Below are 144,179 nucleotides of genomic sequence, written 5' to 3'. Positions count from 1 at the left end.
TCTCCCTTTGCGGAGCACAGCCTCCGCACGCGCAGGCTCAGCGGCCATGGCTCATGGGACTCGCCGCTCTGCGGCATGTGGGATCTTCCTGGACCGGGACACGAACTCGTGTCCCCTGCATCGGCAGGCGGACTCTCAACCAGTGCGCCACCAGGGAAGCCCATGTTTTATTTTTTAAGCTGCATTGTAGCTCCGTGTAGTTACATCATTCCATATGCTTTTTGTTCGTCTGAAATATGTTATTATAAAAATCATTGCCTAAACTATATAAAGTAAACCAAAATATCTGTAAAGAAAATTCACCTAATATTTGTAAAGAAATATTCATCTAATATTTTAATTAAAAAACCTTTATAAGTACAAAAGACAAATTAAAAAGTCTGATAGAATTGACTTAAAATGTAAATTTTTGAGATACTGTAATGGTGGATACATATCATTATACATTTGTCCAAATGCTTAGAATGTATAACATCTAGGGTGAACCCTAATATAAACTATGATCTTAGGATGATAATGCCGTGTCACTGTGGGCTCATCAGTTGTAACAAATGTACCACTATGGTGGGGGACGCTGATAATGGGAGAGGCTATTCATTTGTGGGGACAGAGGTAAATCAGAATCTGTACCTTCTCAATTTTGCCGTGAAGCTAAAACTGCCCTGAAAATAAAGCCTATTAAATTGTACAACATAAAAAGCAAACTTTTGTATGTCAAAACATTGAAACAAAATTGTCCAAACTAGGAAACTACCACAAATATGGAAAAGATGATAATATGATATTCTTAGTCACACAAATCAATAAGAAAAACACAAAGGCCCTAATAGAAAAATGGCAAAAGATTATGAACTCACAATTCTCTAACAGGAGGTAAAAATGGCTACAAGACATAAAAAAACTAGTTAACCAGTTTTTACTTCATTAGTATTCAAATAAAAGCATAATAAATAAGAGTTAAAATTTTCATCTGTAAAAACAGCAAAGATTGAAATGCTCACAGAATTTTAAAAAGTTGGTTCTTTGCCTCAATAATTTGCCTTCTTGAACTTAATTTTGTAAACCAATCAGAGCTGTGGTTTTCCTGGTCAGAGAAAAGCTAGGGCATCAGACAAATTTTGGTTCAAATACCTTCTCTACTTTTTACTGGTTATGTGACTTAGGGTATGTTACTTTTTTCTTCTCACTGAATCTATTTCCTTGACTGTAAAATGTGGATAATTGGGCTTCCCTGGTGGCGCAGTGGTTGAGAGTCCGCCTGCCGAAGCAGGGGACGCGGGTTCGTGCCCCCGTCCGGGAAGATCCCACATGCCGCGGAGCAGCTGGGCCTGTGAGCCACGGCCGCTGGGCCTGCGTGTCCGGAGCCTGTGCTCCGCAACAGGAGAGGCCACAACAGTGAGAGGCCCGCGTACTGCAAAATAAATAAATAAATAAAATAAAATGTGGATAATTATATATATCTTATAGAAAATTATGAAGATCAAATTAAATAATGTAATTAACAAGTTGGTATAGGGTTGAATATTCACAGCTTTTTACCTGCTGGCCATTTTATTACAGCAATGTTCTTGTAGCAGTACATATAATCTTAAAAATTTAGACATTATCCAAATGTCTAATACATAGAGGGACAGGCAAAAATATTATGGTATTATTTTCAAAGGGAAGAGTACATGGCCATTAAAGATAATTTTCAAAAATGTTTACTCACAGGGAATATACTAAAAATACAACGCTAAATGAAAAAACAGGCCAGGATACAAAGCTGTAACAAATTATGATTCCATGTATTAAAACTTACGCAGAAAATGCAACCCAAATTAATATTGGTATTTCTAAGCTGTAGAATTATGATTGACTTTTTTCCTTCTTTACGTTTTTTGCTATTTTCCATATATTCTTCTACCACAACAGCACTTCCCGGTCCGGGAAGATCCCACATGCCGCGGAGCGGCTGGGCCTGTGAGCCATGGCTGCTGAGCCTGCGCGTCCAGAGCCTGTGCTCCGCAACGCGAGAGGCCACAACAGTGAGAGGCCCACGTAACCGCGAAGAAAGAATTAAGATGAGGTGGTGCCTCTTCAGAGATCTCGCAATTTGATGGGAAGACGATGACTACACTATAACATCATCTATGGGGTTATGTAATACGTGCTGTGAGGGCACGGAGGCAGGAGCCACTACTGCCTTGATTAAAGCATTCAGCCGAACAGTATCAGGAGTATACTGCACATTAGGACTCCTAGAAAAATGGATTAAAACCTGACTTATGTTATTTTTAGTATAGAAGTATATGGTGGAATAACTTTTTCCTGGAACGAGGGAAGCAGGGTTGGAGAAAGGTCAAAGAAAAAGCAATAAGTTGACAGATCCTAACTATGGACCTCGAATTTGGACTTATTTTGTGTACATTTTGTTCTAGGAGTTTATAGTTCTATTGTTTTTCAAATAGATTTGCAGAACAAAGGTGATCAAGAGTTTCAGTTTGTGAGTTTGAAGGATAAGTTGGAAAATTGGGATTGGCATATACACACTGCTATATATAAAATGAATAACTAATAAGGACCTACTGTACAGCACAGGGAACTCTACTCAGTACTCTGTAATGGCCTCTATGGGAAAAGAGTCTAAAAAAGAGTGGATGTATGTATATGTATAAATGATTCGCTTTACTGTACACCTGAAACTAACACAACATTGTAAATCAACTATACTCCAATAAAAATTAAAAAAAAATCTTTCCAGAAAAACAGCTTCCATTTGCTGTCAGATATAAGTGGAAAAAAAAAATTACAGAAACCAGTACTGAGGAAAAATGGAATGGTTTCTTCTCATTTTAATGGGTAAGACAAACACTCAAAATGCATTAACTGGAAAGAAACAGAAAAGAGCGTAGTTAGGGGAAAAATAATTTCTCTGTAAAATTTAGGATAAAGGGGTAAAACTTAGTGGGCAAGTGCACCATTTTAGGATGGTGTTAAAAGAGAGGAGAAATGTGATTGATGACAAACTGAGTTAGAAGGAAACATGGAGAGAAACAGTAAGAGCCAGGAAGGTTGATTTCTACTTCAAATGTGAGTGAAATGAGACTGGGGAGCTATGGAAAAAAAATAAAATCAAGGTTTATAACCAAGACATTTTCAAAGGGTTTGGCAAAAGAGTTAGCATCACGTACGATGCTTCAAGCTGTTAGGTTGCTACTTACACCAAAGGGAGGAAAGAAAAGTGATAGTTTTTGACTTCATCCCCTTGATATCTTTCTAGAATCTTCAATTCTACTTGTTCAAAACGGAACTCATCAATTTCCCACCAAAAAAAACCCATTTTCCTCTGGACTTAACTATTACTATTAATTATAACACTATTTTTCTAGTTACCTAGGTGCCAAACTGTTACTTTGTCTTTTCCATTTCCTACCTTCAATTATTTGCCTAGTTTCCCAGCTTCCCTTTGTCTAATCTATTTTTACTTCTTTCCCATTTCCAAGGTCACTACCCTAATCTTGGTCTCTGTTACTTCTTGTCTGGGCTCTCAGAGCCTGCCAGCTTTTCCCACAATGTACATGGTTGATGATGTAATCTTCTGACGGCCAGATCTGATCACATCACTCTACGTGCTCAAATCCTTTCCGTGTCTCCTCATTACTTCAGAATAAAGTCAGGAGTTCAAGGCTGCCATAATTTACCTACAGCCTACTTTCTCAGGTTTATTTCCAATTCCTTCCTTACGGTCTTCTTATATTCTAATCAAATAGGGTTTTCCACTGATGTACTGATACAACCCATGTTTTTCCATTCCCACATCTTTGCATTTGTGCTCTCTCTGCATAGAATATCCTTCCTTTCCTTCTCTAGGCTACATGCCCTAACCTATTCTTCAAGACCCATCTTCAAATCCCTCTCTGAAGATCTTCCTGGCACATCAAATTCCTTGGAGTTGTTTTCTTATTTGAATTCTCTTTATTATTTTTATGGCACTTTCTTTACTATCTTTTCTTAGAATAATATATGAATTATTTTTATTTCCCATACTAGATTATAGCCTTTTCCAGAGTAGGGATTTGTGTATAACTCATCTTTTTGACTCTTCATATCAGATTAGATGCTCAATAAATATTTATTCAATTGAATGAGCATTAATCAATAATTAGTAACAAAGCAAAGTACTATTTACAAAAATAAATGCATTTGATCATTTATTCATTCAAATTTTAAAATTTAAGATGTTCTATTTCCTAATGAAAAGTACTATACAACAAAATAAAGGTAATCTTCTGGTATTTTCTCTGGGCCCCATGTAACAAGATCAGATTGGAAATGATAAATATTATTCCTGAAAATAAAGTGGCAGTCTCTCCATAGTTCAGCTTGAGGAAATATGAATTGTTCTCACAGAAGCAGCCACATCCAATAAATGATATGAATTAAACACTACCAGATGTTTCTCATTTAGAGTTCAGGTGCAAAGAAAAGACATTGTATGTAGACAGATGATGCAGTTAGCCTTGTTCTGAAATTATTAAAAATTGGTGTTAAAGTGTTTCTATTCAGTGAAATCTACACATTTCTTAAATATTTCCAGTGAATTTATACTGCAGTTATTTAACAACTATTTTATATTTGACCAGTTTTACTAGTCCAATATATTAAAGGTTTTAAATTTGTTCTTCCCTCTTTGAAAATAGAGGGTTCTATGTGAATGCAGTTAAATTCAACCACTAAAATAATTTGCTTGAAGATTCTTCTATAGGTGCTGAAATGGTTCAAGTGGAGTCTAAACATGGAAATGCATGCTCCTTCTATATTAAACTGTGAATTACAGAAAACAAATCTTTACAAGCTGGACCTTGGTTGATTTTGATGGGAAATTGGGAGTTCTGGAAAATGATTTTGGCATGAAATTATGTTATTTGTTTTCATCTCTTCTATTAAATGGAGGTAATTAGTATGTTACTCAGTAAGTGAATTAGAAATATATTTCTCCCACACAACACTTTTCCTCATTCTCTTCTTCTTGAAAAATTAATTATCTTATTATTAATTAGCCTGTTAATGAAGTGAATTGTTTGCCTGTGCAGGGTTTGCCCAGCTTCACACTGTTAGTTAAGCATCCCTGAGCACTCGGCTTTTCACGTTGCTGCAACATTTGGGACTGGAATTTTCCTGTATCATGTCTGCGTGCATCATACACTGTAAGCAGCAGAGACTACTATTTGGTCTGGTATCTTCTCGGTTCTTGGCACACCAACATTTTCTCTCTTTTTTTAGATTGAATCTGTTTTAGTGAGCCCCCAGAATGAAAAATTAATGGATAAGTAGAATAGTAAGGTTTATTTAGTTTTACTGAATTGTGCTCAATATCTTGTCTGACACCACCTGTGGTAAGTCTGCTTTTTTACTCCCTCTAGAAAACACGTGAATAAAAGCTGATGGAGAAATAAACATTACCATAAATTCTTGTTGTCTCAGCTACCATAGGTGGATGGCACTGATTCTATATTACAGCCTGCCATATGCCCAGGATCCTCCATCAATCAGAGGCTTAAGGTGTACCGTGGGTCACACTAATGCCCAAGACATTTGGAGATCACCAGGATATCAAGTCAATCCTCAAATAGTCTTAGCAATTCTGTGGAAATAAAAATTTAACTTCTATATCACCCTGTGATTTGGAAGAATTGAACCATTATAATCTTATCACAATTTTTCTATATAAAGAATAGAATAGAGTTTTCAGGACTGAAGCAGTTTCTTGGTATTGAAATTTAATATCTCCCGGGAAATGCAGATCTCTGTTTAGAGAATTTCCTCTCCCTCTGTCATCTCAGAGTTGTTTTTATAATAACATTTCTTTTACAGTGTAAGATTTTCCTTTCCCCTTATGATTGCTAGTTATTATCAAAACTAGGCAAAGTTGGATGGATCTAGAGACTGTCATACAGAGTGAAGTAAGTCAGAAGAGAAAAACAAATACCGTTTATTAACACATATATGTGGAACCTAGAAAAATGGTACAGATGAACCGGTTTGCAGGGCAGAAATAGAGACACAGATGTAGAGAACAAACGTATGGACACCAAGGGGGGAAAGTGGTGGGGGGTGGGGGGGGGTGGGATGAATTGGGAGATTGGGATTGACATGTATACACTAATATGCATAAAATAGATAACTAATAAGAACCTGCTGTATAAAAAAATAAATAAAACAAAATTCAAAACAAAAAAACTAAGCAATGTTGAGCATGAAAAACTGAACAGAAAAGAAGTAATGCAAATTATTTGGTCAGAGAGCCTCTCAAAGGACTTAAATAGATTTGGAATGGAGGATGCAACACTAGGTTAAATTTCAATAACCTGCCATATAAATGTTGAAAAACAATGACCAAATCTTTAAAATTTCAAGAACCAAGATTAAAGATTTAAAAGAAATTCATTTTCTCTCTTACACAAACTTAATCCTCCTTTTAATATGTTTGTTCTTATAATTCTGTGATTTTATCATTTGCATTTATGGTATTTTTTCTGTTTTTCTTCCTTACTATATCTTAATCTCTTTTGTAGGCAGGGACCATTGCAAATCTTTCATTGTGCCAGATGTCTCTGACTACTGAGTAAATATTAGTTGATTGATCCATGAGGCTATGTTTTAATGATTGCCATCTTTCTATACATAGCAATTATTAAGTTTTTATTCTAGATTTCTATCTCGATAGATAAGAGTGGTCTGAATGTGGAGTGGGGAGTGGGTATAGGTGTGGAATATGACATCATTCTGTATTTTTAAAATGTTAATGCCCTTCTTTTACATCTATATGAACCATACATATACATAAACACGTGTATATATATACATGCATACATATATGTCTAAATATATATGTATTGAACCATGAACCATACATTGCTCATAGTTGTTATATATATATATATATATATATATATATATATATATATGTATGTATGTATATATATCTCCTGCCCCCTTGAGTGGAGAGACTGTCTTTTACCATTATGAATCATACAATGTATGGTTCACAGTATATAGTAGCTGCTCAAAAACTGTTTGTGCCTCTTGATGACAGATGAGAGGACTCTGTGGTTGTTTATTTTTGTTATCTCCATGGAACTGATACAATGACAGTTAACACCCTAATAAAAATGATGAAGTCCTAGATTCATCCAGGGCATCCTTGAGCCTTAACGTGTCTCCCCAGAATCCAGTAAGTGTTCTTCACCAAGCAGGACTTATCAGTCACACCACTGGGCTTCTCTTTACTTTCTCCTATTTGCCATGAAAAAATAGAGGAATGTGAAAAGTGAGAATGTAAGAGAGAAATAAGGAGATGTGGTTACTGTTTAACAACCCACACAGTTGTTGGCTTGTGGCTTTCATCCAGATGAGAATGACTGGGAATGATTTCAAAGACCAAAAGACAGTTTTACATGATAATATGTTATTTCAAGCAAATTATGAATAAAAACTTTGGTTCTTTTTCTCAAAAGCTCATAAATATGTCTTTCAAAGAGGCTGAAGCTAGGAATGATGTTACCTGCTGGAGAAGCGACACAGATAGAAACAGACTAGCTGGCTTTTCTAACCTATGCTCCTGGGATGATAGCTGCTTTCTTTGTGGCAATGGATGGTGTTTGCAGAAGGCACAATTCTTTTGTACTGCTTGTGATAAAGGACCTGATGACCATATTAATATATTATTATATACAAACATTTTTAAGTAGAGATTGGCATATAGGCTCCACAAGATCAATGATTGTTTGGTCTGTTTTGTTCTCTTACGTGTCCTAAGACTCAAAACAGTAATTAACACACAGTAGTAATGAAGGAAATTGTTATTAAATGAAAGATTAGAAATTATTGCATTTTCTGTCTTTGGCTATGCAAGTTGTGTTTTGTTTTCCTGATCTCATAATCATCTCCTGAGTATTGATTAATACTATGTAATATGAAGAGATATAAGATATGGAATAGTCTTAGCAATCAAAATAGAAAAGCACTTCCATCATGACTGTTTTATTTCTTTTCTTTTTTGCTATTTCTCTCAAATAAGATGGTTACGTGGGTTGCTGTCTGATTTCATTGCAAAATACACTGTAGTAATCAAACAAACTAAGCTTTGGTGAAGATTACTTTGAACAAATTAGTATAGTAATAATTTTATTTAAAAATATATTTCAGAAACGTATTTATTAGTGGCCTTAAAACAGAAATATTAATCATATCTTCTACATTATTCAGACAGCAAATGGTGAAACAGGCATGCCAAAGCACTTCTGTGGAAAGACTTACTCTCTCTCAATAGAAGTATTCAATTATTCCTAGAATTGAGAATTTTTATTCTAATAATGACATGGGTAATAAGCCAATATGACACATATTCAAGATAAGACACATAATTCATCTTGCAGAATACAATTTTTCTCAAGTGATTCTCTGAAATGCTTTTTCAACATTTTTCTTTGCTTACCAGGTTATTCCATTTAATTTTTGCTGCTTTTCCTTTGGGTGCTACCTTAGCACCACTCCCTTTCCTGCCATTTACTTAAAGAAAATATACACACACTCACACACGTACATGTATTATGCAGTTATAATCCTAGGGTGTTTTTTCAGTTTTCTTCTAGGAACAAATACCAACTCTAATGGGCACCATTAATCATAATGATGATAATATTAAATAACAATTATAATAACCCATCTGAATTAGTTTATTTTCATAGACTTAAATTTATTTTTTATTATTTTGGGGGGAGGGATGAGAGAAATATGTGAGGGACATTAAGAGGTAAAGACTTCCAGTTATAAAATAAATAAGTCATAGGTATGAAGTGTACAGTGTGGGGAATACAGTCAATAATAATGCACTATCTTTGTATGGTGACAGATGGTAACTAGACTTACCGTGATGATCACTTTGAAATGTATAGCAATATCGAATCACTATGTTGTACACCAGGAACTAACAGTGTTGTAGGTCATTTATCCTTCAAAAACAAGCAAACCAACCAACAAACAAACTCATAGAAAAGGAGATCAGATTTGTGGTTACCAGAGGAGGTGGGTGGGGAGAGGGGGAAATGAATGAAGCTAACCAAAAGACACAAACATCCAGTTATAAGATAAATAAGCACTAGGGATGTAAAGTACAACATGATAAATATAATTAACGCTGCTGTATGTTACACATGAAAGTTGTTCAGAGGACTTCCCGGGTGACACAGTGGTTAAGAATCTGCCTGTCAATGCAGGGAAAATGGGTTTGAGCCCTGGTCCGGGAAGATCCCACATGCCGCGGAGCAACTAAGCCCGTGCGCCACAACTACTGAAGCCTGCATGCCACAACTACAGAAGCCCGCGTGCCTAGAGCCGGTGCTCCACAAGAGAAGCCACAGCAATGAGAAGCGGGCGCACCGCAATGAAGAGTAATCCCCGCTCGCTGCAACTAGAGAAAGCCCGCGTGCGGCAACAAAGACCCAATGCAGCCAAAAATAAATAAATTATTTTAAAAAAGAAAAATTAATAAAAAGAAAGCTGGTAAGAGAGTAATTCCTGAGAGTTCTCATCAGAAGAGAAAATACTTTTTTCTTTTTCTTTTATTTGTATCTGCCATGTGATGATGGAGCTTCACTAAACCTATTGTGGTCATCATTTCATGATGTATTTAAGTCAAATCATCATGCTGTACATCTTAAAATTACAGTGCTGTATGTCAATATATCATGATAAAACTGGAAGGAAAATATCATAACTTTAAATTTAAATTATTTTTCTCGACTTCAGAGGTAAACAGTTCCTTATGCTCCTCTGAGACCAAAGAGAACAGAGCAGATAAGGCCAACGGAAGGCTTATCAGACTTTCACTTGGACAAGAGACTTTAATGTTTCACTTGGATGAAGAGCTGGAGGGTTAGTATTTAGTATCTTTATAGTATGGGAGAGTCTAACTTGGGAAGTCATAAAGGAATGAGGGAAGCTCTTATCTATTATTTTTCTGGTGGTTTATTACCCTGCCTGCCTCTTTTGAAATGTACGAGTGTATTGGGTCTGACACTAGGGGGATTGCCGGATAAGTTAAAACCTTTCTTAGCTTTTCCATATCCAATGAAATGTCTTTTGTTAGAAGATCCTTCCAAAGATTGAGAAATGATAGACCAGATGGCAGTCCTGCTGGAAGCGATCTAGGAAGCTCTGCTATCACTACTTCTGCCCCTGTGAGATGTTAGATTAAATTTATGCTTTGAACTATCTGTGCTACTTGTACATGTCTACCAGAGGTGAGCTTTTAGATGATGAGTGTACAATGCCAGGCCCAGCATTAGACTTGGAAGAGATGGAGATAAATGATGTGAGTGAAATCCTCTGTAAGTCTGGTGTATGAGGAACCACTTAACATACAAAGTGTGTACAGAACTAAGGCTGAATGGACCTAATCTTACCTCTAAGAGATTATACATCATTAATGATTGTGAGTGAGGCAAATGGCTATTTAAAGTATAGGTTGACAATAAATATAAAAGAAGTTCTAATTAAAATGTTTAGAAGCCAATCAGAAAGAAAATATATTAAGAATGGAAAGAATGTAAGAATGGTTACACGTACAAGATTTTAAGGTAGTATCTCCACCTTATTGCTACATATTTCTTTAAATAAGTATCATTTTTTCTCATCTCATGGGAGATCAAATGCATAAGTTAAATTAAAATTTACATCTACATACCAGAGGTTAAATATGTCAGTACAAAATTTATATCATTTGGAAATTATAACTAATCTTAGATTAACTGAACCATGAATAGAATTCTAACCAGGTGTTTTATTTTTGCATAAATGAATTCAATAAATAAATAGCCCAGTAGCAAGCTATAGGTCTGTGATACACTGATTAAAGATCTAGTGGATTTTTTTTTTTGCTACATTCCACATTTAGAAGAAAGATGCAAAAATACTAAGTAAAATTATCTCCTGTCTTAGATATTATTAACTTTCACACCACTGAGATTTATGTAAAATTTAAAAAATAAACAGAACCAAAAAAATATTAAATTACATTTACCATATTATTTATTCATGGTCAGAAAAGTGGCCTCAGTTTATTAAGGAAGGATTTAAAAATGGAAGGTTGAGATTAAGTATGAGTTATCTGATGAATCTGCCATTGTTCTAAAATATTAAATCCATTAAATACCTTACTTGAAAAGTATTATGATCAGTGGGAGAGTATTTATCCAACACAGTGAGGTAAGATATACAAAGAGCAGCATATGGTCTACTGAATAATTGAACACCTTTTAACTTGACATGGTTTTCACTGAACTGACCTATCTGGGCTGCCTTTATCTGCTACTTTTCTACACAAACAACTGGAAGCCTAATAGCTGACTCAGTTGTTGGGTTAAAGCTGAAAGGGGCCATAGATTATTTAATTCTCTTCCTCTCTCACAGCTAAAGAATATTAAGTCTATAGAAGTAAAATTAAATTATGGAAGTACAGTTGCCTTCCTTATCCGCAGGTTCCGCATCTGCAGATTAACTCAACGTGGTTGGTTGGAACTGTGGAAGCCGAAACTTGGGTACAGCAGAAATGCTGTTTTATAAAAGGGACTAGAGCATCCCCGGATTTTGGTATCTGCTCAGGTTGTTGTTGGTGGTGTGTTCTGTAACCAATCATGCTAAGTCCTTGCAAAATACATATGTAAACGGTTTCTGTCTCCCTCTTTGTTTTTCTTTTCTTTGATTAAAGATGACACACTCAAATTAATTTGGTTTTGAGATTTGAGAACTTTGAAATATTTCCAATGGAAGGTAAACTCTTTTTGGTAGGGGTCATGTTTTGTCATGTTTATGTCCCTAGCAATTACTAGAATGCTTAGGGCATGATAAATGTCCTCTGAAATGAATTAAACTTAACCAAATCGATGAAATTGACAAAGGCTTAATGAAATCATGCTTTGAAATCGCCTATTCAGAGAGGGTTTCAATTTTCCACTTTTTGGGTGGGTAAGTTTCAGCTGTCTAAATTGAAAGTAAATTGATCTACTGAGCTAAGGATGGCATTGACAGACAGGAACTTAATTTATGATTCTGTCTTGGTTAGGTTTCTCATTTGTTTGGTAATTATTAAATGCTGTTTTGATACCATCATATGTTTTCCTCATTTTAATATAACTATATTTTATACAATTTATTTCTGGCTGTCCTCTCAGTGGACTGATAATTCAATGTCATAAATTATGTTGTCTGTGTTTTGATTCATCTCTTTTGTGTCCTCACATAGTCCTTTTGCCTTTGAAGCTACTACAACTTCAAAGAAAGCTTAAATAAATGAAGAGATGTACAGGTTCAGTGCTAAATGAGAAGAATCTTTAAGAACTGGATAAAAATGGTTATAGTTTTCTTTTTTGTCTTTAACAAGTATTAAATTCATAAGTCTCTTCTTCAGGAAGGCCTTCCCCCATACTTTCTCCTTCTTGACCCCTTCTTTATTCAGTGTGTGTACGGACTACATACAGTTGAAGTTGTAGCAGATGAGAGGACTTGTATTTAGGGAAACATCTGGATAAATAAAGCAAACTAAATAAATGATAAGTGTTTATCTTTTGTACCCCTTCTCTCTCTTTTTTCTTTTGAAAGCACACATTTTGTGGCCTAGATACATTTAATTAAATGATACCTATCTGTTTATACATTGCTTTGTTTCCTGGTATTATTTCTTGTTAAGTCCTTATGGAAACATTGTGGATTCTTATATATGCCTTGTTTATGTTTACTGAATGAATGAATAAATGAAGAACAGAAATATGCCATGTAGATCTGAACATTTCTGAGAAATAAGTCCTCTAGTCCTATCCCATCCTAATACTATAGTTGGGAAATGCAGGTCTGGAGAGGTTGCATAACTTCTAGTTAGCGCAGAGGGGAGTTAGTATCCATTTCCTTTGATTTTCATACAATATGTTTCCCATTGTAAAAATATTCAATACAACTGCTGCTAAATTGATAGACTTTTTACGACTCTTGACTCCAGGACTGAGGAAGTTCTTACTTTTGTGCCTGAACCTATTGACCCCAATATAACTCCTACTATGGAAATATCTCTTAGAGTAAGACATATACCATAACCCAGAAATTCTACTTCTCAGTATCTACCCTAAAATAACACATGTATATAAGATACATAAAAATAAATGTTTATTTCAGCTGCCTTTATAATAATAAAATCCTGAAAAGAACTCAAATGTTTTTCTGTATGGTGAGTGGTTAAATGAGTCTTGATATTTTTATTTTATGAAATACTATGCAACAATTAAAAAGAATGAGCCATACCTATGTTTGGTAACAGCAACAGAATTCTAAGACATTGTGCAACAAAAAATGAAAGTTGCAGACTATCTACGGTATGTAAAACACAGGGATGTGAAAAACCATATATATAGTAATTCTGGATCCACTTGACATCTCTGTAAAAGCATTAACAAAGGGTGGGGGACTTCCCTGGTGGTCCAGTGGGTAAGACTCCACGCTCCCAATGCAGGGGGCCTGGGTTCGACCCCTGGTGGGGGAACTAGATCCCACATGCATGCCGCAACTAAGAGTTTGCATGCCTCAACTAAAAAGATCCTGTGTGCCACAACTAAGACCCGGTGCAGACTAAATAAATAAATAAATATTAAAAACTATCCACAAAGGGTGGGAAATAAATATGCTAAATTTTTGATAGACACAGTTATCTATGGAGAAGGTGGGACTAAAAGTTGAAGGTGGCTTTCATAGGTGGCTTGATTTCATCTCCATGTTTAAAATTTGTAAAAAATAGGATATATTCATGAGTTATTTGTGTAATGTAAAAAAGAGTTTTTAAAAAGTATGTTATCCAATAAAAACTTAATATGTCTCTATCCTGACATTCTTTTACACTAGGGGCTAGGAAAGAATATGCAGATATGCAAGAGGTGGTTGTCATTCCAAGCTGGCTCAAGTTCTATAAGAGAGATAACACAAATAAGATACTGATATTTAATTATTACAGGAAACAAAATTATAAAGAGTAAGGGGGCAGTAATGAAAGAAGACGGCTAAATTGAGTATGCTTTTGTCAACAAAGAATTATTTATTAATAATAAGAAACCAATTTTTTTCAACTCTGGATAAGTAATCCTCAAACATTCACTATATCACATTCTCCAAAAAAGATCAGAATTTTCAAGCTTTGGCTATTCTGAAATATTTTATCATTTGTTGTTTCTGCCCTTAATCATTATGTATGTTTTGACATCAATGAAAATCAGAAGAAATGAGTAAAAATCAGGACCAGGAAAAAAGGGGGGATATTTAGACATATAGTTAGGAAGAAACGGTGAAGTATACAAAAATCCTAAATTATTGGTAAAGATGAGTGGTGTCCAATTAAAATATTTATCTTTCTGAGCTCTGAGCCTACTGCTAGCAAATATGATGTCTTAAAATGAAGCCTTATTTAGGAAGAGCTTCATGAATAGCTATTTTACACCAGATACGATTCACAGCAATACTTTGTGAGTTTCATTTGTGGGAAGTTATGTAGCGTGGAGGTTAAGATCACAGGCTTAGTGCTTAGTCATACCTAAGGTTTGAAACGTGATTCCACTGCTTAAAGGTTGTAAGATCTTGGGTAAATTTTATTTAACTTATCTGTGCCTCAGTTTACTCTTTTGTTAAAGGCAATAACACTGTATAACTCACAGGGCGGGGTGGCAGAAGGTAATGAAAGAAAAGCACTTCGCTTAGCAGGGCTCAGTAAGCTAGGGAAGAGTTACTTTTTCCCCTCCAGTGGAAGTACATAAACGTAGACAGACAGTAAAATGATAGCCTTCTAACAGTGTTCTACAAAACAAAGTGTAGATCATTTTGCTCTTTAGTTAATTTGATTAATACAGACACAAAAGATACAATGGTTTAATCCCCAAGGTGAGCTTTTCAGGTTTTGGGTAAGAGCAGAACAATCAGACATTTTTCTTAGTTTAGCTGGGCCAAGGAGAAAGGAAGAGTCAGAACGTGGCCAGAGAGAGACTGGAGATAATGGTGATAGTGGGAAGATGATGAATGCTCACTGTTCTGTAATCAGGGCTGTCCTCTGCTCACAGATGATAACTGACGTCTATGGACAAGTATTGGGGGAGAAAATAGATTGAAGTAGGTAAAATCGTGAAGAGGATCTGCCAGTGGTAAACTACTTCACAGCTGTGTGGTTCCTTTAGAACTGCCCCTTCCCCTCATAGGTGTACCTATCATGAGCTTTACTTAAAAAAAACATGGATCTCATCCATATGGGCAGGTTACAGTTTGTCCACCTCTTAAAGTTATCTTCAAGTGGGAAACATCACACACTGCAGTTTCTCCTTGTTAAATAATTCTACAGTTAGGAAGGCCTTTCATCTAATTCCTATTTCTCAACACACACACATATCCTCTCCCCCCACCTCCAATGCCTATACACAATTGTTGCCTAATTAGGAAAACTTTTTATGACTATATGCTTTTCCTCTGAATAACTAAAGGGCTACTGGAAATTATTGCTTTTTTGCATTAATAGACTTATTTCTACTGCTTCCTTTACTAGGAACAAAAAATGTCTATTCACCCTTCTTTGTAAAATAACTGTCTGTAGATTAGAATGCATTGAAAATGAATTGTCAAGATAGTAGTTGGAATCCAAGTCAGGAACTCAGTATTCTGTTTCTGGTCTTAATACCAACATTGACATAAGATAAGCCAATACAAGTAAGTGTACATGAAAACTATTGGTTCTCAAAGTGTCTTCATCTGGGGAAGGACAGAATACTTGTACTGAGCAAAAAGCACTGTATTTTCATAATACCAGTTGTTTCATGGATACCTAACCAGAAGGTTTTGGCCAGGTAGACATAACTTTATCAAACATTAGGAAGTCAAAGTTTAAAATTTTTATTTTGTAAAAAATTAAACCTTTGTTCCTACCAGTTTCATTTATTCAGGATTTAGCCAATGAGATTTGGATTCTTCTTGTGTATTAGACTTTACCCAACAGTTAGAATGACACTGAACTAAATTTAAGCATCTTCCATTTAACTGAAGAAATATAACCCTTCAGAGAAAAGTTTGGTTCAAAGGAGTGATTATCTATATAGAAGGTTTTAAAAAGTGAAATGAACTATGTTGTTATTAATATCCCCAACTGGGATTCTATACATGGGGTTGCAAAAGCTAACTTGCTGTACACTCTGTTCTGTGTACCTTTTTTGCTTTAATTTCCAAGAGATGAAGAACCAAATTTAATGTTTACTCTCAGTAAACATAGGCAAAGTGGGTGATATATTTATTTCATTGCCTTTATACATTGTTATACAAATCTAGCTTAATTTTATTTTATAGAGGGTCTTCTATAATAATAAATTCTTTTTGGAAGCTGATAGGATATCAGTTAAATAGAGGATAAATAACACATTTTTTATTGCAAATTATCAATACTACCCTTTAAATGCAAGAGGTTGTGGTCTAAAACAGGAGAACTAACTAACCTCTAGCATCCTTTCCTGATCGAAATTTCTAGTATTAAGAAAGGTTTTGAGGTTTTGAACAACTATATACAACCTTTCCATCAGAACAATTAAAATTGGTTTTATTTTAAGTTAGAGGCTTGAGTAAATTCTGGAAAATTCTAATCATTGAAAGAATCATGAAGGAGTTGCAATTTTAATATTGTGTAGTCATATACAGTGTCTGATATTTCAGAATCAAGAGATCTGGGACACATTCTCAGGAAAGAAAGAACCTTGCTTTCTTGAATGGTTTTCCACAGCACCTCTTCCACCCACCGGAAACTTTGCCTGTAAGTTGCATTTGTCATCACAAAAATCAGATTCAATTCATTCAGCACTAGGATTGTTGTACAATGACAAGAGGTGCAACATCTCTTAGAGTAAGAGAAATACAGTTTATCTAGAATAAAGCCTCAACTTTAATGACTGAGTTTAAAGATGCAAGGTGATGTATAGCAGTGCTTCTTAAACTTTAACATGTATAGGAATCATTTGAGGCTCTTGTTAGATGCACATTGTGACTTAGTAAGTCAGGGTGGGGTCTGAGATCTTACCTTTCTAACAAGTTCCCTGTTGGTACAAATTCTACCGGTCGGGACTCTAGTATAACAATGATGAACATAACTCTGCTATTTAGGATCAGGTAAAGTTAATACTTTTTATCTGAAACCTAAGAATGTTTGGATTTGAAATCTAAGAATGTTTGGAGGCCACTTTCTCTCATGAACTTTCACAGACTAAAAGTATTGATGGCAAAGGTGTGCAGTGCCAGGCTAATGTTTTCAGCCATAAATCATCCCTTTACTGAGAGGATTTGTTTACCGGAATGAAACTAAATCTTCTAACAACTCAAGCCAACTGTGCTTACAGATCTGTGCACATGGATTTGGGGATATACAGAATTCTTTTCATGTATCTGTGTTATTTCATTTTCCTTATTTTGGATGCCCCAGATGGCATGATATGAACCAGGGGAAGGGTGGGAAAACAGTTGGATGCAGCAAGTTTATATGCTTTTAATTTTCTTTTGAAGTACAGCAGAGATCTGTATAAGCTGTTTATAAATATCATAGAAATGTTTGTGGAAAAATGGGAACATTTATTAATAAGGACCCATTCAGTCATTAAGTTAACATAAAAGCTGAGAATAATATCACTGTTGAACTGAGAAATAATTTTTATTGGTTCCCCTCCTTGAGATGTAGCCTCATGTTGCTATTAACAGTGATTTTATCAGGTGATTCCTGGAGCATGACTTGGAATCAGCTCCTTTTCTGGTAATGAATAATTTATAAACACATAACATTCACAATTGTAAAAGTACTTCAAAAGCAATATAGATAGAATTTCAATATAATCCTAGTTAAGACTATCCTTGTTTGACCTGACATAAAAAACCTTTCTTAATTTTAGAGAGGAAGGCCAACACCCACTGTTTTATATGAAAATTTAGGCATAAAACTCTGTTCCTAACAACTTCTGTTCCACAGAAGTTGTTAGGAACAGAGTTGAGAATAGAACTGGTTATCTCAGAATTGTGTCCTCCACTAAATTCTCCAGATAAGTTTTCCTCTGAGCAAAATGTTGGTGAATAGAATTTGCCCTTTTTCTTGAAGATTCATTTCATTCAATCCAAAACATTTATAAAAGTGCATTGTGTGCAGTGAATTATTACTAAGTGTTTAGGGGAAAAGGATTTATATGAAAAAACAACTAAAACTAAACAGCAAAAACAAATTACTAAATGGACTTCTGCATCTAGTCAAGATGGAGTGATAAGGAACAGATTTACTCTCCTTCCTGAAACAACTATAAAAGCAGACAAGATACATGGAACGAGGTTTTTCGGATATTGAACATCAGGAACCACAGGATAGCGATCCCTGAGAAAGAGGAAACAAATAAGGTAGGCACTATGATTCCCTTAGCTCAGTGTCCGAAGAGAGATTCCAGGTGATAATGCAGGGAGGGGGAACTCATGCTGAATCTCGTTTTCTCTTAGAGTTGAAGAAACAGAACTGACCATCTGGGGAGCTGGAGCACCTAGAAGTTGCAGGGCAGAGTCCCTGTGCATAGACATCTTCACAGGGAAAACTCCTGAAATCTCCAGGAGATCCCCTCATGTCTTCAGCTGGGTACAAATCAGTTTACTCATGTAAGGAAACAAGAACCACCTGCAGGAGTAGAATGACCAATCACCAAAGGTCACACCGAGCTGAGAGTATTTCATGTTCCTAAGCATGGGATTTTAGTCAAAATTCAAGAGACATTCAGTAGACCCCAAAAGTTATTATTTCAGCAGTAGAGCACAGTAAGCCGTAGACTAATGGCTTCTCTTTAATCCTAACTCATAAAACTTAATGGAAAGCCTCAAAAGGATAAACTCTTTCCAAGTAACTTAACTATGGCCAAGAAAAAAGTTCAAGAATACTAATAGGAATACAAAATATCCCATCACCCATCCAACAAGGCAAAACCATAATGTCTGACATCCAATTAAAAATTACCAGGCACGTACAGAAGCAGGGAAATATAGTGAAGAGAAAACGCAATCAATAGAAACAATCCAAAATTAACACAGGCAATGGAATTAGTATGTGATGACATTATAAAACTCATTGTAGTTATATCCCATATGCTTATGAAAGTAGAGGAAGGATTGAACATATTAATGTGGAAGACATGAAAAAGACTGAGATCATACTTATTGAGATGAAAAATCTAATGTCTTGAGATGAAACAAACACTGTATAAAATTAACAAATTAAACACTACAGAGCAAAACAAATCAGTGAGCTTGAAGGCATAGCAACAGAACTATTAAAACAAACGGAGACATAAAGACCAAAAACAAATGAACATCAATGATATGTGGGACAACTTCAAGCAGCTTAAGCATATGAGTTAATTGGAATCCTCAAGAAGGGGTGAGCAGAAAAATTATTTGAAGTAATAAATGAAATGTTTCTAACCCAAGAAGTGCAATGGACCTGAAGTGCACAAAACATGAGAGAAACTATACCAAAAACATCATAATAAAATTACTTAAAATCACTGGTAAAGGGCTTCCCTGGTGGCGCAGTGGTTAAGAATTCGCCTGCCAATGCAGGGCACACAGGTTCAAGCCCTGGTCCGGGAAGATCCCACATGCTGTGGAGCAACTAGGCCCGTGTGTCACAACTACTGAAGCCCACGCGCCTAGAGCCCGTGCTCCGCAACAAGAGAAGCCACTGCAATTACAAGCGGGCGCACCGCAACGAAGAGTAGCCCACATTCGCCGCAACTAGAGAAAGCCCGCACGCAGCTATGAAGACCCAATGCATCCAATAATAAAATAAAATTTTAAAAATCACTGGTAAAGAGAAACTCTTAAAAACAGAATAAAAGACATTTTATACATAGGATGAAACAAAGCAACTCCTTTAAACTATGGGGGAAAAAAATCCTGTCAACCCAGGATTCTATATCAAAGTCTTCCTTTTTACTTAAGGAAAGGAATCTTCATTAAATAGATTGAAATGAGGAAAGCATGGGTCTTGTCTGGTAAATCTTTAACATGACTGATTGCAGTCACTCCTTCTTTCCAGAAGTTAAGGAGAGGGTCAGTGTGTTTAGAAAATCTACTCACTCCTCACAGGAGAACCTCAAATGGTTGGAAAAGAAGAAAAAGATGCAGAAAGGGGATAGGCTTTATTTATTTTAAAATTTTATCTGGCACTGCATCTAATAAGGAGAATCATGGCTAAGATGCATCTAATCCAAGATACCCAGTGAAATGTTAATGATAAAGATTATATTTCAACCCTTAAAATACTTTAAATTAAGGAATACATTTTTTTATTGTGATCTGCCTTAGATTTATGGGCTAACGTTAATTTTTATAGCTTTTCTAACTCCTGTACAGTGTAAGGAAAATTACCAAAAAAAGTGTCCCAATTGGGTTAAGTTTAAGTTCTCAGTTCTCAAGGAAATTTTTAAGAGGCTAGCATTCAAATCCAAATACCCCAGGAACATCTCAGAAGCTTCCTTTTTTAGAAGATTCCACCCACCCTAAATTCTTTCAGTGATGTTAAATTAGAGTTTTCCCCAAATCAAAAAAGACCCAACGTATAAGACAGCTTAGCATTCATTATATTTATCCATAGTTATTGCATAATTCAGGACCATAATAAATATCTACTATGAATAATATAATAGATATTATGAAAATTTTACTGGAGTTCTGATAAAATGTATATTTTCTAATATACTAAGAGACAATTTTAGAGACACCAAGATCCCCTATGTTAGAAGTTATGAGTTAATTTTTTAATTTTTATGATCATCTAATCTTAAATCATGCATCTCTGATTTTATGAATCTGTGCATGGAAGCAATTCATATAAAATATATTAAAATGTTTTCAACTATTTCTTATATATGTTGTTAAAAATAAAGCTTATTTGGGCAAATAAATTACCACACACTGGTGAATCACAAAGGTATCTTCGTTAACTTTTAGACTTCTGTAACATTTTATTCTTTTGCCAAGTGTTAAATTCATTATATTGAACAAAGGAGGGAGAACGGTTGATGTTTTTGTGTGTAATTATATAACTATGAGCAGAAAGGTGAGAATTTACTTATATATTCATGCAAAAATAGTTACTGAATGCTTACCCTGGACCAACCACCTGTCGATGCTGTGCCACTGCTCAATAGCTAGCAATTTTTAAAACTAATCATATATCATTCAGAATTGTCTCATTTATTGGAAGAAATCAGAAAGTACTATTATGGAATATAAGAGCTTCATGCTAAGAAACATACAGTATAATTAGGAGGAATTAAAACACATGAAAAGGCTTTAAGGATGTGGCAAAAACTAAAGAGAATAATATTTTAATTTAAAATTGCTGTACTCCTCAAACACATGGAAGAAAGGCTATAAAATTTAGATAGTAACTTGGCACATGTTTGAATGAATTGATCAGGGGTGGAAAAAAATTCATCAGTAGATCTCCATCAGTAGATTATTTGTGAACAGGAGTTTGAAGAAATTAAGTGACACTGCTTAAGAGTGGAAGATAGTAAAAAACACATCCTCCTGCACCAGTTATGAATGTTGGAATGAGAAAGTCACAAGGAGTGGCAAGTGGATTAGCGTATCTGGAAAACAGGATTTGTACTGGAAAATGATAAGAACAGAAATGAGATAGAGATGGGCGGGTAAAGTGTTCTAAACGTTCGGCTGAGGAGTTTGAATTTAATAAGGAAGCAAATTCAGAAACTTAAGAGAATTTTAGAGCAGGGCGATCCTTTAGTCCTAACCTTCCCTTCAGAGAAAACTGCCTTTACCGAAATTTTACACCATCAGTGGCATTGCCACTTGGGATTAGAACCCAAGATTCTCAGTGTTCTTTTCATATACCCTGATACTCTGCAAAGGGATGCCCCATTGACCAGGAACAGGAGAGATGTGTGAGTACAATGATAATTTGGAATACTTTCTTAGGATAGTTCTACTTTAAATACTAAAAGGAAAGCAGTCTCTTCCTTTTCCTCTGCCTCTCACGCTACAGCCTCTGATCTCCTGAAAGCCAATTGTGCCCCATTCTTTTCAATGCCCAACCTCTCCCTTGGTGGATGTGGGTCTGTGGCATCATTTCTGTCACACGACAGGAGCAGGGTCAACAGCGGGCAGCTCAGGCTCCACTCCCTTCTGTCATCTGCCAGTATATTACCCAAGCTTGACCTCAGGGCAACTTCCTTAGAGGCCACCCAGAGAGGGATGTTGCTCTTATGGGCTCCAAACTTCAGTGTAGCTGTGCTGCTGCCCCACTGCCACCATCTAGGATCTTCTCACTGGCAACACTTAGAAAATAATGGATGGAATTTATGGTTCCTGTTCTGTCATGAGCAGAAGGGAGCAAGGCCCAATGAGTGTGATGCCTTTTAAGGAGAGCTCCATTTGGCTCCAGCTACTCAGCTAACTCTCAGAGCGCCTGCCAGATGGAGGAGGAGAATAAAGTTAACAGCACAGTTAGCACAGTAACACAGTTTCAACATTTCTTCCTCTCCCCACCCCCACCCCGAGGGTTAAGATTGTCCTCTACAAGGCATGGCTTGGGAAGCTAGCTGGGTCTCTGCCACAGAGGCACAAGGTCACTCCTCCGGTCCTTCTAAAGCTCATATTTATGGAGAGGGATGAAATGCGGTCATCCCATAAGCTATCCTTTTGTATCAGGGAAGCACATGTGTCCTCTGGAATGGAGAGTGGCTGAAAAGAAGGAGTGGAGAATCTCATTTCCTCAATTCCCTATAACCAGACTTGGCACGATCCAAGGTACACGACTTCTCTCCCCAGTCTCATTTTGTCCCCAAGGACAGATAGCTACCTCTAGGGATATAAAGTCTCTCTGGGCAGTGTTAATCTTCTAGATTTTGTATGTATTAAATTTCACAGCTGGAAAGCTTTAGAAACACTGGTACACTTCATATTATTATAAATACCTTGGTTTGCCAAACAGACCTGAAAAGTTATCAGATGCCAGTGTCATCCAGCCTGGCTCTTCCTGTGGCCTCAGCCAACCTCACTCTAGTGGACTGAATGCTGGTCTCAGACCAGCATTCAAAAGGTATGTCCAAGTCCTAACCCCAGTACCTGTGAATGTAACCTTACTTGGAAAAGGGTCTCTGAGGATGTTATTAAGGTAAGGAGCTCCCGATGAGATCATCCTGGATTAACCTGGGTGGACCCTGATCCAAAAAGTGTCCTTGTTAGGAGAGGAGAATACAGACAGTAGGGAAGAAACACAGAGGATCTGTGAAGATGAAGGCAAAGATTGGAGTTATGCAGTCACAAACCAAGAAATACCAAAGATTACCTATAGCCACCAAAAGCTAAAGAGGCAAAATAGGATCCTCCCCTAAGGCCTTCAGAGGGGGCACTGCTCTGCCAACACCTTGATTCCGAACTTCTGGTTTCCAGAACGGTGAGAGAATAAAATGATGCTGGCTCAAATCACAAAATCTGTGGTAATTTGTTACAGCAAACCGTAGCAAACTAATACACTACACAGACCTGGAAGAGGCTGATGCGGACTGCTGACTGCCTCTCCCACCCAGGTCTCAGCTAGCCTGCCCTAAAGAGAGGGAACCTAGATGTTATTGGAACCTTGCAGCCACACCCCTTCTCCCACCATTCTTGGTCTTTCCTCAAAACACAACCTCCTGCATTTAATCTCTCCCATAATTTATTCCTCAGAAGGTTGGTGCTACTTCTTGCTTCACCTACACTCCCATTTCTCCACTTCTTCTAAACAGGACTGGCTACATAATTTGTGGGGACCAATGCAAAATGCACATGTGTGGTCACTTGTTTAAAAATTTTTAAGAATTTCAAGGCAGGGACAGCAGAACATTAAGACAAGCACAGGGCTTTCTTAGAAGTAGAGCCCTGTCCTACTGCACAGATTGTAGTGCCATGAAGCTGGCCCTACCTCCTAAAATCCATCCTTTCTGACCTTGTGGAATCCTTGTTCAATATTGAAAAAATCCCTCCACCTTCATAACCTATTCACACAATGCTTCCTACATTGTCTTGCTTTAGGTAAAAATCAGCTTTCTTCTGAGAATAGTTTCCTCTGGATCTCCCTCCAATGTAGACTGCTCATTATCTCACACCCTAGGACCATGAGAGCCAGCGCTGGCATCCTTGTAGCTCCCCAGTATTGCTTTTGAACCGTGCACCCCCTCTTACACCAGCCCTTGATCCATTTAGGCTCTTGTTCCCTGGATATGTACCTTCTGTCCCAATTCTGTACAGTCATCCACTCAGTTCCTGATCATTCCACCACAGTCATGAAAGCCTTTGGTGTCTGACTCATTCCTTCTCCACCCCATGGCATCACCATTGGTGGCTTCAGTGTCCATGTGGATAGCCTCTCCAATACCTTAGTCTCCAACTGCTTGATCTTCATTCTAAGGAGAACAGCTAACCTCAGCCACAGCTCTTCCATAACCCTGCCATTATTCTGCTACTAAATCCTTCAAGAAAACTATCCCCCCCTCCTGACTACAACTTATTTTTCCATCTCTCTTATTTGATTGAGATTTGTACTTCTTTGCCTGCTTTTTCTCTCCCCTTTTATGTCTTCACTTATTTTCCCATGTAGTATTAAGTGAACCTCACAGCTCTGTCCTTCAACCATTCTCTTAAAAATAGCATCCAAGCTTTCTCCTTGCCTTTCCATCAAATCACTTGGCAAAATCCCCAAGTGGGATTAGTGAAACTTTCTGCATTTACAGTCATATATTTTACACAAATTCACAGCTGTGTGGAACTACTGCTATCACCAATTCCTGACTCAAAAGATTTTTTTTTTTTGTACTTATAGTCAGGTTTTTCGCTACCATTCCCAACAGCAGCTACCACAAACCTTCAGGCTCTACCTGATTCCTTCATCTTCCTTACTTTCACAGTAGAAATGAGAAGCTATCAAAAATCTTCAATCTACTATAAATAGACAAAAGCAAACTAAAAGTAGTGTTTTCTTAAGTCATTATTTTGTCTTAACTGAAGAAAATGAGGTTCTATTTATTCATTTAAAAACTGCTTACTAAGCAGCTATTTTGTACAGGTACTATTCTAGCTACCGAAGATACAGCTTTCATGGAGCCAACATTCAAGTGGTTCAGATGATTTCAAATACGTAACTTTAAAGTGCATCAGCGAGGGCTAACAGCTTTATCAAACCTGTCCCAAAATACAGGTTTTACAAGACAAATTTTGTGAGTATAAGGAGTACAGTTTCAGAATTATAAAAATCCAATCATTGCACTGTAACTCATAAATCCAAACATTTTAGCATCTCTAACACAGGCTCTCTAAAATAAATAGGCTTTAGAATAATTTGCCTTAAATAATAATAATATATTTTATTATACACTTGAAATTACACTCAAGATATAAATAACTCTCAATCTCTTTAATTACTATTTGTATGACCATACAAATAACCATGTTTTTATAAAACTAAGTGTACCAGTGTCGGCATTTAGAAAAATCATGTTTTACTAACAAGGTATAATTTAAAGACTATCAACCTTAAAGGCAGGAAGACTTGAGCTCAGAAACTGACTTGAAGTCTTCCTAGCGATTTCACTTTACTCAAATGATTTAACCTTGCTGAGCCTCACTTTATTTATCTGAAAACAGAGGTGTTATTACCACATTGTGGGGGTAGGAATATTAAATAATTTAAAGAGCCTAAGGGTAGCACCACTGGCAGACACATTAAATAAAACATTTTTCTATATCACATAGCCTATGAAAACATTGGAAGTAGTCAGTAGGGAAATGGCAGGTGTCATAGACTTGGGTAGGAAGTCAGAGCACAGTATCTGTGAACATACTGGTGTTAAGCAGATTTTGGACATTAATAATATCTTTCAGGAAACCAGAGGGGATCTCAGGACTTCAGTGAGGAGAAACCACCTTCTCAGGAAGCAGAGAAGAGCACCTTAATTTTAAGAACAGTATCGTCATCTCTCTATTATGCTTTCTAAAAGACACAAAGAGACCTTAATAGTAAGGACTTCATTTTTCTTAGTGAGAACCTTGAAGTGAAACTCGATAGACGTTGATTTCTGCTTTTCTTTGTCCAAAAGTTGTCTACATTGCACATGGCTTCTCAATCTGTTAAAATGATGCGTTAAAAAAACCACGAATACCCACATTCCGGGTGCAGATAGGAAAACCATGCACATTCTTACCTTCTCCAACGAGCCACGAGTAAAGTGCAACCTTAGGACACTTGGAGCACAAACGCTCGGGGGCGCGCACAAATGGGTCAGAGGGTCTGCAGAGGAAGCCTCCGGGAGCAGGGAGGGACGCGAAATTCCCTCAGTCACATCAGGTAAATTCTTAGTAGAAACTTAATCCTCCCCCAGGGGAACTGAGAGTGGTAGGCGAGGAGGGCATGGGTTCTGTGATGATTTCTGATGATTAATTGTTAACGCGCACGCAGGAAAAAGAACGCTGCCCAGGGAGCCAAAAGACAAGAACCACCGTCGCGCCGGCCCCGAGAGCCCCTTGGCGGGAGTGGCTGCACAGAGAGCAAGACCCGGGTGGGGGAAGGGGGGAGGGGCCCCGCACGCTCGGGGGCGGGTCCCGGCAGCCGCTCTCTCCGCCTCCGGAGTAGCTGCCACTTCCTGGCTGCGCCCCAGCCCAGCAGCTCAGACGCGGTCGCACCCTCGTGGACGGTAGAGGCGGCAGCGAACTAGAGCCCGCGTCGCAGTTCGTGGCCACGTAGAGGCCGGGCGAGCCCGGGCACCGGGACCCAGCCCAGGCTCGGCGAGCAGCTCTGCGCGCGGCTGGTACGTACGTGGTGAAGGGGAGTCCGAAGTGGTGGGGGTCTCTGGAGCGAAGATGGAGGGAAAGGACTTGGGCAGTCAGGGGAGACTGAGAGAGCGAAGATGTGGTTATAGCAACTTTCCTATTTTCCGGCCAGTCCGCACGAGCATGGGGGGAATTCAAAGTGGACGCCTCTTTGGCCAGAGCGACCACATCATTTAACATGCAGAGGTACTTGCGGAGTGGAAGGGGACGCTCAGGCCAACAGGCGTAACCAGGGAGGTCTGGTCACCTCTTTTTGCCCACTGTGCCCTGAAGCTGGACATTGGTGATATCCTCTCATAAGTTGCTGAGCCTTCGCCTCTCGCACGGGCAATGCCACGTCGCTTCCCATGGACTGCGCGTTCCCAGCCCCAGGCAGCCGCTCGCGGCCGCCGGGTCAGCAGAGACCAGTGTTCTCGCCGGCTCTGCCCGCGTCGAGCTGTGTGGCTTTAGCCCAGTCACCTCATCTCACCAGTCTCCATCCATTATTTGATAAAACATGGGAATGATTAGATCGGGTCAAATCAAGAGTTCTCTGCAACTACTGGGTTTTCACGGAGCCTAGGACACCGGCCGGCAGCCAGGGAGGGACGGGAGTGCAGTGTGGTCGCAGGGGCTCAGGAGATGGAGGGCGTGGGTCCTGACTGCTGATGCCATAGCAACTCGTTGCCTTCAGGGGGAGATGACCCCAATTTACCAGCTGTCCTGACTGGCAGCCCCTGACGAGTGAGGCTGAGCTGAACGGGCCAGTTTCATCTTCGTAGAGCTCATCCCAGGGAACACATCCGAACACGGTTTCTTTGGAAGAGCGCTTGGTACAAGTGGGGCACACAGGAAACACTAAGAAAACAGAAACCAAAAAAAAAACGGCAGGTGAAATTATTAGAGTCTGTGCAGGACTGTAAAATGGAGATTCGATGCTGATGACCACTTAAACATTCAACTAGGAAAACTAAATACTAAAACACTCATATTAATGGTTTGGATACTGAAAAAGTATGGATTAGAACTACTGTTGAGTATTGCATTTCTCTTGGTGTACATGTAGATTCAAAATCCATCTGTCCACTTTATCTCTTCACAAGATGCCTTTCTTCTTATTGACATTGCTACACATAAAAAAATTCCTTCTGGGATTTAATATTCAGAAAGCTCAGAATTTGGATTGTTAAAATGAGATCTGATGGCCATAAATCTCACAGGAAGTGCTGTAATGGCGTAGGTTCTGGATCAAGGTTAGTTAGACCAGCAATTTGAAAACCTTGTTTTCCTGTAGTATGTCAGGTGCTGGTCAGTAACCCTCTGCTGACACTATGTTAAGGGAGTTCATTTTCTAAAACAGTGTTTTGGAAGATCAAATGATTTAATTTTGAAGCAAAGTATATATTAGAAAAAAGTTTGCAAAAAGTTTTTAGTAATTGACTTTTTAGTTTTATCTTTACCACAACTTTCTTCAACAAAATATCAAAGACTAATGGAATACCTTATGCAGGATATTTGAAATTGTGTCAAATTTCATTCTTTGTTAAAGAATTTTCTCTCCTCTTTAGTCAATTTTAAACTAGAAGTTTAAATTTTTAGAAATTTACCCCTTTCAATGATTTTTAAAGAAATTTTGCCAAGTTGTAAAACCATCACCATAATTCAGTTTTAGAACATTTTCATCACCCCAATAAGATCCCTCATGCCCATTTATAATTACTCTCTGCTCAGCTTCAGGCAACCACTAATCTTCTTTCAGTATCTATAGATTTGCCTTCTCTGGACATTTTATATAAATGAAATCATAAAATGTGGGATCTTTTGTTTATAGCTTTTTTCACTTAACATACTGTTTTTGAGATTCATCTATATTGTAGCGTGTATCAGTATTTCATTCCTCTTTATTGTTGAAGTTTTCCATTGTATGGATATACCACATTTTGTCTATCCATTCGCCAGTGGATGGACATTTGGGTTGTTTTCAGCTTGAGGCTATTGTGAATCATGATGCTAAGAACATTCACATGCAAGTCTTTGTGAGTACATGTTTTCATTTCTCTTGGATAGATATTTAGCAGTGCAATTGCTGGGTTGTATGATAAACGTATGTCTAGCTTTTTAAGAGCAGTATAGAGTGAATTTTATGTAGAAGTTACGTATTTACAAAATGTAGAAAATTCTGGAGAAATAAATGTTTCTTACTAGATCATATATGATTTGATATATACATAGAGAGATGGTTGGACAGGAAACACTTTGCTTCCTTTCAAATTTAGAGCTCAGATATAGCAAACAAATTTGCAAAAAAGTGTAACATTTCTCAGAAATAAAATATTTCTAAAGACAGGTTTTTTTGGAGCAGTTTTAGATTCACAGCAGAATTGAAAGGAAGGTACAGATTTCTCAAATACCCCCTACCCCTACACACGCATAGCCTCCCTCACTCACCAGACTGGTATGTTTGCTACAATAGATGAACCTACGTTGACAAATCATAATCACCCAAAGTCCGTAGTTTATCTTAGGGTTCACTCTTGTTGTTGTACATTATATGGCTTTGGACAAACACATAATGACATGTAGTCATCTATCATAGGGAGTATTCTCACTGCCCTAAAAATCCTCTGTTCTCTGCCTATTCATCCCTTCCCCCAGTATCTTTTTTTAATGCTAAATGAGAGTAAATCAGGCTTAATTAAGACTAAATTTCCTGCAGTCTCCATTGAGAATGGGAAATAAAGCAATTTGAAAATCGTATTGAGTTTTGAGTGGGATATATTTTTCATTCATGCTCTCAAAGACAAATAGCAGTTTTATGCATCTGTCCAGGTATAAAGCATGCTACGGACTTTATAAATCAGAGTAGACATGTGTTCTCCAATAACGCCTATCCTTAAAAAGTGATGGTGTCCAAGAGTTGGGTGCTTGGTTGGAAAAGAAGTTCAGAGCTGTCTATATAAGAATAAAGCAATTCACATTTGTACATGTTCCTGAATAGGAGGAAGGAATCTCACCTAGGATCCTGGATCAGTTAAAATAGGATTTCTCATCTGAGTTGATGAGACTCAGACCTGAATGGCTTGATAGTAAATTCAGTGGTTTTCCATTCCTTCAACACAAGATTTTAATTGAGTTAGAAAAAAAAATTCCTTTCTGAATATCAGAAAAACCCTATAAATCCTATGATAAAATAAGCATCCGTAATTATGATGCCACATAATTCTTCTAGGTACTAATTAAACATATTTTATTAGATATAGAGATCTAAGGCCCAAGTTTAAGTGATTGACATGTGCAAAAATCATGTATTATCTATCCTATCTTACTGTTTTAAGGCTCCTATCTTACTGTTTTAAAACTTCTGTGGTTAGTACATGCTCTCTGAATCCTGTTGGTCTTAGTAATTTTTATATTAGTAGGATCAATGTACTTTTTATAAGTCATTATCAGTTAGTGACATTACATAAAGAGAATACTTGAACATACCCAGAAAACCAAAGTGGTTATTATTATTTTTCTTTTTATTGGAAGTACAATTGACTTTGAGAAATTAAATAGGTAGTCTACTTTATACTCAAGTGGGATATATTTTTCATTCATGCTCTCAAAGACAAATAGCAGTTTTATGCATCTGTCCAGGTATAAAGCATGCTACGGACTTTATAAATCAGAGTAGACATGTGTTCTCCAATAACGCCTATCCTTAAAAAGTGATGGTGTCCAAGAGTTGGGTGCTTGGTTGGAAAAGAAGTTCAGAGCTGTCTATATAAGAATAAAGCAATTCACATTTGTACATGTTCCTGAATAGGAGGAAGGAATCTCACCTAGGATCCTGGATCAGTTAAAATAGGATTTCTCAGACTGGAAAGTGGGCCAAGGGAATAGAAATACTTTAAGACTGTGTAGTCTGGAGCCAACACAGCCTGAACACTTGTTTGGGGGAGCAACAGCAGAAGCGTTTATAGACAATATAAATGGAGCTAAATGCCTTCCTCTATCTCCTGGATTCCGCCTCCTCATAGCCCCTATTTCCTGCTAAGCCCTAAAATCTACTGTGCTGATGAAAAAGAATCCCCTTTGGGAGTGTGGAAATAAGCATGGTTAACTGTAAGTTTTCACTTTTTGGGTGAAGGAAAGGAAGAAACTGAGGTTCAGTGTGATAGTTTCAGGAATAAATTCGTAGAAGACAGGAAGAAGTTAAGCTGTCTTCCCAAACATGCTTATATCAAATGACTATGAAGTGATTTATTTCTACACTAATCTTTATGGGCTGGGTTAATATGTCTCAGAAGAAAACACTGTTCTTAAAATCAGTGTGTGTGTGTGTGTGTGTGTGTGTGTGTGTGTGTGTGTAAACAAGGATGGCTTATAACTCATGCAATTACATTCGTTTATTATTTTTGTATATTTTAAACTTGAGAATAAGTACTTCTATCATGGGGCTTCTGGAGCCAGGTATAATATTAAATCTCAAAACACTGAAATAAGCACCTCTTGTCTGTCTTTCCCAAATCTAATAAAATCTATAAAAAGCTAGATTATAGATATAATGGATTTTGTTGCATTCTGAAGGTTTGTAAAGAATCTATCAAGTCAGGAGATGTTACAAAGGACAGGGCTTGCACACAAACCGCTCTGCCTCTCAGTTTCTGTATCCCTGAAGAAGGATGTCTATCATAATTATGCTCATTGCAGTAAAGCAGCAGAACTTTTCACGGTAGTGAAAAATTAGAAAAACAAACCAAAAAAAGCAACTGTACATCTTTCTAACATGCCACGAAGCTGTATGTATATATCTATATATACTCTTGCAGCTTGGAGAAGATTGGATTTGAGGAGTACTGGACAGACTGTTGTAGTCCAAGCAAGAGGTGCTAGAGAGTGATTCACTGATTAGGGATAAACAGGAGTAGCAGAGTCTAGAAATATTAGGAGTGGAAAATGATCAGGCTTGATGATAACTGGGATATGAATTTAAAGGGAGGTGGGAATGAAGGGTGGTTCTCAGCTTCTTGGCTTGAGGTTGAGGACCAGCACTATATACAAAGGTGGCAATAGAAGAATGAAGGCAGATTTGGTGGGTTTACTGGGTCGGATAATGTCTCCCTAAAATTCATGTACTTCCTGGAACCTCAGAATGAGACCTTATTTAGAAATAGGGTCATTGCAGTTGTAATTGGTTAATATGAGGTCATACTGGAGTAGGGTGGGCCCTTAACCCAGTATGACTGGTGTCCTTATAAGAAGAAGAGAAGAGACACAGAAACGGAGACTCATAGAGGGAAGGCAAGCCTGTGACAGTGGAAGTAGAGATTGGAGTTATGCAGATGTAAGGGATTCCAAGACTTGCCAGCCACCACCAGAAGCTAGGAGAGAAGCATGGAACAGATTCTCCTGAGTTCCCAAGAAGAAACCTGATACCTGGATTTTGGATTGCTATCCACTTGAAATGTGCCCATCTTCAGTATCAGTTGTAAAGATGGTTACAAAATAAGCAGTGTGATAACTTGGGCAGTGCATCCACGGTCCCTCTGCCACCAACCCAGCCATAGATATAAATGAGGTCATTTCAGGTTTTCCATTCATTTTGCACCATATGGGTTTGACAGTATGGGTATGGGACCAGTCTGCAACATGGGGGGCATAGTTTGTATTTGTTTGCCTCAGGGAGGAGTGGGAGAATGTTTTCAGGGGAAGTGGGGAATACTTTCTTCACAGGGTAGATCTGGGTCAGCTCTGTTTGTGGATTTTTGCCAAAGGATATTAAGCTTCAAGTAAAACCCGGCATAGGTTGTTCCAACTCTGAGAAGTCCATGTTTGCGTTCTAGGTTTGAATGCTTTGAAAGGAAATATAAACTTTTCAGGTGTAACTGCAAAATGGGAGGAAACAAAGCATTTTTTTTTACTCATAGATGCTTATTTTTACCAACTCTTTCAAAAAGTATCTTAATTTACCTAATTTGTTGAAAAATTTCATATTACCTGTCAATAATTATTATGGGTCCTAATAGCAAATTGGTTCAGTTCTTCACTTTGTGGGTTTTGTCTCAATGTAATCCACTTAAAATATGGATTAATGAAATATGATTCTGACTAAGGACAGCAGTTTCAGTTATATCTAAGGACATCTCAGATTATCTTATAAAAGGATTGTTAAAAGTTTACTTTATTAGTTAGCTTCTTTCCTGCAGATATTTTTTATCATAAAACCATCACACTATTAAGAACACTGAAAGATTTTAAAATTCCAATTCTAATATTCAAACATAATTGCTTCAGTATTGAGTATCTTCCAGTCTTTGTCCATTTGTAAGAATGTTTTTATATTAATGTAATAATGGTATGCAGTTTGTAAATTATTTTTTTCTTCTTAAAATTATTATTACCAGAATACAAATGAATAGGAAGAGCAAATTTAAAAAAATAACGTTTTTCTTATTATTCAGAGTGACCCATGAAATAGTTTTTGGCTAGATAAAATTTCAGCTCTTAAGGATATGAAACAGAATTTTCCAGTTAGGCCACATTTTAATTTTGCTGGACCCTGTGGCAATCATCAGTTTAACACAGAAATAAGAAAAGGAAAACATCATTAAAATGCATTGCTTTAAATATTGGCAATGTTCAAATGTAGAATTCAGTTTTTCCAAGGACAATATATGCTTGCTATTATAAATTATTCACCAAGAATCACAGATGTGAAAATATAATCAGGTGATTTTTTTCTTTCAGTCTCATCCTTTTGTCAGCTCCCTATTATTACATTATAATGGGTTATTCCACATGTAATTTTTCTGGGTAGGTAATGTTTGCCACTTAAAATACCACTAAGTTTTAAACTTTAAAGTTTTGAAATAGTGTTTCTGAGACCATACACATTGCAGTGAAAATCAGAAATATTCAGAATTGCATTAAGAGGAAAATAATGTCCACCTAAATTCCACCATTAGTTATAAAATTCTTTGCATATATGTAGATTTTTAAAAGAAAAGTGATATATCATATTCCCTTAGTATTTCATCTTACTATATCTTGTCAAGGTGCTAAATCATATTTTTAATGGCTACATAGTGTTCTATTAAAATTTTAACTAACCCCTATTGGCAAATATGCAGAATGTTCCCAAATTTGGTTGTATAAACAGTACCATAGTAGACAACTCTGTTTGTGATCTTTATACACTGTACATGGCTGTTTTATTAATCTCTTTGAATAGACTTCTAGACATGGACTTGCTAGGTCAGTGGATATGCACTTGTTAACCATTTTTGACACATTTTGCAAAATTTCTTTCCAGGAAGCCTGCAGCAATTTATACTCAAAATTTTTACCAACATACTAATACTGTTTAAAAATTTTAAATTTAGAAATCAGTAGGAAAAGATACCTCATATTTGTATTTCTTTGATTGCTAATGAGGCCGAATATTTTTAGTTAGTCAGTATGTTTATTGGATATTTTGGATTTAGTTTTAGGAATTGCTTTTTAGTATTCTTTGCCTGTTTTTAATCCTTTTTTGTTTGTTTCAAGAGCTTTTTATTCATTAGGATGTTAACTCTTTGTATGTCTGTTATGTTGCAATGTTTTAATCAGTTTCGTTTGTTTGCCATTAACTGTTTTAGGGAGCATTGCTTTGTAAAATCCTTAAATTTTGTGGATGTGAAAGCTGTCAATTTCTCCTCGCATAGTTTCTGAGAAGGACTTTCCCCTTTAAACATATTTGTCTATGTTTTTAATAGTACTGTTGATGTCTTTTTTAATTTAAAGTTTTAATCCTTTAGAAGTTATTTTAGTAGGGGATGAAGTAGGTAATCTAATTTTATTATTAACATTTTTTCATCACTAGTCTTGTCTCAAATTCATTTGTTCTGTCATTGGTTCCTTCCCCACTGATTTGAAATAGCATCCCATGCCCCTGCACCTCCTTGGAGCCCACCTCGTTATAACTCGCCCTATCATCCTGAAGTCCCACAGAATTCCCTCTCACATGCCTTCCTGGCCACCATTCCTGCACATGACTGCAGGCTCTTCAATTGCCTCCCTAAACTTCCTTGACCCACGTTTGTCACTCACCACCTCATACCAGGAGGAAAAGGAATTCCACATCCCACATCATAGCTGCTAGCTCTTTCTAAATTCCCATGTTACCAGTTTTGGAACATGTAATTGTATTAGCCTTGCAAAACAGTTAATTTTCTAATGCTTCAAATCTCTGTTTTTATCGTTTGTCTGCTCATTTCTCCTCTCTGCCTTGAAACTTTGTTATGCTTTGTGCTGCGTCTCCCTGACCTAATCTCTGCTTTTTATTCTTCCTTCAAAACCATTCTGTCATGCCCTCTGGAACACCTGCTGAGTCCCAGTAAACTCCTCTTAACCTCCACTTTTTTCTCTAGCCCTGAATCTTGACTCTCCCAGGGGTATCCCACTTCTCCGTGAGTCCTTCCTGTTGGAGACTGCTGATTACTCCATAGGTCATGAATCTCGGGGTAGGGAAGTGGGACACATGCCCTCCATACACCCTCCCACCTGTAGACCATTGTTTCTCTACACTCTTATACTCATTCCTGTTCCTTTGAGCCATCTGGCTATGCTATCAACTACCATTGCTCATTCCTGTGATCTACTCACCACCTGAACAAACCCCTCCTTCAGTGAACACTCCAGCAACAGGTGTACAGTCATCTTCTCCCACCTGTCTCCTGTCCTCAATCTGGGTGACTTCATGTCTACACCCAACACCACAGCCTCTCAGTTTGTGACCTCCACAGTTTCAAGCGGTAGTCTTCTCTTTTACTTCCTTTCACCCAGCCCCTTCTGTAGTCACAACCTGGATTTATCATATGAAATTGTTCCTTCCTAAAATCTCAAATTCTGAAACTCTCTGGGCATAGCATCCTATATTTGTTTTTTTTTTTTTACACCAATCCAAAGATTCACACCTACACTTGTCCTTTGGCTTCATTGGGATGGCCGATTCTTTGATCCATCTATTTTTTACTCTCCATGCTCTGATTGCTTGGAGTAAGATGTTTCTCAGTGGATTGCACATTTCCAATTAGTACAAGTCAGTGGAGAACCTAAGAATTCTGTGTGCTTACCACACTCTCCCCTACAAGTACAGCAACCTCAGAGCCTCACCACCACCTGCCTTGAGTGCTCTGTGACCTAATGACCCCTTATCTTCTTGTTTATGCAAATCACTGCAAGAATCTCTGTGCTCCCAAATAGCACGGCAACTATCCTGGTTTTCCTGGGACTGAGAGGTTTCCCGGGATGATATGTGGAGTAAGTCCTTGACTAAAAGACTCCACATTTTTGAAATTCCTTATTTTCTTTTTTTACATATTACCTGTCTTCATCATCACTTTCAAACCGCAAGCTGCCACTTCATCTGATGTATGTAATAGCTCTTACTGTTCACTCTCTTTATGACCTTTTGAATCTGTTGTGGGTTGAGAAAGTCAGATACCTGAGTGCATTAGTTAGGAATGTTACAGTTGCTCATGACAGCAAATCCACTTCAAATTGGCTTAAGGAGAATGGGAGAATTTATCAGATTTATGTAACCCAGCTTTCAGTCACAGCTTGATCTAGAGCTCACATTATTTTGTAAGGACCCTATTCCCTTCTACTTCTTGGCTCTACTCTCTTTCAACTTGGCTTCATTCTCAAGCTCTGCTTGGTGACAAAATTGCTATCAACAGCTCCAGGCCTAACTCCTCAAGTTTAAATTCAAAGAGAAAAAAGTGTCTTCACTTAGTAGCTTTGGCACCAGCCCTAAGGTGGACTAACTTGCACCACAAACCCAGTCTTTAAGCATTTGCTGGGTTGGAAAAATGTAATAATAAGCCTGTTGAGGCAGGTTTGTGTCATGTATCACTTCTGAGCCAGTCACTGTGGCTCAGGGCACTTAGAGCTTGGATATGTCAGGTCTGAGTCTCAACTTCATTCTCGGAAACAACGAATCACATGCAGTGACTATAGGAGGAAAGGCTTCTCAAGGGGAAATGGATGTTGGGCAGGCAGAATTTTTACTGTCCTCTAAATTGGTGACAAGAGGTTAAAAACAAACCAGAGGCATAAACAGGCTCTGATTAAATCTGTAGGACTGGCTTATAAGTAAAGACTGTGAATATTATTAGTGTATAGGTTTTACGACATAGGTTTTATGACATTTATTTTGACTGAACAACATTTGTTAATATCCTGACTCTTGACTGTTGTCTTTGTAGTTAAGTTGCAAAATAAGTAAGATTTGTATAAATAAATTTTGTGTATTATAATCCTCTTTAATCATCATTAATGAATTTTATTTTAAATTCTACCTGTACAAATAATAATTTGAAGATTATTAATATATAAGAAAGAAGAGAATATTTCTCTCTTACATAACTATTTTTGCAGCTAATATTTATGAAAACATATCGACACATGATTTGGATGATAATAGTAGAGAAAAATAGCTAAGCTAGAAATTAGAAAGCTTTGTTGTAAGGCCAACTCAGCTTTTAATTAGTCATGTGACCCTGAAGAAGTCTCTTAATCTCTTGAGATTTCAGTTTTTGTCAACATGATTGCACCAATATGAATGGTGCGATTTCAGTTCATCATGAGATCAACACAGTGAAAAAAAATACCTGCATTATTCTAAACAGAGCCTATAATTCCATATTTTAGTGCTATATGTACCCATTGATATTCAGGTTCTTTTCTGTGGTTGGTTATAGATATTCCTTATTTAAGTTTTTAATGAATTTTGGAACACAGTACATGCGTCTTTGAGATGAATAGTTAACAAAATTCAAATAAACATCTATTAAAAAGCACCCTCCTGGATTCAGCTACTGTGTTTAGTGATATATTGCAAAGTGGAATGAGACTCCATCTTTTTTTAAGAAGTTTAGGATTCTATCTGTTTGGGGGAGGTAAGAGAAAATAATATACATACCTTTCCTGCCAGGCAGACTGTAATAGGTACTAGGACAGAACTAAAAAAAAGCTGTGGGGTTTCAAAGAAGAAGATAAACTTTGAAATTAATCAGAAAGACTTTAAAGGCAATGTAGTAATTGGGATGGTCCTTGAAGGACTGATAAAATTTCAATGAGTCGGCGAAGCATTCCTGATTGAGAGGACAGCATGAATAAAGGTACAAATACAGAAAAGAGTGAGACAGAGCTGTGTAGAATTTTAGGGGCTGGGTGGAAATTTTAGGGGCTGGGTGGAAAGATACATTGAGGCTGTAGTGAAGAATCTTAAGTGCTGGGATGAAAACTTTGGACTTAAATTTGTAGCTAATTTTTTTTTTTTTTTTTGCGGTACTCGGGCCTCTCACTGCTGTGGCCTCTCCCGTTGCAGAGCACAGGCTCCGGACGCGCAGGCTCAGCAGCCATGGCTCACGGGCCCAGCCGCTCCGCGGCATGTGGGATCTTCCCGGACCAGGGCACGAACCCGTGTCCCCTGCATCGGCAGGTGGACTCTCAACCACTGCGCCACCAAGGGAAGCCCCGGTAGCTAATTTTTATCCTTGAAAGTAGTAAAGAGTCATATAATCTATGACTCTATGAATAAAAATTTATTTTGACAGGTGGTTTATATGTAGGTAAATACAAGAGTTGTATACATTTTAAAAAAGAAACCAGTTAGAGAAGAAATGGTTATTAGCAGAATCTGTTAAAACAATACTAAAGAATTTTGGTTTATGGCCAATGCAATATAATGGCAAGTGGTTGTCCAACATAGGTAGCATATTTTTAAGTTGTATCAATAGCAGTATCTTATCCAGAGCAAAGGAAGTGACGGCCCAACTCTGTTCTTCCGTGGCCAAATTGTTCGGGATATTTTACTCTTACAAATAAATACACACACAGGAACATTGATCAGGATGGTCTGTTATTGCAGAAGTGATGGAAGGAATAGTTGTAAAATGGAGATATTTCACTAGGAGAAATGAACACCTGGGAAAGTGGGCATGGAAATGTAGTATAACATGATGTATAAAGAAAGAGAAAAACAAGCACAAGCTTTGGAGTTAGAGCTCAGCTCTGCTCCTAATGAGCTGTGCTATTTTGGGAAAGTCACTTATCCTTTTGTAAACTGTTTCCTTTCCCACTCTCCTTCCCCTTAACCCCTCCCCCTTTCTCCTCCTCTTCATCTACTTCTTCTTCTTTTTTGTAGAATAAAGATGATACTATTTACCTGCAGTTTTATTTTTTGATTAATGATTGTCAAGTACCCAGCACGTTTCCTGGCATCCAGTACGCCTCCATTACTTGTCACTATTATGTTTATTTGAAGGACGGTCTTACATATATAGGAGTTTAGACTGGTACTGTGGGGTACCTGCAGAAAGATTTAGGACTGTTGGAGAGAAAAATGTTTTTGCTTCAAAATAAAAAAGATGTTATAAAGGTTAAGTTCCAATAAAAAAAGTAATGGTATGTCTAAGTATGGTAGCACCTTTTGAGTTCAGTGGTCTTGGTATGCTAGAGCCAAGGTGATGTATATTTTTTACATGAAAGTAATCTTTTCCTCAACATCTAGGAGGGAATCCCCTAGAGTAGGGCTTCTCATGCTTTTCCACCAAAGAACTCCCAGAAATCTAGAGGCATAACTCACAGTGCTCCATAGAAAAGTACAAAGTTTCTTTGACATTTCATATTCAACTTACATAATTGTATACATTATGCACTCTATAATGTGTTCATTTTGTTTTAGTATAAAAACATGCTTTAAATATATACTGTCAATAAGACTCCTTTGATAAACAAAATTTATCATGTGGTTGTGAGTACATTCTGGTATTTCCAAGGGTGCAGGTTTCCTAGTTTTGATGAAGCACAGACTTAGGGGTATTTAGAACCACAAACTTGTAATAGACTAAGAATTCCCTCTCCGCTTAACACAGATAAGCTAAAAATTTAGATGTCCGTTGATTAGAGTTTGGATTGCATGGATTATTTTAGACAATCACATTACTGCTAATATCAAAAATTTGACAGTATCTTAGATAAACACATATGTGAACCTAAGAAGTTGTAGAAAAAGCATAAAAGCATTGTTATATTTGAAAATGGAGGCCTATATCTTTAGCTACTGAAGTGGTGAAGTAAGAGGTTGAGTGGCTTCATGCTGTTACTCTTGGCTGCTGCATTTGTGGGCTTTTGTGTGTTGTTTGCTCATGTTCCTTTTTTTTTTTTTAAATTAGTGCTTTGCAGGAGACAGATGTTGAGTAAGTGCTGTTTTGTGAAGTATTTCTTAGGAGGTTTTTAAAATTAGAATAGCTTTTTCTTGCTTTCTATTTAGCTCTAAAATTTTTGGTTTCTTTTCTACTCTCTTCCCTACTTTACTTGCACCAAGATTCCTGCAAAAACTGCTTTAAGAGTTGCTAATCTGAATGGGAAATTATCTTCCCTGAGACCAGCTCCAGACCACCTTTTAGTGATTTGGTTACCTGACCATGTAGCTCCCTTGAATTTCATGTTATTATGATTATAATAAAGGGGACACAGGGGCTTCCCTGGTGGCGCAGTGGTTGAGGGTCCGCCTGCCGATGCAGGGGACACGGGTTCGTGCCCCTGTCCGGGAAGATCCCACATGCCGCGGAGCGGCTGGGCCCGTGAGCCAGTGAGCCATGCCCGGTCAGCCTGCGCGTCTGGAGCCTGTGCTCCGCAACGGGAGGGGCCCCAAAAGTGAGAGGCCCGCGTACCGCAAAAAGAAAAGGGACACAGGAAATCTGATTATTTTAGCCATATTACTGGATGGATTGGATCACTGCAGAGTTATCTACTTATTTGCTCTCAATGATTCATCATAATTTAGGAAGAGGACCAGCCCAGAAGTCAGGAGATTAAGTTTTTGTTTTGATTTGAATTGCTTTATTACCCATCCCTGGTTAATTAAGAGGTTAATAATGCCCACTCCTCATCTATTTTACAATTTTGCCTAGGAGTTTTGTTCTCTAATCATTAATAAAGCCATAGTGTAAACAGCTTCTTAATGCAAAGGAATATGCCAGGCACCAAGGAGACCAAGTTGAACAGAACAAGGTCCTAGCCCTTGAAGGACATGGGATTAATGTTGAGTAAGTAAATTACTGTGAAACAGTGTGACTAATGCTGCTATAGCAGTGTGAATCAGGTAGAAGATGCTCAGAAATGGTTATAAGAAATTCTAAAACCAGGGACAGTGTCTCAGAAGAGGTGATGTTATTGCTAGATCTTGAAAGATAACCACTAGTTTGCCAGGCAAAGAGGAATATGTCCTAGGAAGAGGAAAGAGGCTTAGAATGTGTGATGTATTTAGGGAACTATAATTAGATCAGTATATTGGACAGCTGCAGATATGGGTGGAAATTCAAAGGGAAGTAGATTCAGAAGTGCCTTGCATTTCACGGTGAATTGCTTGGACTTTACTGAAGATTTTGAATAAGTGGAGCAGTAGAATTGTATTTGTACCATGGTGGACTGGCTGTGAGTCCACGTCTCTTGGAGCACACATCTCTTTTTCCACAACAAAGAGGAAAGTGACAGTAGAGGTGACGGGAACAAGGCTGGACTCATGTTTCCATGTGTGGGTAAGTTTTTAGGTTGGTTGACTGGGTTGTTGCCCTTGTCCTAAAAGGTAGGTCAGCTAACGGATGGAAAAATATGCCAAATTTCTTTTTGTTAAAAGTCTAGAACTAATAAGACATAAATGTGGGTTAAACTATAGATAAGAATTGAAGATCTTTCCTAGAAATTGCTATACCTAGAATTATGTGTTAAGCTATTTAAGGAACAGTCTTACCATAAAAGTAAGTGGTTTAATATGTTTTCCCCATTTTGGGGGTTCTGTTAACAGAAAGTATGTAAATAGTAAAATTCTTTGAAATTAAGAAAGGTTTGAAAGTCATATTTTAAACATGATTAAAAAAAGAATGGCCTCCTTTATGTATGTGTGTGGGATTTTTTTAATAGACTTTTTTTGGCCACAGATTTTGACTCTGATGCATTAGTTTTCTGTCAGCTTCTCTAAAGATTCAAGGGTAGAGTTTAAATTAAGGATACGGTCAAGGGTACCCTTCAGGGTAGGAACTAACTCTGCTCTGATTTTTTAGTTGGAGAGCATCCTGAGAAATGTGTTAGATTATGTAACTAGTCACTTAGGGCCCTTGGCCGCCTGTTAACCTGGCCCTCTTGAGAGGCAGTGCCTGGGAGCAGCTGGGTCAGGCTCAGTGCTGTTGCCTAGTAGTCCAAGAGGAGCAGTCATAATGGGTTGTTGCTGAGCAACCAGGGGGCTGGTGGTGTCCCATTGTCCTTCATGGAGTTGTATAGTCGTGGTGGGCCCATCTCCACGGGAGAAGCAGAACAGCCTGGCAGAGGGCCAAGCCTCCCTCAGAGGCACAAGCGTTGTTAGCAGTAAGTGTCTGACCTTAGAATCAAAGATGATAACTTAAGTTCTATGAACATGAAAGCAATTTATGGAATTACTGATGTAAATTTAATTAAACATGAACTTAGAGCAAGGTAGGTAGCTGTGGCAGCCAGAGTTCTTTTTTCAAATACTCTCATTCCAGTTCCTTTCTCCTTCAGGCATAGTTGCAAGGTAAGTTTTCTGGGTCAATGGAAAGTAATTTTTCTTTATGCCTCATGGAATATGTAACTTTCCCTATTAACAAGGAAATATTTATATTTGAGAAAAACCAACAAGCTAAACTCCGATCTGGTCAAGTGGGCCTACATGGCAGAGTATTTGACTCAATATCAATGCAAGAACTTGCTACTAATATTTGAGATACTGCTTTGAGTTTTCTCTCTGTTGTAGAAGATTCACCAGGACCACATCTTACTTTATTTTTTAATATTTAACATAGCCCATAAATGACTCTTCAGGAGAGTGGATAAAATGTCAAAACTAATCAGCTCTTGTAAGAAGGGTAAGTTCTTCTTTTAGGATTTAAAGTTGCCCATATTAAGTAAACCTTTTCCTGGAGATCCAGAAACATATTTTAACGGCCAAAATAGAGCTCTTTCAATATTTTGGAATAACACACAGCTGCATGAAAGGCTAAAGTGTGAAGCAGAGGAATGAACATCCATCACAGATAAATAACACTGGCCAGCTAGATAGAAGTGACGTAATCTTTTCTTATCTCCCTCTCTCCCTCTTTTTTCATTCAGTATTTCTGGCCTTGTGCTGTAACTGTTTGCCTGTAAAGGTTTCAGGAAGCAGGGCTTTGGGTACAAAGTGGGAGGTTTCTTTGTTGGCATTGGGGTCTGCACTCTTTGAGGGACCTATATTCTTTTTGAAAAAAATACTTGAAAACTTAAAAATTCCTTATAAGAATTGCACACAGATTTTTGTTTTACACATGTACATGCACACACACTAATGTGTCTAAGCCATTCAATTAGAGTACAACTGAGATAGTATACCAACAGTACGAAAATTTAAATGTTTTTTAAGATGCCTTATTTTTAAAGCTGCTTAATATTTAAATGTGAACTTTTTATTGTTTTTATCATATGTATCATTCATATCATAAGCGTTCTATTTATCTTTGTTATATAAGAGTATTAATAAATCTAAAGCATATTAAGCACAGTATGTGCCAGGTACTGTTCTATACAAATTAAATTTAGTATGTCATTTAACTCCTCAACAACTGTATACGAGAGGTACTATTATTATGGATATTTTACATGTGGAGAAGTCTAGGCCTGCCCAGAAAGGTCAAGTAACCAGGCCAGATGTATACACTAAAGATTTACAATCAGAAAGTCTGTCTTCAGAAACTCTGCTTCTCAATCATTATGCTATACTTTGAGCGCCATATTATTTCATGAGGGCAACATGAAACGGTATTCACAACAAACTTGTTTTTAGGTTATAATGATATAATGAGAGAATGAAAAAGAGTGAAAACTATGAAATCTTTTACTAAACAAAGTCTGTTTAATTTATTCTTTGGGTCTATAGTCCACAGCCAGAAACCTTTTAAATCAAAGTTTTTTATATCCATTCAAATTCTGTGAATTTGCGAAAAAAATTCAGTAGGCATTTAGCACTGAAGTTGTTTCTCTTCAGGATGAGATGTGAGGTATATTTTCTTTGGTATATGAGATGTGAAGGAAGAGGAAATGGTTAAAAGAAAAAATAGAGGAAATGAATAAGTGAATTGTTTTTGATCAATTCTCCAAAAAAGTCATGTTTCTTAGAGCTCTGAGATACAAGGCATCAAGGAATTGCCGTTTAGTCATGAGAAAAATAATACAGGTGAAAAGTTGTATGTAAAACTAGGTCAAGAGTCCAGGAATATTGTGAAGCAATGATGCATAGTGGATCACGCAGGCTTTCCAGTCAGACAGAGCTGAACTTGAACCCTGCTTCTGTGACTTACTAGCTGTGTGACCTTAGGGAGGTATCTCACCATCTTTAAGCTTTGAAAAAGGTCCATTTTTCTTTTTTTTTTTTTTTAAACAAAGATTAACTGTGATTAAGTGGAATGAAATGCAAAGTGTCTAGCAAGGCTCATGACACAGAACAGGTGTTTATTGAATGCTAAAATCTTTTTTTCTCCTCTCCCAGCAGCAGCAAAAACAAAGTAAAAAGAGGGTTATCCTAGGGACCTAAAGGGTCAAGGGAGTTTCATAGTGGGATTGTGGGGTCAAAGCTGGTCAACATTTTAAAGACTCTTGGTCAACTTTGCCAAGTTGTTATGTAAAAGCAATATTACAATTCAAGCATTACATTTTTAATTATTAGAAAACCTAATTTTTTTAACATGTTTATTAGAGTGTAATTGCTTTACAATGGTGTATTAGTTTATGCTGTATAACAAAGTGTATCAGCTATACATAAACATATATCCCCATATCTCCTCCCTCTTGCATCTCCCTCTCTCCCTATCCCACCACTCTAGGTGGTCACAAAGCAGGGAGCTGATCTCCCTGTGCTATGCTGCTGCTTCCCACTAGCTATCTATTTTACGTTTGGTAGTGTATATATGTCCATGCAACTCTCTCTCTTTGCCCCAGCTTACCCTTTCACCTCCCTGTATCCTCAAGTCCATTCTGTAGTAGGTCTGTGTCTTTATTCCTGTCTTGCCCCTAGGTTCTTCATGACCATTTTCTTTTTTCTTTTTTTAGAGTCCATATACATGTGTTAGCATACGGTATTTGTTTTTCTCTTTTTGACTTACTTCACTCTGTATGAGAGACTCTAGGTCCATCCACCTCACTACAAATAATTTCGTTTCTTTTTATGGCTGAGTAATATTCCATTGTATATATGTGCCACATCTTCTTTATCCATTCATCTGTTGATGGACACTTAGGTTGCTTCCATGTCCTGGCTATTGTAAATAGAGCTGCAGTGAACATTTTGGTACATGACTCTTTTTGAATTATGGTTTTCTCAATGTATATGCCCAATAGTGGGATTGCTGGGTCGTATGGTAGTTCTATTTTTTAGTTTTTTAAGGAACCTCCATACTATTCTCCATAGTGGCTGTATCAATTTACATTCCCACCAACAGTGCAAGAGGGTTCCCTTTTCTCCACACACTCTCCAGCATTTATTGTTTGTAGATTTTTTGATGATGGCCATTCTGACTGGTGTGAGATGATATCTCATTGTAGTTTTGATTTACATTTCTCTAATGATTAATGATGTTGAGCATTCTTCCATGTGTTTGTTGGCAATCTGTATATCTTCTTTGGAGGAATGTCTATTTAGGTCTTCTGCCCATTTTTGGAAGAGGGTACTTTCCTCAACATAATAAAGGCCATATATGACAAACGCACAGCCAACATTATCCTCAATGGTGAAAAACTGAAACCATTTCCCTAAGATCAGGAACAAGACAAGGTTGCCCACTCTTGCCGCTGTTATTCAACATAATTTTGGAAGTTTTAACCACAGCAATCAGAGAAGAAAAAGAAATAAAAGGAATCCAAATTGGAAAAGAAGAAGTAAAGCCGTCACTGTTTGCAGATGACATGATACTATACATAAAGAATCCTAAAGATGCTACCAGAAAACTACTAGAGCTAATCAGTGAAGTAGCAGGATACAAAATTAATGCACAGAAATCTCTTGCATTCCTGTACACTACTGATGAAAAATCTGAAAGTGAAATTAAGAAAACACTCCCATTTACCACTGCAACAAAAAGAATAAAATATCTAGGAATAAACCTACCTAAGGAGACAAAAGACCTGTATGCAGAAAATTATAAGACACTGATGAAAGAAATTAAAGATGATACAAATAGATGGAGAGATATACCATGTTCTTGGATTGGAAGAATCACCATTGTGAAAATGACTCTACTACCCAAAGCAATCTACAGATTCAATGCAATCCCTATCAAACTACACTGGCATTTTTCACAGAACTAGAACAAAAAATTTCACAATTTGTAAGAAAACACAAAAGACCCTGAATAGCCAAAGCAATCTTGAGAAAGAAAAACGGAGCTGGAGGAATCAGGCTCCCAGACTTCAGACTATACTACAAAGCTACAGTAATCAAGACAGTATGGTACTGGCACAAAAACAGAAATATATATCAATAGAACAGGATAGAAAGCCCAGAGATAAACCCATGCACATATGGTCACCTTATCTTTGATAAAGGAGGCAAGAATATACAGTGGGGAAAAGACAGCCTCTTCAATAAGTGGTGCTGGGAAAACTTTACAGCTACATGTAAAAGAATGAAATTAGAACACTCCGTAACACCATACACAAAAATAAACTCAAAATGGATTAAAGACCTAAATGTAAGGCCAGACACTATAAAACTGTTAGAGGAAAACATAGGCAGAACACTCTATGACAGCAAGATCCTTTTTGACCCACCTCCTAGAGAAATGGAAATAAAAACAAAAATAAACAAATGGGACCTAATGAAACTTAAAAGCTTTTGCACAGCAAAGGAAACCATAAGCAAGATGAAAAGACAACCATCAGAATGGGAGAAAATATTTGCCAATGAAGCAACTGACAAAGGATTAATCTTCAAAATTTGCAAGCAGCTCATGCAGCTCAATATCAAAAAACAAGAAAACCTGATTTTACTTTGCCTATGATTATGGCATTGACTTGAATCTTAGGAGACAGACAGGATGTTTAACTATTAGTATTAAATGAATCTGAAACATGATTGTATTTCTGATTCTTAGTCATCTTCAACAGTTCCTCTTAATTCATTCTTCAGCTACTGAGGCTTCATTCAAAAAAATTTTTTAATTAATAATTTTAGATAAATTAGAGATATGGCGCTTAGATAGATTTCTGATTTTGGTCATTTTTGTAAATTTCTTATCACCTGCTCTAGCTGTAACCCTCTGTCCCCTGAAACAGGGTCTTTGTTTTCTCTGTGGCATCTACCACATGGTAGGTAATAATATTTGCTGAATGATGGAAGGGGTAAAACAGGTTATTTGCAATTTTATGTATATACAATAGCTATTAAAGCTTTTGAAAATGTAGCAGTTGCCAAGGATCTGGTTAGTAGGTTAGTTTAAAAGCTATCACAATTATAGAAACCAAGCATATACAAATCAATCAAGTAGGAAAAAATAGAGGATACTAGTCTAAGGGTCAGAAGAGGGAAACTTAAGAATAAGTAAATAAAGGAATTTGAAGAGAATAATGCTAATTTGGTTGTGACCGCTTTTATAAATACATGAATTTTCCATGTTTTCACAAAGGTGTAAGTTCATGGTATAAATTCATCTTTTTAGAACTACATGTAGCAAGAATAAGTGTAAAATATTTGCAACTCTTCATTTTAAAGTTATTCTATACCTTTTGCTCATGCAAGTAAAGATGTATGAATTTTCCATTCAATAATCACTAATTGAGTACCTACAATATATTGTGCCAAGTGCTGTAGATGGATGAATAAAAAATTGCCATTCAAGATGTTCACAGCCCGCTAGGGGAGACTGACACACACAGAGCTGTCATGTGAAGTCAACCGTGATAAGTGCATCAGAGAGTTATGAACAAAGTGATTTAGGGGCAGGGGTTACGACTCATACCAAACTTGTGCAGTTCCAAAGAGCTTTACAAAAGCAGCAACCTTTGAGTTGGGCTTTTAAGGATGGCCCAGAGCCTACTAGTGAGAGCACAGGGGGATGATATGCATTCTGGTTGGAAGAAACAGGAAGTTTTTAATATGGCCTATTTGTGCAATTCTTTTGGTATTTGTTGCTAGCCCCATGTGGCCAAGGGGTTCAAACCAGCACATTTTATCACATCTTGTACAAAGTCTAATCAGTAAGTATTGGTTTTTGAGTATCTGGATGAATGAATGAACAAACTTACCTTCTTAATATGGGACAATAATTTCAAATAAAAAAATTATACTTCAGTGAGGGTTGTGTTTCTTTACTTGATTATACCTATGCAGTTCAAAGGAGAATTTAAACTTTGTGAACTTTGATTAACATTCCTCTCACCGGATTTTAAGAAAACACAGCTGTGGACTTTATTCCTACCATTCTCTGCTTCCCCTTCTGCACTTAATTTCTACACTTTCATTGGTCTGTTTAGATGCATGAGTTCAAATATATGCCTTTGGTGGGTTTTTTTTAATCTAAAATAAAACCTACTTAAACGGAGGCTACATTCCTGCTTATATGTGAAGTGATATTCAGGTTGATATTTTTTATTTCCTCTTTAGAAGCAAAATGAACTCATCCTGTTGTACACATTATACATTCTCCAATTAAAAACCTACAATACAGTGATAGGGCATGGGCTTGTATTTCCTATTGCAAAGTGTCCAGTGATATCTGGAGGATTCAGCTGGGTTTTAAAGAGATTGTATTAACATTTGTGCCATAAGTGACAGTTGAGTTACTTTAATTAAATGGCAGTTTCAGCCAATTAAGATTTGTCATTGTTTTGAGTCCCTTTTCCTTTTCTTCCTCTTTTCGATTTCAATATGTCTTGGGAATCCAAATATGCTAGAGTATGATTCCTTTGGTATTTTATTATTCCTTTGCAAGCCAAAACAAAACTCTTTAGACCATCACAATCACAAAAGGAAGCTGTAAGTCTTGGGAGTGTGATCACAGCTACCTTTCTAGGACCCCCAAACTGAATCTAGTGTTAAACACAAGAAACACATTTTTTGCTTTTGTAGTACTTCAGGAAGAGTAATAAAATAACATTGCATATGTGTATTTTATTGTATGTGATCTTTCTTGATTCCCAAAACAACGTGGAGAGATAGGGTAAATATTTCCAACCCATTTGATAAGCAAGGCTCTGTCATTTACCTACAAAAAAGATGATTCCTCAAAGTCAACAGCTGATACAGGGATGAGCTGGAACTAGAACTGAGTTCAGTGCTTCTCCCTCTGTGTTACAAGCCCTGAGGACTTTCTTTTACTGGCTTACTTGTAAGCTATAAGGAAATGTGGGAAGCAGAGGAAAGAACAGTAATGAAATTATTTACAGATGAACTTGAAAGATGGCTAACATGCTATTGGCATTTGGAGAAAAAGACTTTTTTTTGAGAATCATGGTGAAATAATACTTCTACCACGTATAATTCCTGGGTTTTATACCAATCACAAGTTCAGTTATTATCCCAACGTGAGTGGTGGGCTGTAGAATATGGACTGGAAGGGGTGTTTCTCAAACCAGGGAGACTAGTGAGAGATATCATAATCTCTGTAAGAATTGATGGGATGGAGGCAGGTGTGGGTGAGGAGGGTGGAATTTGATGGTGCCTGTGGGAATGAAATTGGAAGGAAGAGTGAGTTCAAGGACAATGTTGAGCCTGGAATAGACAGAATTTGGTGGTTTATTAGATAGAAAGGAGAGAAGAAAACAGCAAACAGCACTAGACTCTCTCCTGCTCTTTACCCTAGTAAAGTTAGCACATACAAGCATAGGAATATTGACATTCCTGGCTTCACGCTTTATAGAAAAAGGAACAGATGATTTCCATAACAGGAAAGAAACATGGCTCTCTCATCTAGGACGACTAAGCATTTGTTATGTGTCTGCTCAAATATATAGAGTGCCTGAGTTAAAGGGAGCCTGGTTTACCCAGCGATCGGTTGTAGCCACCTCTTCAGGAGTATATATGGAAATGAAAATAACTCAGTTGGTTTCTGTATTATTAGTTTTAAAATGGGGGCTTTTGATATAGAAATATCTAAAAGGATAGGAACAGGAAAACCATGCAAGTGCATCAGATGCCTATTCATAGCAAAATTTCAAGTTACCTTTTGATGCTGAGGCATTATGTGTGGGCCAGGTTTTATTGGGTGGATTTTCTCTTGCAGAGTTCCAATCTCCATATTATATAATGGAGGAAAACAATGTCCTTGCTCCTTGGCATTGAAATTCAAAAGCAGGGATTTATGGCTTTTAAAGTCACACATCTGAGAAAGGCTGTCACTCAGCTAGTGAAACTATTTTCAATGGAAAGTTGAAAAGCTGAAGAAAAAAATATATTTTGCTATACTGTTGATTTTACTATTTAGTAGGTATGTCTCTGACTGCCTGTGTTACACAGTCTTGGGGCAAAACACAAGAAAGATTGATCAGAATACAATTGGTGGGTTTGAAAAGGGAACAAAATAATAAGAGGAAACACACTCCTCATTTATGAGACTGCTGAGTAAATTTCCTTACTCAAGGAAATTTATCCTGCTCCTGTTATAAGTCTGAAACGTATAAAAGAAATCAGGATGAGGAATGAAAAAATAACAATGAACCGTTGTTTTGAAATTGTGTCTCATTTTGTCATTAAATTGGATGTTGTTGCTCAAGGAACCATTTGTTCTTTCCTGAAAGAGACAAGGAAGGAGGATGTTTATCTTAATACATCTTTTTTTCCTTTTGTTTCCTTCAGGGGTCATGGTATACTGAAAAAGCACTCGAGAAATCTGGGGGGAGCTGGAAGCTATCAAGTTATTGAGGCCACACAGGGGGCAGAAAAGACAGAGGTGGGTACACTTTTGATCCATCAATCCTGCTATTGAGGGTGTCCCTGAAAATATCTTTGTTGTTATAAAGCCAGAGGACAGCAAGGAAAAGGTATAAAGTGGGAGGTTTTTATTTTAGAAAACAGATCAATATGGTTAAATGGAAGCTCCATAGAGTCTATTGTTAATGTCAAATTAATAGCATGCATGCCAAGAACTTGAGCTAGGCATTTCCATACTGTGTCTGCCAGGGGCCAGTGATTAGTACAGAGACTGAGCTTGGTTTGGTATTTACATTCTTAGCTGAGCTTATTTTAAATTGTTCTCAACGGAGGCAGCTAGCCCACCAAAATAATGTTTTAAATTTATATCCTTTAACACAGAAGAAAAGCTTATAGTATTACCAATCAGATCCTATAAACTTACTACGCACCTAATACGGATCTCCTTAGAGACCATAGTGACAGCTTTGTTATCAATACATACAAGTAAATAGTCTTGATGACACTGACTGGTGGACATAAATCTCTAATGCTTTTTTGAGAAACAGTTTTCTGTGTGCTGCTGATGTATTTGAGGCCCCTCCAGTCCCTCAGGGCTGTGTTTTCCCACTTGGAGTGAGAGATTTGCTCCCCTGTTGCAGTGAAGATGGCAGATCAGAGACCATGGAGTAAACCTCAGCCTGTGGGAAGCCTCCTCCCACTCTTGGATTCCCATGAGAACAAAGCTCCAAGGGAACAGGAAAGAGTGGAAGACGTTACATTTGGTTTAGGCTCATTGCCTGGTTTTCTGAAAACCAGTACAGTTTTCCTATTAACCCATTGCGATTTCATTTAGACAATGGCAGTGGGTTCATTTTCTTGTTATCTGAGCATTTTACTACTTTCTTGTCAACTTTTTAAGTTTGTGTCAGTGGAGAATAACATGTTTTAATTGAAATCTACCTTTTATTATGAACTAATGTCATGAAAAAATTGTATCAAAAAGCATTTATATTTCTATATAAACAATTGAAATCTCCATACTAAGAAAAAACAGCAAGTACATTTGTAAACATTAATTTTGTATTTAAAGAAAATTAAGACTAACATAAAATAATCGAGTCTTTATCGTGAGTGGAGTGGATAGTGCTTTATAAACATAATCTCGTATAATCCTCACGATAACTGTGTGGGAAAACTAAAGAAGGCATAGTTATTCCCTGATACAAAAGTGTACCTTGCCAAGTGCACACATTTTGCTAGTGGGTGGTGAAATTAGGATTTGAGCCAGATTTTGTCTGATGCTTAAGCCTATGTCCTTGACCAGCTTGGATAGGGAGATTTGGCAGGAGCTAAAATACTCTGTTTAGATGAGCAAAGTATCTTGTTTGCATCAGGTATTTATAATTGATGGTTGAAAATATACATTTTTAAGGAACATATTATCCCATACTCTATGAACTTTACAAAAGAGATGAAACATTTTTCTGATTCATTTAATGAAAAGCACTTAACTAAAAAAACAGTTAACTAAAAAACAAAAAAATTAAAAACACTAAAAAGAGTAGCACAAAAAAGAAAATCACAAAAATTCACTGAAATACTAAATACAGGAATGTAGAAATCAACAAAATAAAATAATACAAGAAAATCGTGTCTATTCTAGAAATGTACACGTGGTTCAATATTGAGAAATTTATTATAATTTCATAGTCATAGACTAAAGAATAAAACTGCTATTTTTTACCTCCTAATAGATTTCAAATGACGTTTGATAAAATGTAGCTATATTTCTTTTAAGAACATGCATATATACAACATAGTAATTTAGGTATAGAGAGATATTTTTAAATTGTGAAAAAGCAGAAAAAACAGAAAAACTGTAGACACTTACTACATGCCCTATTTCATCACTTATAGTTAACATCATTCTATAAATTCTAGCCAATGCAATAAAAATTTTTAAATGACTAACATTTTAAAATTTCTTAATATATATACTAGAAACTGTTCTAAATACTTTACAAATATTAATTAATTTAATCTTCATAACAATCCTAGGGAATATTGACTACTATAATTCTCATTTTACAAATGAGGAAGTTGAGGCCCAGAGAAGCTAAGTAACTTGGCCAAGGTCACATAGCTAATAAGTGGTAGAGATGAATAAGCACTCAAGTGGCTTAACTCATGAATCTTTCATTTTAAATCCTATCATATGCTGTGTCTCAAAGGTCACAATTATTAGAAAAGAGATGACATCTTTTTTCCTTAAAAAAGTATATATATATATATATACACACACGCATATATGTGTGTGTGTGTATGAATTTACTACAAATCCCAAGAAAATCAACTGGAGAACTTTTAGAATAAGAGACTTCAGTTAAGTGGTCATACAAAAGATAAATGTGTATAAATCAATCGACTTTTCTATGAGAGCTACAAATAGAAAACATGATGAAAAAAATCCCATATCTATGAGTAAGCTATAATAGAAATGTACAAGACTTAAATGAAGAAAATAACATTTTGTTGAGAAACACAAAATAAGATTAGCAGTAATGGAGATTGGTATTGTATTCCTGGATGAGAATAATAAATATTGTAATGATGTTAGCTTCCCCAAATTAATTTATAAAGTTAATGCAATTCCATATAGAACCACAAAGAGATTTTTTAGGGAGAGGTTGGCAAAATGATTATTAAAATTCATCTGGAGGAATGAACAGACTGGGAAAAGCAAATTTTTGAAAAGGAAGAATAATGAAGAAAGAACTTGTAATTCCAAGTATTAAAACATATTATAAAATTACTATTACTAAGGCAGTATGTTACTTTTTACTAAAATAGAGACTTAGGAGAGGCTAAATCATCTTGAAAATTCCCCAAATAGACTTAAGCATATAAGGGTAACATATAATAAACACAGAATTTCATGTTGGTGGAGAAGGTATTATTATAAGAATACAATTCAAATAATTAGTTATTGTTAGGAAAAATTGTAAAGTTGAATCTTTTATTTATACAAAATACAGATAAATATCAGATTAATTGAAGAATAAGAATGAGATATAACTGAAAAATAGTTGAATAATTTATAATCTTGTCTAATATGACATCAAAGGCAAAAACCATAATTAAAGATTGATAGACTTGACTATGAGACATATTAAAACTTTTTTACATACAAATAGAAAGGAGACTCAAGTGGCATGCCTAGCACTGTGTTTGAAAATTCTTTTCTTGATTTTTTGGGGGTTAGAATTAATAAATCAGCAAGTTTTGACTAGTATTCTAAATACACTACTGTTTAAAGGCTTAAAAAAGGGAAGCCCATTCTGGGATACTGTGCTATAGACACAGAGCAAATTTCAAAGATGGAATTCTAGAGAAGACCAAATAATGACATGGAAGTCAGGATTGTTCCATCTAAAAAGGTCAGCTGAATTTGAATTACAGTATCCAAGAGAGTAAAGGATTTCAACCAGATAGTTTTATAATTCATACAAGTATATATAAAGAAATATAAACATATATATAAAGAAAGGAGGTGGTCATTGACAGTTTAGCACTAATTGTTAGTGATGAAAATAGCTGCCATTTAATGTTCATAGTGTTTGCAAAACTCATTTTCTCATTCCTTCATTCAGTATTTATTGAGCACTTGCCCCATTTACTCTGTGCCAGTTGTGAGCACTGAGGGTGCAATGCTGAGGACTTTGCGATTCCCTGGGGTTTGTAAACTGCAGGATCTAGAGATACAGAGAAAAACTGACTACAGGACCATGAGGAGACCCAAGGAGGGTCACATCAAGAGTGGCTGACGTTTAATGCTTTGGGAAGGTCCTCAGGGATGACATGCTAATAACTTTCTTCAATTATATGAGGAATATCATCTGTATGATTGAAAAGGCAAAACTAGGTTGAGTGGATGGGAATCAGAGAAAGACATATTTTTATTTAATTAAAGGAATGGCTGTCTGAAATTATAACAGGCTACCTCTGGTACCTGAGATGGTTCCAGAAGCTTGGTACCACTAGGAAGAAAAATAGCACAAGGAATTCATACATAAAATGGTGAGGGGCTGCGGATGGAGAGTTGGTGATTAACTCATCTCTGAAGATAAAATGTTCTTGGATCTGTTATTGAGATCGTTGATGTGGGAAGGGCTCCCTTGAAGACAACACAATGAGGGGCTCTAGGGAGTCAGGCCCACCAGCTTTACACTTAACTCTTAGACTCAAAGTTTTAGTAATCCATGTTCTGTGTTTTATTAGTATAATTTATATATTGAGACATTTAAACAATGCTAAGAAGAACAAAGAATAGAATCAGCTCCCACCTCTCAGAATTAACACATTTCATTTTATAATATTTGCTCAGTCTTCCGTTTTAAAGAAATAAAATGGCACAATTAGTTAAGTCTCCTTTCAGAAGCATCTATAAATTAGTGTGTATTGTTCCCGTCCATTTTATACTTTCACCCACATATTTATGCAACCATTCCAATATTTAGTCCTGGTTTGTGTTTTTAAAATTTACAAAAATAATATCATTGCTTTTCACGACACTGTGTTTTTGAGATCTATATAGTTATATATATATATATATATATACATATATATAGTTCTAGCTCTGTTCTCCTAGGTGAAATTTGTGGGTTTTTTTTTTTTTTTTTTTTCGGTACACGGACCTCTCACTGTTGTGGCCTCTCCCATTGTGGAGCACAGGCTCCGGACGCGCAGGCTCAGCGGCCATGGCTCATGGGCCCAGCCGCTCCGCGGCATGTGGGATCTTCCCGGACCGGGGCACGAGCGCATGTCCCCTGCATCGGCAGGCGGACTCTCAACCACTGCGCCACTAGGGAAGCCCTGTGTGGGCTTTTTGATAAGACGTTTACTATTCACGTTTAGTGGCCTTCCTTACTCCGAAATTGGGCCTGTGGATGACAGGATGTTATTGCTGGAAGACTGAGGAGAAAACGTTCTCATTTATGTCTTTATATATTGTCAACACCGGGACTTTTTGAAAATGACAAAAGCTAAGCCAGAGGGGAAGTCAGGACAATGTAAATAAACTAGGCAAACCAGAATGGAGGATTAGCCTGCATGTGAAGAAAACAAGGCTACTGGAGGAGAAATGACTTTCTGGGCTACACAGCTTGTTAGTGACAGTCCTCGAAATACCAGCCCAAATCTTAGAATCAAACAATTGCATGGGATAAGATATATGTAGAATGCTTTCCAGTTCATTGTTCTTTTCATCATGGTGTTTCTTATGTTTAATAAAGATGTAGAGAAGTAAGATAATGGATTCCTAGGGCCAAATTGCCTGATATCCTGCCTTCAGAATGGCTGAAGCTTTAATGCATCAATTTTTTTTTTTATGATTGCTCTCTCTTTGCCCAGGTAAATATAATTATCACCTCTTTCCACTGGATAAAGTATCCTGTCCCATTTGTCCCACTAGGTAGCAGAATGTGGCCAGGTAAATCAGTTTTCACTGGTGATTAGAAGTCATTCCTTCCATTTGCTTGTCAGCTAACCTTTGCCCTATACTTGTCCTGTTAACAGCTGGCTAGTTAATGAATGTGACATGGCTGTTTCTGCAAGGTTTGGGCATGCTAAGATTGTACAGAAGACAGAGAACTGACTCACTAATTAAGCAGGGGTTTTTAGTGCCAGCTTAGGTCTGCAATTTCTTTAACCAGACCCAGTCTCAGGTGTTCTTCATAGTGAGGTGGTCTTGCAATTATATCGTTTATCCTACATGGAGTTAGGACAAATAATTCTTCATTTCATTACTTACTTTAAACTTTTAAACTAATACAACTCCTAGGATTAAAAGGCTTGCAAATATTTTTAAAGTTTTACTCGTATCAAATTTGTTTTAGTTTTTCCAATATATTTTATACATTTATAAGATACATAAAACCAGTCTTCTTGACTATCTGCTGGCAATAATATTTGATTGCTAAAGTAGTCTATAGAAGTTAAGTGATATAGGGTTGGCCAAAAAGTTCATTCGTGTTTTTTCCATAAGATCTTACAGAAAAACCCAAACAAACTTTTTGGCCAACCCAGTACATTGAAAGTAAAGATTTATCATGTGAAACGTATCAAATTTCATCTGATTATGTTCTTAAAAAATTATGGTAATTTGATTATCTTACAAATGAGTTCAGTCTGTAAAATCCTAATTTACAAATGCTTGAGAAAACAAAATACTTTTGATTAATTTAATGTCAGCCTATTATCCTACCATGTAAATATCATAGACGTTGTAACTATAGTCACAAAAAGTAAGAATCCATTGGAAAGGAAGTGTAGTGCTTTTGGCTGTTTCTAAACACAACTGTAAAAGGTCAAGGATATCATTACTGAGAAAATGAAGTCATTGTCCAAAAGTTGCACATGAGCTGATTTTTGATATTTGTCTCAAGTGGTGTATCTTCAGATTGCTGGAAGACATCATGAATATTTTAGCTGCAATTATTATTAAAGTGTTCAGTGTGTAACCGTTCCATGTGTGGGCATGGTTGCTGCAAGGTGGCTAAAAGGACAATGTCCCTCAAGGTCATATCCACATCGCCTATCTGTGATGGCTCCTCTTTGGTTTAGTTTGGTTGGTGGTTATATGCTATTTGTATGTCATGTGGAACATGGCTCAACTTTGTGAGCTGACTGCTAGAGGGCCCACTTAATCCACTTTTCTTAAAATTATGCCATATGTTAGTCTCTAAAGTTTGCTTTTGGTATTTAAATGCATATCATAGCTTAATCACATCACATCAAGTTGTAATTTCAACAGTACTTTATCATTTTTCTTTGGCTGTTTTGCTTGTGGCTATTTATTAGTCTATCACATGACGTTTCGTAGTTTTTCTGACACTAGCTGAATATTTAAATGACATGGAAGAATTGGTGGAAAGAGCACTGAATGTTGGAAGTCAAATCTCTATTCTGGACCTTATTTTGCCCCCATCCAGCTGCATGAGTCTTAGCAAGTCATTCTGAGATGGCACAGTGCAGTGGGTCAAATCATTGACTACCAAATTTGAGTCCAACTTGTGCCATTTATTAGTTGGTAAATTTCTTTCTGTGCCAAGGTTAGGTTCTCATCTGTAAAATGGAACTGACAATAGTTCTTCTCATAAAATTATTAAGGAGATTAAATCAATGGATATTTATAAAGCACATAGAATAGTGCCTATATGACTGATTGTTTAATAAAACTTTACTGTGATTGGACTTCATTGGGTTTGATTTCTATATGAGTATTTCCAGTTTGACGATTACATTAAGTTTCTGTTTCTTGCCTTTGTTTTCAGTGTACCTTTAACTTTACTAAGCTGATGCTGGTGAAAATATTGTTTCTATGCAAAGTATTAGTGGCTATATGGTCTAACAGCAATGATTTTTTGTTGTTGTTTGTTTTAAATTAAGGCACATGTGCAAAACTAAAGAATTTTTAAAAATATAGCCAAAATAGCTATATATCTCATAGTTGTATTGACTGAGACAATCTCTATAACTGGGCTTGGAACTTGTGTTTGTATTGTGTAGACATTTTGTTTACCTTCTGAAGGGTTGATTTATTTCATTTTTCAATTTCTGTCTTTATAAATGCGCTATTGGATGAAAGTCTATTTGGAAAACTGAATTTGATTATTACTTTTCACCTCGGGAGTGTCACTGAAAAAATTCCACTGTTTATCAGGTTTCCTTTGTACAGGCTGGTACATGACTTCTATCTTTTTAAGCTTATCACACACCCATAACTCTGTTAAACAGTTCTCAGTTTCTTTTAATTAAGCTTGAAACTTGTTAAAATTGAAATATTTTGTAGTGCATAGAGCAGTCTAATGTCAGAATAAGAGCTTGGTGGTAGAAAGACAGATTAGTTTGTTTCTTAAAAACAGGACATACCCACCGGGGTGAAAGAGGCCACTGAAATTGGAACTCGTTTTAGCCCATTGGAGAAAGTCCAGCTAAGCTAGTGGCCTTATCATCTAGAGAGAATGATGACAGCAAAAGGAGGCTGTCCTGATAGGCAGGGGGTCGGAGTCCGAGTTGACCAGCAAGGTGCAGCAGATGGTGTCCCAGCAGGTGGGTGGGCGATGGTGACGCAGAGTCTGGGAACGTGTGCTATCCAGGCAGATAAACAGAGAGGTCTGTTCACAGATAGTATGGCCCCAGGGTTGGGGCTGGGGTTTCGGAATGAAATTCAGGCCCTGGTAAAACTGGATAGACTAGTGCAGAGGCCTGTTTTGGAGGCACAAGGTACTATCCAGGGCATTGGAGCACAGAGTTTGTTACGTGGGACCACAGGTTAAAGGGGACTTGCGGCACCCTCATTTTTGGGGGTTGTGTGGCCTGGAAGGATGCTGGAGTAGGGAACCAGGCCAGTCTTTGTAGATGCTGACTTTGATAGTGCTTGGTATAGATTCATGTGTCTGTCTTTTGAAAATTGAAACACTCAAATGTGTTGATTACACTAAACTGTGCTTTACTTTATGGCTAACAAATTAGATTAGAAGGCAACTCTGAGGTAATCAGCCTTGCCTCTTTTTTTTCTTTCTTTCCTTTATAAAGCTTGCAGAACCTTTCAGATCAGAATGAATTCCATACAGTTGAAACCGCGCACATGGGGCTTAGGTTAAGTGAAGCATACAATATAGAGGTGGTGTTATTTCCTACTCTTCTTGGATTTATCCTGAGGAAGAAGTCATGTATCAGAGCAGAGAGTATAAAATGAGAGGATTAGCAAGTAAGTGGTTGTTTCTGGCTGAGCTTTGCTTGGAATGGAGGAGAAAATGGCATGGAAGTTGCTGAAATTAATTTCCTTATAATGACATGGAGTGTTAAATGGCCCTTTCCCTAGAAGTCGTTTCAGGCCTAGTTGTTACTTGGGAGTGCTGTTTCTCAAATCAGGACCTCCACCTCCAAGGAATAAGAGAGAAAATGGAATTTTGACTCTTTTGCCCGTGTCTTAGCTTTTAACAGCTTTCTGCTTTTGATCTAGATTTTATGCTTACTGACATCTTTGTGATTGAAGGAAAAAACCCTCAAATAAAATAAAATCGAAGCATTCCTGTTCCTTATATTTTGAAATAAATCTTAGGCTGATGTCCCCTGTAAAAAAATTTTTACTTGGTTATTACGAGATTCCAAAGCTTCATCATTGTTTCTCCAAATACTCTTTTCAACAGAAGAAAGTCCATGGTTCTTTCTAATAGACTTTCTTTATAATGGTGAATATTGTGTAGAGAAACTAAGCACTCATTTATCAAATGAAAGTTAATTTATGTAATTAAGGTCAAGATAAACTCGGCTGTCATGAAATCTAGCTTAAAATTCTGATTTTCTGTGTGACTTTGGGGCAAATTATTTACTATACTGGATTTTAGTTTCATATCTCAGTTTCTACCATGTTCATAGAAACACTGTATTTCTGGTACACCCTTGGGAATCACAATGGTTAACCAAGTTTTCCTTTTTTTAATGGAAATTTTTTTAGTGAAAATGACTTTAATATGTCCCACTCTTATATGCCCTCATAATTTGAACATAATTGTATTAGAGTTCCACCAGATAAACGGAACCAGCAGGAAAAATATATCAAAAGGCTTATTGAAAGGGATTGGCTTAAGTATTTGTGGAGGCTGCCTAGCAGAGTCTGAAATCTTAAGGCAGGAAGGGCAGACTGGAAACTCTGGGGCAGGAGCTGATGCCACAGGTGGTATTTCTTCTTCCTCAAGGATACCAGTTCTGCTCTTAAGACCTTTCAGATGATTGGACCAGGCCCACCCAGATTATTGAGAATAATCTCCTTTACTTAAATCAGTTTATTGTAGATAATAACCACATCTACAAAATTCCTTCACAGCAATACCTAATTCACTGTTTGATTGAATAACTGGGGATCACAGCTTAAACTGACCCTCACAGGCCACTCCTTGTCAACTTGGCATCCATACACATTTCCTTAAATCATACCTAATCTCAAAATAATGATAACAACAAAATCATACTTCCACCTGACATGATTAAAGCTATCCTGTTTGTAACTGAAATCATGCTAACCCTTTCCCCAGAAGAGGTACAGGGTCATTGGGGGTTTACTCTTCTGATATCCCGTAACTTAAAATACTGTGATATAAAGTTCACTGTTATTAATATATCTTATGTTAGAAGACAAGCACTTGAGAGGGAAGAAAGAGACACATATTTGAGACACACACACAAACATTTATCACAGAAAAGGGAAGGGTACAAATAACTTAATAGTCCTCATTTCTGGAACTGGTGACATGGTCATAGCTGGTATTTATAACTTCTTTCTTCTACTACCCAAGCCATACATCCCATATTCCCTTTGCTCTCAAGCAGATACCTCAGCTTATTATGGTTCTTTGCCTGGCAGGGTGACCCAAACCTTCCTTCCTAAAGGGTCTGGGCCATTAGCCGTTGTTTTATGGTTTTCACTGACTTGTGAATTGAATTGTGGTTTTCATTGACCTTAGTCACAGAACCTGGTAGTAACAAGAGATGCCCTAGGGATCTCCTGTATTACAGACATACTCTTCCTTACTCAACACATCGTGTAGTACAGCCCAGTTGTCCCTTGATAATCTGGATCAATCACCCCAGCCAATATAAAAACTCCATTTTTGCCTATTTATTCAGAGGCCTGAGAAGCCCACAGTGACTGGTGGCAGTCTTTACTCTCAGTTCAATGGAATTGTTGTGTCTCCTGGTAGAAGCATTCTTCTCTTTGAAGCTAAGACCTCTCGACCAGCAAAACAAAAGATCACAGGAACGGGAAGCAAAATTTTGCTAGCGGATTGCTAGGGATAATACTGAGGGGTGTCACTCCCATTTGCACCCCTTGATTCCTGGACCCATGAATCCTGGCTATGGGAGACAGAGTATCACATATTGGATGCTGATTTATAGTATTTATAAGCCTCTTTCCAGAGCCTGGGCACATAACTGCCACCTCGCTAGCACTGTAACTGAGTCTTCAAAGGAGGCTGTCCTGATAGGCAGGGGGTCGGAGTCCGAGTTGAACAGCAAGGTCACTGTTCTATCATGCTTTCTGCTTCAGGATGATGGAGAAAATTGTAATACCAGTGAATGAGCATTGTCGGACTTCATTTGCTGTGAAGTGAACTCCTTGATCAGAAACAATGTTGTGTGGAATACCATGACGGTGGATGAGGCATTCTGTAAATCCACAGATGGTAGTTTTGGCAGAAATACTGCTTGCAGGGAAAGCAGCTCCATATCCAGGGTGTCTATTGTAGTAGGAACAAAGCACCACCCTATCCATGATGGAAGCAGTCCAGTAAAATAAACCTGCCACCAGATAGCTGGCTGATCATCCCATGGAATGATGCCATATTAGGAACTCAGTGTTGTATTTGCTACTGAAAGGTTGGGCACTTAGCAGTGGCTGTAGCCAGGCTAGCCTTGGTGAGTGCAATTCCATGTTGCTGAGCCCATGTATAATTTTTACCTCTGCCATAATGGTCACTGTTCATGAACCCATTGGGCAATGACAGTAGTGGCTGGGAAAAGAGGCACAGATCCACAAAATAGGTCATCCTGTCCATTTGATTATTAAAATCCTCATCTGCTGAGGTCACCCTTTGGTGGGCATTCATATGGGACATAAATATCTTCAGATTCTTTGCCCATTCATAGGGCATATACTTCTTCCCCAAATTTCTTTGTATCAATTCTGATCATTTTCTTTCCAAATTGCTGACCATCCAGTCAAACCATTGGCCACAGCCTATGAGTTAGTACAGTTTTATACCTCTGGCCATTTCTCCTTCCAAGCAATAGGAACATCTAGCAGTTCTGTTCCCTGGGAGGATTTCCCTTCACCATCGTCCTTCAGAGATGTATTAGAAACGGGCTGTTGTGTAATAGCTGTTCACTTTCAGTTGGTGCCCGCATATCATACACACCATTTGTAAACCAGGCCCACATTTTCTATTCCTCAGTCAACAGGTTTTAGGGAACTCCCCATGAGGCAAAAGTATGGACTGGTAGAGGATAGGTAGTGTAGCAGGAGTAGGGCCCATGGGCATTTGGACAACTTCCTCATGTGATTTACTTATGCCTTCAGGGCCTGCTTGAGCTCAATCTCATATGTACCTCTTCCAGTTGATATTGGCGTGCTGCTGTGCACTCCCAGCTTTATAGCTTGGTGGATCAGACAGCAGCCAGTTCGTGATGGGCAGCTCAGGTGTCATGGTAATTTGGTGGCCCATGATTAGACATTCATTTTCTACTCAGGCCCAGGAGCAAGCCAAAATCTCAGAAAGAGAGTAGATATCTGCAGAGGAAGATAAGGCTTTGTTACAAAAGCCTCGGAGTTTGCATTATGATTCACCAATAGGGGCCTGCCAGATCTCCAAAGAGCATCTCTATCTGCCACTGGCACTCATAGGGCAAAGGCTAGGAGGAAGATCAACAATATGATTGTTTGGCAGTACAGCAGGTTCTCAAGGGGAGTTAGCCTCCCCTTCATTCAAGGGGTTCTTGGTCTGTAAACCAGGTCAAGACTAGGAATTGATGGAGACGTTTCCACTGTTCTGATGATTCAAGATAGACCTCTGTTCGGTAGTCCTAGAAATCTTACGCTTATACAGATCAAGTAGCATTGATCAGCTTGCCCATCTGTTTATTTTGTAGGGACACCGTGATCAAACCATAGGTCTCTCTCTGCAAGACAGACTATTCTAGTTACTGCTTTGGCTCTGCTGTCCATTATAGTAACCACGTCTGTCTTTGGTGATTAAGTGCTACCACTTGACCCTGGCACCCAACATTCCGCACTGTATTTAGGGATCCCAGCTCAGTGGCAGCGATTCCCACTGTAATTTCTGACCTATAGGAAAGAGTGACCCCAGAGTTTTTCAGGGATGCTGGGGCTCTTCTCACAAATGTATTTCTTACAGTCATAGTTAAAAGTGTGTCCTTCGGATGCCCCTGGGGTAGGTCAGCGGGTTTTACATGATAAAGCTATTTTAACATTTATTCTACAGTATACCAAGGCAGTCAGTTCTGGCATTTTGATTTCATTTAATGTTGGCCCATGTCTCAACCAACCAAACAAAATGCTAGACCCCTTTCTAGCCCCTGGAGCTAAAACATTGAATCCGGAATCTGTTTAGTGAGCCCATATCAATAAATTCATTCTGATTTAACTTTATGTTCTTCCACAATTATCCAGCACACTTCATATCCATTCATTCATGCACATATGCCCCAGATTTCTATCTGGGGAGTAAATTGGAAAGATCATGCATTTCTTTTGGTGCGTAGCACACTTCCACATGGGTCACACTGTGTAACTCACCCTTTGAAGCCTGCTGGAACATGAGTCTACTTATAAATCTAGAAGCAAAGAGGGGTGGCAAGGATAAATCCTGAGGAGAATCAGCGGTGTCTTGCAAGGCAGATACCTCAGGAGAGACTATTACAGGTTCATCAAGACAAAGCAGGGGTTAACTGCTTCAGGCAGAGGTGGAGGGTGGCTTTTGTTGGCAAATGACTCAGCAGAATTTAGGGTTTTGAAATCCTCAGTTTCCCTGGGATTTCTCAGATGTATCTATTTCAATTTTCAGGATTCTTTTCCTTCTCAATTAGTGCCCTCACTTTAATAATGATGTTCTGCAAGGTTGGGAATTCAATTTGTATTGTAATTCAGCAATTTACAGCTTGAAATTCTGGGTTTGAAATCTCAACCCTACAGCTACAGGAGATAAGGGTTTTTCCTTCTGGGCAGACATAGATACTTTCCGGTCATTTATACAGAGCTTCAACTAGGAATTTCAAGCCTTGAGTGTGTCATTTGCTTTCCCTTTTCTACAGCATGGTTTGGAGCAACCAACCAAGAAAGAGATTATATGATTGTGGTTTATGTGATTATGGAGGCTGGTTAGGCAAGTCCAAAAGTCAGGTTGGCAGGCTGGGAACCCTCTGGCAGGAGCTGAAGCCGTAGCCTACAGGTAGAATTTCTTCTTCCCCTGTTTTGACCTTTCCATTGATTGGATCAGGCCCAACCAGATTAATTGAGGATAATCTCCTTAATTTAAATCAGTTGATTATAGATGTTCCTCCTAGATTAGTGTTTGCTTGAATAACTGGGGACTATAGCCAAGTTGGCCCATAAAACTGACCGTTCCAGTAGTCCAGTTTTATTCTTGATTACTCATAGTCATCACACTCATAGGCAGATGTAAGGGATGTATACGCAAAGATTATGGCTAATTACCCAAGCACAGGCTCTAAAACTTGGTGTCTTGAAAAACTTCTAGATGATAGTTTGTTCTTTAGTCACTTATTTCTCCTTAAAAATAGAATGAAGTGTTGCAGCTACAATATGCTCTTTGGTGGCACGATGTGATTCATTTATTTTGCAAAAAGAGCTGTAGTGGCTTTTTCTCAACAGATTTTCTCACCCTCCCAAAAATCATCTTATTTGTGGTCTGTGGCTGTTATTATCTTTGAATTAACACACTGTTAAAACATCCATAATAGAGAGGGTCAGCCTTGATCTTTGAGACTGGACCGGTAAGTTTTTCTATTGTGTTCATTCATTGTTGCCTACTGAGGGACTGACTCTGCTAACAGGTTCGGAATTTAGTTTTGTTCAACTAAGAATTCTAGAATTTGAAAATTCAGAAAGCTGTTCCCTGGATAGCTGAGCATTCTCAGTATGTTGTTTTAAAATGTACTTTTAGTAAAAAGTTAAGTCGGCATGTAACTAAAATATCTCTGCTGAGGGAAAGGGGCACATTCCTGAGTGAATATTTGGTTGCTAATCACATAACAAGGTGACAGGTCTTCCTGGATTGATTGCTCCAGGTCGCTACAACCTTCAGCCAAGCTCATGTGACTTGCTTATTTGGAATAATGGTGTGTGTTGGGCCATCTTCTTATGTATGCTCTAGTGGCCAAGAGGCAAGATATTAATTGCTTTTAACAAGATTTCAGGTGCAATCTATGGCTGTGACAGAGATTTTTGTGAGAAACCTCTGGGGCAGTTTACCTGGTGCTTTATAATTCAGACCAGTGGTTGTGGGGAGAGTGGAGGAGGAGGAATCTGATTCCAGAACATGTACTTCTCTCCTCTATATTAACGCCCCACATTCTATTTAGTACAATTAAATGAAACTCAATGAAAGGATTAAAAGAATTGGGGGGGCTGTCTTCCTGGAAGTGATCAGCCACCCCCTCCCTCTTCCCTGTCTCCATCGGTCATAAGCAGAACATCACCTCTGATTTGATTTGATTTATTTTATTTTATTTAACATCTTTATTGGAGTATAATTGCTCTACAATGTTATGTTAGTTTCTGCTGTATAACAAAGTGAATCAGCTATACATATACATATATCCCCATATCCCCTCCCTCTTGTGTCTCCTTCCCACCCTCCCTATCCCACCCCTCTACGTGGTCACAGAGCACCGAGCTGATCTCCCTGTGCTATGCTGCTGCTTCCCACTAGCTATCTATTTTACATTTGGTAGTGTATATATGTCCATGCCACTGTCTCACTTCGTCCCAGCTTACCCTTCCCGTGTCCTCAAGTCCATTCTCTACATCTGCGTCTTTATTCCTGTCCTGCCCCTAGGCTTGTCAGAACCATTTTTTTTTTTAGATTCCATATTTATGTGTTAGCATACGTTATTTTTCTTTTTCTGACTTACTTCACTCTGTATGACAGACTCTAGGTCCATCCACCTCATTACAGATAACTCAATTTCGTTTCTTTTTATGGCTGAGTTATATTCCATTGTATATATGTACCACATCTTCTTTATCCATTCATCTGTCGATGGACGCTTAGGTTGCTTCCATGTCCTGGTTATTGTAAATAGAGATGCAGTGAACATTGTGGTACATGACTCTTTTTGAATTATGGTTTTCTCATCACCTCTGATTTTAGACCAGATAATCTTAGGGCTTGAGGCCAAGTTAATTCCATCTGTCTCCTCTCCAGTCTTTCTCAAGCTCTCGTCGGATATTCTGCTCCAGCAGTGTGATGTAGTATAAAGAAGTTGAGCTTTGGAGTCAGTTAGACCAGGGTTTGGGTTCTTACTACCTTAAGAGGTTAGTAGCATTTTCTAAACCTTGGTTTCCTCATAAAGAAAGTACAGATAATTCAGAGCATTATGTTGGAATAAGATCATGTGTAGGAAAACTGCGTAGTACAGGGTAGGCACTTAAAATGTATTTTCCTTGCTTTTCCCCACCCCCGACTTCCTGAACATAGAATTATGTACAAAAATAGCACTTAGGGTGGAGATGAGAGTTCTCATTCCTGCCATTTCCTCCAGTACTTCATCTGTGGCTCCATAATTTACATTCTAAGGGCAAACCCATGCTAGTTACCATTTACCTCTAGTATATTGTTTGTATTAATAGGCTTTTCTTGAAAGTCTGCTATGTTCAGGGTTTTGAACCAAGGCTAAGGAGAAGCATAAATACCAATTGGCATTATTGTGTGATTGTAGATTTCAAGAATGTAACCGACATTTTGGTAGTCTAGCCTCAAACTCCAAAGTCAGATGTAATCCTTGTTCCCAGTCCTTGTTACATTTTTCTGTATTGATTTACTTATAACCTGTTGGAATATATTATACTATCTTTTTATTTCTTTTTAATTCCATACCCTTTCACAATGCTAGTTTTGGGAAGGGAAATTTTGGTATCTTCTAAACACTTTGGATTTATTGGTATCATGTACAAGAAAAATATGGCTTGGCTCAGTTCACCTTTTTGATTATACTGCTAATATAGTTAAAAATTTAAATTATTTTTGGCCTTCATGTTTTCCTTCCTACATTTCAGCTTCTATCCAGGGATTTTTAATTCTTATACTTAAGTACCATATATATAGTCTGTTTATCATCATGAGTATTCATTCACTCAGTAAAAATATATTGAGGGCCTAGTAGGGCCTGAGGATATGAAACAAAAATAGAAATGGTATCTGCCTTCATGGAGGTAACAGTCTAGTAGAGAAGAGGGACATAAATAAACATACAAATATATAGCTACTAATTGTGATGAATATTATGGAAAGAAATGTAGATGGCTAGAGAGAATACACTTAATAGTACTAACAAAAGTAACTTAATTTTAAAAAAGCAACTTAGATAGCCTATATAAAGAAGTTCAGGGCTTCCCTGGTGGCGCAGTGGTTGAGAGTCTGCCTGCCAATGCAGGGGACACGGGTTCATGCCCTGGTCCGAGAAGATCCCACATGCCGCGGAGCGGCTGGGCCCGTGGGCCATGGCCGCTGGACCTGCGCGTCCGGAGCCTGTGCTCCGCAACAGGAGAGGCCACAACAGTGAGAGGCCCGCGTACCGCAAAAAAAAAGAAGTTCATAGGAAAACAGTCATTTTACATTTTATTCTATCTTTAAAACACTGAAAAAGAATTATTTATGTTCTGTCCAGCTGTAGGGCTTTGAAATTTACTTAAGAAGGTGCTTGAAATTGCAAAATTTGAGCCCAATGACAATAGTATTATTATAATATAGCATTTTTTTCTACCGTGTTAGTAATTCATTTTCCTGTTATTATGAGTTTTGTTTGCCTGGATGTACAATATTCTTAGGAGAGTTTTTTTTTCTTTCTAACTAGGAATATTCTGGTTTAGCCTATGCAAATGCTTGTAACGAAAAACAGTTGGTCATTGAGCTATTACGTATGCCAGCAGAGTCTGACTAGGGTAATGTTTATCTCCATTAAATAACAGATCTGTTAAATCTTTTACATAAAAGAATATTGTGTTGTAGACATGATATCGTCAAACTTTAAATACTCTTTTAAAGAATAGTAACAATAGCATAAATCTCATTTTTGTTTTAGGTAAGCTGAACACTAAGACTTTAAGCATAAATAATTGGAAAGAATCAGTTCATAGGGAATTAAAAATTTTGTTTACTTAAATAGATTTTAAATATAGTACTTGAATTTGAGAAAAATAAATTTTGCCTAACAGTTGTGGTAAGGACTAGCTCCTATAACATCAGGAAAAGCTTTTTAGTCAAACTGATTTATCTGTGCTGAGATTTGTCTCTGTGTGTGTCACCTGGCTGGTTCTCACGTCTCTGACTCTGACATCATAGTGCAGCAGCAGGACCATGGAGTTACAGCTTTACACATGCAGTCAGCCAGCGTGAAGCCCAGCTGGGGGAGCTGAAGGGGCAAAGAGGTTGAAGGAGGAGTTGGGACTCCTGGGAGTAGAAGAGATGGGAGACAAGGCCATTCCTGAATTGTAGGTTTGGTACTGAGGGTGTAGAGGCAGAACTGGCAGGTAGGTGAAAGTAAATCACTGTATCCATGAAGACAAGGTCACCAGTAATCCTTATATTTGCTCACGGCTCACTTGGTATATTTGCCACATACAGCTCCATCTGGTTCATCTCCTCAGAGAGGCTATCTCTCCGTCTAATTAAGATTGTCCTGAATTCTAATTATTCTCTAACAACCTATTTTCCCCCTTCATAACCCTCATCAAAACTGTAAATTATGGGTTTGATTATTTACGTGTTGTGTAATCTTTGTTTTTAGCATCTTGTCTTTCTTGTGTAGGTTACCCTCTACTAGCTTCTAGCTGCTCAATACATAACTGTTAAATGAATTACGATCAAAACTTTCAATTGGTTGCTTTTGGCTTTAACCTTTATTCAGTAGAACTTGAGTCAGAAAGAGAAAGACAAATACCATATGATATCACTTATATGTGGAATCTAAACTATGACACAAATGAACTTATCTATAAAACAGAAACAGACTCACAGATGTAGAGAACAGACTGTGGTTGCCAAGGTGGGGGGTGGAGGGATGGATCGGGAGTTTGAGTTTAGCAGATGCAAACTATTCAAAATAAAATAAAATAAATTGCTGCTCTTGGCTATTTATTTGGATCTCTCATGAACATAACCAAAATGCTCAGAAATGTCCATGTTTTTTTCAGAGTGATTATTCAGTCGGCTTGCAATAGATATTGGTGATTGCTTACACCAAAAATGCAGCTATTCATCCTAATTTAGTATCATGATTTATGTTAGTTTTATTAATTGCTTTTTATTGATACCTACTACTGATTTAAAATGATATTTTGGGGTTAATTTAGCTTTAGTCTTGAGAGTAATATGTAGACTTGGTAATGAGGAGAATTTATGAGTGAATGATTATAGAGCAGTTTGGCTTGTCTCTGGTTTTGGAGATATCTGCATGCTGCTTCCTTTTTCATCATTGTTAATGAAGAGTTGCTTGGGATCTTCCTTACATTGATGTTTCCAGTGAACTGTATTGATATTTACTGAGCTCTTTTTCAGCTGTGTGTTTCTTAGCTTTGAAAGATTAGGGAGTAATTCAACTTAAACACTGGCTTTCAGCCACATCTCAGTGTACTCATACAGTCAGTAAAAGTTCTCTCAGCCCCGCTTCACTATGAACAATGCAGCTCTTGCTAGAGCAATTAAGGAGCATAACTAAAGATAAGGGCTTTGTCAAATATCAAATTGTGGTGGTGTGTATGCTAACCTTAAAGAAATACTCGCGAATTCTAAATGTCTGCTATTGTCCTGAATCTCTGAATTAAGTTCTTTACATCATGTTGACTAAGATATACATTAGAATTATATTTACTAATCTTTCATGCAAATTTCAAAGAAAAATCTGCCTGGAACCTTGGTTTGTTAATTAGGAATAATTAGGAATATTATGTACTTTTAATCTTTTGCAGGTCTAAATGTTTTTGGAATAGGTTGGTTTTGTCCTAGTTCTGGAATAATTAGTAGGAAATACTAAATATAACTTATATTTGCAGAAGTGGTTTGGGTGAAGTCATTTATATTATGCCTTGACAACACCTGCACATATGGGCACTGGATTAGTTACTATATAATTATGATAATTGAATGGTCCTTATTAAATTATGTCAGATTCGAATTAACATTCAGAAAAGTAATGATATATAGAAGTTTTAGTTATATATTACTCTGAAATAAAGTAGGAAATGTATTGGCTTAGGTTGCCTAGTAATTTGATTATGACTTAAATCCCTTCAAGTGCAATAAAACCGGTTGTCTGACTTTGAACTTCTCACTAATTGCCTTCATTCATTTATACACTCATTTTTCCTTTTTTTCAAGCTAGCAGTTATTGCTCTCATTATGATGTAATTTGCACATCACTGTAGAAGTTTAACAAGGTTGGAATTCAAGCTTGACTTTTCCTACTAAGGACCCTTTCTGTGCAGAACTCTTCCTAAATTAAGGCCATGGGAGAGCTTCGTGTTCTTGTCAAGAGCATATCTGACTCTGGACCACCACTGGCTGCTACATCTTCTTACCTTAAATCTGAACCAGGGTTCGCTGAAGGCAAAACGTGGAGGAAATATGGTCTTTTCAATAGGGAAGTTCTCAGCATTTGTTTTAATTGTGCCTTTGCCTCTGTACTGCATCACAAAGCAGACAAAGATGTATTGTGATCTCAGAGAAGTAGTGAGAAATAGTGAGATATTCCTAGGAATGGATTTGGTCGACTTTGGATGTGATAAAACATGAAAAATGTAAAACTATAAGGCATTAACATTACTAAAGGCAAATGGAAGAGTTTATATTCCATGAGAGGGAGTGAAAACAACGTAGGTAACCATTAATGGTTTTGTTATCCAGGAAGTATTCTGGGTTCTCTATTGAAAAGAATCCCAGTGATATGTGCCCCTTCTGTCTTTATCGCTTTGATGTGTCATTGAAGTCACAGTGGTAAGGCTTGTAGAGAAGAGGCTGCTTTTTGGGAGAGTTCAAGAATGGGTTAGTTCTCATTGTCAAAGCTCTAGGAAAATCTTTATCCCCAGAAAATGAGAAGTACCAGTAATAATTGGATAGTGTGTTTGGATTGGACTCAAACCTGAGTTTGAATCTTGACCCTGGCACTAACCAAGCCCGTGGCTTGGGTAGTCTCTCCCAGCCTGTTTTCTCAATGAGGATAATCATACCTATCTTGAGAATCTCAGGAGGACTCTGATAATAATACATGTTATTTGCCTAGAGTATTTCAGTTTCTCAGTAGAAGATATTTTTATTATATGTTTATGCCTTGTCCAGGGTCCCACCAAAAGCAGGACTTAAGACAAAGTTTTTGGGGAAGACCATAACTATCTTCTTTGGCTTATTACTCAAAAAGGGCCATAATAAAAACAAGCCTAATAATTGGAAATAATTGAGGGGAAACCAGAAAAACATATTCTGTGTGCTCATCTGTAAATTGGGGATAGTTGTATCTGATTTATAAGATTGTTGTGAGGATTAGATGAGTTAACATATGTGAAGCCTTAAAATCATGGTACACAGGAATGGCTCAACAGTGGTATTATTATTATTATCTCATTGCTAGTATTGTTGTTGTTACTATAGAATAGAGATTAAGCTCAGGCTCTGTAGTTAGGGAGAACTGTGTTTAAATCCCTAAACTTTCTAAATGGGCAACCTTAACCTTGGGTATTAACTTAGCCTCTCTGAACTTAGTCTCATCTATAAAATGGAGATGATAGTGGTTCTTCTCCGGTAGGGCTGTTTGAGAATGAAAAGCAAGAAAATAGAGAGTTTAGCATAGTTCCTGGCACATTTGAAGCACTTGGTAATGTTAGATTTTATATTAACAGTGACAGCTACTCATTTATTTAGCATTCATTTGACAAATCCTTATTAAGCACCTACTTACTATTTGCCAGGCATTCTTCTAGACACTGGGGATATAGTGTTATATACAACAGAATCATAGCCTAATGGAACTAACATTTTACAATATTAAACAGTAGGCTTGAATTATTTAATATTTTTAATCAAAGCAATTTTTTTCATAAGGAACAAAAACTAGACTTTACCAAATAGAAATCATATGGACTTTTTAAGTGAATAAAGATGTTTTTATTTTCATATCATTTACACAAAAATGGATGCTTCTAAATACTTTAAAATAATTTGTTTTCTTGAAAAGTTTGAAGATCTCTACTTCTCATTAGAATTTTATTTACTCTATTAATTTACATAAGTCTTTATATACATACATAAAATATACTTGAATGTATTTTAAAATTTCTAGATATAGAGTTAGTACATAGTTTCAAAATTGTTGGCCTCGGGGATATTCAGCCCTTACCATGCTTTTTCCCTCAGAGATGATGCAAAATTTAATTATGCTTTTAAAAAACATTGTGAATGATGAATCTATTGATAAGTCAAACTAAGTGTGAAATCATTATGCAAGACCATTTTGCTGTTATGTGATTTATTTATAGATACTTGATTTATTTTTTCCACACAATCACCGAGTAAGTTTTAACTTAGTAAAGGAGAATACTATTCTGTCACCCTTAAGGCTCATGGCAAGAATTTCACTATTTGAAAGGAGATATATTCTTAACTAGCATTTAAAATTGTAATTTGGTAAACTTTCAGTCTCAAACTTTTTTGGGGTTATGTTGTCTCTGTGAATAGCATTGACTTAATGAAGTAGCAAGAGGGGAATTTGTAAATGCAGAAATGAAGTAATTTGAAAATCTATTAGCTGAGAGAATTGTACTTATGCTATCTTTAGAGGACACAAAGGAAAACAGTAAAAAAACAAGAACCAAGAACCTTGTATAAAAAGAGACATAGAGAACGACAGTCAACAATAGAAAGACCTGCACAAAAGAAAATAAAAAGTGAAAACATTTATCCTGAGCTGCATGATATTAAAATGTCCTGAAAGAGCATGAAAATTAATTATCTACTTTAGTTTGCCTTTACAAATGTCAAACACGTTTCTGGATGAATGAGAAGGCTAAGCACTGAATCATTAGCGGTTGTTTTCTGAACACAGCAGAACCTAGAGGATTCTGGCATGCATAAGAAAGCCCCTTAAAACATGGTGGGTTTATCATACTTGTGTGCATTTTTCATTGTTGTTGACAACATAGTCAAGAGCAAAGAAACCCATGTTGCGTTATGCATTGAAAGACAAGATGATGTAAAATTAAAACACTGGGGAGGATTCAGAAGACCTGGGTTCTAATTCTTTCTCTATTCTTCATCTTGGCAACTTATTCAGGACCTCAGTATATAGGGCCTCAGTTCTGAAATTAGAGGACTGAGATTAAAGAATTAAATATATTCTTCTCTAAGGCTCCTGCCGACTCTAGCATTCTGTAGCTCTGTATTCTGCTGTTCTCTTACAAACTAAACTGTAGACACAGTAGCATCCTCCTTGCTTAGACTTCACGGCCAAAAGAGCTTACTTTATGATTAGAATGCTAATCACTGGAAAGCAAAAAAGGCATGAATATCTTGGAATTAAATAAGCACATGGTTACTTACACTAGAAAGTTCCTGTTCCACTAAGCAGATATTCTTGATCAGAATAAGACGAGGCAACACCCTCCCCATGCCGTTTTATAGTCTAAAGGATGATTGTGTATGTTAGTTATTATGTGATCAAAGAGAGCATGCTTTCATATGGAAACTTGTGACTTCTTCAGGAAAGCAGATTTGGAACTGAATTATAAATAAAAGAGAAAATCTCAGTGATTGACATATTCCCGTATTCAATATTATTACCATTCATCTAAAAAAACCATTTACTAAACCTTTCTATATACAAAACATTTATATTTGCAGATTGAATATTCATACTTAGACATTTCTCACTATTTTAGAAGAATAATCAAAAGATAGAACATATACAAGATAAGTAAAATGTAACAAACTGGCATCCTAATCCTACATTCTGTGTTTAGAAAAAAGAAAACAAGCTCAAGTTGGGATGTATAATCAATGTGTTTTACAAAATGCTTTTAGGAATAAATGGCTCTGGATAAACATGATTGGCATACTGTACATTAATCCCCTTTCAGATATTGACACTGAACATTAACATCCTCTGAGAATGTTTTGCGGTAAATTTACTTTAAACAAATCTTTATTGACGTATAATTCACATACCGTAAAAGTCTTCCATTTAAAGTATACAATTCAATGATTTCTAGTATGTTCATTCACCGTCACCACAGTCACCTTTAGATCATTTTCATAACTACAAGAGAAACCTGAAAACCATTAGCTGTGACTCCTCAATTCACTGAAAACCACTCCCCCTCCAGCTCTAGGAAACCACAAATCTACTTAGTCTCTATAAATTTGTATGTATTGGACATTCTATGTAAATAGAACCATACATGTGTTTTCTTTCATATAGTGTAATGTTACCAAGCATCATCAGTGATTTAGTACTTCATTCCTTCATTGCCAAATAATACTATGTTGTAAGGATAAACTACACTTTGTTTATACACTCATCAATTGATGATCGTTTGGGTTGTTTCCTCTTTTTGGCTATTATGAAGGACATTGCTATGAAGCAATATTAAAATGTTATTCCCATGAAAGTTTTTATGTGGATATATGCTTTCATTTGTCCTTGATATAAACCTAGGAGTAAAATAGCTGGGTCATATAGTAACTCTGTTGAACAATTTGAAGAATTGGCAAGCTATTTTCCAATGAAGCTGCACCATTTTATATTCTAACCAGCACTGAAGGAGGCTTTCAGTTTCTCCACATCCTTGTCAACACTTGTCATTGACCATCTTTTTTATTATAGCCATCCTGGTGGGTGTGAAGTGGTATTTCATTGTGGGTTTTTTTTTTTTAATATTTATTTATTTATTTTTGGCTACGTTGGGTCTTCATTGCTGCACACGGGCTCTCTCTAGTTGCGGAGGCGGGGGGCTACTCTTTGTTGTGGTGCACAGGCCCCCCACCGCGGTGGCCTCTCCCGCTGCAGAGCATGGGCCCTAGGAGCACAGTAGCCGTGGCACGCGGGCTCAGTAGTTGTGGCTCACGGGCCCAGCTGCTCCGCGGCACGTGAGATCCCCCCAGAGCAGGGCTCGAACCCGTGTCCCCTGCATTGGCAGGCGGACTCTCAACTACTGCGCCACCAGGGAAGCCCTCATTTTGGTTTTAATTTGCATCTTCTAATGGCTAATGATGTTGCACATCTTTTCATGTCCTTATTGGCCATTTGAATAGCTTCTTTGGAGAAATGTCTCTTAATATCCGTTGCCCATTTTCTAAATTGGGTTATCTTTTATTAATTTAGTTGTAATAATTCTTATTTATATACTCTAGATACAAGTCACTTATCAGATAAGTGATTGGCAAATAGTTTCTCCACTTCTTTGGGTAACTTTTCACTTTTTGATGGTGTCTTTTAATGCACAAAAGTTTTTAATTTTGGTGAAGTTTAATTTATATACTTTTTTTGTCATTTGTGCGTTTGGTGTCATATCTAAGAAACTGTTGCCTAAACCAAGGTTATGAAGCTTTACTCTTATTTTTCTTTTAAAAGTTTTATAGTTTTAGCTCTTACATTTAGATTTGTGGTCCGTTTTCAGTTAATTCTTGTGTGTGATATGAGGTATGGGTCCAACTTCATTCTTTTGCATCTGATATCCAGTTGTCCTGGCACCATTTGTTGAAAAGACTATTCTTTCCCCCATTGAATTATCTTGGCACTTTTGCTGAAAATCAGTTGACCATAATCTATGCTCTTTTCCCTAGAGTCTCAATTCTATTGCCTTAATCTACTTGCCTATCTTTATGTCAGTATCATATTATCTTGATTACAATAGCTTTGTAGTAAGTTTTAAAACAAGATGTGTGACTCCTCCAACTTCGTTCTTTTTCAAGATGGTTTGGCCATTTTATGTTTTTTACATTCCAGTTGGATTTTAGAATCAATTTTCAAATTCTGAAAAAAAGCAAGCTGGGATTTTGATGGGGCTTGAATCTGTAGATCCATTTGGAGAGTATTGCCATCTTAACCATATTAAATCTTCAGATCCAAAATCTATCTATAAACTCTATCTTCCTTTCTTGAATGGACCCATTTCAAGGTGAAGGAACATCTCTAGTGACATTCTCCATAGCTCTGTTCTTGGCAGAACTCTGCTTAATATTAGAAGGCATTTTTTCACCTTTGTTGATTACACAAGACTGGGGAGGGCAGCATTTAGTAGAATTGATATTTATCTCAGACCAGATTGATGAACTATAATCAACAATGTGAAATTTGTAAGCCTTGGAAGTAAATATATTTAGGTTCAAAAATTTAACTTCTCAACAACAGTTTGGAAGAGGTTTTGAAAATAGCAAATTATGTATTGCATATATTTATTTTAGTTTGAGAAGAAAAGACTTAGGGCATGATGGCTGGCCTTTTAGGTATCTGAAATCCCACATATGGAAGGTGAAACAAAATGAAGCAAAAGAATAGGATGATGTCATAAGGGGATTGATTCAGTACTATGAGCATGCTCTGTACATTGTAAGAGGCTATTTTGATACACTTATTAAAGGATTATTTTAAAAATATCCTAATAATATTTGCTACTCCGAATAATGACCATCAAAAACTGCAAGAGGCTGAAAGATTAAAAAAGATACTGTCATGTCCAGTATCTTCTATTTACCAAACAGGAGAAATGGATTAGAACATTTTAGAACGATTCTTACCACAAAATTTGTAAAGGATTTAATCTTTCTGTCCAATTGCATATATAGTCCAAGAGAGACTATGGCACTATGGGTACTTTTTGGAGTCGACCCATTTGGTAGCTGGCTGTATTTCTTTCTGGTTTAGAAACAGAAAGCAGAGGCCGGGAGGAATATCTCTTCCATGAGTAAAATAGCAATTTTAGCTAACATTGAGATTACTAATAAGAAGAGTTGCTGATAATTACCAAATGATTTCTTTATAAAGTTGGTAGCATTATTAGTCTCATTTGTTAATGATTGAATTGAAGTTTAGAGATGGTATATAACTTGCTTACAGATATAAAGCTAGTTAATAGTGGAGCTAGCATGACTCAAGGGTGTCTGAGTCTAGCTGCTATGTTTTACCACCTTCCAAGATAAAAGCTTAAGCAAGATTATGAAGGTTTAGTTTAATGGCTTAATCTCTTAAGCATATTTCTTATTTCCCTTATTCTGATTGTACCATTTCTGTTGCACTTCCTTGGCTTTGAAAAACTTTATGGAAATAGGTAATGTAGTGATTCTAATACACCTGTTTGTTCCTTTGAGTGTGTTGGAACTTCTAGGCATGAGTAAATATGGTGACAGCTTGATATCTGTTAATACCAGCAGGTCATGAGATATCAGGAAGCACTAGACATGCAAGTTGTTAAGGGATATTTGGTTCATCTCAAGCCAATTTTATGTATTTGTTAATCTAAGACCTGTTAGTCTGATCCTGATTTTGTTTATCCTCAGTTATCTATGCCCTTAGGGGTGCTTTGATTTGAGTAAAGTCTGAGTAAATGTGGCTTGAAAGGAGAGTTTATTAAGTCACTATGGTTCCCTAAGTCAACACACTTTATACCCGTGCCCTCTAGGAGCTGCTGATATTCTTTCACCATCCCCAGATGGATGCCCCAAAAGGGATGCTGTAACAAGGTACCGCAAACTGGTACTTAAAACAACAGAAATGTATTATTTCACGGTGTTGACAGGACTACGCACTCTCCAAAGCCTCTAGGGGAGGCTCCTTCATGGTCCCTTCTGGCAGCCACAGGTATACCTTGGCTTGTAGATATATCACTCCAGTCTCTGCCTCCATCTTCACATGATGTTCTTCCTGTGTCTCTGTGTCTTCACATTTCCCCCCCTCTTTTAAAAAAAATTTTATTGAAGTATCATTGATTTATTTACAATATTGCGTAAGTTTCAGGTGTATAGCACAGCGATTCAGATATATATATATATTCTTTTTCAGATTTTTTTCCAATATAGATTATTACAGAGTAATGAGTAGAGTTCTCTGCACTATACAGTAGGCCCTTGTTGCTTATCTATTTTATATGTAGTAGTGTGTACATGTTAATCCCAGCCTCCCAATTTATCCCTCCGCCCACCTCCCTTTCCCTTTTTCCCCTCTTTTTATAAGGACACCAGTTACATTGGATTAAAGGCCTACCCTGCAGTAGTATGACCTCATTTTAAGTGGTTACATCTACAAGTAAGATCACAGTCATAGGTACTGGGGTTTGGACTTCAACATTTCTTTTTGAGGGTCAAAATTCAACCCACAACACCAAATCTGGTACTTATAATACTGCTGGAGTGTGACTGACTGAGGTCAGTCCCTCAGAGCAATGAGAGGTGGATAGAATCACACTACTGAAAATAAGCTAGTCTCTTAGCATTTAGAATGATTGCTCTTTCCATCAGCTCCTTCACAAAATGGTTGTATTTTCATGATTATGGTGGATTTTCTCATTTTTGAAGGTCCACAGATGATGTTATTTCAACTAGTTGCAGCATGATATGACAACAGTAATACTGCAAATGCGATGCAAAATATCAACAACCACACAAGCAGTAGACTAAGCAGATGATGTGCCTGAACTAGCTGTGACAATCAGCGAATGATTGATGTGTGAAGCACAGCTTTTAGCAGCAGCTGCTTCACTGAGAATTAGTTTTGGTGAATCACCACTGCAGCTGCCATTTTTCCTCTGAGCCAGATAAATCCTGACATGAACGGAGGTGCTGGTATAGGAGGTGTAAATTCAGCTAGTAATAAATGTCACTGACCTCAGTATGAGACATGTAGTCATTCTCAAATTCAAGGAACAGAAGGAAGGAGGTAATTTTGACATTAGATATATCTTTGTTGAGTTTTGTCTCTTTTTTTGTCCTGTCCATAATCTTCTTGCCTTGAATTTAATGTCTTAAAGTGAAGCATATTTAAATAAGTTTATTCATCTTCTAAAAAACAAGTTTAATGTAAAGAATTTAGTGTGTCAGCAACACTCTAGGGAAAAATACATCTTTGTAGAAAAGCATATTCAGACTTTCCTTTATTCTAATTTTGTACTTTAATGATGTCAGCAGTTTTTAAATTCAGCTGAGTGTTGGGCTCCAGTCATGAAGTGCATTCTATACAGCCTAATGTATTAGTCTGCTATAAATGTATCTCCAGTTCTAGACAGATCATGAATTAGGAAAGTGAAGGTTTTTTTTTAGTTGACCCATATACCTGGATTTTTAAAAAAATCCTCAAATTGGTGATGTCGCCAACAATGACAAAGAGAAACAAGGCTGGGCTGCATCCCTTAGTAAAGGTAAATAGGAAAACCAGAAATGAGCATTTCAGCCTAAGCCTACTTATTGATGAGCTAAGTTTTAAATCTTGGTCGGTTTGCTCTTCAGAGATAGTTCTTATAGATAGTGCCCAAGAGTCACTCTTCAAAAGACCCTTTAAGAATGAATTTATCTCAAAATGCTATTTCAGATTTTTTTAATGCTATTCTAAAATATGGAACTAACAATCTATTTTTTAGTTAGGTAGAAGCATCTAAATCTGCAGGATGTTAAATAGTTAGCAAAGATATATGCCTCAGAATAAGACTTCTCTAATACATTTTTTTCTACGTGTGTTTTTCCTAGACTGTAGGAGAAAGAAATAGCCATGACTGAGAATATTAGGACAAAATAGATTAAAAAGGGAGCCCTTCAGCCCAGGAAATAACAGGGTCAAGACCACATAGGAATTCATACAGAGTTAGTTTTGAAAGGAAATGGAGGTCAGGAAGAGGAAAAAAAGTTGACTATAAACCAATTTTATTAATGAAAAAAATATCTAAACTTGAAATCTTCACAGGCCTTTTCTGGTCCTTTGTTGGTCATTGGTTATTTAGAGGCAATTTGGTTTTAGATGAAGCTGAGTTTATACTCCTTTGGCCCCAGTAAAGTAATGGCCTGTGATCTTGTGCTACTCATTAACCTTCTACAGTGCAGTTTCTCCTTTGGTACAAAGAACATCCTAATAATAATGACTATCGTTTATTAGGGCATTTATTCCAAGTACTTTTCAGACATTGTCTCATTTAATCTTTGTAACACTCTGTGAGGCAGAAGTTTTATTTTCACATTATAAATAAGAAAAGTTGTACTGAAGTAGCCCAAGATATAGCTGTTATGTTCTAGAGCCAATCTGGCTCCAAAGTACATGTGCTTAGCATTATACTGTTTTTAGTGTTAGAATCTCTCCCAGCTTTAGCCTTCTCTGACCAAACTTTTACGATCGTCTGAATTTCTTTGCCTAGTGTTCTCAGCACTGACACTGCCTCTCAACCAGACTCAAAGGATAACATTGCAAAAGCCCATAAAGCTCCCACAGGTTATCTGTGCAGATATGGAAACTGAAGTCCAAAGGGTTTACTATTTTGTAAGCGATCATTATGTCCATTTCCTAAGAGCATCTTGCCTTACCCCAGAGGGCACCAAATCTATTTCAAAAACAATTTTTTAAAATTGGGGATCTATTATGGTTTTTTTTGTACTCCTCCCCCATCTCCCACCTGTGTTACTCTAGGAGTCTGTCAAATCACTTTCCGGTAGTTTTGCCACCTGACAGCACATTTAATGCTAGTCCTGACTGCCTTCAAGGACATTGCTGTGCTTTTTAAAAAAAACAGATTGGGTTCCTTTGAACAGGTTACTGATCTTATCAAGGTGAAGATGGAGCATCTGGTGTTAAAATATAATGCTAATAGGATGACTCATCAAACCACTTTGAAAAAAAAATACGTGGCATATCCAAAGTGACCTCTAAAGTAGAGTTCATACAGCTCTGCTCTCCCATGTGTTTACTCTGTGCTGCTCCTGTGGGTTGACTTAGTCAAGCCCACTATCATTACTGAGTTCGTCTGACTTTGTGGGTTCAATCCTGACCCTGCTTGGCACTGGCTTTGTTATAGTCTTGGAATTCCTTGGGTATCCAATGGTTATTAATGTTTACCTCTGAGGGATTTTTTAAGGATTCAGTGAGAGAAGTGTTTAAGGATGTAATTGGAAAGATCACGGGGCACTCAGCAGTTGTTTGCTCCCTTCCCTCCCAATGAGTTGGTATAGTCACTTTCATATATGAGTTTTCATCGGCTTTCTTTTGTGAGCATAAATATGTTGAATACCCAGATCTAGAATCTGCTGGTGTGAATATCACAACATTGGATCTAGTACTTAAAATTTAACTTTTATTATTAACATAAAAATTACGTATTAACTGTGATGCTTAACAGTTTTCCTCTTTAGACCCAGGCATACCTATTAAAATACCGTAAGTCATATGGAACACATGTGAGGCTTATGAGTTGATTTCCTGCTGTTTAAAAGATTATAATACAGGCAGAAAGTAATATAGGCTAAGAAGTTTATGTTGTTGGAGAAATTTAAAAGGTACTTCCTTTTTTTTTTTTTAAAGGTACTTATTAAAGCTTTATAAAGAAACATTATGGAACAGTGGGTAGTTTAGAATAAATATGTGTCTGGTGCTTTTATGGTGTGGTTTTTATATGACACATGGTAAGACGGTGGAGAAAAGGGGCTTACTGACTGCTCAGAGTGGCTTTCAGACTTTGTGTTAAATGCCAGGAATTTTAGAACCACATAAGCCACGCCTGAGGGGTTGGGCAGAACAGATGGGAGTAGAGGCTAGGCATTGTCCACATTGAATTCTAAGCCCTATGAAGGGCAATCCTCCCTCCTGCCCCACCCGTGGAACACACACATACACTCTTCCCTGATACCAACTTCAAGGTAAGAAAAAAACTATTTTTTCCACAAGCTAATTTGGTGATGTACAGCAACCTTTGTTTAGGTATTTTGCAACCATTTATAAGGGAGAGGTCATTTGGGGGCAGGGCCCTCCCACTCTGATTTACTTGGAGGAATGAATAGTAATGTCTGGTCATTATGTAAAAAAAAAAAAAAGAAACAAAAAGAGGGGCTGTGGAATCCCAAAATTCAAGCCAGTATTAAGAACTTGAGAAGACTGATTATGAAACTCAAGTATAAATGCTAGAAACAAGGACAAAACTATCCCCAAAACATTTTAAAGACCATGGATAATACAATCACTATGTGCAGAGGAAAAAGATTACTAACAGACATCTCATCAAAGGAGAGGAGGGGAATATCAGTTTCACATACAAAGTGAATTAGTGTGAATTGGTTGCAATGAAAATGTAGTGGTAAAGAATCCTGGAGTTTTCACCGGATGTCTTTTGGGTAGCTGAAATGTACAATTCTTCAGGCTAAAGTGGAGAGAAAAATAATCCTAAGAAAAAGCTACGATGGTGAGCTTCATCAACGTGAAGTGGACAGTGGAATGAAAAAAAAAGAGAAATCTTTGGTTTGACTCCTTCCTAAAAAAATACTCTCTGGTTGGATGGCCGGGGCCAAGTGGGGAAGAAGGACTGTTAGAGGGCCTGGTACCACAACAGTGCCTGAATATTTCGGAATACTGGTGACCTTTCAGTAATTGGAATGCATCTGGTAAGTGATACAGATTGCATTCCCAAGCTCTTGCTTCACATAAAGTAGCAGTTGACTTTCATGTTGCCCAAACTTAGATGAACTTTAAGGTTTAAATGTGCAATTTAATCCACTACACCTTTGAAGGTAAATTAATAAAAGTTGGGGAGGAGGCTTCTGTTCTGTTTTGTCATTTCTACACTTGTAAACATCAGCCTCCTAGAAAGGATAAGGGCAGTTGCAAAACACTTCTGCTTCCATTTTCCTTTTTTCCTTTCTCCTCATTGCTTCCTCTCTTGTGAGAATGATAAAAGGAGAGAATAAGTATCTGTCGTTTGTTTCTTTGCACTCTTGAAACTCTGGAGGTTTAAGTTGAAACTAAAGCATGATTGAGACCTGACCTGTTCAGAAACTCTGATTAATGCTTTTCTATTTCAAGAAATGATTAATTTTTCATGATACCTTTAAAACAGATTTAAGAACTTTGACCACATCAGATTCCTTTTAAATTTGCTTGCCATCTAGGATCAAGGTTAATTCTATTATTCCATGTTTTCAATCATTACCCTTCTCTTTATTAAGATAATAATGTTATTTTTTTCCTTTTCTGATTACTGCTTCTTCTGTTGTCTCCTGTGAGAAACACGCTATTATTCATTGACACACTCTGATCTCTTTTAGTCTGAGATTCTATCAATTCTCATCTTGTCAACTCTATATACTATACAAAATTGCTGAAATTTCCATTTTTAATTTTCTCCTCTTGTCTGAGTTCCAGGCCCATAGTTCCAGTTACTTACTCTGCTGTCCCCTTGGCAAGATTGCCAGCATCTAAACTTACTAGCTCTTCTTCTCATCTGTTATTTTGTTAGTGGAGTCTGTGATCCAGTTCCCTAAACATAAAACCTTGCAGTTGTTTCAGCTCATTGCCCTCCTTCATTCACCTTAGCCTATTACCACATTCCATGGATTTTTCCATTTTGAAATGTTTTTCTTATTCATCTGAATTAGTTAAGATATCGGTTTGGCAGTTATAATAAAGTCCCAAAATAATAGTGGATTAAACACAATGAAGGTTTAGTTCTGTCTTATTACAGCCCAGGTAGATGGTACAGAGGTGGTGTAATGGCTTAAACCATGTTAGGGATACAGGCTCCTTCCATCTTGTTGCTATCGTCATCCCCAAAGTGGTTTCCTTGTTCACGTGGTGAATATCGCCACACAGATACAGTCCAGTTTTCAGAAAGGGGAAGAGAAGAGGGAGGGGCCACACTCCCCTCTCTTTAGAGTATAACCTAGAACTGCATACATCACTTCTGCTCATAGCTCATGTTTAAATGAGAAAATCCATTTGCATGGCCATATCTAGCAGCATGAGAGGCTTGACAATGTGGTCCTTAGCTATGTACCCATCTAAACTTTCTATTTCTTAGAGAGGAAGGCGAGAAGAGCTATTGGGAGCCCAACTAGAAGTCTCTGCCACACCTTCCTTAATCCAATTTTACTGTCTTCCCCTTTGGTGGGCCTTTATTGCCAATGCCAAGATTACTTCTAGAGACTTGCAGCTGGATTTACTGTTTGCTTATTATCAACTCACCCATATCTTTATTTTACTTAATTTATTTTTTTAATTTATTTTATTTTTTTTGTAGTACGCGGAGCCTCTCACTGCTGTGGCCTCTCCCTTGCGGAGCACAGGCTCCGGACGCACAGGCTCAGCAGCCATGGCTCACGGGCCTAGCCGCTCCGTGGCATGTGGGATCTTCCCGGACTGGGGCATGAAACCCGTGTCCCCTGCATCGGCAGGTTGGACTCTCAACCACTGTGCCACCAGGGAAGCCCCCAGTCTTTATTTTAAAGAGCCACTTTTTTTTTTTTTGTCTTGTTAAACCTCAGCTTAGAAGCCTACAGCATAAAGTCTCTGTTTCAGAGTTCTTTATAATCTGGTCCTATTTTACCTGCTTCTAATCTTTTTTCAACTTTCATTCATTCCTTCATTCTTCATTTATCCAGTAAATATGTGTTGAGTGCCTACTCTGTGTCAGGCATAGAGTCATATTGTTTTCACTAAGCTAGTTCATTTGAGTTCTATGGATAGAAAACATCCTCACGAATGTCTGTACTCTCTCATGTCACAGTGATTCATCTTTTGATGGTTGTTTTTATCTTTATAATGCTTGAGAGATTAAATGCATCTTAAGGAGACAGCCTTTTAAAACTGGGTCTTGCAGTTGAAGTGGTCGATTTGCTTTTAGGAATCAGATGAAGTTCAACTGACATTTTGAATGTTCAGGTCTTTACACATTTTAGAACTATGATTTGCCTTTAAAAACAAAAGTGGAAAATAATGCCCCTTGAAGCAGCTATAACTATGTTTAGTAACTCATTGAAATTGTAAAATAGCTCAGTGCAACCATGGACTGAGTATTACCCTCATGTGTTGTAGTTCTCTAGATACTTATTTGTTCTCAAACACTTAACTTTATCTTCAGTCCTACAGACTGAGGTGTAAGGTCCATATTGCAGAGCACACCTTGGACTGGGCTTTCCTCCAAACAACATTTCCTTCTCCTACAATCCTAGGTATTATAGAGGCAGACATTTACTTATACAACTAACCAGACATCATTTTTATGTTTGTACTTCATTTTTTCAAAGAAGTTCCCAGACCAGGTCCAGGGCTAGGGTGAGGTATGTGAGGCCAAGTTGTATAAGTGCAGAATAAGATCTTTATTTTAAAATTTGATGTTTTCCATCATAGATCTTTTGCACTAATTTTGATTTAAAAAAAACTATTGCTTTAACTATTATTTATCTTGATTTTTGAGGTTGCAGGACCCCCTGAAATCTTGTGTATGAAAGTGCACTGGATCCTTCTTCTTCATGCAGATTTTTGCATATTGACATGGCTGACTGCTTGAGTCATGAAAACTTTCAAGTCAGAAAATATATATTTCAAAGAAAAAAATAAGTATTCATCATTTTACCAAACTCTAGAAGCAAAAATACCTTAAATCTTACCAGATCATACTTAAAAAATTTATATTTGCAAATGAGATCAGATAGGGAATGTGCAGGGAAGCCAGTTCATGAAGACAGGGCAGGGCATCTAAAGGGAATATAGCCAAGTGTCCAGGATTAATAATTTCAGCTACTTTATCTATTACATTATCTTAAAATGGCCTGTCTTGTTCCATCTTCAGCTTGGTAGGCCTTATCTCTAAAATGACAATGTTGTCAGGTAATTTTCAAACTGGACTCCTGGAGGGAGAGGAGAGGAGGAAGGAGAGAGAGTGGGTAGAGACTGAAGCTAGCTTTAGCCAGAGCCCTTCAGCTTATATCTGCCTTATATTGGCCACCTGCTAAAGAGTTCATTTGGGAAAAAAAAAATTTTTTTTAGTAGTTTGAAAATCACTGAATTAGCCGATTTTCAAAATCTCTGCTAATTCACAACCCTGTGTGTGCATGTGTTTCTAATATGATGAATTTCTGCTGAACCACTCATATCTAGACCTGCTCCCCTTGCAAAGCCTATAATAACCTTTGCTGAGACCATTGGCCTTCTCCCTTTGGGAATCTCTTAGCCAGTATATGTTATATGTATATTGCTATTTAACTGTAGTTCCAAGAGATAATGGAGAGAGAATTAAATCTTGTGTAGTAGCAATGTCTTATAAATCCTGCATGCAATCTGGAAGTTCAGGAAGAACATAGTAGAACACCTAGTTATATTTACAGTATTCTTATCTTATTTTACATTTCTGTTAATGTATTTAACATACATGATAATGATAATATAACATATAAATTATACTAGTCATTAGAAGAGTGATACTTATAATTTATAAAAATAAATATTCATAAATAAGAGATGTGTGCTCAAAACAACTTGTTGTTCTTGTTGTTAAGGGCATGCCACTGTTCTTAAAACCTTTTCAGGAATTACTTCTCTTTTGTTAGTAAAGTTTTTGATAATTGATAATTTAAAGGATAAGTAGAGACTCAGTCTCTTAATATTTAGCATATTTGTGTTTAGCATATCCTCCATAAATCTGAATTTTGATGTATATGAGGAATCAAAAATTCAAGTGGATATTATTTTTAAAGTCCATTGCATGAGTATATTTGAATGTAACATAAGCTGCAGCTGCAAAGAAGTGGAGAGGGAAAAATAACTATGTCACTCTTCTATTTCTTTCTTTCTTTGGTTCTAGTACAATGGGCAGAGATAGGTGGAAATTTGTAAAATAAAACCAAATTTAATCCTGGAAAAAGTATAAAATTATAGAGATTTTTTAAAATATGCATTTAAAAGACAAATAACAGTGTTTAGTTTTATCTAACTGACTTTAAACTGGATTCCTGTTTACAGTTTCTACTAGATCATTGCCAAGAGCCGTATGCAAATGTTTGAAAATTTAGGACTATGAAAGTATTTTTCTTAATCTTGCTCTTTTAGGGGTGCATATTTGCATTATGTTACATAAATTTTGAAGCTTATAAATTTTAACTTTGTTACTACTTCCCATAAGATCATTTGTTCATTTATTTTTCAATTCCTCTTCTCAGTTCCTTTATTCAGTCTAAACAAATAGGACTCATTTGAAGGGAAATGGTCTCAGATACACAGTGAGAGGAACAGTGAAAACCATATAGGAAGCTGGGTAGAGGAACGCGGTTAAAAGATGTCTGCTTTGGTTTTAAAATTCTTCCACAGTGATAAGTATGCATTCAAGCAACTCTGAGTCTGAAAAGCACCTCACAAACCTTGACATTCAACAGATATTTATTGCATCCCTCCTACCATGTTCAAGATGAATGAGTCACAGTCTATACCCTCAAAAGGCTTTAAAAAACTTGTGTGAGGTGGGAGGTGAGAGGCAGGCACTAATCAGAAATTAATAATATAGGTGATAAGTTCAACAATAGAGATAGGCCAGAGTGTTTTCGAGCACAGAGGAGGGAACCTGCCTCGTCCAAGGGGGGCATAGAAGGCTTCTGAGAAAGGGGCATACAAATGAACCCTGAGTGGATGAATATGTGTTAACCAGAGGATGGGGAGGGGATTGAGGGCAAAGAACCTCAGCCAGCAGGGCACTATAAACAAGGCACAGGGGGCTTAGGCAAGGTGTGACTGCACAGCTTTAGGACTAGCCCAGATCTGGTATGGGTGAAAATGAAGGAGAGGTAGATTGGGGCCAACTTCTGGAGGGCATCATGTACTCTGTGAAGGGGCTTGGACTTGATCCTGTAGGTGATGGGAAGCCTGTGAAGGATTAGTTAATCATAGAATGCTCATGGGCAGATTTACTTTGAAATAATTCCACCTGACATCTTTGTAAAGAATGGATTTGCAGGAAGCAAGAATGCATAGAAGAAAGTCATTTGGGATGTTGTTGCAAAGCTCCGGTAAGAGTGAACGGCAGGCGGAGCTAGGGCAGTGAGAGTGTGGTGGAGGGTATTTGCAAAGTGCCCTGTTGCTATCAGTGGCTGATGTAAATACCTGTGGTTTATACTCCTGTTATTTTTCACCTTTCTTGGGTCAGATGCTCAGCCCTGAGATACAGGGCCCAATCTGTAAAGAAGAATTATATGTACATAGTTTATCTTCATTTCTGGGAGCAAGATGCTTGGATTTCTTCCACGTGGTCTCCACGTGGGTATTAGGAATACTGGTACAGCGCTTCAAGGCACCTGGGAAAGATGTAAAAGATTCTCTACAGTCATATCCCCAAAGTGCAGTATGTTTTGCCAAATAAAGGTGTAGTTATGCCAAATATTTTTTACAGTCATTTTCTGTGACTACAAATGTTTGCTGTAATGGACGGTTATTTTTATGTGATGACTTTCTTAACTTGACATTAATCCCTAATAGCACTGATGCAGTAATTATTCATTGCATTTTGTAGCTGGCAGTCCTAGGTACTAACACTTGTTATTTGAAATGAAGCCGCTTAACTTTTAATAGAAAAATTTTATTGTAGAATTGGAGGCTCTGCTTTTCTGAAGGAAGTCAAGCAAGTCATGGTGTTTACCAGTCTTAAGTTTAAAAAAGACAAAATGATTAAAATTTGATAATCTAAATTAATTTTCACCTTTTCTGGTTCTTCATAGTTTTTTTTTTTAATTCACAGGAAAAAAAGATTTATCAAAATTTCTTGCTAAACCTGACTTAGAAATAGCATATTTTAATCAGAGATTTGTAAGTATTTTTTTCTTTATTTAGGAAATTAGATATTGATTTTGTGGAAGAAATGGCTTCCACAATAAAACAGTTGACAGGATATAGCAACACAATCTGAGTTGGCATGCAAAATTTGAATGAGAGCAAAACAGACACAAAACTCACCCTTCAAAAAACAAAACAAACCAAATCCTCAGTCAGATAGCCTTCACCAAATCTATCTACAGCTAGTGAATGTTTAAGTTATTTTCTTGCAATTTCTCTTTCTTGATGTCATTTTCCTTACTTTTTTCCCTTTGTGAAAATATCTGTGTGTTCACATATTTTAGAGAGTCTATAACATCAATGGGAAGGAAGAGAAAAAGAGTAGGGTATGAAAACAGGAAAAGGGAAGAATTTGAATTCTGTTAAAAGTTATATGGCTTTGGACAACTTGGTCTTTTCCGTTAATGCTTTTAGTGAATTTTTTTAAAAAAATCAAAGCTAGCTCATAATAGCTATGGTCCATTTGGTTTCATCATATTTATGAAATGCCTATTATTGTGCTATACCCAAAACTGGTCAACTCAAGAATGGGGACTCTAGGAGACATTTCCTATTTCAGTTTAGCAAGAGATCAAGACAAGCACATCTTTTCACAAACATATTTTATTAGACGAATTAAGAAGAACCAATGAGGGTGAAAAAAAGTTTTGTCCTAAAAAATCTATCTGTAGTAATAGCATTTTATATTGTATTCTCTGAAAGATATTTCAGGTCTAATGTAGTCCTATTCTAGCACTGAAGCAAACAGTCGGCATACTGAGTTGAAGGGCACACAGTCTAGGGCCCGTGGTATAAAGATAGATTAATGAAGCAGAGTCAGGTAACTAAGGTCTGGAGCTGGGTGGGCTCCTCACCAGCTGGGTGAGACCTTGGACAGCATACTTCTGGGCTTCTCAACAGTAAATATTTGTTTTGAAGGTTGTTGACTAGAAATGATGACTACCTTTGATCATTTTATGATTCTAGGATGTCCCTTAAATATTGTTGCTTAGTAGGTGCTAATCATTATAACTTGCCTAATCTATGATTATTATAATGACATTAACATTTGTGATTTAGCTAAAAAACCAACCAACAGGAACTGAGACATATTTCTAACTTGCTTCCTCAGATAAGATCTCAGCAAATTGTTTAATTAAAAGGTTGTACTGAACTCTTTTTTTTTTTTTTTTTTGCGTTACGCGGACCTCTCACTGCTGTGGCCTCTCCCGTTGCAGAGCACAGGCTCCGGAGGCGCAGGCTCAGTGGCCATGGCTCATGGGCCCAGCCGCTCCGTGGCATGTGGGATCTTCCCGGACTGGGGCGCGAACCCGTGTCCCCTGCATCAGCAGGCGGACTCTCAACCACTGCGCCACCAGGGAAGCCCCCCCAGATATTTTAAATAAGCATCTTAGATACCCTTTGAGAAACACTAATTTTCCTTTATAAATGGGCCCCAAACTAGTTGATTATCAAAATCACATGAGAGCTTTGTAAAAAACATTCCTAGGGTTCCATCTTGAAGGTTCTGATTTGACATATCTGGTACAAGGCGTTGGAACTTGCTTTCCAAAAGTTACCACACTGATTTTGATATTTGCAAACCACTGCTTTACAGCCTTACCGTATCTCTAATTTTTTATTCATAAAGCTTTTGGCTGTGCTTACTGTGTATGAACGAGGAAATACCGTTGTGGATACGCGCTTCAGCTAGTCCACATCAAGTTACAGGAGTGAAAAGGATGAGGTTGCATGTCTGCATTTGCATGCATTACCCAGGTCAACAGTCTTCTTACCCTTGGTTGTATAGCTGCATTAAGTAAATCCAAGTGCTGAGCCCATACATCAAAGAATCCCTGCATGAGAAAGGACTATAGGAGACCATCTAGTTCAAACCTCTTATATTTCACAGAGGAGGAAAATGAGGCTAAGAGCTTTGCCCAAGGCTATGGGCAAGACTAGGACCAACACTTGGATTTCTGCCCCCATCTCAGTTCTGTTTCCATCACAATCGGCTGACTATGATTCTGCCATTTCAGGAACCTGCAACACCTATGAAACCAGTTTCTCTAGTGTTGGCTGTAGGCTTCCCAGCAGGCATAGAAAGTGCTCTGTGACTCAACTTTCTTACTTACCTTTCCAGCTGTCTGAAAGTGAGAGCTTCTTCTTTTCTGACTCCAGTTCTCTGTCCTGAATAAAAAGAAGCAGTAAGGTCTCTGAGGGACTGAAGGTTCTCACTAGGAGAGGCAGGCTGTTCCAGCAGTGGCATCATCTTCTCAATCACCTTCTCAATTCTTCGTTATTAGCCAGAGCCATCTGTGCCGTTTGTCAAACTCCCTATCTCTGTATAGCAGAGCCATCATCATCTTAGTCTGTCTTCTTATTCTTGCATCATTTTTTCCCCCTGGCATTCCTTACATCACTTTAGTTGCCCTTATTTGGATACTGTTCAGCTCTGAAAAGCCATTACAATCAACAAATATCAAGTACCACTACTCTGTCCCAAGAACAGTCTTGGGTATCAGAGATGTAAAATGAAGCCAGCATGGTCCTAGTTTCAGAAGAATTCACAGTATCACAGGGAGGGAGAGCAGTGTAAAAAATGCTACAGGAGTGCTTGAGAGTGTCACACGAGCCACAGCTACCACTTCTTAGGGGAGTCCAGGAAGGCTTTTGGAAGGAGGGGACATTGGTCTGTTTTTTTTTTTTTTTTCCTGTTGAGGAAACAAAGGGCCGGACCCACGGAGGCGGGGAGAGAACTAGATCTTCCCAGACCAGGATATATGGTATCTGGTCTGGGTGTCCGTGGGGTCCTGTGTTAAAGACCCTAGACTTGACTAGCCCAACCTTATCTAACAAAAAAGATCCTTCGGGTGGCCACCCTGTCTGAAATGTAGGCCACTCAGAGGTACACAGCGTTTGCCATTTTCCTTTCCTTACTTCTACCGAAAGGTTGTGGGCCCTAGCCCTAACTTCGGTCCAGTGGCTTAGGGTAGAGAAAGAGGAGTCGTCATAGTTTGTCCCATTGTCGTCCGTCAAAAGAAAGATAATAGTACAGAAAAACAATAAAATTTCAAAAGACACACATTGATATTGCCAGCCGCGAACTTAAACCCGAAACCAACTCAAATTCAGATGGCAGCTTATATAACCTGCCAGAACCAGATGAAGGGGAGACAAAATTTGTTTCTCCTTCCAGATGGACCACCAGGGCGTCCCCCGGGGCCCGTGGACACCAGCTTTCGGCACGTCTGCCTAGCCAGGAGTCCAATACAGATTCCACAGCAAGCCGGTTCGCACGGCTTTTTCCTAATGGCGGCTAGCAACAAACAAACGACAAACAAACAGACAATTGGGCTCGAGCCTACTGATACCTCCGACTCCGATGTTCTTGTGACCCCGGGGGCGAGTGGGGATCCCGGACGAGCCCCCAAATGTTAGACCCAAACGGTCTACAAGGGATTCCAACTCGCCCAAGAACCGCCAAGAGTCGAGAGCCGCTGCAACACGCAAGAGGTTTATTAGGAGCCGATGCACCGGGGTTCCCTGAACCTCACGCAGGAGGACGATGGGGAACCCATTGGTCTGTTTTGAGTGCAAAAACTATAACCCTCAGTATAAATGAGCAATATTTCACAACCACATGAAGAGAATGTTTCAAAGGCTTAATGAGGAGAGCCAATGCAATTGAGATTAATAAGGCAAAATGATGGAGAGAAGGGGACACTGCAACATGTGGCCGAAGACCTGGATCTTCTCCTCACGGTAACCCCTAACCTATGTAACCTTGGCCAATCCAATCAGACTCCTTAGACCTCATTTGACCACTTGTTCAATTCATTCAAATAATGAAATTCATGTTATAGGCTGTCCAACATACTTGGGATACAGTCAAGTAGAGCAAAAGTGCGTCCCAGACACTTTTTTTTTTCTGAGCTGAGGCTCAGTGTTGAGTAGTTGTTGACCTAATCAAGAGAAGCTTTGGAGGGAGAGTGCTCCAGCCGGTGGCCTGAGTGTGGAGGTGAAGGGAGTACGTCTGGGAACTACATGTCCTAAATGGGGAGCAGTTTCTTTCACCTGCCAGACCCAAGGTGGGGGGAGGAGTGGCAAGAGGTGAGGATGGGAAGTAGACGGAGTGTAGATCAGGGAGGGTGTTGTTAGCCATGCTAAGGAACTGGATGACGTTTTCCTGGCATAAGGGGAGTAGTCAGAGAACTGAGATAGTGATATTTGTTTGGCTAGTGTAAAGAATGGACTAGGGGACAACAAAATGGAGGCAGGGTAATGAGTGAAGAGGATCATCTAATCTAGAGAGGCTGGTGCCCTTAACTAGGGTAGTGAAAGAGCAGAGCAGTCGGTCCATTGGTTCAAGAGCTATTTAGAGAATAGACTTTGTATGACTTGATGATAATGGAAGGTGAGGGGAAAGGATGCCTGCTGGGTTTCTGACTTGTGCAACTGGATGGATTATAGTGCTATTCACTGAGAAAGAAAACACAGGAGGAGGAACAAGTTTCAAAAGGAAGATGAAGATCTGTAACAGGAGGGGATGAGACCCGCTGATGTGTCCTGGGCTCTTCAGTGTTAACTGGCCTTCCATGCTGAGAACATCACACACATTGTCCCACTTAATCTTCTCAACTGTGGGAGGTATTATTATGTGCACTCAGAAGATGTGGGAGCTGAGGCTCAGAGAGCTTAATGCCTCACATAACATCCCTCAGCTCACAAGGAGTGGAGCGAAAAGTTCAGACCAGAATGCTAAGCCAGCTGTAGTTCCTTCTAAAGCACACATACCTTCTATTCTATCACTCTGCTTTCCTTTTAGCTCCGACACATTTAATTCTTTGAAAATAGGTCACTTGTAGAACACAAATAACTGTAGACTTTATGGATTGTTAAATCGAAGGCGTAAACTCTACCTTCTAATTTATTATGTCTCACTTGGAATACTGCAGCTGCCTCCAAACTCATCTCTTGAATCCACTCTTCTTTCTCAGTCTATTCCATTTGCTGTAGCCAAAGTGATCTTTTTAAAATTCAATTTTGATTGTCACACTATTGCTTAAAAGACTTCAGTGGCTTCCCAATACTTTTAGAATAGTAGACCCAATCTTTAACACGCCTCAATGATGTAGCCCCTGTTAAGTGAGCTACTCCATCTTGTGCCATTTCTTACCTTCTTCTCTGCGTTTGGGCCACACTGGCCTTCCTTCAGTTCCTGAAATGTGCTGTACTCTTCTCTTCTGCTTGAAATACTCTCTTTCTACCTCTATACCAGATGTTCCTTTTGTCCATATCTCAGCTCGTATTATCAATGCGTCAGGTTCTGATACACTCACATAAGTCCACATAATTTTTCATCTACGACTTACCACAGTTTGTATTCATACACGGATTTGTGTTGATTATTTTTTTCTCACCCATTAGATTCCATGAAAGTAGTTATATAATTCTTGCCAGGCATATCATTGGCTCTCAGTAGATATTTTCTAAGTGAATTAATAAATTTATAATGAATGAACATGATTCTGTATTAACTAATTTATGTTTGATTATGTATTTGGTATATTAACTGTTTTGATTTTAAAGAACATTTTTTGATTCCTATGAAATAAACTGAGTTTCAGTCATATACAATATTATTTTTTAATACCTCAGTGATACAGTATTTCCCCGGTATTATATTTTAATTGTTTTTCCCCGTCAGAAGTCAGTTTTCCTTTGCTCGTTAAATGAAGGTAATTCCAATAGCATAGGGGTAATTACCTAATTGACATTTCTTTGGATAAAACCAATTAAACCAAGGCAATTAAAACTTGGAAATGGCAACTATAAAAGAACAATATGTCATCATTCAGTATTCCAATGAAGGATGGAAATGTGTTATAATTTGTTTTTAAATGTCACATCTTTATTGCACTTGCTAATTGAGACTTTCCATCCCAGCCTTGCTGAAAATAATTTAGAGTTTTCAGGAGTGATATCTTATTTTTTTCCCCTCAAGAATGATTCTCTGTCATGTGACTATCATACTCTAACAAATGACGCTTGGATAAGGCAAGGATGCCATTAATGTGTAAGCCCACAGCCCGAAACTGGAGGTGGGCTGTCAGTACTCAAAATAGGCTCCCAGGACTCTGGGCTGAACAAATGATGGGACCGTGGGATGGAATCTAGCATGAGACATTTTTGCATTCTATTCTGCCCATATATTGCTGAGACCCTCTGGAATTGTCTACTGAACATTGACAATGATGGTTATCTAGCTTTTCGATCTCTAAGAGCTATCTGAGGGACTTAGATTACCCAAGTGTTAAACATTTTTTTTAAACTTGAATAGCCTATAATTCCACATGGAAGAAGGGCGGAATTAAAGGTAGGTAGAAGAAGGCTGACAAGTTAGTGATTAAAATTATGGTTGTTACAGGAGACGGGTGCCGGCCGTTAGGGCCATGATTTATGATACAGTCCAGTGTTTGCCAACAATGAATATCCTGATCCCCTAGAATTCTATAGAATTAGTCGAGGGGGTCCACAAAGCCATGCATCTGTGTCTGAATAAATACTGTCACATGTCATGTATACTAACATTTTTCAAATGTATATAGATTATTGTTATAAAAATAAGGGCTAATTTCTTTAAAATGTTTATTTTATAGTACCTTTTCAACTGTTAAATGTTTTTTCAATCAACAGATATCTAAAAAGTGTAAGTTCTTCAACTTTGAGGAGTCATCTTGCTATTAAACCTCAATAAACATAGTCATAGCTTCCACACTCCAGGAGGTACAGTCTGTTCTGTTTGTTTGTTTTCCCCACACCTACTATTTCTTAGAATCCTCAGAGTCTATGAATCTACCCTGGGTGCTAGCTGTCACTTTTTCTGGTCTGGTGCTCTGGTCTCCCTGCTCACCATTCCCTGCTGTCTCCTAAAGATTTTTGATGCTGTTGCAACTCTCTCTAGTCTATGTCATCTTAGACTGTCCCCAGGGTACTCCCTTTGTTGCCCAAAGCAGAGATATCACTAAGATGGTTGTAGTGCATAGTAAACTTTACCAAAGACTTGAGGATAATATGAGAGAATTATAGTGCAGAAAAAAGAAACCTAGAATTAGATATTCAACATCATTACTACACAAGTCCATTCATTGTGCCCATTCTCCGGGGCCCGCTACTGGTTGGCTCTCTCCTTAGTATCCAGCCGACCACCTTGTTTCAGGTTTCTGCCCACCTTCCACAGGCAAGGTTCTTCAGTCTTGTTCTGCCTCCCTGGAATCTAGGCTAGAATCCCTCTCCCTACACATAGAGAAATCAGTATATGTTATGATCGTTATATTTTTGGCATTTATGCAATTCATACCCCAATGAATACAACTTTTAAATTACAACAGTAAGTAATTGTTAGGACCTGAATCTCATCATTCCAAACTGGAATTCTCATTTAACTAAGCCTCCTTCCACCCCAACAGTCTACTCTCAAGCAAGAGGGCTTTCCAGTCAAAGAGGTGAATGCTCTTATTTTTTTCATAAAGCCTTAGAAGAACGCAGAAATCACTTCTAAGCAGGCTCAAGGTCACGATATGGACATGTGCTTCCCTAATAGACTTTACAAGCAGAAACCTTCCCCTAACCACAGGAAGGCCTGAGCTTCATCGAGTGCGGTAGCAGAAGGGGCTGCCTTGCTCTCCTGCACACACCCCAGAGGCTGGGCCTTTTCCCCTTACAAATTACACTCACCGTATCCACTAGTGATATGATGTTAAAAAGTAGTTTTTATCCTTGAAAAAAATTAGAAACCGTCATTATTGTGGAATAAGTACTGGCCCAGATGTCCAGTGACATGATGTCTAGACTTGATTCTGAAATTAACCAGATCTCCATCATACCTGCAATCTGGTCTCTTCCTCGTCTTTGAATTCAGGCTTGCTTTTGTTTGTTTGTCTGTTTGCTTAATTTTTGTTTATTAATTTGCTGATGACTGAGTTCCTTCTAGCCCCCAAATTCTCAGATATTTCCAAGTTACTTATACATTGTCATTTTTTGGTTTCTCTTGACAGTCTTTAATGGCATTGATTCGTTTGACTTTGCATCAATTCCATTAATTTGTAAAATAGGAAAAAGAAACTAGATTAGGTATGCTGTGGTTAAGGTCACATTGAGACTCATGAGTCTCGTGTAAAATGCTACATTTCAGTTTTTTTAATTAGCCTATTGAAATATTTCTATATATTTTTAAATTTGGAAAACATACTTATTAATCTTCACCCAGCTACTGAACTTCACAGGTCATTAAAAATGTGTTATGAGAAGTTAGTCACTTGCCCCCAGTTATAGATGGTGATAGAATTAGAAAATGAATCATATGTTTACATATTACCCTTAATTTTAAAAATGGAAGTTACCACTGAAATAAATTAAAGGGAGAGACAGCCAGATTGCAGCTAATATTTTAAAAATGCAGTTTTAAGAAGACTAAAAATTCTATTTACAGTTACAATTACTACTATGGATATGAAAAATAGAGATGAGAATGACTCAACATACGTTTCTCAGATAAATCTGGAGGCAGGTTATAGAAAGGATTAAAAGAAAGAGAACACTCTTAAGCTCAAAAGAGTTTACCTCATGCATAGAATGCAGCAGCAAAATGGCCATTCTACTTGGCCTCAGTTGAACAAATGCCTGTGGGGGAAAAAATAGCGAAAATATTCTGCTTTGACAGGGCTAGCTTATCTTAAATTAAAAGTACATCAAAGAAACATAGTGTTTCAGACTACAGAAAGCCTCCTGATTTAGAAGTTACTGGGAAACAGGTTTCAAATTTTAATCTTGGCAATTAAAATACTTTAAAATATGAAGACTATTCAAGTTAACAGATGATAGGTACTTCTGCTTTCTCTCTATGCTTCAGAGAGGTTTTGCTGCGGAAAGTGACATAACACAAGTAGGTAAATAACAAACAAGGAAACAATAAAGAACCCCAAACCTATGAACACTTGTATTGTTTCCATTGTTTCCACACCTGTGATAGGGGCTTCTGCAAATGCCAGAACACTTCACTCTCCGTACCCTATGAAGTATGATTATATATCGTCACTGTCCAGCAGACCCCAGCGTGCAAAGTTCTGAGATTTTCAGAAACCTCAGTACTCTAGGGTGGAGTATGTAGCTTGGAATTTAAGAGTCAACACCCCTGAGACTGAAAGACTCAGGGACGGTTTCCTGGTGACACATGAGTAACGTGAACCAGAGCACTCGTAGTTCAAATGAAACTAGAGCTGTCATATACATTCTGGATGGATTTTTCTTTTTTTTTTTTTTTTTTTAATTTTTCCGAACACGCAGGCTCAGCGGCCATGGCTCACGGGCCCAGCCGCTCTGCGGCATGTGGGATCTTCCCAGACCGGGGCACGAACCTGTGTCCCCTGCATTGGCAGGCGGACTCTCAACCACTGCGCCACCAGGGAAGCCCCCTGGATGGATTTTTCTTAAACTCACATTTCTCAGTAGAAGTAAAATTTTTTTAGTAAAATTTATCCATCTAGCTCAGAAAATTACAAGTTTTGGGGGTTATTGCAACAAATACACCTAGTCCAGAGGTCTTAAAAGTGAAACAAATTGGCCTTTAAAATTTTATAAATGAATTAGAATAGCTTTAATCACTGCTTTCCCCTTTCTTTCCTGCCTATTTTTGTTAAATGATTGGGACGTTTATGTGGGTTTAAGTGTGTAAGGTAAGAGGAGTGAAAGAGGTAACAGCTGAAAGCTACTTAATTACTAGAAGTTCTCCTGCCTACACTGCAAATGAAAAATAAGGGCATACTTTAGTCGTTGAAGAAACATTGCATGACAGGGACTAGGGAAACTAAACCTCAAAGAGGCTGAAGAATCTGTCCAATGTCATGCAATTTGTGGTACCACGAGCACAGATTAGACTCCAACACCCCCACCAACCTTACAAACAGGTGGAAGATAAAATGCTGAGAATTCAGGATAGTCTTTCCCAAATACCACTCCTCTTCCATTAGCTAATTTCTGGAAGTGCCACAATTGACAGTTTGCTTCTTTGGTCGGAGACTTTGGAGTTTTCCTTGTAGGGAGCCACACATAGATCATGTTCCTGTGAACAAATTAAGTAAATATTTTCCAGAAGCTGGTTTGGGTAGGATGAAGGGGAAGAGGACATTGGAAGGTCTATGGCAGGAGCAGGGCCTGGGGAGGAGAACAAGAGGACATGGATGAAGAAAGACAGTGAAGGGTGCAAAGCATTTGGTCTGGAAGAGTCTGCAGTTGACCAGAGGTTAGATATATTGTTGTAATGAAATTGTGCTCCAGGATGTGTTCGTGCTGTGTCTCCCTCACTCTCTGCCTTTTATGTACTCATTTTCAGTATTTGTCCTATTATAAACAGCTGTTTTACATTGACCACATTTCAAAAGATTACTTATGATCTTTTTTATTCAGAAGGTGCACATCTATAAATGATGCTCCTCCCAAATATAGTTGAATTAAATGAGATCTTCTTCAATCTTGACTTTTTCTTAGTCCATTTTTTTTACAATCTCTTTGAGAGACCGAGAGATATTTTAGTCAGTATCATCCAGGATGTTCTGACCTCTCAAAATGACTCTCCAGGGTCAACAAGCTTTAGTGAGTAGTTCTTTCTGCTATTTTTAATGTATCCATGTATTTATCCATGCTTCCTTTTCGCTTCACTTTACCCCTGCTACTGAGGATCTTTGAGAATTTTCTGTAATTATTCTACTCTTCAGATTATTACAAACAGAGTCAGCTTTGTAGTGTTTTCTTCAGTTATTTTAATTATGATGAATTTGGGGGAATTTTTCTATACTAAAATTCACCATTATCCTTAATCAAATGTCAAAGGATAACAATAAAAATCTGATGTGAAACGGATCAAAGTGGCAGGATGACTCGAAAGGTCTTTCTTGGTTCAGGAACACTGCCAGCCTAGGGTTTAAAGCAGCAATGCTTAAAATGCCAACACAGAGCACTTTTATCAAATTCAGTAACATAAGCTTCCTATCTGCACAGACAGGATCTGCAGATGAGGTGGACTGCACAGTTAGATCGATGTTAAGTTAACCCAAAAAGCACTCATTGAACACCTACTAGCCACTGTCCACACTTAGACCCCATTTGTTCTTGCCACCCTAGAGGTGTGATCTTCTGCGAGTAAAACAAGTCACCAACATAGAACATTTAGCGAAAACCATATTAAACTAATTTAGTGGTGAACTTCAGGGTTGGTTATCGGAGTAAAAGGTGAAAGAGCCTGCCCAGGGGATGACTGATGTAACCAAGGCCATCAGTGTATGTCCTGATAGAGCAAGTCGGGACAAAGTTAGTTTTATAATTTAATTTTTAATTTACTACAAGGTAATTTTAATAAGGTTGAAGATTGGTTGTGTAGATCTCCAAAGCTGTGTGCATGTGTTGGTATACTTTGCTAAAACCACCAGTAAACAGTCCATTCTTTTGGGTGATACATACTGTTAGACCCTGAAGCAACATCATTTATAGATTTTTTTCAGTGTATTATTAGAGAAAGATGGAGAAGAATCTGACCTAACCTTTACTCCAGTTCAGTTATTCTCAGACTTGTGTGGGAGTAAGAATCTTCCAGAGTGTTTGCAATACATATGGTGTCAAACACACAGGATTCAAGGTTCTAGGGAAGGCACTGGGAACCTGTATTGTTAACAAACTTCCCATGTGAGTCTTCTGAGCAGGCAGGTTTGGGAAACACTGCTCTAGTTCATCTGGCATAAGATTAATTTTAGGTAAATAGGCTTTTTACCCACCCTGTCTTCCTCTATTTCTCCCGCTCTCCCCCATTAGATTTTTTTTTTAATCTTAAGCGCTAATTTGCTTTAAATTCACTGTGTTAGTCTCCAGGCATAGGCAAGCTAACAGTTTTCCCAGAGACCTCATGTTTTTTGCCTGCTTTTTCCCACAAGTTAATCAAGTGTTAAGGTGAAAAATCTAGTTCCTCTCTGTGGAGTGGCTCATAACAAAGAAGAATTAAGTTACACTGCCTGGTGTCAGAATGTAATATGATTACGTTGGCAAAGCTATAAAAAGAAATATCCAAACCTCATTAAAAAAAAAATTCAAAAGAGGTCACTGTTAGAGCAGATGGATGAAGCAGAGTGCGTGATCATTTAGTAGTTACTGAGCTAAAAGTATATTCAGGCCACAGTGTATACAGCTAGGGCGGCTGGGAGAAGGTCACCAAATCATAATTACAGCTTTCAAGGGTAGAGTTCAGAATTTTACAGTAAAATGCATGTTTATTTGTATAAAATGAAAAATTAAAAATGTATAAAGATGACTAAAAGATCTGGTAAATACAGTGCAGTCAACTGTCAGTTACCCCTATGGGATGTAATAGTGGGTTTCCTTTGCTACATTCTTTGGGGTCTTCTCTACTTAGTAATCAGAAAATGTCTTTGCATAAAGTGCAAACTTCTTTGCAGATTTTGGTTAAAATATGAAAAGAAAAAGTACAGCAAAAATTAATAAAGTCTAAAATTAAACCAAAAAAAATCTTAGAATCTTTTTTTTTTAATCTTTTTTTTTAACATCTTTATTGGAGTATAATTGCTTTACAGTGGTGTGTTAGTTTCTGCTTTGTAACAAAGTGAATTGGCTATACATATACATATCTCCTCCCTCTCACCCTCCCTATCCCACCACTCTAGGTGGTCACAAAGGACCAAGCTGATCTCCCTATGCTATGTGGCTGCTTCCCACTAGCTATCTGTTTTACATATGGTAGTATATATAAGTCCATGCCACTCTCTCACTGCATCCCAGCTTACCGTTCCCCCTCCCCTTGTCCTCAAGTCCATTCTCTACGTCTGTGTCTTTATTCCTGTCCTGCCCATAGGTTCTTCAAGACCTTTTTTTTTTTTAGATTCCATATATATGTGTTAGCATACGGTATTTGTTTTTCTCTTTCTGACTTACTTCACTCTGCATGACAGACTCTAGGTCCATCCACCTCACTACAAATAACTCAATTTCTTTTTTTATGGCTGAGTAATATTCCATTGTATATATGTGCCATATCTTCTTTATCCATTTATCTGTTAGTGGACACTTAGGTTGCTTCCATGTCCTGGCTATTGTAAGTAGAGCTGCAATGAATATTGTGGTACATGACACTTTTTGAATTATGGTTTTCTCAGGGTATATGCCCAGTAGTGGGATTGCTGGGTCGTATGGTAGTTCTATTTTTAGTTTTTTAAGGAACCTCCATACTGTTCTCCATAGTGGCTGTATCAATTTACATTCCCACCAACAGTGCAAGAGGGTTCCCTTTTCTCCACACTCTCTCCAGCATTTATTGTTTGTAGAGTTTTTGATGATGGCCATTCTGACCGGTGTGAGGTGATACCTCATTGTAGTTTTGATTTGCATTTCTCTAATGATTAGTGATATTGAGCATCCTTTCATGTGTTTGTTGGCAATCTGTATATCTTCTTTGGAGGAATGTCTGTTTAGGTCTTCTGCCCATTTTTGGATTGGGTTGTTTGTTTTTTTCGATATTGAGCTGCATGAGCTGCTTATAAATTTTGGAGATTCATCCTTTGTCAGTTGCTTCATTTGCAAATATTTTCTCCCATTCTGAGGTTGTCTTTTCATCTTGTTTATGATTACCTTTGCTGTGCAAAAGCTTTTAGGTTTCATTAGGTCCCATTTCTTTTATTTTTGTTTTTATTTCCATTTATCTAGGAAGTGGGTCAAAAAGGATCTTGCTGTGATTTACATCATAGAGTGTTCTGCCTAGGTTTTCCTCTAAGAGTTTGATAGTGTCTGGCCTTACATTTAGGTCTTTAATCCATTTTGAGTTTGTTTTTGTGTATGGTGTTAGGGAGTTTTCTAATTTCATTCTTTTACATGTAGCTGTCCAGTTTTCCAGGCACCACTTACTGAAGAGGCTGTCTTTTCTCCATTGTATATTCTTGCCTCCTTTATCAAAAATAAGGTGACCATATGTGCGTGGGTTTATCTCTGGGCTTTCTATCCTGTTCCACTGATCTATATTTCTGCTTTGGTGCCAGTACCATACTGTCTTGATTACTGTAGCTTTGTAGTATAGTCTGAAGTCCAGGAGGCTGATTCCTCCAGCTCCGTTTTTTTTCTCAAGATTGCTTTGGCTATTCGGGGTCTTTTGTGTTTCTATACAAATTGTGAAATTTTTTGTTCTAGTTCTGTGAAAAATGCCATTGGTAGTTTGATAGGGATTGCATTGAGTCTGTAGATTGCTTTGGGTAGTGTAGTCATTTTCACAATGGTGATTCTTCCAGTCCAAGAACATGGTATATCTTTCCATCTGTTTGTATCATCTTTAATTTCTTTCATCAGTGTAATAGTTTTCTGCATAGGTCTTTTGTCTTCTTAGGTAGGTTTACTCCTAGGTATTTTATTCTTTTTGTTGCAATGGTAAATGGGAGTGTTTCCTTAATTTCTCTTTCAGATTCTTCATCATTAGTATATAGGAATGCAAGAGATTTCTGTGCATTAATTTTGTATCCTGCTACTTTACCGAATTCATTGATAAGCTCTAGTAGTTTTCTGGTAGCGTCTTTAGGATTCTCTATGTGTAGAATCATGTCATCTGCAAACAGTGACAGCTTTACTTCTTCTTTTCCGATTTGGATTCCTTTTATTTCTTTTTCTTCTCTGTTTGCTGTGGCTAAAACTTCCAAAACTATGTTGAAAAGTAGTCGTGAGAGTGGGCAACCTTGTCTTGTTCCTCATCTTAGTGGAAATGGTTTCAGTTTTTCACCAATAAGAACGATGTTGGCTGTGGGTTTGTCACATATGGCCTTTATTATGTTGAGGTAAGTTCCCTCTCTGCCTACTTTCTGGAGGGTTTTTGTGATAAGTGGGTACTGAATTCTGTCAAAAGCTTTTTCTGCATCTGTTGAGATGATCATATGGTTTTTATCCTTCAGTTTGTTAATATGTTGTATCACATTGATTGATTTGTGTATATTGAAGAATCCTTGCATTCCTGGGATAAACCCCACTTGATCATAGTGTATGATCCTTTTAATGTGCTGTTGGATTCTGTTTGCTAGTATTTTGTTGAGGATTTTTGCATCTATGTTCATCAGTGATATTGGCCTGTAGTTTTCTTCCTTTGTGACATCTTTGTCTGGTTTTGGTATCAGGGTGATGGTGGTCCCATAGAATGAGTTTGGGAGTGTTCCTCCCTCTGCTATATTTTGGAAGAGGTTGAGAAGGATAGGGGTCAGCTCTTCTCTAAATGTTTGATAGAATTCGCCTGTGAAGCCATCTGGTGGTGGGCTTTTGTTTGTTGGAAGATTTTTAATCACAGTCTCAATTTCAGTGCTTGTGATTGGTCTGTTTATATTTTCTATTTCTTCCTGGTTCAGTCTTGGAGGGTTGTGCCTTTCTAAGAATTTATCCATTTCTTCCAGGTTGTCCATTTTATTGGCATATGGTTGCTTGTAGTAATCTCTCATGATCCTTTGTATTTCTGCAGTGTCAGTTATTACTTCTTTTTCATTTCTAATTCTATTGATTTGAGTCTTCTCCCTTTTTTTAAATTGATGAGTCTGGCTAATGGTTTATCAATTTTGTTTATCCTCTCAAAGAACCAGCCTTTAGTTTTATTGACCTTTGCTATTGTTTCCTTCATTTCTTTTTCATTTATTTCTGTTCTGATCTTTATGAATTCTTTCCTTCTGCTAACTTTGGGTTTTTTTGTTCTTCTTTCTATAATTGCTTTAGGTGTAAGGTTAGATTGTTTATTTGAGATATTTCTTGTTTCTTGAGGTAGGATTGTATTGCTATAAAGTTCCCTCTTAGAACTGCTTTTGCTGCATCCCATAGATTTTGGGTTGTTGTGTTTTCATTGTCATTTGTTTCTAGGTATTTTTTTATTTCCTCTTTGATTTTTCAGTGATCTCTCGGTTATTAAGTACTGTGTTGTTTAGCCTCCATGTGTTTATATTTTTTATAGATTTTTTTTCTGTAATTGATATCTAGTCTCATCGCATTGTGGTTGGAAAAGATACTTGATACGATTTCAATTTTCTTAACTTTACCAAGGCTTGATTTGTGCCCCAAGATATGATCTATCCTGGAGAATGTTCCATGAGCACTTGAGAAGAATGTGTATTCTGTTGTTTTTGTATGGAATGTCCTATAAATATCGTTTAAGTCCATGTTGTTTAATGTATCATTTAAAGCTTATGTTTCCTTATTTATTTTCATTTTGGATTATCTGTCCATTGGTGAAAGTAGGGTGTTAAAGTCCCCTACTAGTATTGTGTTACTGTTGATTTCCCCGTTTATGACTGTTAGCATTTGCCTTATGTACTGAGGTGCTCCTATGTTGGGTGCATAAATATTTACAATTGTTATATCTTCTTCTTGAATTGATCCCTTGATCATTATGTAGTGTCCTTCTTTGTCTCTTGTAATAGTCTTTATTTTAAAGTCTATTTTTTCTGATATGTGAATTGCTACTCCGGCTTTCTTTTGATTTCCATTTGCATGGAATATCTTTTTCCATCCCCTTACTTTCAGTCTGTATGTGTCCCTAGGCCTGAATTGGGTCTCTTGTATACAGCATATGTATGGGTCTTGTTTTTGTATCCATTCAGCTAGTCTATGTCTTTTGTTTGTAGCATTTAATCCATTTAGAGGACTTGTGCCTGTGTTCTGGTGGATGAGCCTGGATCTTGTCTTTCTGGTGGGCAGGACTGCATCTTACTCTTCTGCCATCTTGAAGGTCTCCCCAAAATCTTAGAATCTTTAAACAAATATTTATATTGACCTTTTACTATTTTCAGTGAATTCTGCTAATTGTTGTGACATGGAAGAAAAGTTGCAAGGTAAAACTAACACAACTAAAAATAGCAATAATTAAGTTATAGATGAAATTATACCACAAGCAATAGGAATTTGCTTCCATGTTATTCTGTAAAAGGATTTTAAGGCATCTGAGTGTGTGTGTTCACAGATTATATAATTATACTGTGTAGGTATATTATGTAATAGTTAATAAGAACTATAAAGAAAACAAAAAGTAATTTTTACTCAAACTTGTGTATGTTATTTCAATCACATGATCTTCATTTTTATGATTCAAAATTGAGTTAAAGTTTCATAACACATGAATTGAACAATGTCTTGAGTTTGGTTTAATGTTATGGAGAATATGTTGATCAAGGAGAGAAAATATGCTTATGATAGTAGCATAGTAGGTGAGCTCTTAAGTGGGTTCTGGATCCCTAACTTCATTACTCTAGTTATTTTTATTCTGTTCTAATCTCTTCCGAATTTATAAGGCCTATGATTCTGTTGGGGTGGCCCAAAAGTTCATTTGGGTTTTTCCATAAGATGTTACAGCAAAACACGAGTGAACTTTCTGGCCAACCCAATAGAGGGGCAACAATATAATGAAATAATTAAAAGACCATGTTTTGGAATCACACATAACAGGGCTTTAGATCGTAATTTAGAGACAGTTCCTAATATTTGGAAGACAAAATTTCAGTTGTCTCATTTGAATTGTGGAGATAATCCTCCCCGCCTTCTGTATCTCTGACATCTATTATAAGGATTAAATAAAATAATGTATATGAAGCAATTCACTACCTTGCTAAGTAAGGACTCTACTAAGAGTAGCTGTTTTAAATGCATATAGATGATAATTATTTTAATTATCAACTAAGGTTTCTTTATTCCTTTATACTTCCTTTAGTGCTTTCTATAGAGACTATTCACTGAGGAGTCATATACATTATCTAGGTTAAAAGTTTGCTTAACTTTTTAAAATGAAAACAAAGAGCAAAGTTATCTCTAGAAAATAACTTGACTTTTTGAGAGCAAAAGCTTTTTTTGAGCCATCTGAGACTAGAGAACTGAGAACAGACCTTAGAGTGAGAGAGAGTATATGATGACATAAGAGTTCCTTTTGGTATTTCTGGGAGGGAAATGAATCACTAACTAGCTGGTAGGAGAAGAATTCAAGATGTGAGGAGACCCTAAGGCAATGTCTGAGTCTTTGGGATGGTGCCCAGCACTCACTGAGTTGAGCCAGAGGAGGCTTAAGCAGTAGAAATTTGAATGGGGTTAGGAAAACCAAGTGTAGAATGGACTAGGTCTTAATTCCCAGGGAAACTGAGCATTTTAAAGAAGCTCCATATCCTGTATAACCTTAGAAAGAGAAGCAATGGTGAGCTTCAGCAGATGGGCCTGAGTGCTGCTTCATGGAGTTCCCATGCCCTCAGAGGGGTGCAGGAGAGACTGAAATGACCTCAAGAAGAACACAGAGTGTTTTAAATAGGCCATGGACCCTAAATATCCTGAGGTTGGAACAAAGAGGATACAGCTGCACTTACCTCTAGTTCAGGTTATAGTTGTACCTGAGATAGCAGCAGTACATCCCAGTGTACAGTGATGAAACAGGACAAGCTTCAACTCAGTGAGGGTCAGCATGGGCACAAAATATACGTGAACCTGATGCCTTGTCCTCCTTATACTTACCATTCCCTTTCAAGAGGGAAAGGAAAGTGGTATTGGTGGTAGGGTATTTAAATTGACTCCTGTTTACCCCATTGGTGAAAGAGGGATTCCCACCCTAGGGTTATGGGGATGGCTAAATACATGACACCTGGCACTGGACAGGCGAGATCAGATGAAATGGACAGCAGTTTATTCATCATATATACTCACAGCCTGGGGAAGAGGACACCATGCAGGGCCACGCAGGGGATACACTTGGGAACAAAGTGAACACCCAGGGCTGTGAGAGGCAGGCTTTGCAGTAGTAAGGGTGGGGTGCTTCTTGGTTCCTGTGGGAGGATATGATTGGCTTGTTTGAATAATTCTGCTACTCGGAGATGAGCAGGAATTGTGCCTGATGCCTTTAATAAGAAGGGTGTTTGGCTAGGAGACGTTACCCATGGGAACTGAGTGGGAAAGGGAACTTGGGTTAGGCCATTCGAGACCTATTTTATCAAATGTCAAGGCACCACATTATATTAATCCTTAATTTTTGGTTTTGTGCCACAAGTGACCCCTTGATCCCTTGACATGAGTTTAAACCTTGGTGATGACTGAGACTTTTAGGGAACAAAGTAGGCACCTGACCAGGAACTTTAGAGGTGTCCCCATTTGCAATCAATAAAGGCAATTGAGAGGTCCGTGTGGCGTTGGTGTAAGGAGTAGGTATCTCCAGGAGGTGAGCAAGAATTTTCCACTTTGTGACAAATAGGAATTCTTTAAGAAACCCATGAAGCCTCTCAGTTTCACCAGCTGCCTGGAGCTGACTGCCTGGGGCCCCAGGGGAGGTGGAAGTTTGACTGAATGTCTTCTTCAAGAGCCCAGCACTGTGTATGCTGGAAGTGAAATGAGTGTCTCCGTCACTCTTGGTAGTATCTAGAACTCCAAAGAGGATACAGAGCATCCTGCAGAGGACTTGTATCGTGGCCTTAGTATATGTAGAGTAATTTGTTACCTTGATTTTTTCTGAGTAACTGTGGAGCAAGAGATTCCTGGAGTTCTTTACCCCAAAGGGGGCAACTCTTAGGTCATGGCCTAAGAATTTGTAAAAATGTATAGATGGCATCAAATGTCGATTGCCTGAAGTGTGCCAGTTGTACTGACTCTTGGGTCCTGTCTTTTATCAGAGGCATTTTGGTTAAATGATGAGAAGGAGTAGCTCTCCTCCGAGCTCCATCATTTATCATGGCGGCACCAGCATTAGTAAAGTGTACAAACTTCCATTGCTGTCCATTCAGTTGATCCCCAAAAGGCTCCCCAGGTATCAAAGGACTCTGGGATAGGGGTGACCTCTTCTAGCATAGGGGTATTAGTGAAGGGACTGAGAACAGGGGAGGCCACCCCCTCCAACAGAGGAAATGTGCTAGAAGGCCCAGGTGTGACTCCATCTTGTAGCAAGGAAGGCTCAGGAGCCATGCCTCAAGCTGTTGAAGTGCTGCTTGGATAACTCAAGGCATAGTGGGTAGCTGGGCACAGAGGGTTGCAGGCTCAAGGTTTGTGATAGCTTCTATTTCCAGAAGAGCCCAGTATGTGGCTATCCTGATGGTGTATAGTGCCAGGCTGAGAAAGGCAGTTTCTTGCATCAGAAGTCCATGAGCAACTTACAACCTTCATAGGTGGTCCAGAGACTCCAGGAGGCAAGAGAGGAGGTTGCTAAAGCTACAGTAAAGAGGGCTCTGAGGGCACAAACTAGAGTGCTTGTTGATTTCAATTTGGACAGATTTCTAGAGCCTTTTTTGGAAGGAGTCCCCTTTGAGGTAGGCTAATTTAGAAGAAACAGCATCAAAAACATTAAGTAAAATTTGTAAATGAGGAATATGTTGCCTCCAGAATCTAAAAGGGGCTAAAAGTTGTTGAATTTGTACTGACCTTGTTGTTGCTGAGAGGGTCAATACCTGTTTCATGACAATGTCAGAGAACCTTCAATTTACTAAGTAACTTTCAGAAATTTAATGGAAGTGGCAGGGCCTTGCACTATGTGTGGGACAATGGTTCATCCCCTTTTTGGGAGCTCCTTTGTGAGTATTTGTATGTCTTTAATGAGTATGTCAAACAAATCTCCTTGGAGGAGGATGTCATTGATGTAATGTCATATCTGGAGAAAGGTGGATACAGTTAAGATCTTGCCTGTGGAGATTGTGTGCAATGGCAAGGATGCTGAGGTATCCCATGGGTATCCTTGTAAAGGTGGATTGTGTCCCTTCAGTGGTAAAGGCAAACTGTGGCTGAGAGGCTGTTGAACTAGGCATTGTACAGAACATATTAGCCTAATTTATAGCAGCAAAATATAGACCGGTTGCTGATTGGATGGAGTCAGCAATTTTAATAATTAAGTTGTTGGGTACAGAGGCCTTAATGGGATGGGACCATGGCTTTACAGTTGCAGCAATCCACTATGGGGCACCATTCTTTTGTTTCAGGTTTAACAGGCCAAATAGGGCTGTTAAATGCAGAAACAGTGGGAATAACAACCCTTCACTCAGTTCCTCTTATAAAACAAGTTTTAATACTGGAAGACCCTGTTTTAAATTACCTTGAGTCATGTTAACTATTTTAACTGGGGGAAGGGGTGGAGAAGGTCATGGGTTCTCATTTTGTCAAACCAATTTGTAAGTGTCAAAGACTTAATTTAATTTTCATTGGGTCAGCGTATCCATGCCCATGCCCAAGGGATATTTTAGAGCGATGAGTGCTATAACCATGGGGAATTTAAGCAAGACAAAGTTCTGATGGTTAAGGTGAAGCATACCTATTTGTCCTCTTTTATATTCAGTAACTCCCATAGGTAAATACCCCATTATGGGGGATACGATGTTTAAATTAATGGAACTCCCAGGTATAATTGTAATTTTAGCCCTAGTATTGGTTAAAGCCATAAATGTTTGCCACCTGGTGAATTTCAGCAGATATTAGAGTTAATTCAAAGCCTCTATGGAGAGGCACAGAAGGCAATCAGTGAACCTTCATCATTTGCTATATAAATTCGTTCAGTAAATTTTGTATTTTCAATTGGGTCAAACTGTGGGCCTTTGTTTTACGTTGTTGTTTTCTTAGTGTCCTCCTCCCTGTATCCAGGTTTCTTTCTTTCCTTATTTTGTTTATCTTATTATCGTTTTTGGTCACTGGATATACTTGGGGGTGGGGGGGAAATCCTTTCTACCCTGATTATATTTATAAGTTGCTTCCTCCAGAGACCCTCAAATTAGTATTGACAGAGTTAGCAATGGTTGATTTATATGATCTAAAGACGCTGGGCCTAGGTTGGGTTTGAATCTGGCACCACAAGGGCACCATGAGTATTTCCCTATAATCCCGAGAATTAGAATCTTTGTTGCAACAGACGTAAGCAGCAGAGTGGTGCGGGAAGAAGTGCTGGGCCTACAGCCCAGACGTGATGGATCAAAACCATCCTCTGCTACAGTCCCTTTCCTATCATGTGGGCTTCCTGTCTTGTTTTTCTTTTTTTTCCTCTGTACAAATTTCCTGGGAATATTTTGGGTTTCTAGCCATGTAAAGTTGAAGTTTTCAGCTGTGTCTGCACTATCACCTGTGGTGCAGACCTTCTGGGTGGTTATGGGGAAGGTTCAGGAGCTTAATGGCCTCCCTCATCAGTGAGCATCTCTTCCTCCAGGGAATGACAGTATCCCTAGGATAAGAGTCCACATCTAGTAGAGTCATTTTGCCTATGACTTGGATGGAGACCATAAGGCCCATGATTGCAAGCTTAGCCCTTTGGTATTCTGGAAAGCAGGAGTGCTAGGCAAAGCCTAGGTGCATTGGCTATGGGATTTACATTGGGAGAGCAGTCGAGTACCAAATGCTCCTTCCTCCTGTTCCCTTTTTTTTTCATCAGCCCCTGGGCCACAGACCACCATGGATGTGCACCTCGATAACCCTGGGGGTCAGGAGAGCACAAGCAACAGCGGCAAGGAAGGCAGCAGCACAGGAAACCAGCAAGGTCACTACCCTTTCATGAACAAAAACACCAACCAGGATACCATGCTTAATTTTGTGCGGGGTGGCAGGCTCCTTCTTGTTACAGACCTCACAAAAGTTTGTCTCTGGGCCTGTTCCAGAGGTGCACAGTTACAAACGATGTCTGTGTAGCTTCTCCAAGCAGCCAGGGACAGTCACCAGGCTAGACTCAGTGACCTAGCTTGACCTTGGTAAACAAGACTGAAGCACTGACTAGTTATCGTGCTGCGTTTTCACTGCCTTTACAGGTGGGAGCCTCAGAGACCAACTGCCAAACACAGGCTAAACCTGACAGCACCATTGTGCTGGGTATAGTCAATTAACAATTCTATTATACTAGTACACAGCACCCTAAAAGGTAGGATAAAATATTTTCAAAACTCTTTTTAAATGAATGTTTGTATTGGCAAATAAGAGAATACTTCATAAACCCAGAACAATGAGAAACCACGTATCTAGAGGCAGGTGAGTACTGCACTCAGAGGCTTCCCTGGGTTCCCTAGTGACTCACAACTTTTGTTTTAAAGAGCTGTGATCTACAGACAAGGAAAGAAACTTTTCAGACCCACTCAAGTTGGGAAATCAGCATAAGTTTTAGTCTGTTCAATGGGTAATATGGCAACCTCTAACCTTCAAAGGAAGGCAGTAAGAATACTTGCCAGTCTTGGCCTTGCCTTGGGTGGTAAAGAGGAAAGGGCTGTCCTGATCATTTATTACCAAAAGTGGAACCTCACACAGGTCTGCAGCTCTGTAGTCTGTCTAGTCTGAAAAATTCCATGCTGAGAATTTAAAGCTAATGAATTTGGTAGTTCCCCAGACACCCAGTGGAGGCAAATTCAGAGCCTGTGTAGAGGAAAATACTTTAAGTCAGGTCTCACATAATTTCAAGGAAAAAGTTTTTAAAAACATGAGCTTACAACCCAGAATCATAAAACATGCAGGGAAATAAGCTACCGTGAGAGAGATTCTACATAAACAATAAATAACAGGATCAGACTAGTATAAAGCATTCAGATATTGGAATTACTTATATAGCATTTAGAAACATAGGTTTAGTATATTTGAAAAGAATAAATGAGTATATTTAAATTATGTGTAACTAAGGAATAAGATACTATAATACAGTGAAGCAGACTTGAAAAAGAGCCAGATTGTCTAAAACTGAAAAATGTAATAATTAGAAATTACAACTTGGTGTATAGCTTATACAGCAGATTAGATGCAGATGAAGACAATATATATGTCTAGATGTATGTTTATTTATTATAAGAAGTTGGCTCATGCTTTTATGGAGACTGAGAAATTCCAAGCCCTCTAGTCAGCAAGCTGGAGACCCAGGAACTGATGGTATAGTTCTGGTCCAAGTCTGAAGGCCTGAGAAGCAGGAGAGCTGATAATGTAAGTTCCAGTCAAGTCTGAGTCTGAAGATAGGGAAACATGTATGGGTGTCTTAGAAAACAGTCAGGCAGAAAGCGTATTCTCTCTGACTCAGCCTTTTGTCCCATTAAGGCCTTCAGTGGATTAGATTATATTGGAGCAGGCAATCTGCTTTACTCGGTCTATTGATTCAAATCTTATCCAGAAACACCCTCATAGACACACCCGGAATAATGTTTAAGCAAATATCTCTCGGTACCCTGTTGCCTAGTCAAGTTGACACGTAAAATTAACCATCACAATCAGCAAACGTCCTGACAACAAAAAAGGGGTAAAGGAGGATAGCTTGTAGAATGTAACTTCAACCTAGAGTGGTATACCTTGCAAGAATGAAGATAAAATAGTTTTTTTCAGACATGCAAAAACCAATGATCACCCCCTGCAAAAATTCCTAAAGGCTGGATTATATCCAGGAAAAAGTGGGAATTAAGACACAATTGCAACGAGCAAAAAAGAACATTGTGGAACTATGTTATTATGGATATATAGAAGAATGTAATTCTTAAGACGTGCTAAAATATTAGACGTGAAAGTGTCGTGTTAGCAGCTTGCTTTCAATTGGTTGAACGAGAATTGTGTGTGTGTGTGTGTGTGTGTGTGTGTGTGTTTAGAGAGAGAGATTAAATATAGCAAACCGTTAACAATTGTTGAAATCAAGTGGAGGTTATACCCTGTTCTTTCAACTTGTATGAAAATATTTAAATACAAGATTCACAGGAATACACTATAACTTGAAGCCATTTATTTACTAATCCTAGAATTTTATTGTATTCATATGTAGTCATACATTAAGCACCATTTTTTCCATGATTGACAACGTTCCCATCAATATCTAGTTTCCTGTCTGTGAATCTTCAAAGTCCACCAGCAATAGTTAAACCCTTACCATAGTTACAAGAGACCACATTAGTAGTTACTCCCTTTGTCACAAATCAAGGAACCATATGTATATGTTACTATTTCTGGAATCTCTATTTTATTCTATTTTTCTATTTGTCTATCCTTGAAGAATACCACACTATCTTAGTAACTCATATACTGTAATGAATTTTCATGTCTGAAAGTATAAATTCTGAAACTTTGTAATGAATCTTCAGAACTGATGGTGCCCTATCTTTTCTCTTCTTTTTTAAAAAAGAAGCTATTCTTGGACTGTGCATTTACAGATACTTTTTGTAAAGCGCTTATCCCTCCTGTTATGGTGGGTTTGCTTACAAATGTCCCTTTTTAATAGCCTTCTAATCTCCTTCACTTCAGTTTCAGTGTTCAAACAATGCATCTAGTACACATCCTTATTATGTGACTTAGAAAGTTTCATGGTTCCCCAGGGCTCACAGGAATAAATACAGTATCCTTTATAATAGAATTCATTTCATTGCAACTTGGGTTCTAGTTATGACCATGGTCCAACTTATTTTTCCAGCTCTATATGGCATAATACTCTATTATAGCCCCATGTTTCCTTTTCCTTTATTTGTAATTTGCCTTCTACACTCCCCTCTTCATGATTTAGCTAAAGATTTCTTTGGCTTGGTAAAGCCTTTTTATTTTCTTTCTACCCTCTCAAATATTAAGGCCCGATATGTGAAGTCTCTCTTAATAGCCCCCAAATTCAATAACATTTCTACATTTTATAGTATTTTCATTTATACTGCTTATTTAAATATATCATATATTGACTTCTATTTTTACATTTCTTTTAATGGTGTGTATTTTATTTGTATATTAGGTCACAAACTTTTCCAGAGTAAGGACCTTGTATTACGCTTCTTTTGTGTATCCCCACTGTGTCTATCACGGTCTTTAGTCTTACTTGGCACTACTTACCCAGAATTCTGCACCGAGTTAAGGATATATTAGATGCTTAGTAACAATTGGTTGAATGAAGACTGAGTCTTTCTTCAACAAATATTTGGTGAGGTGTAATAGAAGGAGCAAGGAATGAGGTGTCAGATATTGGATTGACTGTAAGTTCTGTTACGGAAAAACCCAAATGAACTTTTTGGCTAACCCAATAAAATGGGTTCTGGTTGTGCTCTGTCACTTGCTAGCTGGGTTGCTTGTAGCCAAATCATTTTACTTCTATGATCCTCAATTTCCTCACCTTTAAAATAAAGACAATAATGACTTCCCTACAGCACAGAATCTCATAAGCTTATTCTCATTAAAAGGCTTTAAAACAGTACTCAACACATGTTTGTGCCATTTTTAATATTATAAAAATCTTCATTATAGAAAATTTGGAAAACACAATCAAGTTCAAAGAAAAAGATAGAAAACATTTATAGTAATACTACCAAGAAAGGACTACTGCTAAAATTTTGGTGTACTTCCCCTTGCCATGTTTTTCTGTGCATATATTTTTTAAATTAATATTATGTGTATATATATACATTTATGTATAGGTTTTTGAACTTTTTTATTTGTTATGTCAGTTGAATATATTTTAGACACAATTTTTCACGAGGACTTTTTTCTTTTGAGCTTATATAATAAATATAATAACAGAATCTTTTTATTTTTAAAAAGTTTTCTGTAAAAGTTAAATGCATCCATATAAATAATTTTACTTCTATTAACTTAATTTTAGGTTAATACCAATATACATAATTTGATGAACAAAAATATTTCAGTGGTATGATTTTTCTTTCTGAAGTATTTGCTATTTGGGAATTTGTTTTGCCCATATGACCCAGAAAATCCTCAAAACAACTTTAAAATTTTTGCCACTGTGATTTTGATTGAATATTGGGCTTAATAAAACCCTACAGTGATTTCTTCTCTTGAGAAGAAAAATAAAATACTGAAGAGAACTTAGAGAACAAATCAGAGCTTGAAAAGGCTCAATTATTTTCCCCCTTTTCTCAGTTGGAAGAAAAAAAAAGATGAAAATTAAATTCGTTCAAAAAGACACTAAGAGACATCCCAAAGAATTTTTCTTTAAATTGAGGAAATAGAAGAAAAAGACACTACTGGAACTCTTAAAGTTGTGTACACTTACAAAAGCCTCTTACCTATATATTAACTTTATTCAGTTTAATTAAGGAAAGGTTTGTGAGTGATTTCAGTCCTTAGCCATGTCCCTTACTTTTGCTATTGCATTTGGCTTTTGGCTATGCATATTTTATAGTCGGTATACATCCTGAAATTCTAGCTTTCTAGAAATTTTTCTTCTTTCAAAACTTTTACTGGGGCTTCCCTGGTGGCGCAGTGGTTGAGAGTCCGCCTGCCGATGCAGAGGACACGGGTTCGTGCCCCAGTCCGGGAAGATCCCACATGCCGCGGAGCGGCTGGGCCCGTGAGCCATGGCCGCTGAGCCTGTGCGTCCGGAGCCCGTGCTCTGCAATGGGAGAGGCCGCAACAGTGAGAGGCCCATGTACCGCAAAAAAAAAAAAAAAAAACTTTTACTAAAAATTTAGAATTATCTTGGCCTGGAAAAGATTGTAGTTTTAAGGTATAATAGCAACATGATATAAAGTAAATATAATCTAACTTCAAAATACATACTTATATGTATGTGATATGCTTGTGTATGTGAACACTGAAAACCTTCTGGAAGGATATGCACCAAAATTATAACAGTGCTGTCACTGGATAATGGGATATAAGGCAATTTGTTTTCTCTCTTTTCAGAATCGTCATTTTACCCCAGTAATGAACATGTATTATTTTCATATGCAAAAAGAAAAGAATTCATTTTGAAAAAGAAAAATGAAAAGATAATTTTTCCATTCAATAAACAAACTTTACAGAGTACCTACTAAGTGCCAGGCATAGCTTTAGTGCATAGATCAGTGAAAAATCTACAGAAAGCCTTTGTAGAGCTTACATCCCAGTAGAGGGAGACAGTAAGCAACAAGTACAATCCTAGTAAGTTATAATTATAATATGTGTTGGAAGCTACTAAGAGCTCAGGGAAAGGAGAGAGAGCCAAGGACTCTCAGGAGCTATGGGTAGGAACACCATTTAATGGGGTGGTCAGGACAAGCCTCACTGAGAAAACAGCTCCCTCACATGATCTTTTGCGACCCTTCTTTCCTCACCATGTTATGTCTTCATGTTGTTACTCAGATGAAGAATTCTTTTTCAGGCATCACGAAGAAATTGAGAATTTCAATCCCATATTACCTGTAAAGGAAGCACTTAAACAGGGTTTGTGCTGAAAGTATATGGGGAGTTCACCTTCTGGGAGAAACTCTCTAATGAACAGTGTAAGGGAGATGTGGCTTTCCGTGACAGGTGGCTTATCTGGTACAGCTGTTGCAGAAAAGTAGCCAACTCTGAGGGGTGTGTGTGTGTCTGTGGGGCAGGGTTGGTCAATGGGGAGGTGGAAGGGAGGTTGTAAATAATTTTTTTTTTTATGTTCTTTCTGTTTTTAAACACCAAGTTTCTGGCAAGGTCTCAGTGTTAATCTTTTTTTGTCTTTGTAACTCACATCATCAGAGGCTGTCTCCAGAGCCACATCAACACCATAGTTTAACAGGGTAATTGATGTTCATAATGATAATCTATTATAGTTCCTATAAATTAATATGACTGATTTCTAAACAAATTTCATTTGTGTAGTTGTTAACCAAGCACATTTATATTCATTAGTTCGGTTCTAAGGTAGTAGAATAGGTAATATTAATCCTACTTCTGATAAATGTGGAAACAACTAACTGAGAAGCCTTTCTGGAAGTCGAAAGTCCATTAGAAGGCAATGTAGGATTCAACATCAGGGATGTACACTTTTAGGTGGACAAACTTTTCATTGCTCCATATGGGCTGCTTAACAAACATAAGGACTAATTTAAAGACACTCATCCCAAGGGTGTACTAATGTAGTTCAGCAATGCTGTCACTGCTCAAAACTGCTTTGAAATCTTCAGAAAACTGAAAATTCAGTTTTCTTCTGAATATATGCAAATCTAAATTGCTTAAGGAGACTTTGAAAAGAAACTGAAGTGCAATGAAAGAGATGGGCGAACAAACGGGACACACAGTTGGTAATTAAGAACTATAATTAAAAACTGTAAAATATAATGTTGCATTTTAAAAATAATATATATATGAATATAAAATGAGCTGCACTTATGAAGTCACAAAAATATTTTGAGAGGTGGAATAAATACGTAGCTTCCTAAAGTTCCTTTGAAGGATGTGGTACACATTTACATGTATAAATTTTTGTATGTTAATAAAAAGAGTTCTGTTGTTTTGTTCACACTGCATTTTTCCTTTTGAAGACAGATAAGCATATATGCTATGAAGTTTTCTGAAATAAAAGCATGTAACTGAAAGTGTCCATGCTTAAGATATTGCTTTAAATTACCTTTAAATTGGAAGAGTAATTATGGGACTATTTTTTGTCATCAGTGGGTCACTCTCGATAGTAATCGTAGGCAAAGAAAATAAGCCCAGAGGATAAAAGGGCTTTATTTTTCCGCTTGTTGAGCATGAAAATGGTAAAGGAGAATTAAGACGATAGGATCCGGTCTTTTAAAATATTAGAGGATTGCATATTTGTACAAGGGAAGCCTGATGAATTATATGTAACTGGCTTCAGGTTGGCAAGTCTATTCACAGCAGACATTTGGTCCTGTCCAAAGCTCCATGAGACATTTGGTCCATGCCGAATGGTTTTAGAAAGGACCAAATATCAAGACCAAATAAGTGTCTCCATGGATGTTTTGGAAAGGACCAAATATGAACAAATATCAAGGACCTTTTGGTGTAGAACAAATGTCTTGCGGATGTTTCAGACAGGATTGAGTGGTCCTGCATGCAAGGCTGTTGACAGTTTAACATATATGGATCTTTTCCAGAGAGGACTGGTGTCTGGAGAGTATAACTATCCAGATGCTCTGGATGAGGGTGGTTCTATAAGAGTTTGTGCTTTAACTACTGTTCTGCATATGACTGTCAGTGTTACTTACACCTGCAAGGCATTGTATTTGCCAAAGTCCACAGCCTGCCTCCAAAGCTATTTTAATGTTAATGTAACAAATTTCATTTTAATATTTAATAATTGAACTTTCAGCTTTTATTAAGAATATTAATAATTAAAAGCACCTTCACAGGCTATGTTTGCCTGCTCATAATTTATAGGTATCAGCTATTAATTAAACTTTTATTGAATTTATTAGACAACTATGTCCCAGTCCCTGTACCAGGCAGAGGGATACAAGGCCATCTCTACTGTGACCACATTGGTCAGAGTTAACTTCCCCTTCTCCCCTTCCTACTGATGTCATCAAAAGTCACTTGACATTTAAAAACCACTGTCTCATTAAAAGGGGAACCAACTTCTCAGGGTCCTGTGTTCATGGTGAGACAGGAAGGGTGCAAACAGATCACATGAACTTCAAAATTGTATGATTTTCTCACCAGTGCAAAACTTGGGCTTCTGTGAGCTTGGAGAGTCTTTGTGCCCCTTTCGAAATATAGGAACACTTTGTGTCCCAAGAGTGGTTGGAAAGGGCCAAGATAAGAAGTGGATGGCCTGAGAGCAGCCTCTCACTGGCACTTGCTCACTCATTCTCTGGGACCCTACTCAGAGGCCCCCTTCTCTCTTGTGGAGTTAACCACTCCTCCTCTGTGCGTGTGGAGGAGCTGCCTGCCATGCCACCGTCCCAGGTCTTCAGGTGGGGCGGGGGAGTCCTTACTGATTGTGGCACATCTCATAGTGACAGTGACTCCCACGCTCAAGGGGGTTGCATGGTTTGCTGCAGTTAATCTTTTTCATCTATCGCCACATCAGCGTATATTATTATTCTAAGTGGCCCTGTCTTAGTATAGCAAGTGTCATTGTGCGGGAATGGTACTCAGATTTGTTTACTGCTTTACTTGGAAGATTATGGGAAAACGAGTTTGACTTTACATTTTGAATTTTATAGGTTTAAGCTGTCAAAAATTCTCTGTGATAAAAATAGCTTCCATGGGGCTTCCCTGGTGGCGCAGTGGTTGGGAATCTGCCTGCCAATGCAGGGGATGCGGGTTCGAGCCCTGGTCTGGGAAGATCCCACATGCCGCGGAGCAACTGGGCCCGTGAGCCACAATTACTGAGCCTGCGCGTCTGGAGCCTGTGCTCCGCAACAAGAGAGGCCGCGATAGTGAGAAGCCCGCGCACCGCGATGAAGAGTGGCCCCCGCTTGCCACAACTAGAGAAAGACCTCGCACAGAAACAAAGACCCAACACAGCCATAAATAAATTAATTAATTAAAAAAAAAATAGCTTCCATGTACATATCAATATGTGTTGGAAGAATCTGTAATATTAGCAAGCAAGAACCTAAGCAAGGTAAAAAAAAACGTGTGTCAACAGGCAAAAGTTAGGATTCCCTTTGGCTTGTACTTGAGGCACAGAAATTTGGAGGAATTTTTAAAAAGAGAAAGGTCTCTAAGTTAAAAAAAAACAGTTTCTATACATGTATACATTCCATGTAAACTCTGTTTAGCCTAAAATTGTCTTGATACTGAGTTGAGTAGGAGCTACATTAAAGGATTCACATTTTAGAGGTGGATACTGTTTTTTTTTTTGCGGTACACGGGCCTCTCACTGCTGCGGCCTCTCCCGTTGCGGAGCACAGGCTCTAGACGCGCAGACTCAGCGCCATGGTTCACGGGCCCAGCCGCTCCGCGGCATATGGGATCTTCCCGGACCGGGGCACGAACCCGTGTCCCCTGCATCAGTAGGCGGGCTCTCAACCACTGTGCCGCCAGGGAAGCCCGTAGAGGTGGATACTTTTACTTTATTTCCAAAGAATAAGATTTAAGATCAAGAAAGGTAACTGAAAAGACCAGAATGTGTTTGATTTCACCAGACTATGGGTTCCTTTCTGTAGCTTGTGAGCCTAGCACAGGGCCTGGCACGTAATAATTTAGCAGGAGCTTGATAAATATTGACTGGATGAATAAATAATTATCTGTGTTCGTTGGTCCACATTAAAAAGCAACTGTTATAGTTCTTTTGCCTTGTTTGGAAGAGGTTTGCATATTCCGAAACAGAAAATCAAACCAGAGAAATCTAGCATAAGGTATTAAGATTTTGAAAGCTGGGGAGAGACAGATGATATATTTGGTTATCAGCTGAGACCGGTGTGTGTCTCCCTCCCTCTCTTTCTGTCTTTGGACCAGAAAAGCACTGACTTTCCAAAATACATGTTCTTCCTTTGTTTGTTTACTTTAAATGTTTTCTCAGATAGCCTGACTCATACTTCAGAGAACTGATTTAGAGGGTAAAGAGTTTATTCCAAGTCCTACATGCAGAATGAGTAGTGGTTTCACTGAGGTGGATGACGTGACTGACGTGGATGCAGAGATTAGAAGAAAAGGTATCTGCCTCTTTGTGGGCTGGGCTTCAATAATGAACTTGGAGAAAAGAATGAGTGTGAGCTAAGAAGATGGCCTGTGTCAGTTGAAAGGGAAAGAGGTTGCAAAAATTTCTGTTTGTTTATAATTATGCTTATAACATACTATAACATACTCCTAGCAGGAAATGTTTAGCCCACTGGAAGCTGACTAGTGCTTTCTTTATATATAAATATATATATTCCTGCAGTGCTCCATTTAGCTTGAATGTCTTTGTCTTCTTCAGCTATGCTGGTGTTGCATTTTCATATTTTGGAGACTGCAAAGATCCTGGCATGTGTGTATATGTGGCTGTGTAATGGAATTTTGTTAAGGCATCCTGAAAACTGTGTATTTTCCGTAGAGAAGAAAGTGTGTCCCAGGCATTTGTAAATCACATTACCTTGCCATGGGCCATGCAAGGACTTCTTTGAAATCTCCCAATGTCCAAATGGTTTCAGCTCCTGTAAGCAGCCACAGTTTACAAAGCAGAACTCATACAAATTCCACTGCTAATTCTGTAGACGAAAAAGAGGAAGAGTTGCCAGTGAGTCAGCTGCCTTGGTTAGCAAACACAGACACAATTAGCTTTAAGCCCAGAAAATTGAAAGAACATGGAAGTTAATCTCTTTTGTTTCTCTTCGTAGTGTTTCCTCATCTTTCTATGGGTTATATATTTTTTTAAATGTCACAAAGCATTGAAGAGAGCAATTCTCTCTACTTTATATGTATGTATGTATATGTGTATATATATATATATATATATAAAATATGTGTGTATATATATTTACTGCATACGCAATCAGTGTTGCATAGGATAATAACAATAGACAAGTAGGATGGCTAGTTGGGGTAGTGAGAGACTTTCACTTGAAGATATACTATTTTGGGTAAAATTATCAAAATGTTACTTTAGAGACATTCGGTGTTTTTCATAATTTTGCCAGGTGAATGTGTTTCAAGTCCTTTATATATTATTTTAACACATTATTACAAGTTAAAATATATAAGGATATACCAACAGTGGTTAGTATTCTCCTTGTTCTCTCTTAAATTCCAAACTAGAATTTTTATTCTTTTTGCAAAGTTGAGATTACATTACATTCATTACTTTTTCTCCTTTCCCCGCATGCTGTAAATATTTCTTTTTAAACTTGCTTTATTTCACAGTGTGTCAAGAACATATCTCAGTAAGTAGATCTGACTGGATCTAACACATTCTTTTTAAGAGCCATATAAAATTCCATAATATAATATAGTTTATTCAATCATTCCTTTCCTGATGGACTTCCAGATTATTTCTAGTGCTGCAATAAACTTTCTTACCAGGGGATTAAAAGAGCCCAGTTAAGAATCACCCTATGCATTCAGACTCTCTTCCCAGTGTCTCTAAGTCACCGGCACATTCTGTCGGGAAGATCAGAAAGCTCCCTGTCCCAACAGCCCTGTGGGTCTGGGCTGGGCAAACTATCCATCTTGTGGTGGAGCCTGACATCCTGGTCACTCAGCATCAGTGACAGGCTCTGAAAAGGACCAAGGACCTTGGAAAAGGACCAAGGAAAGCTCTGGAGTAAAGTAACCTGTTGCTTGACCTCCCTGCATATCCAGTTTTGTTTTGATTTTAAAATGGTAATTAATGAGTATAATGTTGACAAACTTTTTGGCTTGTGATGGTCTTGTTTTCTAACACCAATCGACAAAAAAGGACTCATTTAGAAAGCCTGTGCCAGAAATAATAGTATAAAGGCAAAAGCAAAAACTTTCAAGATAGGAGCCAATAGCAAAGAAGAAACTTGGAGCCCAGAATGTCTTCTTCCATGTTGATGGCCCACTCTACAGGCCACCTTTTGGAAGTTTTCTGTCAGTATGCAAATTCTAACTCAGTACTCCTTTGACAAATCCCATTTTGCTAAACATAAAATATATAGCATTCAAGTATTTTAAAGAATGTATCTTATATCTATTGTTATCTTCAGTTTTACGATTTTGGACTGTCAGGACAGTAATAATCAAGGTATTCGTGGAGCTTCTCCTCCAAGCTTAGCATGGTTACCTTCTTTGCGATTACACAGGAAGATCCTTCACAGAAATAAACACTTCATCATGGCCATGGCTTTTGATGTGATGTTAATTGGCTGGGGACAGAATGGGGGCCTGCAAATGGGGTCTGTTTCCAAACTGGTGTCAAGTACTCCTCACGACCTATAGAGAGGCGATCTCTAATTGAAATTTGTGTGTCATGGGGAGTAGTGCGAGGGGCTCACAGATAACCAAACATTCAAGCCAGAGAGGAATACCTATGAAAAGACAGGGAATCTCTTTCTTTTTCACACACACATATATATACAGTTGGCCCTTAAACAACATGGAGGTTGGGGCACCGACTTCCATACAGCCAAAAACCTGTGTATAACTTTACAGTCCAACCTCCATATCTGCAGTTCCCCATCTCTGGATTCAATCAACTGTGGATTGTGTAGCACTGTAGTACATGTTAATTGAAAAAAATCCACATATAAGTGGGCTTGTGCAGTTTAAACTGGTGTCATTCAAGGGTTAACTGTATATATTTTTTTCTATTTAAAAAGTAATGAAGGGCAGAATCTGAAGTAGCTGTTGTTTGGCTGTCTATATATATCACCGGAATTTAGAAAGATAGTTTTGTGGTAATCCATGTCATCTTGCTTTCAGAGTGAACTGAAACTGGATTTGCATCCTTGTGTACTAGGTTAGCAGTTGTTCAACTTAAAATAAGTCACTTAACCTTTCTGAGCCCCAGTTACCACATCCATATAGTGGGGGTTATTTCTCACTACCTCACAAGGATTATTGGGAGGTTTATCTGAGATAATAGATGTGAAAGTGTTCATATAGTATTGAATAAATTCTGGTTTCCCTTTTAAAAAACTCAAGAGGTCTTTCAGTAGGAAGATGTTTCTTGTTAGGACTAAGGGGGATACATAGAAGGTGGTGGCGTAAATAAAACTTATTGAGAAATGAACAGTGATGCTGTTAATCAAACATATGGTTTTATAGTTACAAAGAGTTTCCATGTTCTTTATCTCATTTGTTCTTCACTAGAATTCTGTGAATCAGTCAGGCTAATGTTTATATCCATTATATATGGGAGGAACTGTGACTCGGAGAAATTAACCAATATCACCTTGCAAGCCTGTCATGGAGTGTTCTTTTTGACTAATAGTCCAGGGCTCTTTACTTTATGTTGTCAATACCAGACAATTGGCAAATACTCAACAGTTAGAAGTCCAAAATTATGTCTGAAAATCTAGCATTGTTCTCAAATTGTCCATGATTCCTGGAAAGATGAGACCATCTGGGGAAGTAGCCTAGACTCTACTCCTGAGGCCCACACTAAGCTTGATGTTCATCTCTTGGTTGCTATGGACCAAAGAAATTGTGTTTCTAATATCAAATGCACCATACTTTGTGACTGTTTCACTTCATTTTTAGCATTTCCTGAATTGTAGTTAACTGATTGGAAAGGGCTCCCTTCTAACTGAGGTGAAAAGTTTGGTTTGCTTCGTGTAGGCCAAGGTTCATATATTTCAGCCCTTGAGTATCTCCATCTCTTGGTTGATACTCAGCACATTTCTGTGTTATGATGTTATCTATCCTTGTATGCAAACCTTTTTTCTCTCCTTGGAGAGTACAAGTCCCCTAAAAGAGGAGAATAACTCATTCCTCTGTACTCTCAAGGCCCAGCTGAGAGCCTAGCATTTAATGGGTTCTCCAAAAAAAAAAAAGTTTGCTGCTGCTTTTGAGATACTCTTCAGTGTTGACTTCGTAGGAAAGATTCATTAGAAAACATCATATAAAAGAGAGGGCTAGGGCTTCCCTGGTGACGCAGCGGTTGGGAGTCCACCTGCTGATGCAGGGGACACGGGTTCGTGCCCCAGTCCAGGAAGATCCCACATGCCGCGGAGCGGCTGGGCCCGTGAGCCATGGCCACTGAGCCTGCGCGTCCGGAGCCTGTGCTCCTCAACGGGAGAGGCCACAACAGTGAGAGGCCCGCGTACCGCAAAAAAAATAAATAAATAAAAGAGAGGGCTAATTTTAGAATAAGCAATGTCTGCTACCTCCCTCGCTGTATAGTGAATGGTCTCTTGAGAATTCTTTCATAGAGAGAGACAATTGCTAGGAACATAAAGGATGCTTAGAAAAGCACTAGTTATTACCATGTCCACTTGAAGGCAAGAAAAGGTAACACAGGTTCTACTCTCCCAAACACGGACATGAGTCTATTGAAAATTGGGTCTGAGACTAGAGCAGACAGAAATACACAGCTGCCACTGGGGTCAAAAGCCTTTGAGATAAAGTTGAATTTCTTATTTCTAAAGAGAAAAAAGCGTGTTTTGTTTGGTCCTTACAAATTATAGTGATTTGGTTTCAGCCTAAGCAAGCACTACAAGCAAATACTGGCAGGCAGAGTCTCCACAGGAGTGGCCAAGCAAGTCAGTCTGCATTTCCTTCCAAGCCCTCATTTGGCTGATGCATCCATAGAAAAGCAGAATCAAAGGCAAGAGATTACTGCACCCTAAAGCATCCAAATGGCTCCTTTGGCTCTGAGGTTATTTATAGCAATCTGGCTCACACTGAGGCCTTCCTGCTTTATTCAGCGAGTGTACAAAAGTGCAAATAGAAGCTCCAGGACCTTAGCATAGACATAGATGCAGGGTACGATCAATGATTAGATATTCAAAGCTTCCATGTTGTTGATGTAGCCATGCCTTTTAACCCCCACCAGTGTGAACGTGGACCTTGGACTAGGCTCATCCTCTTCTTCATGTGCACATTCTATTTGTAGATGTTGCTATGAGGACAGATTCATCAAAAATGACGGATGTGGAGCCAATGGTCAACAATTTTGCATCATCAGCAAGGGCAGGCCGCCGGAATGCTCTACCAGACATCCAGGGTTCAGCTGCCACGAGTGGAACCTCGGAGTTGCCCCTCAAACCGGAGGTCCTCTCCGTGAAGGAAGGTAACACTCAAAATCCTCTTCTTCTCTCTTCTTCATCCTTCCCTCTGGAACAGTCTCCCCTTTAACTAGTTAAGCTTGTTTACTAAAGCTTCTCAGCTTTTGTTTAAAGCTAAGTAAATTTTTTTCAGCCTTTCTAAAAGTGCACTTTTCCTCTTATTATCTCCTAGATTAAATGTGGAAACTGAACATTTATTTATTTGTTGGATGTGTATAGTTATGCACAGTGCTAATGATTGGGAATACAAAGGTGAACAAATACAATCCATTCCTTCAACAGCTTACAGAATTTCTTGAGAAGTTCTCAGAAATAAAGGAATTTTTCTTCTGCCATCCATTGGCAAATCATCTTGGAAGCTTCTGCTTCATTGTAGTATTCTACAAGCTCTTCTATTTCTCATAGCTAAGAATAGGTTTATTCTCAGCTAGAGACAGGAACTTTAAAAGTTGATCATTCTTTAATCAGTAGAAAAAGTTGAATTCAGAAAAAACGAGAGCTATCAGACCAATGAAGGAAAATCTTGGGTCTTTCACCCTGTTGCTTACATACAGTTCATAAAGCTTCCAGCGTTTAGTCTTGTGAAAATAAATATAATAACACTTAGAGTCCCTTCACTTAAAAACATTCAAATAGCTTAAAGAGAGTTTTAGTACCAAGTCATTACCAACATACCTGTGTTTTGTACCCCATTTTAGACTTCAAAGTGGACTCCAGTGTGTGTGTAGAAATTTATTACTGGTGGCAATGAGGCAAGAGACAGCTGGAAGCTTCTGCACCTCTACCCTATTCATGTGAGCCCTAGAAGAGGGCTCTTAGTTCTTTGCCTCAGGAGGTGACTTTCTACCTGGTAAAATTACAAATGTTCCTGGTATAATCTTTATGAAATACTTAATATCCTTGTTAGGCCAGGGACTGTGGCCAGACCTTGGAGTCCCACGGTTACCTCACCTTTTTCTGAAAATCATTGTATGTATCATAAAGGGTACTAAAGTAATAGTAAAAAAGTATACACATACATGTAAACTATCATAAGATAAAAGAAAAGATGGAGGAAATGAAAGAAGAGGAATAAAAATATGTGTAATGTTTTTGGCCTTTTAAGTTAAAAAATGTAATCTGATTATCAGGGCATGATATTGCTGTTGAAGAGCCTCCTCAACTAGCGAGAAGATAAGTTACTTGTTCATGTAACAGGCCTAATTAAAGTTGATAGTCCCTACACACACACACACAAAACCTTAATGCTTATTGACATTATTTAGTTAAGCAAAAGAGAACAAATACACTGTAAGAAAGTTAGTAGTGTCTTCATTTTATTTTGTTCACTGAAGAGACCATTATCTGAAAGAATATTGTTTCTATTTTTATATTTTTCTTTAAATCATTTGGAAATAAAGTTGAAGGTATTAACTAAGAAACTCAAAATGTTAAAAAGTGAATCAACATAGTAACACCGGATGTTAAAGAATACACAGAAAGGAAGTAAGTTTATGTAGGTAGATGGCATAAACAATGTGTCTCTAACAAAGCTATACATAAATAGCTTTAGGGTCTATCTTCTTTTTTTATTAGCTAAGTACAGACATTAAGGATTTAAAATGAATAGTTTTCGATTGCTAATAGCAAAAATCTAGGGCCTGTCTCAGACATTATGATTTCAATGTTTTAGTCATTTAAAAATAGACATTCTGGGACAGATCTGCAAGTTTCTCTCAGATCAATCCTCTTTTGTTTTTGTTTTTTGATATTCTTAAGTGGGAATAAATCTAGGATCTCAGACATCCTGCATCGTGTGTGAAATTAACCTGCCTGAAATCTTCCTAGTTTATAATCCATCTTAATCTATCCCTTACAAGTTGATAACCATGGTAGGGAGGACGATGCTGCCCTGTAACACATCAGCAAGAGGTGACAGAGGGTGGCAGCGTAGGAGACTGTAAATGTCACAAAGGGCCTTTCTTACCTCCCACCATCACTAACTATTCATTTGCTCCACCGTTCAACTTAGTGCCAAGTGCTAGGCACCATTCTAAAAACCGGCCATATAGTAGTGAATAAGACAGACATAAACTCTTACTGTTATGCATCTTATATTCCAATGGGAGAGTTAGAGTGTAAACAAATAAATATGTAAGTCAACAGTGATACGTTCTATCAGAGAATTAAAATAAGATGCTGTGTTAGAGAGTTACTGGGTGGCTACTTTAGACTGAGAAATTCCAGATGTCCTAACTGAAATCTGAATGGCAGCAGTAGGTTTTGAATAACAACTGAATGGTCCAGGCACAGGAGAATCAGGGGGAAGAGCATTCTTTGCAGAAGGAGCAGCTTGTAAAAAGCTCTTAGAGTGGAACAAGGTGGACGTGTCAAGAAGCATAAAATCTGGCCACCATGGCTCGGAGGCAGCGGGTAAGAGGGAGAGTGGTAGAGGTGACACTGCAGAGGAGGCAAGGACTAGATCTCTTAGGGCTTCAGAAACCTGGATGAATAAAGAGGATATTATTCTAAATATGAGGGTTTTCAGCAGGGGAGTGATGTTCCTGTTTGAATATCCACTTTGTTATGTGGAGAATGGATTGTAGAAGAGAAATAATGGATATAGTTGAGTTAGGAGGTGCAGTCCTCATTAGGAAATGTTTTGGGGCCAAATTAAACATTCAGACTCATAAGACCACAGACTCATAAGACCACATCTGGTGCCAGTCTGCTCAGAAGTATACAGGTTTAGAAACACAGCAGGTCAGAAGGGCTGCATTACACCATCTCCTTCTGTGGGAAGTCCTTGCAGCGATCCACATAAGCAGTCCTGGGGGCCAGTCTCTATGCACCTTCACCCCACCACTCACTGAGAACTCAGGTGCAAGGGGACAAGATCTGCACCAATGGGGGCAACGGGTTAGAAGTCCCATGTCCCATGGGGGCTAATACTTTGTAACAAGTCCTTGGACACTGCTTCCTAACTTCTCTGCAAGGGACATGCTCAGTTATAAGTGTCATGGCATTTACAGAATCCCAGTGCTATGGTTTCCTACCAGGTATTTACAGTTATCATATAGTTTCTCTCAGGACAGTTGTACTTTACCATTTGGGTCATTTTTACCATATGATTAGTAACCAGGCTGACATTCCACCTGAATCCGGTTCCCAGGGTAACAGAGCTAGAATTACCCCCAAGTCAAATTTGTCCTTAGAGAAGGATAAAGGAGGCAGTGAAGATGGAGGCAGGTGGGTGGATTTGGGATATATTTTATAGGCAGAATTCATAGGACTTGCTGATGAATTGGAGGTGGTGGAGGTGACTACAAGTAATAAAGAAGAGAAATGGAGGATAATTCCTGGTGCAGCAGGGTAGATGGTGATGCCATATACTGACAAGGGCCAGCATGGAAGAAAAGCAATTTTGAGGGTTAGAGGAGTGATATCTGCTTCCTGCATATTCCGTCTAAGAGGCCTGTGAGACATCCAAATGCTGTCAGCCCTACTTTCAAAATTGGTTCAGAAATCTGCCATTTTCTCCTTCAAAGATCTAGTCTCTTGGTTCCTCTCCAACCCCATTTTCCATCCTTTCTTTCTCTGCATGGTCCCAGTTGCAGTTCTTCCTGCACGTTGCTGCCTCTGACCTTGACGTTTTCTCCTCTTGGAATGCTCTTCTCCCTGCTACCCAGCTAGCGAACTCTCTCACCCCCTCAGGTCTTTACTCACATGACCCCCTTCTCAGTGAGGCATTCCCAGCCAACCCTATCTAAAATTGCAACCTCCAGGCCCCAAGACTTTGTGACAATTCCTGATCTTTAATGTCCTCTGTAGCACTTCTCACTTCCCACATGCCACTCATTTTACTTATTTTAGTTCTTGTCCGTATTCCTCACAAGAAGTTCCCTGAGAGCTGGAATGTATGTTTGTTTGGTTTTTTTTTTTTTTTTTTTCACTGCTTGGTACATAGTGCTTGAAGTTGGAGAACTGAACGGTCTATCAGATTTCTTTTCAAAGATGCCATTGATGATTTTGGCAGGACCCATTTTGCGGAAGTAGTAGAAACAATAGTTTTGTTTTAAAATGCTGACAGCAAAAGATATAATATATTTTAAAGGATAAAAGAAAAGCCAGTAAGTGGAGGAATTGCAGTGGAAAGAAGGCCTTCGTTAGTTTGAAGATGGTAGTGACTTGAGGAAATGACGGCGCCAGGAGAAAGAGCAAAAGTCAGGTGAATTGCAGGGATTAGAGATGATCTTGAGAGTGCTGTTGAGGCAGAAATGGATAAGATCCTGGCTTGTGAAGAAATTAGACCTGGACAGTCGGAGCAGCACCAAGGCCAGCTACAAGGGCGCGCTGGGTGGGCAGCTGCGCAGGGCCTCGGGCTCATAACAGGCTTGCCCTTGGTTTTGTTCTACTGTTGCTGCCTTGAAATTTTCCATGTTTTTTGAATAAGGGGTGCTGTGTTTTCACTTTGCACTGGGTTCCAACAACTCATGTAGTCAGTCCTGAGGAGCACATCTTCCATTGTAACATGGGCAGAAGGAAAAAGTCGAGACGGCAGGGGATTTTAGAGGTTTGTTGGCAGAAAGTTGAGCTTGTGTGATCTGATTGTTTGACTTTTTTTTCCCTGGAAGTAGAAAGTGCGATTAAGTCCTAAGAGCAAAGGAGATAAAAAGTGTAAGGAAGCTAGAGAGTGTGATCCAACATCGAGAGATGGGGAAGGGCAGGGTCAGTCAGTCTGCATCCAAACTGTGGCTCTGTCACTTACTAGCTCGGTGACTTTGGGCAAGTCACTTAACCTGTTTATGCTTCAGTAAACTAATCTATAAATGGAGATTGTAATAATACCTTTGAAGACCGCCTGGCACATAAGTCTGGAGAATGGGAGAGAAAGGTAACTAAGAGACAGACCCATATCTCTTTCCTTTGTGTAGTTTCTACATCTGCACTGACGGCAAAGTATGTCCTAATCAAGTAGAAAATGACTAGGATGCATAAAGGAAAAACCAGCTGTTTTATTCCAATATAATACAAAGTAGATTTCAGTATATTCTCTATATGATGGAAAATTATTTGTTTTTTTAGATGTGAAAAAGAAAGATAAAGAAACAGCACAAGACCAATTGGAAAAGCCCAAAGATGAAGGAAAATGAAGGCTCATTACGTATCAAAAGTGCTGAATTTCTGCACATTGAAAGACTTAGTGGCTCTGCTTTCCTGAGATGTTTGATCTGGTAGTAACTATGGTAACATTGCTGCCCTAAGCAACGTGTGTGTACTAGATAATTTTGTTGTGACACTGCTCACTTGGATTGCAACTGTAATGTCCAGTGTAGGTTATTAAAAGGCAGATTACTTCCGAATTGCACCCAAGAGAGAGGTTAAGAATGCATGGTCACTTAAATACACATTGTCAATAAACCCAACAAAATCCAACGTTCTCTTTTGGATTTCTTTAGCCAGATATATTTTTAATTCCATTTTTATGGTGATGGGTAAACCACTTCTTGGTAAATAGGAGCCAAGCGCTATTAATTTAAAACTTCATGGGATTTGTAGGAAATTGTGGGTTTGGTGAGAAAGAATGATAGAAGAGTAAAAAATGCATCAGTAAAAGTATGTTTGTTTTTATCCAACAATGCACCATTTTCTTCTCAAACCTTACAAAGATTTGGAAAGGTAGTAAAATTTGACAACTCAGACATCTCTAGGAAGTTTTTGTTTGATGTATTTTGCTTCTAGTCTCTGCATACTGATTTTTCATGTGGACTCTTAAAATGGAAAATTTGTGATGAGTAGTTTATATGGAATATGCCTATTAAATGAATCTCCCGATCTTCCTTAACTTCAGTGTGTGTGTGTGTGCATATATTTTTCTTTAATGTGAATTACACAAAACACTTTACTAGTTGCTTTATACTGTCCTTTCTTATTGTTAGGGCTCTTGTGTATGTGACTTGTTTCTAAGATAATTTCCTCAGGAATGCAGACATTAATTTTTATATCTTTCCTAAACTAGCTAACATAATAGTAAGCACTTAAGTATTTAGTGAATGGTGTAGGTAGAAATAGCAAAATACTTGCTTTTAATATTTATTTAAGTATATATTTTAAAAGGAATGAAACCAAAACCAAAGCTTTAGTAAATTTTGATTTATTAGACAGTTTAGGAAAATCAAAGAATTCTGAATTTTTAAAGAAAATCTAATGAATTTATTTTATTTTCAGATATATATGCATGCCATATTTTATTTGATTGTTGATTTAGGCCATGTCTGTATACAGTAATCAAGTAAACTCTTTCACTATTAAAGAAACTTCTTACTGACACAAGGCTTCTTCATTTTCTCTCCTGTAGTATAACAGGTGAAAAACAGTGACACATTTTAGCAAGGGAAGTTAATAGTCTTTGCGATATAAAACACCTCCTGCTTCTCATTTCATTGACAAAGTTTATCTTTAAATCTGAGAATACACCAAAGGGGTAGATTTCAAAAAATCTTGTTATAAGTTCTTAAACGTAAATTTTTCTTTAAAAAATAATCAAAAGTAATATTTTGGGTATAGTACTAATTTAACATTCAATAAAATGTCTTATAACCATTAAAATAGGTTTCTGGAAGTTATTTAATGACATGCTATTATATAATCAGTATAAAGAGGAGTTAAGGTAGAGTTTTCAAGTTTGGGGGGAGTAGCAATTTTGCCTTCTGGAGGACATTTGGTAACATCTGGAGACATTTCTGGCTGCCACTAGTAGGGAGGGGCCCAGGGAGAGAAGGTGCTACTGGCATCTAGTTGGCAGAGCCAGGGATGCTGCTAAGCTGCTAAGCGTCCTTCAGTCCTGCAGGGCAGACCCTCACAGCGAAGAACTATCTAGCCACGAGTGTCAATAGTGCTGAGGCTGAAAAACCCTGGAATAGAGTGAAACTGTCAAGCATGTGGATTTTGGATTCAGATGACCTGTTTGAATTCTAGCTCTGCTACTCATTAGCTGTATGATCTTGGGCAATTTATACCATGTCTCTAAGTTTTATCCTCTTGGAATAGTATTAATAATAGTACATACTTTATAGGGTGAGTGGAAGTAGTAAATGCAATAGAATAGGTAAGACACTTGGCTAATGTCTGGCAAAGAATAATTATTCAATAAATATTAGCTATCATCATCATTGTTTTTATTCTAGATGTTTTTGCCATTATTTTCTGGTAGTGGAGATGGTGGGCAGCTGGATTTGTTAACTTGGCCATCTTCTGCCTTCCTCTGTGATTTCACAAACATCCACAATCTCAGGGCTGGGAGAAGACGCTCTGATGGAAATTGACAATTCATGGTAATTACCACATTAGTGCCTATTCAGTCATGCTAATGAGCCACTGACAGGTGATGAGTATTACCTTTTAACAACGAGTCACCTCCCTAGTGTTTTATGACAGTTACTGACACAGAATTTTGATTCAGTATTTAAATGAGTAGTAACGTGTTCCATGAAAATGTAGAAGAGAAAAAAAAGTAACAGATCTTGAGTCATAGTATTTATGTCTCACTTGGAAGATATTTATCTCTCATTTAGAAGACCAGAAATGAAGCCATGTCCCTCCTCATCGTTGCTAGTAATGACATATATTCTTTTTTTTTTTTGCGGTATGCGGGCCTCTCACTGTTGTGGCCTCTCCCGTTGCGGAGCACAGGCTCCGGACATGCAGGCTCAGCGGCCGTGGCTCACGGGCCCAGCCGCTCCGCAGCATGTGGGATCTTCCCGGACCGGGACACGAACCCATGTCCCATGCATCGGCAGGCGGACTCTCAACCACTGCGCCACCAGGGAAGCCCGTATGACATATATTCTTAATCATGTATATCCTGGATCACTTTTTCATCACAACACACGTAAATGTCTCATCTTATACATGTAATATTTTGTATTACACAAGGTATCAGGCTTGTTGAATATTTGCCAACAAAAGGATTTTTTGGCTGAGAAGGAATCCAGACAAAGAAGAATGAGAGGTCAGTAGTAGTTTAAAGACAAAATTGAATTTGCCAACCAACTTTAAAAAAATCAACCTCTTTTAGAGAACCTGTAGTATTTTGTCATAGCAAGTAGCCACTTTCAACAAAGCCCCTAGTTGGGGCTCATTAAAGAAAGTCTTCATGCTCATTTTTGCTATTGTCTTTTTACAAGCCACTTGCTTTAGTCAATAGCTATAAACCCTTAATACTGTCAGAGAAACCAGGACAAAAGGGGGCAATAGAACTATAAAGGGACTATATGGAAACTTGACTCTATACATAGGAGGAGAAAGAGCAAAAACCATACTGTGTCATGTGCCCAGAGATTTTGTGTGTGTGTGATCTGGACTGGAAAGGCTTGAACCTTCTCAGAATGTGAGTGGCTACAGGAGAGAGGCATCCTCTTTGCAAGAGGAAACACTGCATTAGCTTTCAGTTTTGCCAGCTCACATGGCTTGGGCAGCTTGGGCAGATGATGGTGGAGAGAGAGAGAGAAAAAGAACAGAGAGAGAACAAGAGGAAGAATTACCGAAGCATACTAGCCTGTTGCCTTATCTGTGGAACCTGACACCTCAAGTTCAAATTACAGCTCTGCCATTTGTGCTCATGACTTCAGTTATTTTACTCTCTGTGCTTCATCTTCTTCACTGTATAAAATGGTGAATTATTAAGAGAATTAAATGAGTGAATACTGGTAAATTGCTAAGGAAAGTGCCTGATACACAACAAAAGCTTATTATTGGTTATTATCATTATTAATTGCATGAGCATAAAGGGTGGTGGAGACTTCAAGGTGAATGCCCTAGGAGGTCTGTTGAGTCTTTCTATGTTATTTACCAAGGCAGATTTTTCTGCTATTCCTTCACTCTTTTCTTTCCATGAGCAGTACCTCCTTAGCTAAAACTAGGACTATTTATCAGAATGCACTCCAGTTTTTTCCAGAGTTACTCTTTTTTTTTTTTTTTTTTTTTTTTTTTTTGCGGTACGCGGGCCTCTCACTGTTGTGGCCTCTCCCGTTGCAGAGCACAGGCTCCGGATGCGTAGGCTCAGCGGCCATGGCTCACAGGCCCAGCCGCTCCACGGCATGTGGGATCTTCCCGGACCAGGGCACGAACCCGTGTCCCCTGCATCGGCAGGCGGACTCTCAACCACTGCGCCACCAGGGAAGCCCCCAGAGTTACTCTTGATGACTCTCAGAACATCGAAAATCTGCAGCTATTTAAAAATGGAAGCATTGGCTCAAAGGGCTAGAAAATGTATTGTTGCTACCTGTTAAAATCCTAGAACAGATTGCTCATTGAGTACACAGTAATAGGAAAAATTATTATTATAGCCATACTTTGAGTGTCTGGTGATTTCTAAGCACCCTAGTAGATCCTTTTGAAGCTTCATAATAATCATACAAAATGGTTGTTAATGTTTCTCATTTTGCAGATGAAGAAAATGGATTCAGGGAGTGCCTTTGGGAATTCACTCAAGTAAGAAAATGGCAACAGTGGTCTGGGGTAGGGCTCTCAGAACCAGGGTATGCACTGCCTCTACTGCTCTAAGTGGCCCCTTTGCCTCAGACCGTCCCATCCACAACTCTTATTAAATTTGTCTGAATTCCACTTAGGATTCCTAAGAAAATTGAAAAGTTGTACATAGGCAGAAGACATTGATATCTTAGCATAAGCAATTTTATTTATTTGTTTGGCATGTATTTATTCAGTCACTCCTTCATTAATTCATATTTTACCTTATTCCAGAAAAGATGTTATAGGGCAAGCACAATTACCATTTAATTTGCTATTAACTTGGGAGACCCTGAAGGAAAGGAAAATTGGTGAGGAGCCTATGGCTCTGTAGGGTGGGAGGAAGTACCCGGAAATGAGGCGAAGGGGATAAAGTGGAACTGAAAATAAGAGAGGCACCATGCTCACACTTGATTCATTTCATGTTTGTGCTGGGGCTGGTCATGATTGTGAAAAGGGCACACTGACATTCTGTAGGAGACACAAAAATAATCTGGCATGAACTAACTATAAGTATCTTAAAAGTAGGGCCACATAGGTGAATGAAATGACTTCCCTTGTTCCATGTAGATGCAATTCAGAGGCTGAATAATATTTGGCAGTATTCATGGCAGAGAAGCCCCTCAAGTGCTAGATGGGGATGGGGATGGCTACAGAGGTCTTGGGAACCATTCTTCTCAGAGCTAGAAACTAGGAAAAAACTTTTGACCCAACTTAGTGTGTATGGAATTGACTTCAGCAGCTCTGTGAAGGCTCTTGTGGTGCTTCAGATATATTAGATATTCAAAATTCTTGTTTTATAATAAAATTTTCACCTAAATTGGATTTCTGTTAGTGGAAGGGATTTGCTTTTTAAATCTTTCCTTTCTTTGATATTTGAATATTGTGTATAACAATAAGGAAAAAAAGCAGAGAGCTATCAGTCAAGAAATGTGGATTTGGTTCTAGGATTTTAACTTAAATTTAACCCAAATTGACTGTAGGCCTCTAGGGAAATTATTTTCGTTTTTCGGAATTACTCAAAATCGACACTAGGTGGAGCCAGCATCACATCGCTTATGAATTTAACAAAAGTCAAATTTAATCAGGTTTCCTAAGGTTTTCAATTTGTTTTGTTTTGTTTTACCAATTCTGCTACTTGTATTGCTCAGGATTGTTGCAAAAATAAAGTAAACCAACAGCAGCAAACAAAACCCACAGTGTTTTAAAAACGATTTTTTTCTAAGAGACAGTTTAGAACGGAAATTATAATAAAAAGTGTGCTAATCCCTGGCTGATTGTTTAAGACACCTTATGCTCTTAGATACCAAAAGAGGGTGCTATACTACATTTAAAAAATGCGCTTCTTAGGAATAAAAAACCACAACTTTTTCTTCTATGCAACAAAAATTCCTTTTTTCTGTATAACAGGGTTGACTGGATTTCTTTCTTTTTAAAATTTAAGATAGCTATGCATAGATGCTTTATTCATTAAAATAAAATTAAAAATAGTTCTCAATTCTCTACAATCTTAGATTAAAAATTGACCTTTGATTTTTTTTTTTTTCAAGTTAAAAGCACTGTTTTCAATTGTGACTTTGAAAAGCCCCTAGCAGTAAATGGTATGTGAATGTGTGGCTATATTTTTGATTTAATTCAAAATATCTTCTGTCACTTAACAGTTTCCCCCTCCACTTAGGAGAAAGGTGGGTCTCATGAAAACCAAATGAGGATTATCCTAGTGATTATTCCTGGTCTTCTAAGTGCAGGAAGGGAAATAGGGGAAACTTTCCCCACAAATCCCTCTGTCTGTTGTGTGGGAAAGTTGAGTGCACAAAGGAGATGCTGGCCAAATAGTCTTGGCAAGGAACCCGCTGGGGTAAGAGACCCTGAGCACAGCTTCTTGATATCCCTGGGGTGTTTTCACTGGACGCGAAGTTCCCCATTCAGGGATGGGCCACCTGTGGGTGAAGAGGGAGGAGAAGGGACAGATAATGCAGGAACAGCTAACACTTAATATGCATTAAAGACTGTGCCCAGTGCTTTTTTTTTTTTTTTTGCGGTACGCGGGCCTCTCACTGTTATGGCCTCTCCCGTTGCGAAGCACAGGCTCTGGACGCGCAGGCTCAGCGGCCATGGCTCACGGGCCCAGCCGCTCCGCGGCATGTGGGATCTTCCCGGACCAGGGCATGAACCCGTGTCCCCTGCATCGGCAGGCAGACTCTCAACCACTGCACCACCAGGGAAGCCCTGTGCCCAGTGCTTTATGTGAGTTTGTTTAATTCTAACTGTAGCCCTACATGTGAAAAAACAGGCCTGGAGGAGTTGTTGCCCAAGGTCCCACTAGCCTAAGGTTTCAGAACAGGCCTCCCCAGGATAAGCCACTTTGGCATGTAAATTATTTTGAGCTAAAAGCCATGGAGACCCTATGGGTTCAAGAGGAATTACTGCCCCTCCCTTAACTCCCTAAAAGGATTTAAGTTGGGGATTTTTCTGAGAAAAAGAGTTATTACCAGAGATAACTTTTATCTAAGTGGCCCCATCTATATCTTATTATTCAACATCTGCTCTTCCGCATATGTCATGTGAATGACTTTCCTCTCCTTGGAAGCCTCAGGCCCCAATCCCATTCCCTAGCTCGGGATGGCATATAAACCTCATCTTACCTTCCTGTCTCTGACCCTCTCATGTATGTGGAGTTCTGTACTTCATGAAATTTAATTTGATTTTCTCCTGTTAACGTCTCATGTCAATTTAATTCTTAGACCAACCAGAAGAACGTAGAAGGGTAGAGGAGGTTTTCTTCCTCTCTGACACTAGTAAATGGCAAAGCCAAGTTTCAAACCAAAACGGGTTGAATCTAGAATCTGTGCTTTTACACAAAACCTATATCATCTCTGCAAATGAGAATGCTCATACAGCGACTACTATATGCCAGACACTGTCACTGTCCTAAGTGTCTTACCCATATTAGCTCTTTTAATTCTCACAACCCCATGATACAGGCATTATTGTCCCTGTTTTATAGTTGAGGAAACAGGCACAGATTAGTTTAAAAGGTTAAAATGATGATTGAAGTTGCAGGTGTGCTCAAAGACAAGACTTTAAGCCACTCAATCAGCATACTTAGCTGGTGCAGAATTCAGCTCTGAACCTCTTCCCCCTTTTCCTTTCCCTTGGGGTTCTCTTACTTCCATCGATGTTGCCCCCTCCAGGCTGCTCCCCGCCCCCAGCCTGCCACACTGCCTCTTTTTGGTGGCTTTGTTTTAATCACGGGGATGAGCTTCTTCTCTTCGTGCCTCTTGTCACTCCTTGGATTTAAAACAAATATGACACTGAATGTAGAGGACAAGAAACACTAACTTCCTCTACACTGAGTGTGGCCCACCTGCTTCCCAGCTCCAGCCTTCCCTACACGGACGCCATCTTCCTACCAGGCTCCCACAGCCAAGACGGCCTTGGGTCTCCTCCTCTAATGTTTATCCTCCCTCCTGGTAATTAAATGAATGGTCCCATTCTTCCAGTGTGAATGCCTGCTTCCCTGCAGCAATGGATGCTTAGGTGTTTAGCCAGTAGATAGTATAAAGGAGGAGGGTGAGGGGGGGCAAATTGCTCCATCAGAGCACATAGACCCATAGAAAAAGAGGTTCTTTTCCATTCACAGAGTTTTCTTTTTCAAATACAAGCGATCTTTATTTCTTGGACTTTAGCTTTCTTATATGTAGAATAAAGTTATTGAAAAGTCTTTTAAATAATTCTAATTCTGATAGCCTCTTATTTTTGGACTCATTTTAAGAGGTATTTTGAGAGAAGAAAACTGTCAGCAGTAGTGGCATTTATATTTTAACTTACAAATTCATATTTTGTTTTTAATTTTTTCTGTGCTGTTTATTTCAGTTTTCTGGCTGAGAAGAGACAGACTGGCCGTTGTGTGTGCAGTCTTCACGACTGCATACGCAACAAATGATTGATAATACAAATTATCAGCAATAAGTGAAGGAATGATCAGAATTTCTATAGCAAGTAATGCCATATAAAACTGTCACTTAATTTAATTCGGCTGAGTGGCTTCCAAAGCTGTCCTCACCCTCCCCTCACTGCTCCTTCGAGATATAGACATAGGCAACTCCACATCGACACATGTCCTGGTACATTACCTGTCACGCTAAATAAGGAGCCACCCCATCTGAGTGGCTGGCGATTATAAGGACGTTCCTCTCCTTTTCTTAAGACTTTCACCCTTCTAAATAACCTCCCTGTTCCTCCTCACCCCACCTGATCCCTATTCTTAGATGTCTCTGGACTTAACCACATTTGATGTCTTTTGGCAACAATGGTCAAAAGAGAGAGGACAGAAAACCATCAGTGGCTGCCTTTCTGGGTGCTCTTGTGGAGTATCTACTGCCTCCCCGAATGAAGAGCGTGTTTCAGATGTGACCAAAGGCTGAGACGAGGCGAAGTGCACATGTCCTATTTGGAGAGAAATGGGACAGTGTGGTTGGACTGAGGTACACAGAGAAGTAGTGGGAGATATGGCAAATAAGATTAGAAATGAGATTCAGAGTACATTCTAGAGACTTGGGAAAGGCATCTGGACCTTATCCTATAGGCAACAGGAAACATGTTTTTTGAGTAGTGAACCAATGCAATGAAAGTATCAAACTCCTTTATCTTCTTAAGTAATATAAGTAAAAATATTTTACACTTTTTGCTCAGTCAATAAATGGGAAATGGGTAGCAACTAACCCAAACTGGCCGACTCTGTCAAAAAAATCTCCACATCAGAGAAAAGGACCTAGATGCTGCAAGAAACTTCAGTTCGTACAATGCCAGCTCAGCTTTCACACATCCCCTCCCGGTACAGGTGATGTATTTCTTGCATATCTAATTTACCTTAGCTAGTAATCTGCTAACAAAAGCAATCTCTCCTCTTTGCCCTTTCTCTTTGTTTTTGGCATTAAGAAATTTCATTTCAAATGCCCTCAGTCTTCAGAGAAAGCAGGTGGATGTAGAAATTAGAATCTGAACCCCTCTTGTCTCTGTCACTAAGTCTTCTGCATTTTAATAAGCTGGGGACACAACCATGCTCTGGTAGCATAAGAGAGTAGAAATTCCAAATCCACGAAAGGCCTATGAGGATTTTCTAAAAAGGAACGAAACAGTAACCAGATGGTAGTTAATAGGACAACTTTAAAGGCAAGTATTTGTTTTGAACTCTTTCCTAAAGGAAAGTTAGCTAATTAATGGAAGAAAAGAGAATAAGAGAGAAAAGCAAGAGAAGAAGAAATACTAAAGATAATGAATAAAGAGAAATGTGAGGCGGAATGGATATTGGAAAATAAGGGGAACAAATTAGGCGGTTCTAGAAAAATAGAAAAATAGAGAGAAAAAATATATTACTGCAGGTTTTTCACCAAATGGTTGCCTAGGAAACTTAAGTAGGAATGGTTCTCTCTTTACTGAATAAGTATTGAAGAACACACCGAATTCAGAGTCTGTTGGCTCTACCAGTATCAACTGGAAAACAAACATGTTTCAGACATATTAGTTATGAGCTGATATTAGTTATGAGCATATTAGTTATGCTCATTAGTTATGAGCACCATATTTTCTATATTATGCTTTTCTGTGAACAGAAATGGTTGACTTCAACAATTTTGGAAGGTAATAGGAGAGGAACAATAAAATTGAAACACAGGCATGGTGAGATTTTTTAAAATATAAATGTATTTATTTATTTATTTTTGGCTGCTTTGGGTCTTTGTTGCTGCATGTGGGCTTTCTCTAGTTGCAGTGAGTGGGGGGCTACTCTTCGTTGTGTTGCATGAGCTTCTCATTGCGGTGGTTTCTCTTGTTGTGGAGCACGGGCTCTAGGCGCACGGGCCCAGCAGTTGTGGCTCGCAGGCTCTAGAGGTCAGGCTCCATAGTTGTGGTGCACGGGCTTAGTTGCTCTGCGGCATGTGGGATCTTCCCAGACCAGGGCTTGAACCCGTGTCCCCTGCGTTGGCAGGCGGATTCTTAACCACTGCGTCACCAGGGAAGTCCCGTGGTGAGAGTTTTGAGAAGCCAAATTAGTCTAGGATGGCACAATAGTATGTGTAACATCGAGTAACAAACTGTGGAAAAAGTAAATTAGGAAGCAGCTGTGAGCCTATTTGGCAACGTGAGGTTATCTTTGCAGTTTGCCAAATATTCTGTTGAAAAACATTTTTCCACTGTAGAGAGCTTGGTACGCTTGAGGTCATGTAGTGTAGAGTCAAAGAAAAAGTTTTCACATTACAAAGCAGTGTTTTACCTTCCATTAAAATGCAGCTCCTATTATCACTGTCACAAAGAACCAAAGCATTAAACAATGCTTTACTGCGCCTGTTTGAATTTGTCTTTCCTATAACTTACACTATTTTCTAGAAAATGTTAATATTACATTGTTATATATAAACCCATTTCTACAATCTGTCCTCTTGTATTCTGAGGTCTGAATTCTCGGTTTTGTATATGTGTGTGGGGTGTGCGCATGTGTGTGTGTGGGCGGGGTGTGTGTTTGGAGCAGTGTGGGAGGGAGCAGGTGGCAACAGGAGTGAGAGGGATTGTCTTCCATGATCATTCACAACGTCTCTCTTTTTTTTTTGTTTTTGTTTTTTTGCGGTACGCGGGCCTCTCACTGTTATGGCCTCTCCCGTTGCGGAGCACAGGCTCTGGACGCGCAGGCTCAGCGGCCATGGCTCACGGGCCCAGCCGCTCCGCGACATGTGGGATCTTCCCAGACCGGGGCACGAACCCGCGTCCCCTGCATCGGCAGGCGGACTGTCAACCACTGCGCCACCAGGGAAGCCCACAACGTCTCTTTTTGATAAACAAAAACAGGACTTAAGAGTGTGAGAATTTTTGCTGTTGTTTGGAAACATACCTTGCTTGTGTAACCCTATTTTTCCTTCACACGAACACAAGTTATCTGTGAGGGAAACTTCCAAAATCATATTCTATCTTGTGGGATAGAATAAACTCTAAATCATAAATATTTATGCTTATAGACGACAAATTGGAAAAGCTTAGCATAAAGCAAAAAAATTATCTTTTGCTTTTGGCAAATGTTTGGACTTCCTCCTTGGAATTCATTTTGTCAATTATTTATTCTTCCTTTCTTTCATCTAGCATAGAAAAAAAAGTAAATCTAGAAGTTCACAGCAGGACTGGAAGCAAAGTAAATGTAATACTCAGCCTTTGGCCACCTATCTGGATCAAGGTCAAGATTTTTTCCAAAATAGGAATGAGGGAGAGAAAGCCAAGAAAATCATGGTGGCTTTTTGCTTTAATTGTATTTATTTATTCCTGGATCTAGGTAGAAAATAGAAAATGAGAAAAAAAGTCAGATATATATTACATATCTCTGCATATTTTATATCATTTAAACATAACTTATGTATGTATGTATACTTTTTTTAGTTCTTTTTATATTTTAGTTGAGCAAGATAGCCACACATTTTAATTGTAAGTAAATCTTGCAAAAGAGTAAAAATAATGTAATTCAATAATGATCATAATAAAACAGTTTGGAAAGTTCTGGTCAAATTAGGAATTATAATATTAATATAGTATATACTTTGCCTCCCAGCTTGTACTGGTTATACTCCCAGGTTATACTCAGAGATTAGCAATTAGCTGAGTGTGTGACTTTGATTCTCCTCAAACATTACATGAAGGAATTAGCCTAGATGCTCTTCTAAAAATTCTATTCTGAAAAATGCTGTAGGTTTTATTATTTAAGAATTCATTATATAAAACAAAAGAAAGATAAAAATTAGGGAAATGTTTACAATTACACAATATAGAATAAACAATAAGCATTTTTCAAATTAAAAAATAAATGAGCGACGCTATCAGAAAATAGTTCACAAAGGAGGAAAAACAAATGTCTGAAA

At 38.0% G+C, this 144,179-nt stretch overlaps 1 protein-coding gene across 2 annotated transcripts; it reads left to right on the top strand.

Annotated features, from left to right (window-relative positions):
- The first annotated feature begins 26,792 nt into the window (after nucleotides 1–26,792).
- Nucleotides 26,793–133,358, top strand: PKIB (cAMP-dependent protein kinase inhibitor beta). 2 transcript variants are annotated; one of them, XM_032651930.1, is made up of 4 exons: nucleotides 26,793–26,924; nucleotides 50,789–50,882; nucleotides 126,603–126,779; nucleotides 131,839–133,358. In XM_032651930.1, the coding sequence occupies exons 3-4, from the start codon at nucleotides 126,611–126,613 to the stop codon at nucleotides 131,904–131,906; spliced, it is 237 nt and encodes a 78-aa protein (XP_032507821.1). In that variant the 5' UTR covers nucleotides 26,793–26,924; nucleotides 50,789–50,882; nucleotides 126,603–126,610; the 3' UTR covers nucleotides 131,907–133,358. The 2 variants fall into 2 exon arrangements, with proteins under 2 accessions (XP_032507821.1, XP_032507822.1); XM_032651931.1 differs by lacking the exons at nucleotides 26,793–26,924; nucleotides 50,789–50,882 and adding an exon at nucleotides 111,920–111,992.
- The last annotated feature ends 10,821 nt before the right edge of the window (nucleotides 133,359–144,179 follow it).

This window comes from Phocoena sinus, chromosome 12, assembly GCF_008692025.1.
Source record: "Phocoena sinus isolate mPhoSin1 chromosome 12, mPhoSin1.pri, whole genome shotgun sequence".
Classification (NCBI taxonomy): Eukaryota; Metazoa; Chordata; class Mammalia; order Artiodactyla; family Phocoenidae; genus Phocoena; species Phocoena sinus.
Note: the sequence above shows the minus strand (reverse complement) of the source record. Positions and strands in the feature narration are given on the sequence as shown.

Coding starts and splice junctions, on each gene's coding strand:
- PKIB (XM_032651930.1), top strand. CDS start 126,611: ATGAGGACAGATTCATCAAAAATGACGGATGTGGAGCCAATGGTCAAC. Junction 126,780..131,838: donor GGTCCTCTCCGTGAAGGAAG/GTAACACTCAAA, acceptor TTGTTTTTTTAG/ATGTGAAAAAGAAAGATAAA.